We start from the raw sequence: 144,179 nt of genomic DNA on the forward strand, positions 1-144,179 counted from the left end.
ATAAACAAACAGAACATGTTAGTATAATGTGCCCTTGATTCAATGGAGCATTCTTTAGTTCCAAGGGAAGCCGAAAGGCTGATATCCTTTCTTGGGTCTCCTTGGCATCATTCAAAAAGATGTGCTTCTGCAGGGGATGCATAGGACTCCCTTCTTTAAAACATTCTCTTTGCTTCTTTTTACTCAGATCATAATTGCTTGACCCTGGTTTCCTTGTCCCTGCTATTTAGTAAACTGGCCACTTAATCTTATTTCATTTCTTGTTACTTGTGGTTAAGTAGAAGACACCAGCTCTTTAAACGGAAACATATTTGGTCACAGAGGAATGTGTCTTTTTGTGGTTTCCTGTTTTGTTTTCATTACTAAATTCCACCACTCTGTCCTTGTTCTATCTTTCCTTCCTTCCCCACTTCTTTTTTTGCCAGTAAAGAATATGGCATATCTACCCGGTCAGGGTCATAAAATCAGCTCCTTGAACTGTGCTCAGAGCAGCTCTAACAGTGCTTCAGACCCATGTCTTCAGACACCTAAGTTTTACTTAAGTCTGATGATCTGTTTACTTAAGTCTGATGATCTGTTTACAGACCAGAGCCCTCCCCATATCCAGCCAATATGCTCTGTGCAAAGCCTTTGCTTCTAAACGACAACCACCAGCAGCGACAATAGCAAAGGGCAAAAGAGCTGAGCAAGTGTCATCCACTTGTCTCACCGGTTCTCCTTCCAGGCTGGATTTCAGGTTCTCCAGAGCTGGGCACAGGAAAAAAAAAATTCTTGGCAAGAAATGGTGAAGGACAAGGAAAAATACATAAAAATTAAGAGCTAAGCCCCCAACCTCAGTAAAAGGTCACAGAGGCTCATCTAGTTCTCCCATCAGTGACCCTTTTCAAAGCCCAAAGAAATGTTACAGAAACAAAAGTATAAGACCAGCTGAAGGACAGTATTCTATGAATTCTGCTTCCCTCCCCTTAGCCAGGCCTTGTAATTATTTGGATGTTTCTGGTTTAAGATATTCTCAATGTGAAAGTGCTTATGATTATATGATAGGCAATATATCTGGTTGAAAGACAAATGCAATTTTCTGAAAATAGCAGCTGTGATGTAACTTGTGATTCTATATGGCTGGGAATAAAAATCATTCTATCTCCTTTGGTCATGACAGAAAAGTGCCATTTTTATAGCTATAAATTTACATTAAAGGTGGTGAAATTTAGGAGAAATTTTGAAATAAAATGTTCTTTTAAAAACTAAAATTTCCTGCCAGGCATGGTGGTGCATGCTTGTAATCCCAGTACTTGTGAGGCTGAGACAGGAGGGGCCCAAATTTACAGCCAACCTTATCTACTTAGAGTGGCTCTCTGCAACCTAGTGAGACCCTGTTTAAAAATAAAGAATAAGAAAAAAAATAAGGCTGGGGGTGGAGCTCAGAGGTAGAATGCCCCTGGATTCCATCCCCAGTAACACAAACACACACACACACACACACACACACACACACACACTAAAAGTTCAAAAATGCCCAAGTCATCTGAAATACATTCTCCCACTTTTCATTTTATTCTTTATACATCTCTAGATAGAATCTAGTTATTATATGAGCTATATAACTACATTAAATATCATGATATTCCCAGATAAAATGATTATGAACCTTTAAAAGGACCTTTGAAGGGTATGATGAGATTTAGGAATAGTATATTTAACACACCTGTTCTGTACACCAAAAACCAAGGAGCCAGCCATTTGGTTAATGGCAGCTCCCACGGTAGTCATGAGCTGGGGGCACAAAAGCAAATAAGTTCCATCTGGACCACAAGCTATTTCTGATTATGCCCTCTGAAAGCCATGTTTGCTGTAGGGTGAGGTAAGGTTGCTGGTCATTTTTGGAGTATAGCAACTCTTAGAGACTCTATCTACCTGGTTTGTTGACTGATACTGCTTTGCCCAGCAATAAGTAAAAGGGCTCTGTAAAGGGCAGACTAATTTTACTTAATGAGTTTCTATACTACAGGAAAATGGATATAATCTTATGGACATGTTTTCTAAGAACAAAGGTTTTCTTAAGCATGCTGGCCTGGCAGCTGAAGAAAGACTATGGGACCTACGTTGGAGCCCAGAGATGCAGTCCCAATTCCAGCACTAAAGATAGTACTTTGCTTTTGTAGAATGCTCTCAAGCTTAGATCCTAAGCATGAATAGCCTGACTGGATCCTCCTCTGTGAGCATCATCTACTCAAATAGAACCAGACAAATTTCAAAAGAAGCTGATTACCTACAGATCTTGGACCACACAGATAAATAAAAGCAGGATCAGAATTCGAGCTTTGAGCTTTTGGGATGAAGAATCTCAGAATTCTACTCACAAAGCCCCACTTTTTCCTCCCAATATCAGAAGAAGACTAGCAAATTCTATCGCTTTGCGCACAGGTCTGGGCATGATTTCCATCTCTACCAAGTTATGTAACTTTGGGCAAGTCAAAATGCCTGAGCCCTGCCTTCTTTATTAAATGAGGAAAATATAGCATTCAAAATTATGGAGATTACAAATAATAATGCATATGAAGTTATTAATTGTATCTAGACTATATAAAAGTCTACAACCTTAATTGTTAACTTAATGATTATTTTAGTTATTTCAATCTGAATTTTCTTCTAGGCTTAGGTTCCTTACATGGAAGTGGAAAGACAGAAATGGAGTAGAAGAAATGACACCAGCCATGGCACCTGTCAGCCAAGCCCTGGCCTGGCTGCTTCTCAGCCATGTGGTCAGGCACACGCCATTTTACATTCTTGCCTTAGTCTCTCAATCTTTAAGAAATGAGGCTAATAATAACCTTCACCTTCAGAAATTATTGTGAGAGCGGAATGAAAAATAAAAATACCCCCAGAAGTTCAAAGGGAAGGTGGTGTATAGGTGTGAAAAGAAATTCACCTACTGGAAACTTTCTCCACTTCTCATGTGCTTTAGTAATGAAAACATTTGCTAAAAATGTTTCTCACAAGAGTGGCTAAAAATTTGAATCCATCTCAGGGAAGCTGTATAAGCACAGGTATGAGCTCAAGTTCTTGGTGCCATCTTGAGAGTCTATAATGCAAGTGGCAGAAATATGCCAGCCATTGCTTTGCAGCAGGAGCTTAGAGTGAACAGGAAGAAGCAATAATTAGTTGGATAAGGAAAAAAGGTGGAATTCTTACCAGACTGGGCCCAGGCAACTATGTTGGGGCATCTCAGTGGCAGAAGGGGGGGCTTAGGGCAGTTGGCATGAATGTGTGCTTGCATAAATTTATAGCCTGAAGAATGACTGATGAGTAATGCAAACAAGAGCTGATGGAAAGAGGTAAGGCTGGTATTTGCCTGGGGCACAGGTGGGTCTTGGTAAATAGGCTTACTTTATTTAGCGTGTACCAGGATGCCTTGGGAACATGGCAATTCTGACACTCAGTTCTTAGGGGAATCATTGACTTGGAAGACTGTGTCCCAGTCTCTTGCGAAAACTTAAGACTGAAAAATACGTAGTTGTCCCTTGAGTGAGATGTCTTTTATAAGGAAAGCCAAGGCAGAAAGAACTTGGCTTATTCCCAAGGGGACTTGTTATGTTCCTTTTTTACGATCTCAAAAAGGGTCTAGAAAACATTTATGACTGCTTCTCAACATTACAATAGGAAAATGAACCCATTCTCTTTTAATCCTACATATATCTGCTTTATACAACCTCCTTAAGCCAACAAGAGCTGAACCCCACTTTGGAAATACTTCTGAGAAATTACCATTTGACCCAGATGAGAGATGACTTAGGGAAAAAAGCTGTGCCTCATCATCCACACTAATTTATCCTGTAACTTCTATCATGTTACCACTAGTAGCATCACATTGTCTGAAATTTACTGTGCTATTAGGACACTGTGACTTGTGTTGCTTCATCAGATGTAAACTGTACAGTCTTATTTGCTGTTACCAAAGAGATTAGGAAAGTCCTAGTATGACTACTTGTTTTAACACATGCTTCTTGACTATGAGCCATGTGTGTGGAAAGGGAGTTCCTCACCCATTGGTAGAACACACGCAATTGCATAAAGTCCTCTAGCTAATGACAAGGTAAAGTTCCATAGATAGGACTAAAGACTCTGAGGCTAGACAGCCTGTGATTACATAGCAACTGTGCGTCCTCAGACAAGTAGCTCAACTTCTGTATGCTCACGTTTCCTCGTTGGTAAGAAGGAGCCGACAACAAGTGAACCTACCAATTGTTTCTCCCATGTGTTTTCTACATTCCCACCAAGAGAGCGATGGTGAAATTTAGTGTGATAGACACTACATTTGAAGGGATAAATCCAATCTAGCAGAGAAAACCATGCCCTTTGAATCAAGAGACCTGAGTTCAAGTCTTCCACTCACCGTGATCCCCCAGTCACAAAAAAGACCACTTAGCCCAGTGTTCTAGGCTTGTTATGATCTCAGCCAACTCTACTTTTATGGCCACACTTGCCATCACTTCTCTGCGCGTTTTGCCCTCAGGACTACTTGCAGTTGCCCAGAGCATCAGGGACATAACAATTCTCTATAAGTTTTTATGTGTTATTTTCTCTCACTAAATGAACCTCATTATTCTATTCCTACTTGTTCAGTAACTGTTCTCTCTCTGGCCAATGTGTTAGACTAACACAGTTTTACTAGCAACTTGAAAAAAAATCCATGTAAAGAGAATGGTAACTTCGAAAAGTGAGCAAAGCTATTAGGAGTACTTTGTGAGTAGAGTTTCTTTATATCAAAGCTCCTTTTTCCCCACCCAGTGAAATACCATGGGAATTTTGATCCATTATCAAGAATTCAATGTTGCTATACTAAATATTTGAGGTAGAGTTGAGCTTTCTTTCTTTAAGTCGTTGGTATCCTTGGTGTTAAAAGTCAAGGTTATCAGAAAGACTCATGATTAATTAAATTAATTTTTTCTTTGAGGGTCAAAGTAGTTACTGAAGAGAACAACACAACTCTAGTATTCAATAGTGTGTTGAAGAAAATCATCAGTGGAAGGGATCTTTTATAGAAACTTTGTTCTTTTTGCAAGCCATTGAAAACTATTTTGTTTGCAATATTTTCGTGGTACTTAAGGAAGATGTATTTCAAAGGATAATGATATGAATTTTTTTCCCTAGAAGAAGATAATTTCACTCTCTCATCTTACTCCTGGTTTGAAAAGTAACCTGGACTGAAACTGTATAACACATGTTCAGGTGAGAAGTTAAGATGTGTAGCTAGCTTTTGCATCTTCTGATGAGGATTTCCCTCTCTTCTGAGAGAGCTGGCTTTGCGATTTACCACAATACTTACAGGGTACTTTAAGAACTGTGCTGAAGACTCAGCCTTAGTATCTGAGTTAGTAATGCTGTTTTTCAAATACTCTCACTGCACCAATCTTAGTACCCCCTTTTGGAATAATACAATCTACTTTTAGTCAAAGGTTTTCCTGGAAAACATAAAGGCCATAAATTTAAGACATAGAGAACAAAGTACATTTGTCCTAGAGACAAAATATTGTTTCGTTAAATATGGAAGCTTCCTCAATTTCCAAATACTGGACTCATGAGTCTTTCTGATAATGGTAAAGCTAGGAGGACCTCAAATTATTCCATGCAAAAGGTCATGTCTTGAGATGTCTACTTTCTAGTTCAGTGATTTATGAATTTTGAGGCCTCAATAAATATTAGTTAATTTTAATGCAACAGCTGATCAGAGATGATAGTGTTACATCTCTGAATACATATACCTAAATGCCCTTTGATGAAAGTAACAAAAACATGATTTATTAGCATTTTACCATCCTTCTTCCTCAAGACATTTGGGTACCTATAAAATGATATTTTGAGGGTGAAACAGAATATAGAAATGCTAAAGACTGATAGAAAGTTCACTGTGTATTTACTTTTCTTTATGTAAAATAGAGAACATATTAGCTGTTCATGTAAACTTGGACAAGGTTAAATGAGGAATTTAGCCAAGCTTCATGGGAGAAATATATAGAATAATAAAAATCTTAAATGTGGAAAGGATCTAAGAAGACAAGAAATCTCTATTGTTTACTACCTTAGAAGACACAGGATGCAGGCAGAGGAAGAAGGAAAACACCAGACAATTTCCAAATTGAAAACCTACAGTTGATTCACAGCCAGACACCTGGAAGATATATCACAACTAATGTTACCCATGACACTGAGTTGAGGATCAAAACAGATGGTGTGATGCTGGAAAAACAAACAAACAAACAAATTGGATTTATTTAAGTTAGTCAGGATATATAGATCATTTCTTTCCTGAAAATCATTTGGGAATCTCTTGTCTGCAACCCAGCACAGAACTCCTTCAAAATCTGCATAAAAACTACAACCTTCAGCCTGACGTGGTGGCACACACTTGTAATCCCAGCATTCGGGAGGCTGAGACAGGAGGGTCGCAGTTTGCGGCCAGCCTCAGCTACTTAGTAAGGTCCTTTGCAACTCAATGAGACCCTGTTTCAAAATAAAGAATAAAAAATAGGGCTGGGGTGTAGCTCAGAGGTAGAATGCCCCTGGGTTCCATCCCCAGTACTTCAAAAAAAAAAAAAAAACTTACAACCTTCAGAAACAATAAAGTTTGATTTTAGATGACTGTGAAATGGCATATTGAATCTTGGAACACCCACCCAGCAGTACAAACTACAGGGATGAAAGATGGAGAGAAAGGAAGAGCCCTAATAGAAGATACTCCCAAAGATAATTATTTGAGCTCTCTATTTTGTGTTCAGGAGAGTGGGCAGTGTAGGAAAACAAGATCCTATCTCAGTGTAGAAAACTGCATCACAGACATTTTTGTTAGAAGCTAATATTGAACTAGGACATGTCATTCTGCCCTCCAGCCGTGGGCTGGAGAACTCATGGCCTGGTACATACTGAGCAGGTTCAAGAAGACATTGCACATGCTAAGCGTTCACAAATATTGGATCTAAATAGATTGGTTCTTCATTTCTGGATGAGTAAGCATGAAAAATAAATAGCACAGGCAGGGCACAATGCACAAAACAAGAGAGCTGAGACATCATCTCACAGAAAATTTCAGAGGAGCAGTTTTCATCCTCCAGGGATGTAGAAAATGCTGTGAAAAGGGACAGGTGACCAATGTGGGATTAAAGGATCAAAGGAAATATGTGCTGGGTAAGACAAAAAGGAACAAGAGGGTAGCCCCAAAACAAAACGGTCATTTTAGTAAGGGCATGGAAGGCAGTAACAGTTAAGACTGATACTATAGGAAACTGAGTCCAGCACTCCCCCAAATATATGCCCTGCATTATATTCCCTAAAAGGAAAAAATGGGGTAAAAGATGACAGAAGCAGAAAATGTGGAGCAGAAGCCAATTAGTGTTAATTTGTGCTCATGAAAAAAGAGAACAATGATGACAATGAGCTGGCAATACAGCCCTGCTAGGACAGGTAAGATGAAAGAGTGAGAAAGCCAGAGTTGCCAAGGATACGGGGTAAGTGAAACTCTCAGACGTTGCTGGTGGGAGCGTCAAACAGCACAAGCATTTGGAAAGTGTTGGCAGTTTCTGCACAATTAAACATGTACCCTTTACTCCAAAGTTCAACCCTAGGTAATAATATAATAGAAATGAAACATAGGTCCATAACAAATCTAAGAAGAATATTAACAGCAGCTTTATTCATTATAACACCAAATTGGATAAATCCCAGCTGTCACAAACAAGAGAATTAAGAAACAAATTAGAGTGTGTTCATGTAATAGAATACTACTCATCAATAAGTAAAATGAGCTACAAATACAAGCAAAAACATGGACAAACCTCAAAACACATGTGAAAGAAGTTAAAAGAAGTAAAATAATTCTTATACATAATATTGCATGAGTCAATTTACATGACTTTCACAGCAGGCAAAATTAATTGAAGGTGATAGAAACCAGGTTAGCAGTTGCTCCTGGTAGTGAAATTGCCTGGGAAGGAACATGAGGAGATTTTCTGGAGTGATGAAAATATCCTAGATCCTGATAGGAGTATGGGTTATGTAGATATATGTATTTTGCAAAACTGATCAAGCTAAATACCTATACTCTTTGTATTTCATTGGATAAAAATTAGATCTGTATCAAGAAAGTACTTGAATTTTAAAACATATCTTACATAAACAAAATGTAATGAAAGAAATATTCGAAAACTTAAAAAAAAATCTCAGTGGTCATGGTAATGGAAAACCTGAGTCTGCAAATTGAAATGATTCAGCAAGTACCAGACAAAAATCAGTAAAACATGCTCACACCTAGATATATACATTTTGACAAAATATTGAATTATAAAGGCTTAGCAAAAGTTATAAAGGTTACTTAGACAAACAGACTACTAAGAAGCACAACTATGGATGATCTCAGATCTTTCTACTCTGTGGCAATGCAAAAGGCAACAAAGATGGTGAGATAAGTATTTCATACCCAGACAAATCATTATTTATGTCTAAAGTCAATAGAAATTAATTCCAAGCTCAACAAGGAATACAAGCAATATATGACCTACTTGTTCTACTTAGGATAATTCTTGAGGCTATCCTTTAGCTGCCCTAGACAGGAACTAGAATTAAGAAATATACAATGAGCTGGGTGTGCATCACCTGTAATTCCAGTACTTGGGAGGAGACAGGAGGATCTCAGATTTAAGGCCAACCTCAGCAGCATAGGGAGGCCCTCAGCAACTCAGTGATACCTTGTTTCAAAACAAAAAGTAAAAATAGGGTTGGGAGTGTATCTCAGAGGTAGACTATCCCTCGGTTCAATATCTAGTAACCTCCCCCACAAAAACGTATAAAATGAGACACAGAAGCTAAATAACCACATAACTTCCCTGGAATATATTATAAAACATATTTTTGATAGATAATATAATTCAAAAAGGAGTAGTCATGCAAAATAAAATATTCACTGACTGTAACCTGAATTTAAAAAAATTAAAATATTTCTATAAATAATGAGGGAAGGGTAGGAACATAATGGAAATGAATAGCTTTGTCATATTTGACGGAGGGTTATTCAGTTATAATTTCACTCTAAGTTGATTAGAAAAGTGTATGTATGGTCATCTTTGGCTTTGGTAAGTATAAGATATAGGGAGAAATATTTTGGAAACCTTAAGAGTAATCACTGTAGACAAAAAAAAATGACTACCTTTAAATTATTGAAAAAATTAAAGACAAAGCAAATCATATCCCATATAGCAAGAGATAGTTAAAAAGACAAAGAAGGATATTTTTCAAAACACAGAAACAAAATCAAATTAATACAATTTTGACTCTCATAACTGTTGTAAATTTCTAAGGGAAAATACTTCTATAGTCAAATAAATTTCAGAAATGATGGGTTAAATTGAGTTGAACTTACTTATTTATTGTAGATATTAGGCACTTGATATATTACGATGAATTATGAGCCCCTAGGATAGAGGATTTCATTTGCATTTTCAAAATTTATTTTAATTGGCATCCATGGAACATCTAAAATGCTACATGACAGTTATTTTCCTTGAAACTTATACTAAGATAGGATTCTCACTGTTATCATTATTACTGAATATTATAAGTTATGATCAATGCTGGAAGACATCAAATTAAATTTAGATGAAATTATTATAATTAAATTATAGTTATTTCGAGCCGGGTGTGGTGGCGCATTCTTGTAATCCCCGTGCTTGGGAGGCAGAGACAGGAGGATCACGCAGGTTCGAAGCCAGCCGTGCGGGCTTAAGAGACCCTCTTTCCAAATTAAAAAAATATATAAAATAGCTCTTGGAGTATAGCCCGGAGGTAGAAGGGCTTCCAGGAAGCCCAGTACTACAAAAAAAAATTATAGTTATTTATAGACACTATGATTTAAACTCTGATAATTAACTACTATAAACTTTTATAAGAATAACAAGCTAGAAAGCAAATATACATATATTAATATTTATCCTATAGTTCACAATACTAGATAGAAGACATAGAAAAAATGAACTATTCATAACTAAAATCTAGAAGTGTAAAATACATTAAAATTTCCTAAGAAATATGCAGGACTTATATAATTAAAATGCTGAAGTTGAGAAAATATAACCTTTTCAACAAATGGTGTTGGGGCAATTGGATATCCATATATAGAAGAATAAAATTAGACCCCAATCACTCACCCTGCACAAAAGGCAATTCAAGATGGATTAAAGACCTAGAAATTAGACCAGAAACTTTGCAATTAGCAGAAGAAAACATATGACTAACCCTCCAACTTATAGAAAATCATTTAAAAAACTTTATTTAATGGGTATTGCATTGAATCTATAGATTGCTTTTGGAAGAACGGCCATTTTGATTATATTTATTCTGCCTATCCAAGAACATGGAAGGTCTTTCTTTCTAAGGTCTTCTTCAATTTTTTTTGTATGTCTTATAATTTTCTTTGTAGAGGTTTTTTACCTCCTTGGTTAGGATTATTCTTAAGTATTTTATTTTTTGTGGGATATCCTGAGTGTAAATGTTTTCTGGATTTCTTTTTCAGTGGATTTATGGTTGGCATAAAAGAAAGCTTCTGATTCTTTAAGATTGATTTTGTATCTAGACACTTTGGTGAATTTGTTGATCAGTTTTATCAGCCTTTTGGTTGAGTTTGTTGGGTAGTCTAATATAGTCTCATGGCATCTGCAAATAGTGAAAGTTTTAGTTCCTCTTTTCTTATTTGTACTCCTTTGATTTCCTTTTTTTGCCTTATTTCTCTGGCTAGAGTCTCAGGTACTATACTGAAAAGAAGTGGTGATAATGGACATCCTTGTCTTGTTCCTGTTTTTAGGGGGAATTCTTGCAATTTTTTCCCATTTAGGATGATGTTGGCTGTGGGCCTATTGTATATTGCCTTTGTGATGTTGAGGTATGTTCCTTCTATTTTGATTCTCTGCAGTGCTTTCAGCATAAATGGATATTGGATTTTGTCTAATGCTTTTTCAGCATCTATTGAAATAATCATGTGATACTTGTCTTTAGTTCTGTTTATGTGATGAATTACATGGATTGTTTTTTTGCATGTTGAACCAGCCCTGCATCTCTGAGATAAATCCTATTTATTCATGGTGTATGAATTTCTTCATGTGGTTTTGAATTTGTGTTGCTAGTATTTTGTTTAGCAGTTTTGTGTCTAAGTTTATCAGCGATATAGGCCTATAGTTATCTTTTCTTGAGCTGTCTTTATTGGTTTTGGTACTAATGTGATGTTGGCTTTGTAGAATGTATTTGGGGGAGTCTCATTTCCTTCTATTTTACAGAATAGACTGGGGAGTATTGGGATTAGCTTTTCTATAAAGGTTTTTATAAAATTCACATGAGAAACCATCTGGTCCTGGGATTTTGTTTGATGGTAGGCTCTTTATTGCTGTTTCAATCTCTTTGATTTCTATTCTTTCATTTAAATTTTCTATATCTCCTCTTTATCTCCTTGGTTCAATTTAGAAAGTTTGTATGTGCATAGAAAATTGTTCTCACAGACACAGAAACATCAGTCCTTAAATCCATTTGAAACAACAACAACAACAACAACAAAAACAAGAATAACCAAAGTAATTCCCATCAACAAAAAACATGCAGGGGTTATCACAATACTGACTTCAAACTATACTAAAAAGCCATGGTAATAAAAACAGTATAGTATTGACACAAAACAGACACATAGACCAATGGAGCAGAATAGAAAACTCAGAAACAAATCTGTACACTTACAGCCAATTGAATTTTGGCAAAGAGGCAAAAAACATACACTGTAAAAAAAAAGCCTCTTCAACAAATGGTATTGGCACACTGTTAACCATATGCAGAAAAATGGAAATAAACCCTACTTTCTCACCCTGCACAGGAGTCTATTCAAGATGAATCAAAGACTTGGAAATCAGTCCAGAGACCATGAAGCTTCTTGAAGAGGGCATAAGTCCAACACTTAAACATATAGACATGGATAAAAACTTTCTCAACAAGACCCCAAAGGCATAAGAAATTAAAAGGAGGATCAATAGATGGGATTGCATTAAACTGAAGAGCTTCTGTGCAGCAAAGGAAACTATCAAGAACCTAAACAGAGAGCTGACAGAATGGGGAAAAAATTCTGTCACCTATTCCTCTGAGAGATGACTAATATCTAGAATATACAGACAACTCAAAAACTCAATGCTATGAAAACAAATAACCTAATCAAAAAATGGGCAAGTGAACTAAATAGATACTTCACAAAAGAAGAAATTAAAATGGCCAATCAATGTATAAAAAATGTTCAACATCTATACATCTATAACAATCAGAAAGATGCACATAAAAACTATCCCGAGATTTCACCTAACTGCAATTACAATGAGAATCATTCAATACACAAACAGCAACAATGCTTCTGGAGATCTCTGAAATTCTGTGTTATCAGGTTCTATTATGAGGTTGTGGGCGTTAATTGCTCTATTGTTGTTCCTCTTTCCCATGATTTCAGAAGTTTGTACCTTCTCTAGGTTCTTCCTCGGGTCACCACAACTTCACTTAGGGAGCCCTGGATCTCGAGTTTGTGGCAATCTCAGCCGCCACTACTCCTTTACTGGATTGTATCATAAAGTCTCAAACCCAGGGAGCTAATTGAGGCTGCGAGAGACTGTGGGGGTGCTGAGCTGGGTGTTTTCCCACGGGGAGCTGCGAATAGGGTGTGGTAACTTTGCCACCACTACTCCTTCACTGGGTTGGACTGCAAAATCTCAGACCCAGGGAGATAATTAAAGCTGCGCAAGTCCCTGGGGATTTCTCGGCGCAATTTCACTTACAGTTATTGTGCGCGCTGATCTGATGCTGTCGTGGGCATGGTATACTAGCTACAGCTGCTGGCAATATGGCGCTGCTGTCACGCCCTCGGCCGTGAGGCTGGCGTATTTCTTTTCTGGTTTGAGCTCCGTTCTGAGTCCCTGAAAGATGTGATGAGCTTGGCCACTGGGAGTTTTAGATGTTCTTTGTGCTGAAAGAACTGCTGAATTATACCCGAATGATCCGCAGATGCTCACTTCAGCTCCTTGTTTACCTTTCCTCTCTGGAGCCTGGTGCTTTGAGGCATAGAGCTGGTGCCGCTCTGCAATGCAGGCTGGTTTATTTTCTGGTCTCTGGTTGCTCTTCTAGTCTTCTTTTTCTCTCTCCCTTGTGTTTACATTTTTTATTTCTCTACTGCTAGTGTTTTCTGGCTATGAAAAGCGCTGGTTTTGTGGCAATATAGATTCAATGTTGGCAGGACTCATAAACGCTGCTTTTCTCGGTTGCCATCTTCCCGGAAATCCCCTTCTTGCATAATTTATAATATGATTTTGACAGTGGTCCCTCATTAAACTGTAAGACCTCAGTAGGCAAAGGCATCTGCCTTGTTTTTATCTCACCCTTAAGTATCTTGCGTAATGCCTGACATATAGCAGATACTCAGTGAGCATTTGTTGAATCACTAGCTAAAACAGTAATCACAAAAGGAAAAATAGACTTTAAGACCTGAAATTTTATTAGTCAAAATAACATGTTAAGTACAGCCAGGTACAGCAGTACAATTTAGCAAGACTGTCTCAAGAAAATAAAAATAAAAAGTGCCAGAGGCACAGCTCATTGGTAGAGTGCTCCTGGGTTTCACAAAACAAAGCAAAGCAAATGCAAACTTCAAGCAGGATTAAAACAGAAACATCAAATTAGGGAAATATATAACAAGTATTATATTGTAACAAGTATTATAGAAACAGATATCTTAAAAACATAGTTTTGTTGGTGTGGTACTGAAGATTTAACTCAGAGACATTTTAACTCTGAGCTATCGCCTTAGCTTTTAAAAAATTTTTTGTTTTGAAATAAGGTCTTGCTGGGCTGCTGAGAATCTTGCTAAATTACTAAGGCTTGTTACTAAGCTTAACAAGCTTGTTACTAAGCTTGTTACTAAGGCTTGTTGCTAAGTTACTACGGCTTGTTACTAAGTTACTAAGGCTTGTTAAGTAACTGGTCTTGAACCTGACATCCTCCTATCTCAGCCTCCCAGAGGAGTTCATTTTTTTAAAAAAAAATGAAGTTTGCTGGGTGTGGTGTCGCACGCTTGTAATCCCCGTGCTTGGGAGGCAGAGGTGGAGACAGGAGGATCGTGCAGGTTCGAAGCCAGCCGCGCTGGCTTCAGAGACCCTGTTTCCAAATGAAAAGTATAAAATAGGTCTGGGAGTGTAGCCCGGAGGTAAAAGGGCTTCCAGCAACCACAGTACCACCCCCCCCCCCCAAAAAAAATGAAGAGTTCGTTTTTAAAAATTTTTAGTCTTGAGAGTCAAGTAGAGACCTAGAAGAATGGTAGATATATTAAAAAATTCATTGCAGCTATTAATTGAAAAAAATAGAAGTGAATATTATATTACATTTACCAAATAAGCAAAATAAATAAATTCATATGACAATATGTTATATAAACTTAAAGATAATTTTCAGAACCTTTTTTTTTTGCAGTACTAGGGATAGAACCCAGGGGCATTCTATCTCTGAGCTACTCTCCCAGCCCTATTTTTTATTCTTTAGTTTGAAACAGGGTCTCACTGAGTTACAGAGGGCTCCCTAAGTAGCTGAGGCTGGCTGCAAATCTGGATTCTCCTGTCTCATCCTCCCATAATCTGGGATTATAAGCATGGACCACCATGCTTGGCTCAGAAACTATTTATCACTTCTTAAGTTTGTATTTATTATTGGCCATCAAATAACATTAAATTTATGAAGTATAAAAATATATTCCAATTTTTAAGTGAAAGAGGAAACAATTTTATGATATATAAACACTGAATTTTTGGTGGGAGGTAATGGTATTATGGGTGATATCAAATTTACTTATTGTATTCTATAGTGACAGAAAAAAGCCATAACCTGTTAAGCCTACAAAAAAATCAATTTTCTTAATCTTTTACTTACTTTAGGAACCAACTACATAATATTCTGGACAGTTGTCATTTACATTTATATGTAAAATTATTTTCTTTCATCTATTTAAAGTGTCAAAATCAAACTTTCTTAAACTTCATCAATTAAAAGAAAAAATATTAAAGTTTCTTGTCCTGGGGTAAAATGAGTAGAGAGGTAGGCAAAGACCAAAATCAAAACCAAAACCAAAACCAAATACTAACCTTTACAAGCCAAAAGAGTACTTCAGAAACATTGTTCAAAACTTACCAGTCCTGGAGGATAAAGCAACCACAATGAACTTATTGCTGGGTATAACTTATGGAGATGAAATGCCAAGTAGACATTAAGGAAAATCATATGTACTGAGTTCCTAAACAGAGTCCAATTAAACAATTTTTGTTTATCCTCTGAAGTACATGCCAGAAATCCCAATGTATCAAAACTCTCCAGAGAGTTCAATCAAGCTGTGTGGAACACAATTCATTTTATTTGTTCCCAAAGGACATCATCTTAGCTATGATGATACATGGGCTTGTACCAAGTTCAAGTATATAATGAAAAGATCACATTAGATTTATGATTGTCGCTGCTCATCTTTCTTACCAACTGCCTTACCCTCTTAGTGAATTGATAGGCATCCAATCTCACACCACACAGTATTGTCCAAAGTGTAGTCTGCGTTCTTATAAAATATTCCACGGAGACCAGGCTATCCTACTGAAAACACACTAAAGGCTTCCCCTCGCTCCTCTGGCCTCAGCCCCCTCCAGCTTCTTCTCATGTTCCACATGGCTCAGCCACGGTTTCCTCCATTTCACCATATTGTCATATTCCCTTCTCCCTCTATGACTTTGGAGGTGTTTTTCTTTTACTGAGAAAAATTTGTATTTCCATTTGATCTTAGAGCAGTCATTACTGTTTCCGGGTTACAGAAAACTTTTTGCTTCTTTGATATCCTTATCTTATTACAAATGCAACTGAGTTTAATTGACACCGGCTCCCTTTTTATATCATAAGCTCTGAGTAGACAGACACCACCCAGCTCACTATTATTTCTCTAGCACTCAGAACAGTGTCTAAGTGTTTGATATTTGTTTTATGCATATTTTCCAATGATGATTATGACAAATTTTAATTTGAACTATTGCACAGGACCTTCAGTGACAAAACATTTCCATTTGTAACTGATTTTAGGAAATTTAGGTTAATTGTTCTTACTGGGTTAGGAAGGCAGAGGAGAAAATCCAATGTCAGAATAGATCTTCCAAGATTAGAAGTATAATCTTGTCTGGACAGTAGAGTTCAGTTCAGAGTTATTTAGTCCACTAAGTAAAATTATACCCCAAATTTACTCATCCCACAGAAAGAATGTGGTTTGCATAAACTCTTGGTGTGGTTGGTTGGTATCCAATAGTGACAAACTAGTACCAGAGTTCTTGACTCTCAGTTACTATATAATTCTTAGGCAAAGCAGGAATTTTTTTTCCTATTCTTTTCAACTCTCTGGAAAGCTTAAATGTGGTCAAACAAAGATTTAAACGATTTATGGACTGCATTAGTATCCAGCTCAGAGTATTTTGCAAGAGTCAATATTTTTTTCCTCATGTAATCCATTTTACTCTGTAAAAATTCTTCTAGGCTTCCTCAATTTAGTTCCCACTTTTACACTCTGGCTTTCTCTATTGTTGCTTACTGTAGTCAAAAGGTACAACTGATCCTCACTAGGAAGAGATGATATGAGCAACGTGAAACGTTGCATGATAGTCTAGTTTCTACACTTCAAGATCTCACAAAGCCCGGGGAGACTCTGGGATGGAAGACAGAGGTGCAAGAAGATCACGGAGAGGAGAGGGTCAGAGTTGTTTAAAGATAAACCATGAAGAGTAAAACTATTCTGTCTAAAGAGAAAATGTTATCACAGACTATCATCTTACTATCAAAATAGATAAGGATAGACTAAATAGATTATTTCCCAATTCAATTACATAAGACTCACTGCATCAGAAAGAATTCAGAAGTAGGGAGAGGATTTTCTATACAATCCAATAGGTAGTGAATTTAAATACTTACTACTTCAAAGTGTCTTCATTGTTGACTACAGATATGACAAAGTAAATAAGTTTTCAAAAATTTACATATGACAACAGATTCATGATGTCATCTATTAACATCAGTTAAGCATTAATAGACTAAGCAAATGTTTGGATAACTTTATGTATGATATGAAACAGATTCTTATCAATATATTGAATAAATTTTGAAATTTTGAATAAACTCATTAGTGCAATGGCAGCAGATAGATACTTGGCATTAAAAGAGGCTCAGATAACTCATGGGCCAACTGGTCTGCTGACTGTTTTTCATAGTAAAGTTTTATTAGAGCAAATCCATACTCATTCATTTATGTACTAGGATTGCTTTTGTGTAATAATGGCAGAGATAAATATTGTAGCAGAGGTTGTATAGCTCACAAATCTTATAAGATATTTACTATCTGGCTTTTTACAGAAAATCTTCCAACTCCAGTCTAGAACACATAAAGACCTTCTTAATATTTGAGGCATGTTTTAGGCATATTATAGGTCATGGAAGCAATTTCTGTTAATCATAAGAAGAGCCTGAAAATATACACACTTACCACTCATCTGATCATCATATCTTTGGAGGCCTGGAAATCAAGTTAAAGATGCTTCATGAAGTTTAGGAAAATAGTGAATAAGTAGATTCTGACTATACTTAGCTCTTCTTAATATAAATTCTGGGATCCCCATCTACTGAGAGTCATGGAACTTTTGGGATGTCAAAAGGTTAGCTGGAATAAAGATCAAGGGTTTCTGATGTTTTTCCAAATATATCAGCAATGTTTCACCTGCAAAGAAACTAAAATGACAGTCCTCAGAAATGGAAGACTTCTTTTCTCTTTCCCAATGGAGTCTCCCAGTATGAAATAAATTTGTGTGCTCATGTTATAACAAGACGTTGGTAACCACAATAGTCACATTGCCTAACTGGTTATATAAGAGAACAACTAGGAAACTATCCCATTGTTTGGGATTTTTTTGTTCCTGCTTTATATAATGAAACATGTATTTTGGGACAAATTTTCACTCATGGAAGAATCCCTAGAATCCTCCTCAAATAATGCTCTGAATTTAGAGACCATGATTAAAGATGGAGAAGGGAGAAATCAGTTTATAATTGTTTGTGCTTGACAAGTTGTTATCAATTAGATGAGAGTTGCTGTTTTTAGATTGGCACTATTAAAGTATTTTCATGAGTTTGTTTTTTTTTTGGTGGTACTGGGGGTGGAACCCAGAGGCTTTCTACCTCTGTGATATACTCCCAGAACTATTTTCTATTTTATTTGGAAACAGGGTCTCACTAAGTAGCTGAGGCCGGCTTTGAACCTGTGCGATCCTCCTGTCTCAGCCTCCCAAGTGTGGGGATTACAAGCGTGCACCACCACGCCCAGCTATTTTCATGTTTTTGTGAACACTGAATTCCCAAGAAAGATTTAACTTTTCTGTCTACATTGAGTGGAAAAAAGCCATACTAATGGCTTGGTGGTAGAGTGCTTGCCCAAAATGCACAAGGCCCTGGGTTTGATCCCCAGTACTACAGAGACAGAAAAAATAAAGCCACAGAAGTTAGGATCTAAATTTTGAGATATCATCATTAAGCTCTTCAAGTATGGGGCTCTGACTAAGTAGTCAAGCCCAAATTTGAAATTTATTAGGTATTTCATTTTCAGCTGTCACTAACAGTAGTCAATGTCCTTCTACCACTCCCTTTGAATACTTGTCATTTGTTGGACAAATTCACCTGCAAAACAGAAGTCCTAATAGCAGCTACCTACTTACACCAATGATTCTTGGAGAAGCTGAATGTTTTGTTACTGAATAATGAATGCTCTAGCTGCTTGAATAATGAGAGCTACCCATGATATTGTTCCATAATCACACTTTATCTGAAATTCATTGCTTCCAAAGGAATATCAGTGAAAAGGTCCCATTTGTTGACCACAGTGCAAAGGAAGTCTCCCTGAAATGATTTGGTGAGGAGAAGTTGTTTCACATCTGAATATGTATTTGCAAAGGACTTATATATTCAGACTTGATGATAACTTGGGTGGGGGAAGTCATAAGCATAGTTATGTTTCAGCTGATGACTTCTCTAAGGCATATGCAATTACTATTTTAAAAGAAATCACAGCCTTTTAAGTTATTACATGGGCTATGCCTTAGATTTCAAAAGATTCCCTGCACATACATTATGGAATCTCACATTAACAATGCAATACAGGAAGTGTGGAACTTAAGTTATTGCTGTTGCAATTTCTTGTAGATTTTTGCTACTGGATCCTTACTGTATACTCTTTTCCCCCACAAATGAAAATTTTCTTTTTATACTACTAAAAAGTAGCGGGCAGGACTAAACATGTTTCCTCTGGTGAGGCCACCCTAACTAGTGGTACACAATTACCCAAGTCAGAGGGCCCCTCCATGTGGCCAAAGGAAGCCAGACATCTTTCTTTTGTAATTGCTTGGCCTTTAAGGTGGTTTTGTGAGTCACAAAATCCATCTCATCTGTCACAAATGGAAACAGATCTGCTTTGTTAGGTTGGATTTCAATCCTCAGTGCCTGGGGCTCAGTTTCTGCTACTTCAGCCCAGCCCCCAGCCACTCAGACCTCTGTCCAGTACAGGCCAGTCCAACAGGCTCTCTGGAAGGGAACTGCTTTCAACAGCAATGCAATTTTTCCCAGCCTCTTGCCAATGGTGCATTTCCGAGCTTTTCCATTTGCCTTGGTTTTACTAGAGGAAGGACAGGTGCTTCTATCCCCTCTCCATTTCTGGGAACTGTACACTGCCCAAACAGCTCTACTTTGCCTGCTGGCATCAAATGTAGGGTCAGTAAAGAAGGTGTATTTGTTTTATCTTTTAGCTCATCTCTTTTGAGGATTTTTCCTGCATACTTATCAGATTTGGATTCCTAAGTCTCATAACATAACTTTCAAGATAAGTATTTGGCAAAAACAATGATATTGAAAGTGTGTCATTTGTGGTTGAGTGGACAAAGCACCCACTAAACCAACTGCTTGTCATTCCAGTGTCTTTCCTCCATTTATGACACACTGTTCAGACCATCCAAATGCACTAATGAGGTCACAGGGAAAGGGGAGAAATTCAGTGAGGGTCAATGATAGATGAGGAACTTCCCATCCATTATCTTACTCTACCCTCAAAATAATTCTAGTATGCAGACATTAACTTCTATGTTTTTACAAGGAGGCCGAGGCTTAAGAGAAATTTAGAAAACTTGCCATGAGCCACATAATTTCTTAGTAGCATAGTGCTGAAGCAAACTCAACAGAAAGAAGAAATGTATTGCTCATGCATTCACAGAAAGTAAATCTTTTCATAAGGGCTGTCAACCAGAAGCACCATGTTGGTTTGTTGGTGAAATACAAGAAGGAAGGGAAATAGAATGGAGTGGTCAAGACTGTTAAGGACCTTCAAGGCTCATTATTTTCTGCTCAGCTCAGAATCAGCACTTTCTCTGGGCTCTTGAAATCTTTGCTTGTTGACATTTGTTAGTCTGCCATGCTAAGTCATGGAGCCTTTGCCGAGAGTGATACTGATGACACTAACAGGTTGAGTACTGTTTTGGTGCCAAGTGTTCTATATATCTTCTCATATCTTATCCGCCCGGAGAAGGCAAGCCTAGAGAATGTATGTTTGAGCAACCTCACTGACCAGATGAGAAAGTAAGGCAAATTAATGTAACTAACTTTGTGGCACAGCTTCACTCCTGAAAGATTAGAGCTGAAATCTGTGCTGTTTCCAGGGAATCTTCTCATTTGCAGAATGTACAAAAGACTCACATCCTGAAGGCAAGTTGTGGATCCTCCAAAGAGTATAATGAATTGATAGTTCAGTATTAGGAAGGACTCTGGCACCAAGGCTCACTTTTAACTCAGCAGGACACCAACAAGGCTTTTCACAATTTTAGTATCACATAAAGATGAAGCTATCACAAGATGTGACTGGAGTTCTTCATCTGCCCTTAAAATGTTTCTCCTGCTTAGCTGCTAGTGAAGCTTTCCATTGCTTCTACTTTAGGAACAGCCATTGTTGGGGAAATTACTGCGAGTATTTATATCTTGAACTTTTGTGGTCTAAATGGTTCATCAGGTACTTTGGCACATTCTTAGAAACATTCAGTTCAAAGGAGGCGATGTGCCTATCACTGGTCATTGTTGTGTGATGTCCATGGACAACCTGTGACATAGGTGAGCACAAACATCAGCTTGCTGACTTAGAGTCCTGGAGTCCAGAACTACACAGGAAGATTAGAAATTTCCATTTCTTCAGGTCTCATGGATGGCCATTTGGTTTGAACTTACTTGAGCCAATGAAGATTTGATATTTTACTATCTGGAACATGTGATGATCTGTGATATTCATTGTTTAACCCACTTATTGATTATTTTAATTCAAAAGGCACTGCTAGGCTTCAGAGTAGGGTGCAGGAATGAGAATTGATCATAACCCTGCCTCTAGAAAGACTACAATGTGGTGGTGCTGAGTGAGAAGCATAGGATTGACACAAGGTGTTAAAGGAAGAAGATGGGGTACTGCTATGGATGGAATGAGTACATTCTAAAATTCTTCTTTGGGTCACAGGGTTTCCCTTCCCTCACCCTTCTCCCAACTCTTAACAAGTAGGTAGTTCCACTGACTGATTTTCAACCTGCCATCTTTCTGAGTATCCAATCCATGCAGTTCTTTTCTGTTGGGAGGTTGTTTTCAACACCTGTAAAGGCCGAAAACTCTGAGTGCAGGGAAGAACTTAGACCTCTAGTCTTCGGAAAGGGGTTTTGCATCCCCAGTCTGGGGATGCCTAAATGAACATTCCCAAGTCTCTGAAAAAGATTAAGCCTGAACACTTAGCCCCAGGATTCCCACCCTGATACTTAACAAGTCTGTCTGAATTAGTAGTGATATCACCACTGACAGTGCATGCCCCCTGATACCCACCAGTGGGCATCTCATGTAATTTCATCTCCACCTTTGTACTTGGCATGTAAATCTGCCTCTGAAAATACTCCTCAAAGAGTCATATTGAATAATATACTTGAGTTTAAAAGGAAAGATCCAGGATCAATGAAGAGTCCGTGCTAGTAGTAGTAGATTTAGTAGTAGCAGTAGTAGTATGTGTGTGTGTGTGTGTGTGTGTGTGTGTGTGTGTGTGCATTGCACACACACATGTGAACATGCATTTGAAGAGGGGGCAATCAGCAAAGGTCAGTAGGCTCTGGCTTCAGAGTCATAGCATCTCAGTCCTCAAAAGCTCAATCAAAAACATGTCTGGAACTGATTAACAAATTCAGCAAAATATCTGGATACAAAATCAATCTAAAAAAATAAGCAGCTTTTCTACATGCCAACCACAAATCCATTGAAAAAGAAATATTTTAGATGTTCTATAAGCCAACTGTGAATACACTGAAAAAAGAAAAAATTGAAAACAGGGTCTTACTTAGTTTCTGATGACCTTCCTAAGTTCCTGAAGCTGACCTTCAACCTGTGGTCCTCCTGTCTCAGTCTCTCAAGTACTGAGAGTAGAGGCATATACCACTAGGTCCAGCTAAAACTTATGCTGTTTATAGGATCTTGAGCTATTTGGAAAAAGACATGAAATAACTTTAAAACTTTAATTATTTGATGTTGCCACTGAAAAAAAGACTTTAAGACTTAATTAAGAGCATAGTTCAATGCAATTCTATCGTTCCTTTTTTCTGCTGCAGTTTTGAATTTGAGTTAATATAACCATCAAAACTATCTGACATGTATTATATAATATTTTAAAATAACACCTTTATTGAGAATCAAGCAGCTGGATGAGCAGACTGATGATTTGATTAGATAAATTCAGCACTTGCAATAAGCATGTCAGTCTCTATTGAAAATTGCCCTATGGCAATTACAGTCAAGAAAAAAATATTCTATTTAATTAAAATATTTACCAAGCTGAAACTTATAGCACAGAAGATGAATCATCAAAATTACTGCCTTTACAGCCATTGCTGAAGAATTCATTACTTAGGTTAAAGAAACTTTATGAAATATCTTTGTGTATGTATGTGTGTGTAAACACAGAGATACACACACACACTATATATATATATATAATATTTATAAACACGTATATAATTATATATAGTGTGGTGTGTGTGAGTGTGTGAGTGTGTGTGTGTGTGTGTGTGTGTGTGTGTGTGTGTGTGTTACTGGAGATTGAGCCCAGGGGCCAAGCGACACCCCTAGGCCTCTTTTATTTTTATTTTGAAACAGGATCTCACTAGGCTGATGAATGAGAGTCTCATTACTTGCTGAGGCTATTTTTGAACCTGAGATTCTCCTGTCTCAGCCTCCCAAGTACTGGTGCATACAAGTATACACCACCAGGCCAGCTAGAATTGAATACTTTAAAGCATTATATTCTTAAAAAATTCTTGCACATTAGTAAGGGTGCATTCAATGCTTGCTATTATGATGTTAACATTTATATGAAGCAACTGACAGACTGCCAAAAGCAGTAAATATCTGACACCAGGAAGGACTTGGTAAATACACCCAGTGTCAAAATACTAAAAGAGGAGATAAATTAGAAATGTGAACGTGACTGTTCCAGCATGTATAAAAAAACACAGTAATAAATAGCCACAGACCCCATCAGAAGGGTCTTGACACAGGATAAATTTTTTATGGCTAGGAGGTAAAACGCAGCAAACACAAATTTCTCATTGGATTTAGATTTGTTTTCTTCTGCTTTAAATAAGTTAGGTTAAAAATTCCTAATGTTTCTGAACAGCACTATATGTTGTTCATTTTGGATGGAAACCAGTGGTCTGAGGTGGGGAGGGCAGGAGCGGTTATCTTAGACAGGCCTAGGTCCATGAGGCTTATACCAGCCCAATCCCTCAGAAAGCCATGCTGGCCCTACCTCTCCATTCCGTCCTGAATCCAATACCTCTTCTGCTTCATCCCAGCACTTTTGTATAATCTGCCCTCCCCTTCAATTACATCTCTGATCAGTCTTCTTTGGACCCTCTACTTCCAGTCTACCCCACCCATTATTTACACAGAAGCTCAGAGATTTCTAAAATGCAATTTAAAACATATACTTCCACGCCTGTTAAAAACTTCCCAATGATTTCCTTGAAACAATTAAAATCCATCCTGTTACCTCAGGTCCTTGTCACTCTCTATGATGCCCAAAGCACATCTTCTCCACACTGGTCTCTTTTGTATTTTTCAACTTACCAAACTTTTTCTAATCTTGAGGGTATTTTTTGTTTGTTTGTTTGTTTGTTTGTTTATTTATTTATTTTGGTGGTACTGGGGATTGAACCTGGGGCATTCTATCGCTAAACTATACCCCAGCCTTACTTTATATATATATATTTTTAATTTTGAAACAGAGTCTTGCTACATTGTGGAGAGCCTCGCTAAGTTGCTGAGGCTGGCTATGAACCTCCGGCCCTCCTGTCCCTGCTTCCCAAGTCCTGGAATTACAGGCGTGCACCACCACACCTGGCCTATCTCAGGGTTTTTTTGCTTCTTGCTGTTCTCTCTGGCTGCAGTCTTCTTTCATATTTCTGTGTGGTTTTCTGCTTACATTTCTGTGTGGTTTTGTGATGTGCTAACTTCAATGCTGCCTCCCAAGACAGGGAGGTTTATTCAAGTTTATTTAAAGTACCTCTCATACGTCTCTATTCCTTCTTTCTTATTTTATTTTTCTTCTTAGCACTATCTTATTTATTTATATTTTAGGGTGAATATCTGTTTTTTTTTAACCTCACTTTTCCACAAAAGCAGAAACCTCATCACTCAGTCTCCAGCTCCTCTGATAGGCTTCTGAAACATAGTTGAACTTCCATAAATAATAGTTGAGTGAATAAAAAGTTCTGGCACTCATATTTATCATGCTTGGCTAATAGCAGGCCTTTCCCCCTGTCTCCCAGCAATCTCCTTAGTGATGTCCACATTTCCCTCTAATTCTGCAATCTTAGAACGCTGAAAAGTAAAGCTGGCGTATTGTTTTTCATCTGCTCATTTTCCTACCAACTCTAATATGAAAACCTGGCTCCTTTTTTGATATCAATATAAATTTCTGAGTTGGAGTCTCAGACTTACATGAAGCCTGGCTAGTAGGTTCTAGAATCATTCTCTACTTCCCAGGTTCTTCTATATTTAGGTTGACTTAGAATTGGCTCTTTTTAAACCACAGTTCATTTTTCCCCTAGCCCAGGAGCTTCTGCAATCTGAGTGATTCCCTGGGTGTGAGAGTATTACACATCTTAATTAGTTCTTGGCCAACTTGCCTTGATAAAGTCTACCCAATGACAGTTTCTGGAGACTACTGTTGTAATTATATTTTTAATAAGGGTGTGAATATGATTGGATTTAATTGGCCTTAAAATGGCTGAGACAAGAAAGTAAGTCATGGTTAACTAAAGAACAACTTAGCAATTGGAAAATTTAATACATGAGTAGCAGGCAAGGTAACCTTTATCTTTCAATCTCAAATTTATTGAGTTCTGGCAGCCTGATTTTCAAATTGCACAAAAGAAATTTTAGTCATGAGCCTATTAAAGGCAACACAGAGGATAGGATCTGTTTATAAAAGCAGATAACTTATGGTGCCCACTTTGGGAATCATGCTTCCCAAAGAATAGAATGATGAAGTTTGCTACTGCTGTGATCCAAACACCTGACACACGCAAATTTAGAGGAAGAAACATATTTGCTTATGCAGCTGGAGATTTCAGTATCTATTCATCTATCTATATCCCGTTTTAGGCTGGATGCCAAGCAGGAACCTTAGGGCAAGATGGCAGGAAGGAAAGAGAGAGCAACAAGGTGAGAGAAAGAATTAGACCCAGGGACCCTCCATGGAGCAGCCACAGGCTGCAGTGTACCTGACTCTGCCTCCAGGGACTCACCTCTGAGCATGCCTGCCTCCAGAACATGAGATCCCCGAAACATTTTATATCCAACAGTAATACTACCTAACAAAAATAGGGCTTGGATGTTTCTCTGGGTAATGTGGCCTAAAATAAGGCAAAAGAGAAAATTGATGTTTTAAGTGATTAAGATCTGGAGGAGCCGGGCACCATGGCACATACCAGTAATTTCAATACTTGGGAGGCTGAGATAGGAGAACTGCAGAGTGGAGGCCAGTGCACCATAACTGGGCAAGACCCTGTTTCAAAATTAAATTAAAAAAATAGGGCTGGGGATGTAATTTAGAAGTAGGAACCCACCCTGGTTTCAACACCCAGTACCACAAAGACAGAACAATAACTAGAATGATTTGGGTCATCAATGAAGAGTCATTTTAGCTTTGAATGAACGTCATAATCACCTGGAAGACTGTAGATAAGTGCAGATTCCCAGAATCCTGATTCAGGGAGTCTATGGGTAATTTAAGGCTGTTGAGATGATTCTCATACACATTGTTGAGGAGCACTATTTTAGAGGCTTGCTTTTTGCTAAGGCTAAAGCTTCTGGAAATTGTTCTTAAATAAGTAGTATATTTGGAGACAAAAAAAAAAAAAAAAGGAAACGTGCTTGGGGATGGCAGAAATGGACCTACCTTCTTGTCCTAAAGTAGCCGCAGTGCCTCTTTAGGTACCCTAGCTTTATTTCATCATTTTGCAGAAGGACCCCAACACCCCATCTCACCACTGCAATTAACCCAGAAGTTCTCAAGACATAGAAGAAATTCTTTAAAAATGCAGCTATAAAAATACTGAGCTTTTATTTTGTTATCTAACAGGAAATTAGTATCCTTTCAGTAAATAGAAGCATTAGAAAAGAGAAATTGGGAAAGTTGTCAAGTGCTGGGACTTGAGAGAAGTTGAAATCCAAGGAGAGTGGAGGAAGTGCGGATGCGAATGGACAGGACCAGACCTCACTTGAGTGGAGACCCCATCGTGGCAGGAACAGCTCCAGGGACCGCTGTGGCTTCCCCTGGGCTGTGATTCTCCTGGGATCGCAGGGTTCACAGCTCAGGCAGACCAGCCATCTTTGCCTACTGATCTGCATCACCAGTTCATTGATGTAAGAAATAACATGGCCAGGAACAGTGTGTTATGACACAGTGAGAGATGGGTGGTTTCACTAGGAAGTCTAATAAGAGCTGAAGACTTTGGCAGCTGTGAATTTTCATTTCGCCTGTCACCAGCTAGCCCCGTGGCCCCAAGCAAGTAATGTTACTCCATTTCCCAATTTGTAAAACTACGGAGCGAAAGATTGCAGATTGGGATAAAATAGCTCCTGTGAGTACCGATGGCCTGATAAAAAAGCCCTTTGTGATGATTACATAAAGCTGGTGGCTACAGGCAGCTGTGAGATACCAATTGTTCCTCACTTTGCCCATATTGACCCAGGACACCCCCAAAGCACACAGAGGACAGAGAGGGCTGGTAACAAATGGGCTTTGGGCCTCATCATCCAAGTAGAATCACCACCAGCAATTATTTGTGACTTTTCATAGGTCACATGTAAATACATGTGAAGATAAAACGCGAGGGGTCTAGAGCCTCTGAATTAATCCAAATGTTCTTTTTCACATCATTGGACGCCTGGTGCAAATTTCCACTCCCACACACCTGTGCAGTTTCCCTTACTTGGGATGCCCTCTCTCCTGTTCTCCTTTTGTCTTCAGTCTAACCCTCAATGCTCACTCAGCTTTTATGTGGGTTTTCTTAAAATACCTTAAGGCTTTTGACATACTGCTGTCTGGAGTCCCCAAATATGTTTGTGTGTGTGTGTGTGTGTGTGTGTGTGTGTGTGTGTGTGTGTGTGTGTGTGTTATACTGAAGATTGAACACGGAGGGGCATTCTACCTACAAACTACACCCCAGCCCTTTTTTTTTTTTTAAATTTTGAAACAAGGTCTCACTAGATTATTAAGATTCTCGCTCAGTTGCTGAGGCTGGTCTTAAACCTGCCATCCTCCTTCTCAGCTTCCCAAGTACTGGAATTACAGGTGCAGTGCGTGTCACCATGTTCAGCTTCCCAAACTCCAACTGTATCACTCAATCAGCACTTAGACAACATTGTGCTCATAGCCATCTTTCTACCTGCAGAAAAACTTCCCTCCTTCCAAAGCAAGGATGCTGGTTTATTTTTCTATGTCCCACATGGAGAAGCATAGACTTCCTGACTTAAATGATGCTGAAAAACTGTGCTGCTTTTGATGAAGATACACTAAAGTTCACTCAAGTCAGTTTCTTTATTGCCACTCTGCCCAGATTTAGATTTCAAGTGGAAATGGATAGATGTTATTTGTCTATCTCAAAGAGCCTCTTGTATGGTGTTTCGTTCTGGCTACGTGAAGAAAATGCTTCCCTGTGGACAAACAGCTCCAGAAGCCATCAGCACTCAGGTTATCAACAACAACCATGACTAATTTTTATAGCACAATTCCCCATTAGGATTTTATGTTGCATTATCTCATCAACTGTAAATTTGCTACAGGATTATTGGGGAAAACAACACATGTGAGGATGACATGCAAATCAGAAAACAGAAGCAAAAGCCAAGTCCCTGATCTCCCAGGTCAAAGACCTCTTACTACAATACCAGAAACCAATTGCTCTTCACTTTGGAATAACTGAAACAGCAGAAGCAAAGTATCCCTTTACCTCATTGTCATTTGTGTGTGTGTGTGTGTGTGTGTGTGTGTGTGTGTGTGTGTGTGTGTGTGGTACTGAGGCTTCTGGAAACCCTTCTACCTCCAGGCTACACTCCCAGACCTATTTTATACTTTTATTTGGAAACAAGGTCTCTTAAGCCAGGGAGGCTGGCTTCGAACCTGCATGATCCTCCTGTCTCTGCCTCCCAAGTGCGGGGGCACTACCTCATTGTCATCTTTGAGGGCAATTTTAACTAGTGGACAAAAGAAACTGAAGGTGGCCTTTTGTGATGCTTCTGAAGCAGTCTTTCTGGAAACTGGACCAATTGTAGTTGGAGCTGATTTAATCAAGAGGGGAGAGAGGAGAGAGAGAGAGAGAGAGAGAGAGAGAGAGAGAGAGAGAGAGAGAGAAGAAGAAGAAGAAGAAGAAGGAGGAGGAGGAGGAGGAGGAGGAGGAGGAGGAGGAGGAGGAGGAGGGAGAGAGAGAGAGGAGGAGAGAGAGGGGAGGAGAGAGAGAGAGAGAGAGGAAGAAGAAGAAGAAGGAGGAGGAGGAGGAGGAGGAGGAGGAGGAGAAGGAGAAGAAGAAGGAGGAGGAGGAGGAGGGAGAGAGAGAGAGGAGGAGAGAGAGAGAGGGGAGGGGGGAGAGAGAGAGAGAGAGGAGAGACAGAAGGGAGAGAGAGGGGGGGGCACGGAGAGAGACACGGAGAGAGACCTGTATCTACACATAAAATGACTTATTTAATGAGCTTTGCACACAATTTAGAAACCTTATCTATCTCCTCATCTGACTTCATAAAGTGTAAAGAATTACAAAGACATTGTTTTAGAAAATGATTTAAAGTCAAAACTTTAACTCCAGATGTGAAATGATCCTTTGGTCACAGAATGTGGGAAAGTCTCCTGATATTTGTCTAAGTGAGGGCATGCGTCCACTGAGTCTATTAAATCAAAGTCAATAACGGCATGATAGGGTACAGTTCAAATGATCACCTGCTCAGCAGCAGGATGAGAGTGGGAGAGGGCTATGAGGGACTTTTCCCTCTTGATAGAATAAGTAAGTGAATTTGGTGGCAGACCTGAGATATAGCCTGAGTCAAGAATAGAGAAAATTATATTTGGGAGAAGGGGAAAAATCCTGAAATGTCTTTGACAAACCAGTGCTATTCGATGAAAATAATGTAAGTCACCTCTGAGATTTAAAATTTCTATAAGCCACATTATAGTTAAAAGGAAATGGATGAAGTTTAATACATTTCATTTAAACCAGCATATCTAAAATATGAGCATTCTAAGATATAATAAAATAAAAATTAAAAATATGACATATATTATTTTCACTGAATAGCACTGGTTTAGACTAATAAATTGATAAACATAGAAAAAAATTTCATCTTCTTCCAAATAGAATTTTCCTTTGTTCTTGGCTCAGGCTGCTTCTTATTCCTGTCCCGCAAACTCATTTACTGTTTTGTGAGTGGGGATGGTTACTAGGTTTTTGCAATCTAGGGTGTATTTTACACTTATAGCACACCTCAATTTGGATTCACCACATTTCAGGTGTTCAATATTCAAATGTGACTGGGGCTCTTGTCTGGAAAAGTCCAGGTTTAGACACATAACTGGAATTTGAGACACTGGATAGAAATCATTATCAGCACTTAACTACCTAACATACTTTTGTATTTTTTGTCTCCTGGTCCTCTCACTATCTCTCCACAGAGATTATCTCAAAGGTCACATGCTGTGTTAGCAAAATGTTGTGGGCTTTGGAGCAAAACAGATGTAGCGGTTCATATACCCACTCTATAACCTTGAACTAGCTGACTTGTCTCTCTGAGTCTTGATTTCTCCAACTATAAATTCAAGACAAAAATAGAAAACTCACCAGACTGTTGGAGAGATAAAATAAATTATATCTTAAGTATATAGCACAGCCTAGAATATTTTAGTAGGCCTTCCAACACTAATTCCTCCATAGAAAACCATAATTTCTCATGCTACTTAAACCCAAGTTTGTTTGTTTGTTTGTTTGTTTGTGTTTTGCTGGTCTGGGGATGGAACCCAGGGGAATTCAACCTCCGGGCTACACCCCCTGCTCTATTTTTTATTTTTTATTTTGAAACAGGGTCTCACTAAGTTGCGGAGGGCCTCACTGAGTAGCTGAGACTGTCCGCGCGAACCGCGATCCTCCGGTCTCAGCCTCCCAAATGCCCAAGTTTATTTCTAAAGGGCCCACCTTTAGAATTGAAGCTTTACTGTATCATTGATTCAAATCTTTCTTTTGAGATTTTTTTCTGTTAAGGCAGCTCTTTCCTAAGAATTTCACAGGCCAGACTCCTCTTTAAAACAACAACAACAACAAACAACTCAAGTTTAAATTTAAGGGTGACCTTCCTATAAAAGTCCTAAAGGTCACCTCCTTAAAGTTACACCAAAGTCCTTTACTCTCTAGTCTATTTTCTTCAGAGCACCTAGCAATATCTGAAATGACCTATGCTTGCTCCCCTACCTATTATCTGCCATCTGTTTTGCATAGATCTCTATGAGAGCTGAGACCCTGTCTGTCTTATTCCCTCTTACACCATCCAATGCCCAGGACAAAACAGAGTTGGATAAGTATCTGTTGAACCAATGAACGAAAAATGCTTAACACAGGAAGTCAATGCAAATGGCATCCTGATTCTACAGGTGGTAAAGAACAAAAATTTCAGAGTTCTTTTTTAACCTAAAAGGTTTTGCCCAAGAAGTTAGTGGCAGACAGCCAGACTCTTCTGCTGAACTTGAGTATTGCTCCTCTGGAATCTGGGACTGGGAAGGTCAAGAAAATTATTTTTCCAGAGATGATTTTGTTGTTGCTATCTGTTAATATGTATCACAAGCCCAGTATTTCTTCTTGCCACTTAAAATCATCCACCAGACTTTGCTGGCCTTGCCCTTGAAGAGAATCCTGATTCGGCTGCCATGATGCAACTTTCTGATACTGGGGAGCTTGGCAGCACTGGGTAGTGGAAAAAGAGTGGGTGTCAAGGTCATTGTAGACCTGGGCTTGGATCTGGAGCTATGCAGACTGGATAAGTTAAGTAAGTGTCTCTAATCTCCAGTTCCTTTATTTGTAGAGTATTAAATAATAGTTCACACTCTGAAGTATTGTTAGTGAAAATTACCTGAGGTGATGATGTACAGAAGTGCTTAGTACATGCACCTTAAAAGCTTAGTGCACAGCAGATATTGATGCTTTTGTCTTTGTGTGCAAGGATGCCTGTCTAGAATATGCTGATTGATCTCTACTTTCTGAGCCTACAATTTTTTGAGGTTCTGATATTCATTTCCCACATTTGTCCATCATCTGATCATTAATTACTGAGAAATCAGAACAAGAGAGAGAAAGAGAGAGAGAGAGAGAGAGAGAGAGAGAGAGAGAGGAAGAGAGAAAGAGAAAATATATGAGCTGATTTTCAAGCTACCTCTGCACTAAGTAGTGCAACAGAAGAGTGGAGACAGTTCTCTCTACAGAGATAGCTTCCGATGTCTCTGGAGACAGATTCAGCCATCGGACTCCTCTCCTTTGCGTTCACAGCTATTTGTAAGCTACAGGCATAAACGGGAGTTTTGTATCTTGAATTGTGAACCAAAAGAACACTGAGATCAGGGTCAAGAATGCGCTGCAGTCTGGATAAGTCTTACTTGCCCCACACATGCACTGCTCTGCTTGACATAGCACGGTCAAAGCAGGTCAGAACAGTACACCTGACCCTGTACTCTGAACCCTCCACTCATCTTCAGGAATAATTAGACTAGAACCGATTTCACTCTCGAAAAAGGGATGAGACCATTGGACACTTACTTATAACCTCCCATTCATATTGATAATAGCTTATGATTGACACACACAGGATTTCCATTCTTCCAACAATAGTACAAGAAAAGCATACCCATTCCCTGTTTTGCAGACAGGAATAAGTGTTGCCCAGAGAAGCTAGCTCAGTGGCTTGCCAAAGTGCCTCCCAGCACAGTCCGCTGGGCTTCTGTGTGCTTTCTGCGACACCTTGCTGTCACTTGTGGAAGACCAAGTCTCCATGAGATGTGGATCCTTGGTCCCTTCCAAAGTTCAGAAGTACAAGGGAACATCTCGACCAAGTCAACTAAGAGTTCAAGAACAAATCACACATTGTTTCCAAACAAAACTCTACCCCTCCCCTGTCCCCCAGCCAGGTAACCTGAAGGGCGCTCATTCACTTGAACAACGACCCTCTTTGGGTGGCTCTGCATTGTTGTTTGTAGGACCAAAGCAGAGCCATCAGCTTAGGGAAGTTATTAAAAGACTTGAGAGCAGGGTCCCCAGGAAGCAAAAGCCGGTGAGGCCATTGTCAGACTGGGGAGCTCCCCTGGGAAGGAGGGTTGTCTGCTTTAGTCAGCAGCCTGGCTGGCTGACTCCAGGCCCCTGAGGAGACTGCCCTTACTCCACAGACAGCCTGCTGCCAGCTGGGGCTCAGCTGGGAGATTTTGACACAAGTCCTTAAAGACAGGGATTTTTACCCAGGATTCAGACATGGTCTTCAGGGGGCGTTCACAAACCTTGAGGGATCGCACGTAAAATTCTATGTGCATTCCAAAAAAGCAGCCGCCCATCTCTTCACTCCAAGAGGACTCACAATTAATTCTCAAAGGGACCCACGACCCCTCCCCCCCGCCACATACTTCTTTTCCTGCACTGCCCAGCACATCTACCCCATTAAGTCTTTAGACATAGATGTAGATATTGATGCATTCCCTAAATTTTGAGTGAAAAAGCTGAGACCCAGAGAGGGCAAGTGCCTTGCCCAGGTTGCAGAGGCCAGGGGCAGAGCTCAGCCTAGCATCACGCCATTGGTTAAGAGACTCTGGTGGGAATTCTTTGCCAGCCAACTCAATGAATGAAGACAAAAGGATCCCTCTGGATTCCTAATAACATTTTTGCAACCATCTTCAAGCCCAATCCTAGAGCTGGTGGAGTTGCTGGTTATTAGGAAAACACAGGTTGCTTCCCCAGGATACAGGTAGAGGTCACTAAAAGGATATGTTCCTACTCAGGGTGGCCTGCTTTCTGCTGGCATAGGACTCTGAGGCTCTGTCACCGTCACCCGAGTTTGCCTGACTTTCCATCTTCCCTGACTCTCTCTCTCTCTCTCTCTCTCTCTCTCTCTCTCTCTCTCTCTCTCTCTCTCTCTCTCTCTCTCTCTCTCTCTCTCTCTCTCTCTCTTGCCGCGGGTCTCAGGCCACTACCCCGGTGGGCTGCCTTTGATGTGGGAGGGGGAAGTGCGGGAGTCACACCTTTCTGGTGAGCACAGGTTAACACTAAACTTTCCTCACCGGACACCCGGAGGAGGCTGCAGCTGCCGCAGCAGGTGGTGGGAGTGGGAGACTCCTGGAGTTCATGGTCATCACACCACCCCCTCCCCGCTAATAAACAACAACAACAATAATAACAATAATCATAGCAATAATGATAACTATTATTGTTGCTTTTTTATTGGTCTCTTTTTATTTTGACCTAAATCTCATCCCGAGAACCCCATAACCACACCGAAACTCATTCTCACCGCGGCGTGTTGCAGGTGCCTTTTAAAAAGAGGCGAATGGGCGGCGGGCGCAGTTGTAAAAGGTGGGGCGGCGCGGCCACCACCTAGGAGTATTTTTAGGTCCGCCGAGAGGGGACCGCAGGGCTGGCGGCGGCCGCTGCCCGGGGTTTCCCAGGCTCGCAGGCGCCGGGTAGCAGCCGCGCTCTGCCTCCCGCACACGCACTCGCGGGGCCTCGAACCCGCAGCCCGGGGACCGCGTCCGCCCGCCGCAGGCTCAGCCCGCCCCGGGTACTTACTTTTTGCCGGGGAGCAGAGGCAGTCCTGTCAGGCCGGGAGCACTTCCTGCACAAGGACGTGGAGACCCATGGTGTGTGTGTGAAGCTGTTTCACGAACAGCTGGTAAAATCCAGAAAGAGGGAGCGGAGCGGGTAACCGAAGAGGAAGGCGGGGAAGCCCAGCCCCATGGAAGAAGGGGCGTCTGGGGATTGCAGCCTCCACTCCAGGTCCCCAGCCCGGTGGCTCTGGGAGAAGCAGCTCTATTCGGTGCACTTGTCCACCCTTTCTTCATGAGAGGAGGAGTCAGTGTTGCAACATTTATTTTCCTTGCTGGAGGCAAAACAGTGATTTTCTTCAGCAAGCGAAATGTCCAGAGCCTGCCAGTTTTACAAGGTGACGGAGGTAGTTGGGGGGAGCCTGAAAGCAGCGAAGATATGGAGAAGAAATCGCTGATTCTCCCCAGATCGGTTTTGCATGATCGGGGCCAAACATCTTCCGTTGAGACTGTCCCAGAAAATAGAAAACAATAATAATAATAATAATAATAATAATAATAATAATAATAATAATAATAATAATAGAAAATAATAATAATGATAAAATAGATAATAATAATAATTATTATTATTATTATTTAAAAAGTCTTCATAAATTAAATGACCTCAAAGATATTTCTCAGGCAGCCAAGATGTTGAGAATCTTGGTGTCAAATTTCTCCCCTAGTTTCTAAGTAACCTTGAATAGCAGCTCCACCCTACTTAAGGGGGTGGGGGGCAGGCATTTAAATCTCACCTTCTCTGAGAAGGAGGCAGACAAAAGGGAGGGGCGAGGAAGCAAACACTGACCCCATATCACTGACCCAAAGAGGTTTTGCTTTCTTTTCAGATATATTAGGCCATAACTTCCAGGCTGCTGAGCTTATGCTCTGACAGGTCAAAATAATACAGAACCCCCTTTGTTGTTTTACACAAATATAGAATTTCTCCTTTCTGACAGTCTTCTATGTTCTGAATTTTATTGTATTTTAGGTGGTAACAAACCCACACACACACAACCTTCCCTTTTCCTTTTGCAAAGAAAAACCCACTAGGTTTTCTCTTGCAGAAAAGTACTAAAACAAGCCAGGCATGGCGGTGCACCCCCCTGTAATATCAGTAACTGGAAGGCTGAGAACGGAGACTCACAGGTTTGCAGAGGCCAGTCTCAGCAATTTAACGAGGCCCTCTGCAATTCAGGGAGACCCTTTTTTAAAATAAAACAGGAGTCCCTGAGTTCAGTACTTGGTACCCTCGTCCCCTCAAAAAAAAAAAAAAAAAATACTGAAACAAATAATAGCAACTACTTGAATCAAAATTTCCCTTGAATAAGTAACTCCCTAGTGTCTGATGCCATCAACTAATAGTGCATCTGATTGTTACATAACCCAGAGGGCCACCAAGGAGATATTCTAAACAAAGGCTATTGAGTGTTTTTTTTTTTTTTTAAGTTATTGGAACACTGGGCTTTTCCCGTTCAGTTTGGCTGCCGCTTTGCAATAACTGGCAAGTTGCATTCAGAAGTGGCCTCCCGCCAAGTCGCAGGAAGCCACGGAAGGTCCCATTATGCTTGGGTGATTCTTCTGGATCAGAAGCCCAGAGCCACCTGCACAGGCATAATGCTTTCTGTTCCATAACTTGTACTTGTGTAAGTTCCACCATAAACTTCATCTGGTTTTCTTAGCCGATGGGAAGTGCATCTGCGCTTGCTTCCTGACCTGACTGAGGTATACTTAACTTTCGCTCATGAATGTCCATGAAGGTATTTCAACTCCTATTTATTTTCAAAACCCAGGGGCAACATCTTTGATGGATGAATATAGATGCTCCTGGACTTAATAGAGAAGGTTATGTCCTGGTAAACCCATGGCTAACTTGGAAATACCTAAGTTGAAAGTGCATTGATATACCTAATAGCACAGCTTAGCCTTGACTACCTTAATCATGATCAGAACACTTAAGTTAGCCTACACTTGAGCAAAATCATCTAACACAAAGTCTATTTTACTAGAATGGTTGTACTATATGCTTTTGCATTATGGAAAAGGTAAAAAAAACCTCTTGAACCATCATTTGGGGACTGTCTGTATTTCTTTTTCAGCTTTGGAAATAAAGAATCACTCAGCTCTACTATAATTTTTCTAATCAAAATATTTCAACAGATAGATAGAAAAAAAAAGCAGCTTAGGTAATGCTGACCTGTCAACAATCGGAAGGCAGGACCCTGGCTCTCTCTCCTGGTGTCCCCTCTCCCTGCCCCCCAGCTGCAGTCATCTGCACTCTAGGTTCACAGCAGCTGACAGATTGGTTTTTGAATGATTAATCCATGAGCCTCTGGAGAGAAGTTCAGGGTGGCTTTGTACCCTGTGGTGCAGCACACAGGCACTGCACCTCACGGCTTCATTCAGGGTCAGCAAATTACCTTGTTCCTATGGTGTAACTGAGATGCTGTGAGCCTCCGCCTCTTCCCTCTGGCCACAGTGGCTTTCTCACTCCCTCCTTCCCTACACACAGACACGCTTTGCCCCTTCCCCACGTGCTCTTGTTACCCCTGCATCTGTCTTGGTGGGCTTTTTCCTCCCCTGTCCTAGCCCTGTCTGCTCACTGCCTCAAGGACCTTTTTTCATGGCTCAGAGCAGAGGAAAGCGCCCAGGCACGCACAGGTTTGCACCTTTGCTGTTCATTTGTCTTCTCTGAGCTTCACTTACTATACATCAGAAGCATAACATGCTAAAACATTCAATAAGAGGAATAATAATGGTGTCAGCATATGCAAACTATCTGCCATATAATAAAAAAACCTAGACACACTAAGTGCCTCCCCTCCCCCCTCCCCACCTCTTTACACATTTATTCTTTCTGTCCACTGGGCATCTTCATCTCAGCCTGCAACTTCTTAACATCTTCTTTGATGCTCTAACCTGTTGCTTGGCTTTATGGTTTTGCTGCTTCCTTTTATCTGTCAAACTTAGAGAAAGAATCATCTATAGTCATCTCATCGGGTTTCCTGACTCACTTCCCTCTCAAAGCCTTAACCCAGCAGCTCTCAGTGTTGGCCACACGTCAGCACCATCAGGGGTGCTGGGTGTCACTGACTGAGCTTCTAATCCCAGGGGGTCAGCCCAGGCCCTGACTTCTCTGTTTCTTTAGAGAAACTCAGGCGGCTCCTCTCATCTGTTTCTTCCCTGGCTTTGCTACCACTTGTCAACTGCTCTCTGGACTGGGGCATCTGAGGTCTTACCAACTAGCCCCCTCTGCCCACCATCCCTTCTTGGGAAGTACTCTTCCTTGGCCTTCAGATCCTGTCCTCCCTGGGTTTCTCCTTCTCTGTGGTTTTAAAACCTGTAATAGTTTTAGCCACAGCCTTTCTTCTTTCTCTTCCTCCTTCAATGGAGACAGTTTTGTCCTTAGATTTATATTTTTTTTTCTTTGAAAACTACTTTGCTTTTTTTTCAAAACATAGAAAAGTACTAAAAATACTCAAAGAATCACTTACTATCCCAGCACTGCTTAAAAAACATTGTATCCATATCCATAAAGTAAAAAAGAATCCTTCCAAATCAGACTTCCTATGCCTTCAGTCCAATCCCATCTCCATCACCACTAATGTGTGTGCACATCTATGCTTTTTTACATGTGTACACAGTTATGGCTTTGCATGTACATGCATATATTTTTCAAACTCTCCAGAAATAGAAACTTCTTTCTTGTGACTAGTTTGTAATTTTCCCCCATTCTTCTTTTGGTATTTGATATTTTCAACTTTTTTATTGTTAAAAGTGCTGTCATGAACTTCCGGGAAGATGGCGACCGAGAAAAGCGGGGCTTAAGAGCCCCGCTAACAACAAATCTCCATTACCACAAAATCAGCGCCCTTCATAGCCAGAAAACACCATCACCAGTGAAACAAAAAATCACCAGGCTCCAGAGAGAAAGCGGACTGAGAACAGAGCCACAGAGGAGATAACTGGCCTTGCGCCTGAGGACGCGGCAGATGCGGCAGCAGCGCCATACTGCCGGCGGCACCGGCAAATTCACGGGATGGCTACAGCAAGCCGAGGTGAGCCACTGCGGGACAGCCAGGCGGGATTTCTCTGCGCAGAGAGCATCTAAAGCTCCCAGTGGCCGAGCTCAGCACACGCTGCAGGGATTCAGAGTAGAAATCAAAATCAAGAAGAAAAACGCCAGCCCCATAGCCGAGGGCGTAGCAGCGGCGCCATATTGCCACCGGCGGCAGCAGCAGCGAATTCAGCGAGGCCAGTACAGCTACATCTGCGTACTCAAGAACAGTGAGTCAAATTGCGGGCCACAGAGGAGAAATCCCAGTACTGTACTCCCTGGGACTTGACCCAGTGGGGGAGGAGCGGTGGCAGAGATATCACACCATAGGAGAACGTGCAACCTGGCACCCCCCACAGTCTAAAGCAGCCTCTATCGACTCTCTGGGTCGGAGACTCTGTGATAAAACCCAGTAAAGGAGTAGTGGGGTCTGAGATACTACTGACTCGAGATCCAGAACACCTTAAGGGAAGTCATAGTGACCCAAGGGAAGAACCCAGAGAAGGCACAAACTTCCAAAATCATGGGAAAGAGGAATAATACTGGAGCAATGAATGCTCACAACCCCACAACATCAGAACCCGATAAAACAGAAAATCAGAGATTTCTAGATCAAATCAGGAAAATAACTGTAGAAATAATAGAGGTGCTTCGAAAAGAACTCAGGGAGAGCCAAAAAGAGATAAAGGATGCAATTAATGAAGTAAAGGCCTCAATTCAAAGCACAAACAACCGATTAGAACACATGGAGAACAGAATCTCGCTCTTAGAAGATGAGCAATCCAAAAATGAACTCATAGTTTCTAATCTAGAAAAAAATATCCGACAACAGGAATCTGATATTGAAGAAATATGGGCCCATTTTAAGAGAGCTAACCTAAGAATAATTGGAATAGAGGAGAGAAAAGAAAGTGAAACCAAAGGGATCAACAATCTCTTCAAGGAAGTAATAGCAGAAAATTTTCCAAACATAGAGCAAGAGGTTGATACAAAGGTCCAGGAAACTTATAGAACTCCCTTTAGACAGGATCGGAGAAGAGGATCCCCACGCCACATAATTGTCAAAATGACCAATGTGGAAGCCAAGCAGAGAATCTTAAAGGCAACAAAAACAAAGGGCCAAGTGACATTCAGAGGCAAACCAATTAGAATCACTCCAGACTTCCCAAACCAAGTCATGAGAGCCAGAAGGGCTTGGAGTAACATACTCCAAACTCTGAAAGAAAACAACTTCCAGCCAAAAATTTCCTACCCAGTAAAACTTTCTATCAAATTAGATGGAGAAATAAGAAGCTTCCATGACAAACAGAAACTGAAGGAATTTATGTCTTCAAAACCAGCACTAGAGAAAATACTCAAAGAGATTAACTACAAAGAAGAAATAGGTAACACACACCAGAACCAGAGAAACAAGAGTTTCCATCCAACAGACAATTAAGATTGGTTATCTGTGGAGATTCATTATTTATGTTAGTCTTTTACCTATCTCTAAAGGGTATTGTTTGCCTTTATTGTTAATTTTTAGGATTTCTAGTTGGAATATTAATATACCTTCAGATATAGCAATTGGAAATATTTTATCCCATTCTATTAGTAACTGTTAACTCTGTTTACATTGTCTTTGGATATACAATTTTTTTTTTTTAGGGAGTCTGTATACTCCTCTGTTGCCTGTGCCATTGAAATCATATCCAAGAAATCACTGCCAATTTCAATGTTGTGAGGTTTTATGACCCAGATTTTCTTCTAAAAGTTTATAGTCTTAAGATTTATATTTAGGTCTATTATCTATTTTGAGTTAATATTTGTATATGGGATTAGGTAAGGGTCCAATTTTATTCTTTTCCATGTAATTATTATTTTTTAACAATATTTAGTTATCATTTCCACCACCAAATGTTCGTGGAAACCTTGTCAAAAATAACTTGACAATATAGGGAAGAATTTAGCTCTAGGCTTTTATTTAACTCCAATGGTTTATATATCTGCCTTTAGAATAGTACTACACTGTTTCAATTATTGTATCTTTATATGGTTTGAAATCAGAAAATATATATCTTCTAGCTTTGTTCTTTTTCAAGATCGTTTTGGGTACCTAGAGTCCATATTCCATATTAGGATAGATTTTTTTTCTGAAAAATAAATATATAAATATATGATAGTTTCACCTAAAAAAATAGAAAAAAATATTCTCTGGTAAGAAAGAAAGCAAAAAGAAATATTGAAATGTTATCTTTAAGTCATCAAAAGCTTGGTATCAGACAAATGAAACTGTTATGTGAGATTATCATTTTTAATTTTAGATAAATTGCCATAATACTAGATGTCAACTACTAAGCCAAGCATGGGAGGGCGGGATAGGGAGAGAATGGGGTGGGGATTGGGTGGGGGCTGACTGGGAAAAGTGTGCATGTATGTCTACAAAAGTATGTATCCTACTATGATGTATGAATACAGTGCACCAATAAAAAAAAAAAAAAGAAAAAAAAAGTGCTGTCATGATTATCTTTGCCTGTGCCTTAGGATAGATACTTAGAAAGAGCATTGCTGGGCCAGGTGTAGGGGTGCATGCCTGTAATCCCAGCGATTTGGGAGGCTGAGGTAGGAAAATGGCAAGTTCAAGGCCAGCCTCAGCTAGGGCTGAGGATGTAGTTCAGTGACAAACCAACCCTGAGATCAATCCCCAGAACAGAAAAAGTGGCATTATTGGAAATTATCCTAAAAATTTAATAGGTATCTTTCAAATTGCTCTCCAAAAAGTGCTTTAGGAGAAAGTTCTAAAAGTAAAATAACCGAGTCATTGGATAGGGATGCCTTCAATTTTCATATAACCTCCTCCTTGTATTCCCAAATGTTAATGCATATACATTTCTATGAAGTACATTTTCTCACATGTTTGCCAGCACTGAAATTAATCTAATCTTGTCAGTCTGAAAAGCAAAAAACATTTATTTTTCTAATTTACAATCTTGCGATTTCTTGTGAGGTTGAGTTTGTATGCTAGTTATGATTTGAATTTTTCTCCTATGTTGCTTATGTTGTGGCTATTTAACTCTGTACCTATTTTTATTTTGGGACACTTGTGTTTTTAATTAACTTTTGAGATCTCTTTTATTATTGGACATATCAATACTAAGTGAAAAGTGAATAATTTTCTGTGTGTGCCATATTTCTTTTGATTTTGTGTATAGGCTGTTGCATTGCACAAAAGGTTTTAATTTTCACCTTGTCAACTCTGTCTGCTATATTTGATGAAGGCGTCTGGGTTTTTTGTTTTGCTTCTTTGTATCTAATACTGATGAAAGTATTTTTTCTATCTAAAATAGATTTTAATTATTCTAGAATTTATTTTAAAATATAACTAAGGTTGTTGGGTATAGATAATAAAGCAAATTAACAATATTTCAGCAACAATAAGCAGCATATATTTCAATGGGAATATCCTGGGGAAAATCTAATATTTGAAATAAACCTCTTAGAGCTACAAAATACATTATATTAAGTCTGTGTTAAGCCAGGCATGGTGGGACACACTTGTAATCCTACTATGTTCTTGGGAGACTGAGACAGGAAGGCCAAGTTTTCAGCCAGTCTCAGCAATTTAGCAAGATCCTATTTAAAAAAAAAATAGGGCTGGGGTATAGCCTGGAGGTAGAATGTCCCTGGGTTCAATCTCCAGTACCATAAACAAATAAACAAACAAACAAACAAATAAATAAATCTGAGGTATATTAATTTCCCATTGAATGCACAGTTAATTATTCTAGTACCACTTACTGAGAAAACATATGGCTTCTCATATTATCATTTCACATATTATGCATTCCATTTCCATATGTTTCTATATATTCTAGACACCACTGCACTTCTTTGAGATACCTATTTGTAAGCCAAAATACAATTTTTAATGACTATAACTGTAACAAGAGTTTATTTATTTATTTATTTATTTATTTATTTATTTATTTATTATTTTTTAATTTTTTGTGGTACTGGGGATGGAACCCAGGGATATTCTACCTCTAAGCAACACCCCCAGCCATATTTATTATTATTATTATTTTATTTTTTTATTGAAAGTAAATGTTATACATTTAAACTGTACTTGGTGCCCTCTCCCCCTCCATGTTCCCTTTCCCCCCACCCAACAATGAATACCCAGGGAAACATGCTATATTCATACTTTTATACATATTCGGAAGTAGCCTCTCATTAATCAACTCCACCCTTCTTCCTCTCGTAGTTTCCCATTCAAACTTTGCTGAGATTTCCCTTCTATTATCTGGAGTCCTTCTGGTATCCCCAGTGTTCCCTAGTTTGGGCATATTAGAGGAAACATACGTCCCTTCTCTTTCTGTGCTTGGCTGATCTCACTTAACATAATGCTCTCCAGGACTTTCCATCTTCTTGCAAATGACATGTCTTTGTTCTTCTTTATAGCTGAATAGAATTCCATTGTGTGTATTTCCCATAATTTTGCAAACCATTCATCTGTTGGTGGGGACCTAGATTGTTTCCATATTTTGGCTATTACAAATTGTGCTGCTGTCAACATAGGTATGCATATGTTGCTGTAGTTCTCTGATTTCAACCCCTTTGGAAAAATACCCAAGGAGTGGTAAGGCTGGATCATATGGTGTATCTATTCCCAGTTTTCTAAGAAATCTCCACACAGATCTCCATAGTGGCTGAACTAGTTTGCACTCCCACCAGCAATGTAAAAGAGTTCCTTTTTCCCTACATCCTCGCCAGCATTTGTTGTTATTTGATTTCCTTATGCTTGCCAATCTGCCTGGGGTTAGATGAAATCTCAGCATAGTTTTGATTTGCATCTCCCTGATGGCTAAGGATGAAGAACATCTTTTCATGAATCTATTGGCCATTTGTATCTCTTCTTTTGTAAAGTGTCTATTCAATTCGATTACCCATTTCTTGACTGGGTTGTTTGTTTTGCTAGTGTAGAGCCGTTTGAGCTCTTTGTAAATTCTGGATATTAGCCCCCTATCGGAGTGGTGAATGGTAAAGATCTTCTCCCATTCTGTAGGCTTCCTCTTTAGGTTCCTGATGGTTTCCTTTGATGAGAAGAAACTTTTTAGTTTGATGCCATCCCACTTGTTAATTCTTGCTTTAATTTCCTGAGCTTTGGAGGTTTTGTTGAGAAAGTTACTGCCTGTGCCTATATCTTGTAGTGTGGAGTCTATGCCCTCCTCTAATAACTTCACAGTTTCCAGTGCATGGTGAGAGGTAAGGATTTAATTACATCTTTCTACAAATGGATAGCCTGTTTTCCCAGAGCCATTTGTTGAAGAGGCTGTCTTTTCTACAGCGTATGAGTTTGGCCCCTTTGTCAAAGATTAATTGATTATAGGTGTGTGGATTTGTTTATGTATCTTCTATTCTGTTCCACTGGTCAGTATACCTATTACTGTGCCAGTACCATGCTGTTTTTACTACTATTGCTCTATAGTATAATTTGAAGTCTGGGATTGTGATGCCTCCTGCATGATTCTTATTGCTGAGAATTGCTTTGGCTATTCTGGGTCTTTTCTTTCTCCATATAAAGTTCATGATTGATTTTTCTAGGTCTGTGAAGAATGTCATTGGTATTTTAATGGGAATTGCATTGAATCTATAAATCATTTTTGGCAGAATGGCCATTTTCATGATATTCTATCTATCAATGAGCAGGGGAAGTCTTTCCATCTTCCAAGGTCTTCTTCAATTTCTTTCTTTAATTTTGTATAGTTTTTGTTGTAGAGGTCTTTTACATCTTTGGTTAGGTTTATTCCTAGGTATTTTATTGGTTTTGAGGTTATAGTGAATGGAATCGATTGCTTTATTTCTTTCACTGTGGATTCATTGTTGGTGTAAAGAAAAGCCACTGATTTCTTTAGGTTGATTTTGTATCCTGCAACTTTACTGAATTTGTTAATCAGCTCCAGAGGTCTTTTGGTTGAGTTCTTAGGGTCTTCTAGGTAAAGGATCATGCCATCTGCAAATAAGGATGGTATTAATTCCTCTCTTCCTATTTGAATTCCTTTGATGTCCTTCTCTTGTCTTATTGCTGCAGCAAGAGTCTCAAGGACTATATTGAAAAGGAGTGGTGATAATGGGCATCTTTGTCTTGTTCCTGACTTTAGAGTAAATTCTTGCAGTTTTTTCTCCATTCAATATAATGTTGGCTTTGGATTTGTTGTATATTGCCTTAATGATGTTGAGGTATGTTCCTTCTATTCCAATTTTTTTGCAGCATTTTTAACATTAATGGGTGTTGGATTTTGTTGAATGCTCTTTCAGCATCTATTGCTATGATGATATGGTTTTTATTCTTGATTCTATTTATGTGGTGAATGACATGTATTGATTTACATATGTTGAACTAGCCTTGTTTTTCTGGGATGAAACCGACTTGGTCATGGTGTATTATTCTCTTTATGTGGTTTTGAATGCGTATGGCTAGTATTTTGTTTAGAATTTTTGCATCTATGTTCATTAAGGATATTGGTCTGTACTTTTCCTTTCTTGAGGTATCTTTATTTGGTTTAGGGATTAATGTGAGACTGGCCTCATAGAAGGAATTTGGGAAAGTTCCATCTCTTTCAGTTTCCTGGAACAAGTTATGAAGTATTGGTATTAGTTCTTTACTGAAGGTTTTGTAGAATTCATCTAGAAACCCATCTTGGCCTGGGCTTTCATTTGATGGAAGAATTTTTATCACCATTTCTATTTCTTTGTTTGCTACTGGTTGCTTTAGTATTGCTATACCCTCTTGGTTCAGTTTAGGTAGGTTAAATGTGCTTAGGAATCTATCTATTTCTTCCATGTTTTCTTGTCTATTGGAGTATACATTTTTAAAATAGTTTCTGATAATTCTTTGAATTTCTCCACTATCTGTGGTGATGCCTCCTTTTTCATTTCTGATTTTAATAATTTGAGTTGATTCTCTCTTTTGGTTAGGTTGGCCAGGGGTTTGTCAATCCTATTAATCTTTTTAAAGAACCAGCTTTTTGTTTTATTGATTCTTTGAGGGTTTTTTTTTTTTGGTTCTCTGTGTCATTTATTTCTGCTCTGATTTTAATAATTTCCTGTCTTCTTCTGTTTTTGGGATTAGACTGTTGCAGTCTTTCTAGGTCCTTGAGCTGTGTTATTATGTTGTTTACTTGGCAACTCTCTGTTCTTCTTATGTGGGCACTCAAATGCTATAAACTTTCTTCTTCACATTACCTTCAAAGTGTCCCATAAATTTTGGTAAGTTGTTTCTCTATTGTCATTTATTTCCAGAAATTTCTTTATTTCTCCCCTAGTTTCTGATCTTACCCACTCATCATTCAATAGTGAATCATTCAATCTCCTTGTAATTAAGTAATTTCTTTTCAGTTTCCTGTTGTTGATTTCTACTTTCATTCCATTTTTTGTGGTACTGGGGATGGAACCCGGGGGCATTCTACCTCCAAGCAACACCCCCAGCCCAATTTATTACTCTTTTAAAATTTTGAAACAGGGTTTCACTGAGTTGCAGAGGTCTTCACTAAGTAGCTGAGGCTGTCTGCGAACAGTGATCCTCCTGTCTCAGCCTCCCGAATGCTGAGATTACAAGTGTGCGCCACCATGCCTGGGTAGAAGAGTGTATTTAAATATCCATTAGTACAAGCTCCCTCTTGCTTTTTCCTTCTGAATTTTTCTTGATTCATGTGATATATTTATTTTTCTTAAAATTTTAGGGTTAACTTAGCTGACTATTTATTTGTCACTATAGGACATTACTTATTAATCTGGGAGTGCTGATATTGTTGAGGAACTAGTTCTTGCCCTCTAGGGAGATACTATCTCTGCTTTGATTTTTATTTTCCTTCAAATTATTTCTTAATCTTATAATGCTATTATAATCTATTACATAGTAATTTACCTAATCATTCCATATTATGAATGTTTAGGTTGTTCTTTATTCTTATAAATACTGCTATAATGAATGCAGATGTTATAAGTGTGGAAACTTTCTTTGGGTAATGTATTTGCCTCATCTAACATAGCAGGTGAGGCATGATCAGAGGTCAAAGGGCATGCACATTTTTATAGGGCTTGAGATATAAAAGCTAATCTTCTTGTGTGTGTTTGTGTGTGTGCTGAGGTTTGAACCCAGAGTAGTGTTCTACCTCTAAGCTATGCCCCCAGACATTTTTGTTTTTTTATTTGGAAACAGAGTTTCACTAAGTTGCCGAGGGTGGCCCCAAATCTGAGATGCTCCTGTCTCAGTCTCTCCAGTACTGTTATGATAGGCATGTACCCACACACCTGGCTAAAGCTTGTCTTTCTTTAAAGGCCTCAACCATCAGTGTTCCCTCTGTCATCTTCTACAAACTATGAGGAGCAAAGACCTGTAAATATATATTTTCCTTTTTCCTCTACTATTTCCTGAGTTCATACCTTCATCCTTCCCCTTAAACATTATTCCAAATAAACTGACTTGCACCAGACAAGCCTATAAAACTCAGATGCTTCCTGGTGAATCTGATTACATCAGCTACTGATTAAAAAAATTAATGGTGCCTAATTCCCACAGAATAAAATGAGACATCTTTGTTCCCAGAGATTTTGTTCTGAATAGTGACTTCATAAATATTTACAGTGTGTTTGAACCCATACTCTCTTCTTGGAATACCATTTCTCTACTTCTTATCTATGTAAAGCCTTGCCCATTCTTGATCTTCAGATGAGATGGCGCTTTCTTCTTGATGCTGAGCCTGTTCGTGCCAACTCTGAAAGCGCTCTACTGTCTTCCTCCATCTACACTTCTAAGTCGGTTTTTTATACATCTGCTTTGTTCTTCCTCCAGGGATCACCACGGGGCTGATATGAGTTAACGAGCATGAGTGCATTTGGTAAATTATAAACCATAGGTAAATATACGGCACTACTATTGTTAGACAATGTTTCCTTCCTCCCCAGGAAGTCCATACCGGTGGATGAGCAACGAGGCTAAGTACGACCATGCTTTATGAGCATGGGAATGAGAATAATTTTCTCCAGGAGGTATGCAGTAGTAAGGTGCTAGGAGAAGTGGCTTGCTGGCTATAGTACTCTCATCTCCTAAGCCCAAAGAGGAAGAACTGAGCATGCGGAATAAACTGCTACATGGCTGTCTTTAGTAGGTTGTGCTGTGAGTCTTTGTACTCAAAGTGTGAATCTCAGATCACCTACATTGTTATCAAAGGGGAGTTTATTAGAAATGCATGATTAGACCCACACTACCTTCCCAATCAGACTTTGTAGTTTAACAGGATTCACAAGTGGTTCATAAACACATTCAACTTGACAAGTTACATTCTCAAGAAGTGATCTCTAAGATTTTGTTGTCCTTTTTGCAAGGGGAAAATTAGTCTTGAGCATGACTTTCTACATAAGTCATCCTCTTTTTATTTATACACTGCATGTGGACTACTGTATTACAAATTAAGGAAAGTAGAATGTTTAAAAGAATAAGATAAAATTTAAATTCTTAATTTTATTTTTTAATTTATTTTTGTAGTATTGCAAATTGAACCCAGGGCCCTGTGCCTGCCAGGGAAATGTTCTGCCACTGAGCTAGCTACAAGTCCATTAATTAATTAATTAATTATTATTTAGTGGTACTGGGGATGGAACACAGGGGCATTCTATCTCCAAGCTACACCCTAGCCCTATATTTTATTATTTTTTTTTACAGGATCTCACTGAGTTGTAAAGGGCCTCACTAAGTAGCTGAGGCTGGCCACTAACCACAATACTCCTGTCTCAGCCTCTCAAATGCTGGGATTACAAGCATACACCACCACACCAGGCTTATTTTATTTTATTTTATTTTTTGTGTGTGACAGGGTCTTGCTAAGTTGCACAGGTTAGCTTTGAACTTGTGACCCTCCTGCCTTAACCTCTCTCCCTTGGGTAGTGAGGATTACAGGTGTGTGTACTATGTCTGGGTGGAAAAGCATGTCTTGTTGTAAAATAGGCAACTTGTTTCTATGCAACAGCTTCTTCCACTGCTTTGTCATAAGAGATGGAATTTCTGTGTGGTACCCAGCATTTTCATACCTACTTTCTCTTTTATTACAATGTGTTGTTACGTTTCATACTCTAAAGGTCTTGCTTTTATAAAATAAACTACACTAACGAAGGCCTGTGGAATATAAAGGGAAAATTAACAAGTGGGTGAACTTGGCAACCCCTGGGGCTATTTGCTGAACTCCTGTTTTTCTGAAGATATCTCCTGAAGCATCCAGGTCCCTGCTCTAGGCTTGTTCACTTTATGTCTAGGAAGAAAAACCTGGGGAATTGCATTCAGTGTCTCCCCAGAAGACCCTGATGCAGATAGCCAAGAACTTGACAGACACAAGTGCTCAGAGCCTGGTGGTTGGGTACCTGGCTATTCAAAGTTTGTTTTAGGAACAGCAGTATCACCTGAGAATTACAAATGACAACCCACAAGCCAGGTGTGTGGCGCACATCTGTGATCCCAGTACTGGGGAGTCTGAGACAGGAGGATTGTAGATTCGAGGCCAGCCTCAGCAACTTAGCCATGCTTTGTTCAACTTAGTGAGACTCTATTTCAAAACTTAAAAATTAATAATAAAAAATAAAAAGAGTTCAGAGTAGCTCAGAGGCAAAATACCCCTGAGTTCAATCCTCAGTACCTCTTCCCCCACAAAAAGAAAATGAGAATCCCCAATCTCTTCTAGAATTACTGGCTCAGAATGTGATTTTTGACAAGACTTCTAAGTAATTCACACAAATAGGAATGTTCAAGAGGTGCTACGTTAGCTAGGATTCCTAAACTCCAGGAGACTGAAGAGCGATTGTTCTTTCTGAAGTCCCCAAACAGACTCATACTTACCTGCTTCTGTCTTAGGAGTTGTAAAGACAAGCTGATGCCACAAATTTCACTTTCCAGATTAAAAAACTGAGCAATCATGTGATGGTCAGGTACATTTCCAAGTTGCTTTATGTTCCACTTCCTCCTTCCATCCTCTGACAACCACCATTCTGCTCTTGATTTTATAAGTCTGACTGTTTTATAAGTCTGACTCTGTAATGAGCTAACTTGAAAAAAAATTCTGAGTCAGAACTGTTGTGTTAGTCAGCTTTCCATTACTGTGACAAAATACCTGAGACAATCAGCTCAGAGGAATAGAAATTTATTTTGGCATATAATTTCAAGCCATAACTTGACCCTGCTTTTTTGGGCCTGTGGAAACACTGTATATCATGGTAGGAACACGTGGTAGAGGAGGCCCATTTACGTCCTGGGCAGGCCCATTTACTGAGAAGCAAAAAGAGAGAGATGAAGAACTGGGGGTACTAATATTCCCTTCAGCTGGAATGTCCCAGTGACCTAACTTCTTTTCATTAATTCTTACCTACAAAAGATTTCACCTTCCCATAGCATCTAGGCTGGGGAACCAAGCTTCAACACATGGGCCTTTGGGGGATATTCTAGATTCAATCTATAACAACAATGCAAAACCTTTTTGGAACAGAGTCTTTCCAAAAAAAAAAAAAAAAAAGTAAGAGAAGCTATTAGAGAATTGTGTAGAGTGACATAAGCTGATATATATTTTTTTCTTTTTGGTATGGGGATTGAAACCAGGACATTCTAGTTCTGAGATATAACCCCAGCCCTTTTTATTTTTTATTTTGAAACAGAGTCTCACTAAGTTGCCCAGCCTGGCTTCTAACCTATACTTCTCCTGTTTCAGCCTCCAAAATATGGAGGTCATAGGCATGTAACACCACACTTGGCTTGACCTTCATCTTGGCTGTTGCTATGGAATAATACTATTGAAGATTGTCATCTCTGTTTCTACCCTTGATTTCTTTCTTCATTTTTTTTGGCACTGGAGATTGAACCTAGAGGCATTCTACCTCCAAGCCACACCCCAGCCCCAAATTTTATTTCTATCTTTGGAAACGGAGTCTCACTAGGTTTCTGAGAGCCTTACTACATTGCTGAGGCTGGCTTTGAACATGCCATTCTCCTGTCTCAGCCTCCCAAATACTGGGCTTACAGGCGTGCACCACCATGCCCGACTCCTACCCTTGATTCCTTTCTGCTTTTTTATTTTCCTCTTGAGTGCTTCCTGAAAGTTCAGTTTCTTGATGAAATCTCTCAGGATGGTTTTGTGCGCAGAGGCCACCCTTCCATTTTAACTCCACCCCTCAAACTCCGTGAGGGAAAAGAAAAGCACTACACAAAGAAAGCTTTTACCACTGACTTCTCCTCATCTCACAGCCTCAGGTGTGGAGGACCTATGCCCAGAGGCCATCGCTTCCTTTCTGGTTCAAGAAGACTGCTGAGCGTAGTCTTGACTGGGGCCTACAATGCAGAAATTCAGGAGAGTTTCAGACTCTTTTCAGCAGCAAGGCCGCCTTTATATCTTTGCAAATGTTCATTTTCCTGACTAAATTTATACACGGGGAAGACTAGGTAGCAGAAACAGTCTCAACAATCCTCCTGGAGACCTGGATCTGGGAATTCTGCCCTATTTTGTCTGTCTCTAAACTCCCCTCGCTTTCTCCCACTGCTACGTTGTCTACCTAGGATAATGTGAAATGGAGAAGGAGCGCTGGACTGGGAACCAGAAGGTCTGAGTCTTGTCTGGAGTCCACTAACTCATCACGGGAGTGGGGGGAAGTAGTTTGATTCGATGTTGTAATCACTCTGAGGTCAGACTAGCCAGTCTGGGGGACTGGTGTCAGTACATGCTGGTTATGTGTCTTGGGGAAATTATTAACCTCTGTGTTTTGTGTTGTGCTCACACAAACATGGCTGTAAAAACATAACACAAATTGGAGAATTGCTTCAAGTATTAAATGAGGTCGCTGATGTAAGTGCACTCAGAACAACATTGTTACATGGTTAGTGTTGTTGACAAGTTAGTCCTCTGTGTCATGTCCAAGTGCTGGAAATCTCACATAGGGAACACTCTATGAGCCTGACCATGTTTTGACCTAGGAAAAAGAAGAGAAAATAGGTTGGTTTTCCTCAGCCATATAAATGATTGTCATATGAAAAATATGTTTCATCTGAATTGCTTGGAAGGTTCTTTAGAATTTCATTCAAAATAACAGAAAAAATAAATAATGTTTTAATGTGATAGCAATGAAAGAAAACAATTCTATTTATTGTAGTATAAATATTTGGGAATAAATCTAAACAAAGAAGAAAATATCTGCATACAGCAAGCTAAAAAATACCTTTAAAAGATAGAAGGAAAAATATAATGAAAACTCTTAAGACAGTCAATGGAGCTTGAGAATTGAGATTCCCATGTTACAAAGCAGCAAGCCTCCTCAGTGAGAATTCAAGCAGAAATAGGCCCTGTTTGGAGTAGCAAAGAAGGGTTTCCCTTTTCTAAAGTGTGACTCTAGGAATTTTACGAAATTTTTCTTTTTTCGATGACAATGTAAAAGTTACGTTTAAACCCTCTTAGCACTCTTTCTCTTTTCCTAATTCCACCAAGGGAAGGGACTACATGTTTTCCATTAATGGTAATGGCATAATGGTGTCTATGGTGGTCAGAGCTGGCAGAACCAGCTTTCTACAGGAGGAAACTGATGTCCAAAGGATGTGGCCTTGGGCCAGAACAGTTACAAGGTTAACTTCAGTTGATTAGGTACATTAAAGCTTCCAGGGCATCCTGATGCTTTGGCAATCAGAGCCCATTAATAATGGAAAACCTTGCAAGTCAATGCAAGAGGCTTCACTGAACAAGACTGTAGGTGTGTGTGTTGGTAGGTGTGTGTTGGTAGAGTTCACGTGCAGTGTATACCGCACCTCCGACAACTTCTTGGCTTGCCATTACCACATTTTTTGGCTTTAAATGTGGAGGTGTACTTTTGAATCAGGTTTCTAGGCACTGCAACTTTACATCATTAACATCTTGTCATGAAGTAAAATGTTGAGTCAGAAATGCTCACTTAAATATCACCATAATGGCTTTAATCTCCACTCTCACTACTGGTTTTCCTTGCTTGTTCTCAGTGGGTTTTCTTAGCCAGTTTTGATTGTTATTACAGAAACCACAGCCTAGATGGCTTAACTAGCACATTTATTTCTTGTTAAGCTGGAGGCTGGGGTCTGAGATCAGAGTTTCTGCATGGTCAGGTTCTAGATGAGGGCCTGCTGTCAGGTCCAAAGGCGGCTGCCTTCTTACTCCAGTCCCCATAACCTACATACAGAGACACCTTACCCATTATGGGGGCTCTACTCTGCTCACATCATCTGAGCCTAATTTTTCCCCACAGGGCTAACATCCAAATACCATCACACTGTGACTAGGGCTTCAGCATAGGAATATTGGGAAACACAAACTGATTAATTCTCTCTTGCTTGTGGGCCTTTGCACTAGTTGTTTCCTGTGCTTGGGACATCTTCTCTCCCTACCATCCGCAAGTCTTTCTCCCCTAACTCTTTCAGGTGTCCCCGCAAATATTGCTTATTTCCTATCTGTGAGGCCTTTCCCAGCTTCCTCATTTGCAACAAACTTCCATAGACCTCTCTGTCCTTTTGTCCTGTTTATTTAATAGCGCAGCACTTCTCACCTTCTTTCACAGTTCCTATCACCCAGATGTAGACTGCATGTCAAGAATTCAGAGTTAGGTCCTATTGGGGAGACACCTTGGAGTTATCTAAGTGGAGAAAGTTCTGGGGTAGGTATATTTCAACTTCCATTCATTTTTGGTTACTGGCTGCTCAGGAGTGCAGTGTGAATTTCCTGGCACTTCTCCTCAAGGCTGCTGCGACTTTGGGAAAATTCTCAAAGTAGAGATGAGATGTAGATGGATTACCAGGCAGCACAGCATCAGGAGGAGGGAGGAGGGAAGATGCCTGCATGGCCTGCATGTAGAGGTCCAGGGCTAAGAGTGGAGCATCAGTGACATCTCCTGAGCACCTGACATACTACATAGCTTCTTATTTATATCATGTATTGGAGGGCAGTTTGTCTTTTTAATTTACTGCTGAACTTAGAATAGCCCCTGGCAACTGGATACACGATGATGTTTAATAAATACTTCTTGACTGAATTACTGATCTAGATAAGATACTTTAATCTGTGATCTGTGACCCATTTAACAGGCTGTGAAGATAATTTTTTTTTCAGTATTGGGGATTGAACCCAGGACCACTTTACCACTGAGCTACATTCACAGTTCTTTTTATTTTTTATTTTGAAACAGAGTCTCACTATGTTGCTGGGATGACCTTGAAGTTTGGATCATTTTGCCGCAGACTTTCCAGTTGCTGGGATTACAGGTGTGCATCAGTACCTCTGACTTCATGAGATTAATTTAATGGTCCCTGACTCCATTAAAGAAAGAAGAATAAAAAAATGAGGGTCTATTAGAGGTAGTAAGGGTACATATTGTTGTATAAAATATATCACTTCAGTTTAAAATACATATGTAATTATTAAATTAAATTAAAATATGTAATATATATGCATGTATACATATACATACATACATACATACATACATACATACATATATACAAATATATTGTACTGGAGATTGAACCCAGGGGCATTCTAGCTATGAGCAATACCCCTAGCCCTTTTTAAATTATTTTTTGGTTTGAAACAGGATCTTGCTAGGTTGCTCAACTAAGATGAACCTGGGATCCTCTAGTCTGAGCCTCCCAAGTACTAGGATCACAGGAGTGTGTCATCATGCCTGGCTTTATAACTTATATTTATACTGGGTCTGAAGTAAAATATTTTTTTCACTCTAGGGTGTGACACTTGACAATCACTGATCAATTTATCCATTTTAGAGTCTAGGAAATCAAGGCCCAGGCTGTCCCCAGGTCGTAAAACAGGGCCCAGGCAAGGCAGGTCCATGACATCACAGCTCCTCTGTGAGACTGGAAGCTGTCAGACATTAGACATTTAGTTTATGAGACAGAGGTCTCCAGCCAGATCTCCCTCTGAATTAAAGGAAACCAGATCCTCTGTACTCATCTGAAAAGCCAAGTTGCAAACTCATAAAGATGTGGAGTCCTGCTGGCAGGTGGATGGACACACAGAGACTGGCCTGGCTACCAAATGGCTTCAGTAAAAGCATCTAAATGTTGACTTACCCACCTTCCCCACATCAGGCTGAACTTGCCTTGCCGTTTGCATCAGCATGAAAGACAGTATTCCTAAGGCTTGTCTGGCTATATTACCTCAACACAGTCCTAAAAGGAAACAAAAAGGAGGAGGAGGAGGAGGAGGAGGAGGAGGAGGAGGAAGAGGAGAAAAACTAACACTACTGAAGGATCCTGTTAAAAGAGATTTTCTTAGTTGGGAGTGCTGGTGCACTCCTATAATCCCAGTAGAAAGGCAGAGACAGGAGGAACATAGGTTTGAGGTCAGCCTTCCACAACCTAGCACGATTCTTAGCAATGTGGCAAGATCTTGTTTCAAAATAAAAAAATAAATAAATAAGGCCAGAGTTGTAGCTCACTCCTGGGATCAATGCCAAAAAATAAATAAATAAGGCCAGAGTTGTAGAACACTTCTGGGATCAGTGCCAAGAGAGAGAGAGAGAGAGAGAGAGAGAGAGAGAGAGAGAGAGAGAGAGAGAGAGAGAGAGAGATATTCTTAACCATTATTTTTATTCAATGTCATATGTCATTTAATTCTTTTTTATTTATCTCCCTAGATTGCATGTAACAACTTTGCTCAGAGGCTGCCTCCCTTCTTGCTTTTATTTATTCCCTCCTTCTCTTGGACTTCCTACAAGAAAAAATCATGTAGGGAATTTTCCCAGTATCAGAGCTCCAGGGCCATGCTTCTTAGACAGCAATGCTTTGGATGCTAGCTGTCTAGAAGGGTTTACACAGGCTCTTCTTGGGACTTTTAGTCCTTTGCTGGAGCCAAAGCAAGGGCTGCTGTAAGAATAAGAAAAGCCTTTGCAGCCACTCTGGTGTTTACTTACGGCTCTTCTCTGTTGTCTTTAATCTTATGTTGCAAGGAGTAGTGTGTGTGTTTGTGTGTGTGTGTGTGTGAGTGTGTGTGTGAGTGTGTGAGTATGTGTGTGTGTCTGTGTGTGTGTGTGTGTATAGGGGAGGTGATCTCTACAGGTAGGACCAGAAGCAGTGGAGCTCACTCAGCAGCGTCTCAATGGGGCATGGCTGTGAGAAGGCAAAACACCCAGAGACACCCAGAAGCCCAGTTCAGAGAGACCAGAGGGGTCAGGATGGGCCATCTGAAGTTAAAATACTCTCCCCCAACACTGTCTTTTAGCAGATATTCCAAATGTATTAATCTCCAAAGTTCATGATTTGGGAGTAGAGAGAGTATGAAGAAGAGAGGGAGTGGAAAGGAAGAGAGAGAGGAAGGAGTCGAAAAGGGAAGGGAAGAGAGAGAGACAAAAAGAAGAGGAGGACGGGGGAGTGGGAAGAGAGAAGGGAAGGGAAGAGAAAATATAAGAGAAGATGGGGGAGGGGAAAGGACAGGGGAGGAAAAGAGGAGGAGCAGATGCACTTCTCTTTCTTAGGTAACTGCGGGCTGCTGCCCTACCCTGGCTTCCTTCAAGCTGGGCCGCAGATCCACTTTGCCACCTATGTGAATTTCTGTCCTGCCTATTTCCACTCTAGCCATCAGTCCCGGGGCTTTCCTGGGACTGAGGTGTGTTCTTGGGGTGGGATGACATGCAATGGATGACAGGGAGGGGAGGAGGAGCACTTACAGGAGCACTAAAACCTTGCCACTCATACTTGGAACAAATCAGCAGCACTGCTGGCCACTTAGAAACTGAAAAAGGAGAAACAAAGGCGAGGAGATTCTCAGTTTATTGATAGTTCTTCTTTTGAATCACGGGAATGTAGAGTTGTCTAGCATATGGTAGCGTAGGAGAAGCTACTAGTAGGGCTGAGGGGAGCTGAGCTGCAGCAGGGAGACTTGGCAGGCTGAGCACTTCACCAGTTCCTGCCAAAGCAGCCATGGCCGGAGGCTTCTCCTGGGCCTGCCTAGGCCCTCTCCCACACCTGTGGGCTTCCTCCATTGGCGGAACTCATGAAGCTAACTCTTGCTCCACATGGGGGGACTGAGGTGAGGCCAGACTAATTCTACCCGAGCATTTCCAACCAGGGAAACAGACCACTTGGTTGCATAGGCCTTCCCCCTTGGCCTCCATAACTTATCTATTGTCTCCTCTTGACTAATACATCAGGAGCAGATGAGGAAATTCACAGAAATCCTGTGTGCCAGGCCTTCTTGATCTGGGTGGACGAGGCTGCCAAGGAAACACATCGTGCCACATTCTGACTGAAAGATAAATGACAGGGCTCATTGTTTTTATGATAAGACACACCTCAGCACTGGCCATGAGACCCAGAGGACCCATCTCATCTCCAGATAACCTGATTTGTTTTCTGTAGTTGTACAACCTGCCTTCTATCACGCAACATCAAAACTGTTTAAAGCTGTTTAATGCTAGGAGGCCAAGTGGAAACTATTTCATTGCTTGAGTCAGTTGGCTTACTTTCTTTCTGAATTCAGAAGGCCACAGGGCCCTGATCATCAAGGGCTTTTACATTGCTACTGAGAGGTCTGGCTAGTCTCAAAATTATCCTGGTGTTTACTCTTCTCATAAACACCTTTCTTAAGAGGAGAATACAACGCATCCAGCCCACTCTTGTCAATGCTACAAATATCCAAGGAAATACTATTTTTATTAGATTTAAACTTCTAACTTGTCTATTGCAATTTAAGACCACCACAAAGCTCACGTGTCAGTGTCTGGCACAGCAGAACTTTATATACATATAGAGCAGAGGCCATATGGCAACATTAGCATGCAGTTAAATCACAGACTTTGTTCTTTGGCCTAAATAATTTTGAGACAAAAGCATCAAATTGGAAGATTTTGCCAGAAAATTGAATTCTGTGGCTTTTCTTGAAAAACACGATCTAGTCCTGTCTTAATCTGTTCATGCTGCTATAACAAAATACCTTCGATTGGAAACATTATAAGCAATAGAAGTTAATTTTCAGCCTTCTGGAAACTGGGGAGTCCAAGATCAAATTGCCAGCAGATTTAGCATCAGGTGGGGCTCATTCCTCCTTTATGGAACATCGTTGTATGTCCTCACAGGGAAGAATGACAGGGAGCTTCTTTGAGCCTTTTATAAGGACAGCAGTCCTGTCCCTGAGGGCGGAGTCCTTATGACTTCATCACTCTCCAAAGACTCTACCTCTTACTCCTCATCCTAATTCTCACATAGGCTGTTGCATCTAAACATTTGAATTCGGGAAGACACTAACATTCAGACCACAGCGGTCCCCAGTAGGGCTCACATTTCTACCTGTCAACAATCTGCTGATGCTGAGCTGTGACTCTGTGATTTCCCTTGTAGGTGGTACCTGTCCACTCCAGTTCACCTCATTCTCCTGTTTTTTTTTTTTTTTCCCCCTTCTATTCCCTCAAGCCACATACCAGCCCCTATTTACTATTTCACTTGCAGTGTTGTTTTTCTTAGACAAGAAAAATATTTTTCTGTGCCCAGGTCATCATTAAAATGAAAAAAAAAAAAAAACAACAGAAAAGTTTAACGGATTAGGCTTCATGTTTCTATGGAAAACACATGGAGAAAATTTTTTTTAATATTTTTTTTTGTGGTACTGGGGGTAGAACCCAGGGCCTTTTCTACCTTCAGACTATACTCCCAGACCTATTTTATACTTTATTTGAAAACAGGGTCTCACTAAGTTGCTGAGAGCCGCCCTCAGTAGCTGAGGCTGGCTTCGAACCTGTGCTATCCTCCTGTCTCAGCCTCCCAAGCGCTGGGATTGTAAGGGTGTGCCACCATGCCTGGCAATACATGGAGAAATTTTAACTGTCAGAAAGGAGAGTGGTTTTATACTTGGTCTTGCTTTCCCATCCATCCCCTTAATTTTCCTTCTGTCTACTGTATACGGTTGTGATTTCCAGCCCTCGTCTTTCCTGTCCCCAGCACCCTTTTCACATACATTGAAAGTCTGGCTTACTCCAGCATTTTGCTTTATGTCTTTTATAAAACCACAGGGAAAAATAAGAAAATAACTGGTCAAAAGTAAGAATCAGAATCTGCCATGGTCATCAGCAGAAGACAAAAATAAAATTTAGAGATAATAGAAAATGTATGTCTTTTTTTTTTGGTGAGGTTGAATCCAGGGGCCTTCTACCTCCAAGCTACACCACCTTCTCTTTTTATTTTTTTATTTGAAACACAGTCTTGATAAGTTGCTGAGGATGGCCTTCAACCTGCAATCGTCCTGTCTCAGCCTCCCAAGAACTGGGATTATAGCTATGTGCCATTATGGCCAGTGAGATGTATGTTATTTGATCACTGTTAATTGCCTAGAAAATTGAAGTGTCTGCCTGCTGAAAAAATCAATACTAGTTTTCACAAAATACCATATTTTTACTTTTCATCACGCATGGATGTAATTTGTATTTAACATTATTTTTCTGACTTATCAGTACAGAATATTCTACAAAGGTACCTAAGATAGTGACCCTAAATATCCTTTATTTTTTTTTTTAAAGCTTTTCCTCATCTGGGATTTTAGAAAAATGCTTAGAGGCAGAAGGAAGTTCCAAAGCAAAGCTGTGGTATATCAAATTCAAAAGCTATCTTTTTTCTGTTAATAATAATAATAATAATAAAAAAGAAATAGAGCTGGGTGCAGTGGACACACCATTGTCATTCCAGTACTTGGGAGACTGAAAGAGGAAGAGCACACACTTGAGGCCGACATGTAGTAATTTAGCAAGACTGTGTTTCAAGATTTTTTTTTAAAGGGCTGGGGTATGGAATAGGAGTAGAATGCCCCAGGGTTCAATTCCCAGACAGACAGACACACAGACACACAGAAAATAAAAGGCAGAAGACTAAAATCCGGAAATGATGACATCAAAGGGAAGTGGTTTTTTTTTTTTTTTTTTGTTAATCACTAATTTCTCTTAACATCTACTTAACAAGCAAAGCAAATCACAGTTAGGCATGCTTTTGCTGTGTCAGAATGGTGACTCACCCAGAATGAGCCACAGTGCGGGGTGGTGGTGTTGGTGGTGAAGATTTTAGGAGACATAGGCTGTTAGAAAATGAATGGGAATGGGGAGGGGGTTAAGAAAAGGAGCTGAGAATGAGAACCTAAAGGAAGGAATTCACCTGTTTAAGATTTTAAATGAGGTATTTTGCAATAAATTATGTCCACATTGACATGTGAAAGAAATAAGGGCCAGGGAAGGGCTGAGAAGTAAGTAGATAAGAAGCAACAGCTTTCTAGATTTAGGGAGGGAAAAAAACTCTTCCACACCCATACACCCCTATTTTTTTTTTGGTGGTACTGGGGTTTCTGGAAACCCTTCTACTTCTGGGCTACACTTCCAGACCTATTTTATATTTTTATTTGGAAACAGGGTCTCCTAAGCCATCGTGCGCGGCTGGCTTCGAACCTGCGCGATCCTCCTGTCTCTGCCTCCCAAGCGCGGGTTTTACAAGCGTGCGCCACCACGCCCAGCCACACACCACTATTTAACATTTGCCATAGTCGCCTTATCTCTCACTCTGTGGGTGTATTTATTCTGAATTATTTCATAGAAAGTTACAGACACTACAAGACTGCAACCCTGAATACATTAGCACATGGCCTCTGAAAACACAGACATTCTCCTATACAACCACAGCAGTATGACAGTCACAAAATTTTATATTGTGGTAAGAATGTTATCTAATATACTGTCCGTACCAAATTTCTAAAATTATTCTCAAATGGTCTTTAGAGATATGCATATTTGGTTTAAGGATTATGTTTTATACTTGAATATCATTTTTAAAAATTTTTATTCTAAAACAAGCAGCCTGCCTTCCGTGACACAATATTTTTATTAGTCTGTACAAGTAGTCTTATAACTTCTTCATTTTTCAATATGGTGTGTGTGTGTGTGTGTGTGTGTGTGTGTGTGTGTGTGTATGAGAGAGAGTGTGTGTGTGTTTGCTTCTACTAAAAGGCAGATCTCATTAAGAGCTCAGGCTCTGAAGTCAGGTGGCTTTGGCTGAGGACAATTACTAGATTTGGGATCTTAGATAAGCTAGTTCAATGACTAGATTTAGAATCATAGACGAACAATTTAAACTCTGTCCCTCAGTTGCATCTAAACAATGGGATTAATAGTGACATGGCTGTTCAGAATGATATCAATTCCTTACAAATGGTCAGCCATTGCTTTTTTTTTGGTTATTATTAGTAGTAATACACTCCAATCTTGGAACGGGTGGAAGTTTTGTATGATTCTCAATACTTCAGTTGCAAATGACTTGAACACAATTTATTCTCAAGTTAGAATAATTTTTATTGAAATATTGTATACTGACTTTTCAAAAAAAATCATGTCTTTAACTGCTCTATTTAATGGCCTAGATTCTAGTTATGCCAACTTTATTAGCACAATTATAACATTGTTTAATAGTTATGCTAATATAATGCATAAGCATAACACTGGCTAATAGTATAAGTGGATATTAATTTTGTGGACTTGGGAAATAAACACATGTTGATTTGCCACCCAAGTTGGTGACTCATAAGCTCTTTAAGCAGATCGGGTATCTCTCTGAGCTGTTATTACTTCATTTGTTAAATGGGGATAATAATAACAACTGTCTCAGAGACATATTTGTAAGGCTCATCTCTCTTAGCACCAGAAAGCTCTTTAAAATCTTCCCTAGAACAAGCAAAAAAAAAAAAAATCACTTATAAACTTGCCCCCAATAGATGTTTCTAACACTTATTAAATACCACTGATACTCTTATGATAACCCTAGCACTATTTTATATAGCATTAGTCAGATAATTCTATACTTGCTACACATTTCTAAAAAGCATTGACTCTCTTTAGATAATAAATAAATCTGTATCTGAATAATATACTTGTGAAAGTTGTATTATTTTAACACCACTGATGAAAAGCTGGCAGGCATCTTGAAGAGAGGCTATATAAATGAAGATCAAGTCCAGAGTAATTTTGTTAGAGACTTTTAAAGTACGATCTGTCCACTTCTAATGACTTTGTAAAGATTACATCCATTCCCAACACCTAACTCTGAACTTGGCAGCTAGACAGAGGAAATACCTATCTTTCGGTATAGCCATGTAAAATTTCCAGAACCCTCTTTCTATCACAAATTAGACAGAGCTTGACATTCTTTATCTATTTTTTGTTTGTTTATCTATTTTTGGTACTGGGAATTGAATCAAGGACATTCTACTTCTGAGCTATACTCCCAACTCTTTTTACTTTTTATTTTGAAACAGGGTCTTGCTAACGTGCTGAGGGTCTGGCTAAATTGCAGAGGCTGACTTTCAAAACCACAGTCCTCCAGTTTCAGCCTCCCAAGTACTGGGATTACTGGAGTGTGCCAACCTGCACAGATTTAACATTCTTTTATTTTTCCTTTAGGAAAGGCAGACTTCCAGGTGCAGTGCCTCATTTGAATGTGTCTGGAGTCTTAAAAGCTAGGCTACCCTACATTCACCTACAAATGGACCTTGAGAGCTTGTTTGGAGGTTCTAGCAGGAGAGAGCAGCTACTAGTACAACCTTGAAGGAAGACAGGTCCTCCTCTATTCATGCAGGGTCATCCTCTTCAGCAGAGCGTGCAGGTTCAGGAGGGACACACATGGAGCCTTGATGGAGAAAGAGGACACCCGCCTAGCCAGCCAGATCAGCCAAATCAACCCTGGTGATCGACAGGGTGACAGATGTCGCAGCCAGATCACTCTCACATCCAATTAACATTCTTTTATAATAAAAAATCACCTTTCATTTCACAGTGAAACAAAGGACCTAGAACAGTTAGTTAAACATTGCAGTTTGCAACAGAAATCAAGCATAAGATGCCTGAATGGGCGAGAGACTGGCGGAAGAAGGGACCGCGGGTGCCACCCTGCCGCTCAGCCTCCACCCTCAGGAGCACAGGCTCTCACTGCTGGCTTCACTTAGTGGAGGGCCACCCTGTCAGACGTGCTAGAGAAGCCAAGTTTCATCTTTCAGTTTTTTGTCTCCAGGTAGTTTCTAAGAGCCTTTAGATATCTAGTTTTGTTTTTCTCTTCCAGCTAAGCATATGTTAAGAGACACCCACAACTTAATTCCCTCAAGTACTTGGTCTGATCTGATGTGTTTTTTAAATCTCCATAGTAAACTTTAGTGAAATATCATTTAGCAGGATGCTAACTAGACAGTAATTTACCAAGCACTTTACAATGATAGCATCCCCGCATAGATCTGTGGGACATAAGGAGACATACTTTGAGAGGATTTTGTATACAAGCCTAGGAAGCCGACACTCATATGCAACTGAATGAGATGGAATGAGTAAGTGGGTAGAAGCAAAAAAGGGGCAGAATTTAAGAAGGAGGAGATATTTGAATCTTGAAGAGTTTTTTTTTCAAACAATGAAAACAAAAGCCTTTAAATACAACTTTATATATAAGCTTTATAAAGAAATTAGGATAGAAAAGGTTATTCTGCAGTGACCAGCTTCTGCCTTTAGTCTGAAAGTGACTAGAGTTTCGTTCTTTATATTTGGTAAAATGTTTTGAGATGAATGTCTTTCTAAAATCAGAAAAAAAGATATTACTATAGGTTCAATTTATAAGTCTTTTTTCCTCTTCTCTATTTGCCAGAGACTACCTCAATAAAAAGGTTTTTTTTTTGGTGATTAAACTTAAAGTTCATTCTTCATTAAGAGGAAAGTTCCACGTAACCAGAGCAGGATCTTTTAAAAGTTTCAGCAAATCTGATTTTGGCCTCCAATAATATAGAGAAGAAGTGCTATGGAGAAGGGCATGGAGGAAAGGATCCTAGGATCCCACGTTGAAGCACTTCAGTCAGAAGTCTGTGCTTAGCTTTGATGCCCTCTGAGCCTGTCTGTGCAGGGACCTTGTTTTGTGAGGTGCTTGATAGAAAATGAAACTGCCTCACCCAGAGCTCTAACTAATTTGCAGATGTTGCAAGCACCTGCAGAATGCCGGCAGGGGATGCCACGTAAAGGCAGCGAAATCACTCAAAGGGCAGAGCTGAGTCAGAAAGCAGTGCCTGGCCTTCGCCGAGAAGAAAGGTCTGCCCACCTCCGTTAGGGAATCATTGGGAAGATTTGCCTGTGCATTAAGGAAAACAAGTTCTGGCTCCTTAGGACCCCAGGTCTTCTCTGCTGTACATTGTCTGTGCTGGTTAAGATTGGACAAGTCTCCAAGTGGGAAGAAGTGATGTTACTTCTGATAGCTGTTTACAACCTCCCATTTGGAAGGACCAGCTTCAGGAATCCTATATCCAATGTTGCTTTCTTGCCCAAATCTGTGCTGTTTGAATGTGTATCCCCTTCACATTTCATACCATGGTGAATACCCTCTTTCAAGCTAAACTAAAATAGACTGTGATCCTTCCATATGCAAAGCATGATGTGTGCCAGTCCTAGTGGAAGACTCCAAGTAGAAATGAGCTTTGGCCCCATTCCTTGGGAATCTCCAATTTAATGGAAGGGGCCAAAGCCCCTTCTAATACAAAGCAGATTTTGATCAGTACTCTAACAGAAGTGCAGAAAGAATATCTTAAAAATACATAAACACAAGGATTTCCTTATTTATGGATCCTTTGTGTGCTGAGGATTTATGCACTCATGCCCACATGTACTGAGTAGATTGCAGATTTCAAGAAAAGCCCTATTAATTGACATTATTTAGCTCTAGCACTATTCTTAAATATACTTTTATTGGTGCACTGTAACCATACATCAGACTGAGATTTAGTGTGATAGGAACATACATGTGCAACATACATGTACAACAAAAATCTCAGACTTACTGAAGGAGAGTGAGTTAAGTTCTCAGTGAATACTGCCTCGTGTGTGTGTGTGTGTGTGTGTGTGTGTGTGTGTGTGTGTGTGTGGTATTGAGGACTGAACCCATGGGCATTCTACATCTGAGCTGTCTCTTTAATTTTTTTTAAAAAGAATCTTGCAAGTTTGCTGACCAACTTACCCTATTTCTGAGGCTGACCTTGAACCTCTGATCCTCCTATTTCACCCTTCCAAATACTGGGAGCACAGATGTGCACCACCATGCTTGGCAAATGAAAGCATTTTCAAGACAAGTATTTGTGATTTGATGACACAATAAATATTTTAAACCCTAGAGAAATATTATACACAACAATGTAGAAATATTTTTTCCCAAGCCCACATCTCAAAATTGCTTGTAACCACAGATGAGATAATGCAGAATGGAAGTGGGATCAACAAATGTGAGACACATAAACATAAATGGATATGAGTGGGTTCTTCTGAGGTCAGCCTGGAGGTGGGAGTGAGGTGAACAGGGGAGAGACTTGGGGCAGGTTTTCGGATCCTGTGGAATGTGCTAGGGGAGATGCTCCGAGGCGGAGACATTCTCAGCAGCTGCTGCACAAAGCAATCACCAAAAACCTCCCCTTGTAGAGTGTTATGTTGGCGACATAATGACTGACACCCGCCCTCCAGAACCTCCCAGTGTATAGAGGAAATGGACCAAAACGTGCCAAAGGACATCGGGATGATGTAGATGATAAAAGCCCCAGGAGACTGAAGGCAGTCTTCAGTCTTCCTTCCCAAGAGCAAGAAGGGCTGGGGAGAGAAGTGGCTGGAAGATGTTTCTAGAAGGAGGTGAGATTTGAGGACTAGGTGGGAATGGGACACACACACACACACACACACACACACACACACACACACACACAGAGAGAGAGAGAGAGAGAGAGAGAGAGAGAGAGAGAGAGAGAGCTCCATTCCACCTTGAGAAATACCATATTTTTCTCCACATACCCACATTCAAACCACATTTTGTATCCAACTTCAGAGGAGGTTATCAACCTCTCACAGTCCATGAACCTCTGAAAGTCCACAGATTAAGGTTAAGATGCCCTGTTCTGGCACTTCTGAAATTGCATTATTGAAAGCCTGCTGAGCAAAAGAGCATTTCTTTTTGCTTTCTTTCTTTTTCTTTCCTTCCTTCCTCTTTCTTTCTTTCTTTCTTTCTTTTTCTTTCTTTCTCTCTCTTTCTTTCTTTCTTTCTTTCTTTCTTTCTTTCTTTCTTTCTTTCTTTCTTTCTTTCTTTCTTTCTTTCTTTCTTTCTTTCTTTCTTTCTTTCTTTCTTTCTTTCTTTCTTTCTTTCTTTCTTTCTTGTTGTTAACTGACCAGGAAGCAGCCCACAATACTTTGTATCCAGGAGAAAAACCCTTCTGCCACCCAATTAGTTAATTTAATAATTTAAACATAAAACACCCCCTCTTTTAGGCCCCTTTTCCTTTCACTAATTTTTGATTCTGAATGTTTAATTTTTTGTGTTGTGGTTCTGCTCAAAACAATACTACTGACAGTGATGACTGTGGTCTTACTTAAAGATAGTTCTTGCTACTATTTTTTTTTTTTGCTATCAGATACATTTATGAGTTTTCCTCCTACTCCTTAATAAATGAAACTACAGGAATTAAATAATTAAGTCACAGTATTCTAGGAATAAAATATGGCTACAAATACCCTATATTTTATATCTATAGAGTTTCAAATACCTCCCCCTAATACTCATTGACTTTTAATAAAAGAATGCAGTGGGTAGTTGCTGAAATTGAGACATTTTAATGAAGAACTCTAGTTCTTAAAGATTAATTTTGAATTAGGTTAAATATCTATATTCCACTCCTCATAAACTTTGCTTCCAAATAAAAGAACTATACTTTTAATGAAAAGTAATTTATTTTTACTCAATGACATTAGTTCTGGGAAAAATATGCATAGCTTATTATCATCAACTAGGACTCACTAAAAAGAATGTGGCATTTCTTCAATATTTTGCCCAAGGTTATATTGGTTTCAGTAAACTTGTGGGATTTGAGACATACCACACAAAATTGTGCAATATTATAATTAGTAGATTCAGTACTCATGGGCGTGGTAAAATCTATACCACAGGATCTTCTATTTCCTTGAAGTAGAACCTCCACTTGAAACTCGGGCATGTCATTTGTTATCAATTTTTCAATTGATAACAAGTTGAAAGGCAATCTGTGTCTCAGACCAATTGCCATCAATTCTATTCACCACCTCAGAAATGGCTACAGAGAGGAATACACACTACTCAGTGATGAACAATGCAATGTGGTAAGAATTAAGTCAGTCTGTTCTTCACCAGTTCCTCCCTGATCTTAGAATTATATGGGGAACAGATAATCTCACATTCACCAAGTTGTTCTTTCATGATCAACAAGGAGAGAATACATGAAGCATAATATGAGAGTTGCAACTTAGTCTATGGGTACAAATGCAGAACCCTTGATTCTTCAACAAGAATTTAAGATTTCAAGGAGGCAAGAGCAGAACTTTAGACCAAGCACAGAGCCCTTCTAAACACAAGGACTCATGTAACTGCCTTGGCTTTATCTATAAAATGGGGTCATTGAACTAACCAATCTCTAAGCACTCTTCTAAATTCAACGTCTGCCATTATCACTATGACTTCTTTATAGTCTAGTTTTGTACAGTTACAAGATTAAAAGGTGATTTCCCCTAAATTCATTTATTTTACCTACTCCCTACTGATATTTCTACCATGGGCTTTGCCATTCTCACACTTTCTCAACACCATCTGGGTTTCTTTCTTCTCAACTCTTTTGTCCAACAAACTACTAAGTTTTGTCTTCTCACCTATTTTATGTTTTATTTATTTTATTTTTGTTTATGCATGCTTTTTTATTTACTTATGCTTACTTATTTAATGTTTACTTATTTGTCATTTATTTATTTATTTATTTATTTATTTATTTATTATTTTCTACTTATTTCACCTTCATGGCCGAGACCATATTTCAGGTTCTTGATTGTGACAACAACCTTTCAGCTGACCTCACCATCTGAATTCATTCTCTAATGCTACATAACAAATCATCCCACAGTCAGGTATCTTCACCACTTGTGTATATCAAAAACTTTGAAATTGATACCCTGCAGGATTCTGGCTGAAATTTTCTCTTTCATATATTTGAATGAAGATATGTCCAAGGACTCAGTCATTCAAAGTCTCTCCTGGCTACAGCTGGTTGGTGCTGGTTGTTGGTGAGGGGATATCATTTTGCTCCTTGAACAGGTCTTTCCATTTCCAGCTTGAGTGTCCACACAATTTAGAGGCTGACTTTCCCCAAAGTGAAGGATCCAAGAAAGACAGCTGGGAAGAATCTCCACTGTGATAACTTAGCTTCAGAAGTCATATCCCATCCATTCCACCAGATTCTATTAATTAGAAGTGAGTCACTTAATTGGGCCCACATTCTGGGGTGGAGAACATTCCCCATCTTTTGATGGAAGGAGTGCCAAAAATGTTACAGATGTGGTTTAAACCCATGCTGCTGTTCTTTATCTGTTGCAAGCCACCATATATATTCCTTCCAAACCGTGCTCCCTAAAAAGGCTTTAGTTGATTCATTCCCTGACCAAACATGTAAGTGACTTTAAAGTGCAAAAGAACAACTAAACTCCTTCTGGATCTAGTCGTCATATGTGTCATTTATCTTACTTCTGGGGCTGTCATCATCTTCAGGTCTGTCCACTCACCAACCCCAGCTACACATGGATCTTTCTCAGGCATGGAAAGCATGCCTTATCTCCATGTTTGAATGTTTTCTCCCTCTGAACCTCTCAGGTTCAGCATAAAATGCACTCAGCTTCATTTCGATTTTCAGTGTGTTTTCCAGAATAGAGTCACAGAGCGTTCTTGCTTACTTTTCTTTCCCCCTGCCCCATACTGTCACAGTTTATTGGCCATCTCCCTATCAGGACCCAGTGAACTTGAGGAGGGAAAGGGATGTAAAAGTGTTTTCAAGGTGAGATATTTTTCTTGAATGCTCATGAGAGCTTTTTTGAAATTTCCTCTTGGAAGGTCTATCAGGGGTTTTCTTCCCCGGGCCCAGCTCAGTGCTAGGCATATGTTGGGTGTTAGATAAACATTCAATGAATGAAGAAGCAAATGCAGATTATAAAATCAAGAAGTAAGTTTCCTTCTCTCTACCAAGAAGTGGCCCTTCAGCTGAGGTTATCATCATTGAGCACTAAGCAGATTGTAATATCAAAAAGGAAATTGATTCAAATTGATAACTGGTTTTCTGCTACCTTCTTTAGCTCACCCTCCAATCTCATTTTAGGCTATATATCCCTTTGGTATTGAAACTATCTCCTTGTGAGTTTTGAGTTGTTATACAATATGGTCAATATTATAAAACAAATTTCCTCAAAGTTTTATGAGTCCTTATATAATGCCTTACATGACTAAGCCTACAATTGGCTGTAAAATGCCTCTTGTTTTGATATTTTAGAAACACTTGATGAAATGAAGGAGCAAATTTTTGTAGTGAAATACTGCAGCTGGCCTAGCTCTGCCTCCATAAATGTTCACTAAAAACTTAAGAACTTGTCATGAGATTGACTCAGAAACCTGTGGCCGCAAGTGTCTGAATCACTCCTCCCCAAAGAAAGAATAAGGCATAGAACAAAACTTCCTGATGCAGTTGATGAAATATTAAGGGTTTTCTGTTAGGTAGGCTTGAATTGTATTTCTTAACATCCATACCTGTGATAAGCATTAGTAAATAGGGTTAGGTGACATTATTTGGTGTAAAGGAAAAAAAAAATAAGCTTAGAATCAGGTCTGAATTCTCCAGTCCTACTGTATAGAGAATCTTGTTTATACTAGATAGATCATCAGGCTGGGTTAACACACTATGTGTGGATCCTTATTGATAAAAGAGAGAAATGAGAAGATCAAAATCACTGATATAGCTGAAATGAAAACTTTTTCACCAGAGCCAAAGACAACTGTGTCTTTTGATTCCCTTGCCGGGGGTGTTACATTGCTATCTTGTCCATTCTCAAGTTCATCCTGTTAAAAATCAGCCATTCAACTAAGAATTACTTGACATTCTCTTAATGTTTGACATCTACAAAAGCAATACCGAGGTGAGTTGTTTGGATTTCAAATGCATCCTTTTAATCTGTGTTAGCTTTCTGTCACTGTGACAAAATACCTGTGAAAATCAACTTGAAAGGATTAAAGGTTTATTTTGGTTCATGGTTTCATTTGTTTTAGCCTATGATGATCAGGGTCCATTGCTTTTGGGCCCTGTGGTAAGGCAGAACATTATGGTATGTTACAGCAAAGCTGTGCACCTTATGAGAGAGAGAGAGAGAGAGAGAGAGAGAGAGAGAGAGAGAGAGAGAGAATGCTGAGGTCCCAATATTCCCTTTAAGGACAAACCCCCAGCGACCTAACTTTCTTACACTAGAGCCTACCTCCTTAAGGTTAAGCCACCTCCCTCCTAGTAATGCCTCTGGATGATGACCGACCTTTAGAACATAGCCCTCGGGGGCATTTAAGATCCAAACCATGACACAAGCTTAAGCTGTTTTGTTGAAAAATTGAGTTTAATATGGAGCAAATTAATTTATTGTGGGTAAGTTAAATGTTGGAAAATTAAAGATTTGGGCTTTATGATTTTCTTTTTTTGAAAATCCAGAGTAGATTTTTTTTATTAACTAGGGGAGGTTATCGTATGGTCCTTTTTATAGGTAGAGGGAAACATTAAAAACTTAATGATCTGGCTTGCTACATTTAAAAGGATATGCCATATAGTCCTTGTGGGTTTTCTTTTTCTCTAAAAATGGATTTCCACCTTACAGTTGTGTTTTGGGTTACCTAAATGCTCCTGTGTTGGTCAGCATAGTTTCTGTTACTATGATGAAATCCTTGAGATAATTAACTTATAAAGATGAAAGGTTTGTTTTGGCTCAGAGTTTTGGAGGCTTTGCTCCATGACCTATGATTCCTGCTGTTTTGGGCCTGTGGCAAGGCAGTACATCCTGGGAGGAGCATATGGTAGAGCAAAACTGCTTATCTCATCCCAGGAAAAAAAAGTGAAGGAAGCTGCCTGAGACTGCATCATCCTCTTCAAGGGCTCAGCCCCAAGGGTCTGAAGCCCTCTTGCTTGGCCCCACCTCCTGAAAGTGTTGTCACCTCCCAGCAGTGCCATACTGGGGTCAAGGCTTCCACACATGGACTTTTGGGGGATATTTAAGTTTCAAACAATAGCAGTTCCTATGAGCAGATAACCATCGAGGGCTGTGCAGTGAGCTCACTTGCAGGTGTTCTGTGAGCAGTCCTGTAGCTCTCAGGTGACAGGCCATCCTGGAGCTTGCACCACTCAGCACTAGCAGAGCAGGAGCACAGCCCCTAGTACCATTGCTCAGGTCACCTCTGCAAGGGTAGGTGCCTGTGACTTCTGACCTCAGCCTCCAACTATGGCTTCCTCCTTCCTGCAAAAGGATTTAGCTCGAGAGAAACTAGGCCCTGGGGATACAACACAGAAGATCTAAATCCTTTCACTGAGGAGACCCACTAGTGATGAGGGGGAATCCCTCAGGGGACTTGTTTAAAAATGTTTCTTTGTTTTAATTAGAAATGGTAGCACAGAGACAGTCTTCTGGAAAATCTGAGGTCATAGTATAGCTATTATATCCACTTCTTTCCTCCCACTGATCTGGGTCACAGCTGATTTTTTAAGATCTGTAGTAGCCATGTCTCAGTATTTACGACAGGAATTACACTTACCCCCAAAGACATGGATGTTGTCATAACTGGGGTTCATTTTATCCTATGGAGCGGATAATCATTTGACGATTGTTGATTCTAACAACTGGAAGAGAGTAGTAAAAGAAAACTACAAAACAAGTAACTGGGATCTACCTATCTAGGGATTCTACTTTCATCTCTGTTGTAGGTTAAGGGTGTAACATTGGTTCTAATTCAATCTGTGCTTCAGTTTTGTTTTATTCCTTTGTAAAATGAGTGAATTGAACCAGATCTCAAAAGACATTTTTCTACCATCTGGGGAAGAGAGGGTCTTATAAAAATAACAAAGATTATTTTTTTCAAAATCCTTGTAGCTTTTGTTTTTTATATTAATAAAAACATTTCTTCAATGAGAAAGTTCTGGGCTAGGTGTATTGGTCCAGACCTGTAATTCCAGTACTTGGAAAGCTCAGACAGGAAGATCACAGGTTCAAAATCATCCTCGACAATTTTGCAATACTCTCAGCAACCTACTGAGACCTTGTTTAAAAGCAAAAAGATTAAAAAAAGGTCTAGGTTATAGCTTGGCAGTAGAATACCTACACACAGACACATATACACTATATATCCATACCTATATCATCTATATCTATCTGTAAAACTTCTCAGTAGGTTGCTGAGAATTTGTTGCTGAGTGCTGAGTTGGGTTTTTAACCTGAGATCCTCCTGTTTCATCCTCCAAAGTACTGGCACCACCATACCCAACATCTAATTCTGAATTCTTATTCACATAATTTTTTAATTACACAAATCATTTTAAGAAATGACCACTATTTTAAGAAAGGTTATAATGAAAAAATGAATCCCAGAAGACTATGACCCCTCAAAATGTTCAGGAATTAGTAAGGAAATATAGATGCAGTGCCTAGAAATCTCAAGTGCTTAGTAAGTTCTCATCATGGGAAATGATTTTTATTGTTAGTGCCAAGTACCATGATCCTTTCTTTATTCAATAAATATTAGTACATATACCAGCTAATGGAAATGGATAAAATATTGAACAAGTCATACAAATGTGTTATCCTTGCAGCCAGCCACGGTGGCACGTGCTTTTAATCCCAGTACTTTCAAAACTAAGACAGAAGGATCACAGAAGGAGGCCAGCCTTAGCAACTTAACGAAACCCTCGGCAACTTAGTGAGACCCTGTTTCAAAATAAAAGATAAATGAGAAAGGTTAAGGATATAGCTCAGAGACAGAATGGGTTCAATCTCCCCTACCCCAATGAAGCTGACCCGGGCAGTGTGAGATCTCAATGAGCTTATGAACTGAAGTTCTCTCTTCCCTTCAGATGGAGTAGGTGTGGGTACTGCATCAAAAGAAAGACTCCTCTCCACTTCAGCTAGCAAAAGTGAAACTGGCTTGTGCATAGTTCCCCCTGTGTCTTACTTAGACCACACAACAAAGCCACTCCAGGCTTCTGCAAAGACGTCTTTCAACTTCTCTTGCCCTTTCAAAGTACCATGGCACTAGGACTGCTTTGGTTAAGATAATGTTGTTACCCTTGCATCAAACCATTTGCTAGTGTTATTTTTTTAACCCCTTTCAGGGATAAGAAATAATGATGCAGTGTAACAAGTATTGCTGGGGAACCTCAGGGATTCACACTGATTAACCATTTTATATGTCCAGGGTGCAAGGTATGCAAAAAGTAAGTACTAAACAAATAATAAAGTGATCCTTCTACCCTCAAAGTTAGGAAGGTCTGAATGTGGTCACCTGGAGAACTGAAAACTTCACAGAAATGCTTTCAGTAATAAAGCCGACTAAGTAAACTCATTTCTACTGTCTATATTTAGTCTCCTGTTCAGGTTTATGAAAGTTGGAAAGAGTAAATTTGCCCTATATTTCCTAGTGAGGTTCTCATCAAAAATCTTCCTAGCCTTTAAAATACAGTGACTCTACATAATAAAACATCAGTTTTTGAAGTTTCTTTTCTTTTTTTAATTTTTTTATTGGTGCATTATATTCATACATCATATTGGGGTAAAAAACTTGTGTGTACAAACATGTACACATCACTGATTTAACCCCTACCTAGTTCCCACCACATTCCCTCCCCATCCCTCCTTCCCTTGCTTGGCTTAGTGGTTGACTTCGATATGTTTAAGTACATTGTGTGTTTTAGAGATTTTCCTTCTTCCCCCTTCCTTTCTCCTCCTTTAGGTTGCCTTGTTTGGTCATCTATAGGATTTCCTTTTTCATCGAGAGTTCCTCCTATCACCCATTTCTCCCTAACTCTCACATATTAGGGAAAGCATCTGATTTCTTATTTTTTTGTGACTGACTAATCTCACTTAGCATAATGTCTTCCAGTTCCATCCATTTCCCTGAAAATGATGTAACTGAGTTTTTTTTAAATGGCTGAGTAAAATTCCATTGTGTACATATCCCACAGTTTTGTAATCCATTCATCTGTTGATGGACATCTTGGCTGGTTCCATAGTTTTCTCTTAATGTGTGCATGACAGTGGTGGATGAAGGAATTAGGTCTCCAGGAGCAGCCAACTAGTGTTCAATTAGAGAGTTAGGACTTTTCATTATGTTGTGAATATACAGAGGGGCTTGAACTCATATCAGATCCTGGGAGTTTCTTCTGCTTTCTATTATTATAATCTAGGTACAAATGGGAATTTGGCAAGAGGAAGGAAGAGTTTTGTTCTTTTTCTCTCTTTTAGTATATGTACTTATATTAAATGATATAATTAGTAGCCAAAAGGAGTACTGTTTTTCTACTGTTGTACATAGACAATCACATGAATTTTAAATATCTTCCTTAAAAAATACAGGCCACTGCTGGACATGGTGGCACACGCTTGTAATCCCAGCATTTGGGAGGCTGAGACAAGAGGATCACATTTTGTGGACAGCCTCAGCTACTTAGTAAGGCCCTCTGCAATGTAGCGAGACCTTGTTTCAAAAATAAAGAATAAAAAATAGGGCAGGAAGTGTAGCTCAGAGATTGAATACCCCTAGGTTCCATTCCCAGACCTGCAAAAAAAAAAAAAAAAAATTACAGGCCACCAAATCCAGACGTGGTGGCACATGCTTGTAATCCCAGCATTTGAGAGGCTGAGACCAGAGGTTTGTGGTTCCTGGACAGCCTCAGCTACTTAGTAAGGCTCTTTGCAATCAGTGAGATCCTGTTTCAAAAAATAAAAAAGACTAAAAATATAGGACTGAGGGTGTAGCTCAGAGGTACAATGACCCTGGGTTCCATCCCCAATACTACAAAAAAAAAAAAAAAATTACAGCCAGCCAGAAGTGGTAACACACATGACTGCCAGCCCAGTGTGTGGGAGGCTGAGATGAGAATTTTAAGTTTGAGGCCAGCTTCAGCAATGTAGTGAGACTCTATTTTAAAATTAAAACTTAAAAAGGGCTGAAGTGGGTGTGTAACAATCAACAATCTGCAGTATGCAAAAAAAGCACAGACATATTAGTTATGTTATGGCAATCTATAAAAGAGCATGGAAGTCATATTCTGATTGTTAGCATGTTTTGGCCATCACAGAAATAGTGGCACTTGCTCTCTGAAAGCTGCCATTTGCCAAACGGCCTCCAACCTCCATTTACCTACTCTGCCCTTCTCCCTGAACTCTAGACTTCTACCTGTCTCTGCTACATGCTGGGTTCATTTCCCTGCCTGTAAATGGGTCTCAAGAACTCAAGAAGGGGCAAGGAAAAAATCATCCCATTTTGGAAGAGATGATAGAAGGAAAGAGTTGGAGACATCAAGGTGAGGTCCTTGAACTTGGGCAAACTTCTGCTTCTAGCTGGGCATAGTGGCACATGCCAGTAATTGGTAGGCTGAGACAGGAAGATTGCAGGTTCAAGACCAACCTAAGCATCTTAACGAGACCCTGTTTCAAAAAAAAATAATAATAGGGCTAGGAATGTAGCTCAGAGGTAGAATTCCATTGGGTTCCACTCCCAATACCAACACAAAACAAAACAAATTAACCAAACTTCTGCCTTTTGCACATATACTTTGCTATTTATTTTTCATTGATCATTCATTTATTGAACCTATATAATCTTCTGTGAGTTATGGAGGACATAGCAAATAATAAAAAATGCGAGTAACATATTTAACTAATACAATATGATGTAATATAAGAGATTCTTCCAGTCAAACATTTATTTCCAAACTTTTATCAAAATTCTGACTATAAGGCATTTTCTGTGGTGGATGCTAAGCTAATAGGAAGATAAAAGACATAGTCCTAACTCTGTGGTAAAAAAAAATAATTAAAATCAGTACACATAAAGCAACTTAGAGCCCTAGGAAAGGAGAGAGAATGTAAATAATTAGAAAATATTTTGTGTTGTTGTTTAAAGCAGGATGAATACTGATGAAGGAGATAAAATAATAAAGAAGTGAATTTAAATTGTATTTAAGGCTATGCCTAATAAAATTTAAAGCAAGAACTCTAGTTATTTTCTGAAAAAATAATCTTGGTTATATGTGTTTCTCAGTAGCAGGTAGAATTACTTTAAAATTTTATTTCCTGTAAAGTAGCTATGGATATTTATATGCCTAAAGTGCTCCAAACAAGTAAACAGAAGACTTCACACATAAAAAGAAGGCAACAATGACCTTTTTTATGTGTGGAGTTGGGGGGATTAGACCCAGGAGCCTTCTGCTTCTGAGCTACACCCCAGCCCTATTTAGTTTTTATTCAGAAACAAGGTCTCATTAAGTTTCTGAGGATCTTGCTGTGTTGCTGAGGCTGGCTTCAAATTTGTGACCCCCCACCCCCGTCTCAGCCTACCATGTACTGGGATTACAGGCATGCACCACCATGCCCAGCTAACTTGTAAATCTTAATGACTTTCTGTGAAATGAAACAAGTCTTAAACTTTTATCATGTTAACAGATGGGCTTGCTGGTATAATAAAGAAAAAAACAGGATTGCTATAATTACACATCCCTTTCTTTTTTTACAAACAATTAAATATGGAGAAGCAAATAAGGCAACCTAACTGAGGGAATGGGAGGAGGGAAGAGAGAAACTCTGTAAAGCACAGGATGTACTTAAACAAACATATCAAAGTCAATCACTAAGCCAAGCATGGGAAGGAGGGATGGGAAGGGAATGGGGTGGGGATCGGGTAAGGGCTAATTGGGCGATGTGTGCATGTATGTCTACACAAGTCTTTTATTCCATTAAGATGTAGGACTACAATGCACCAACAAAAACAATTAAATAATTATTAACAATTTAATGATTAAACCTACAGTAAAGATTTGGGACATGAAGAAAATCCAGGCAATCCTCTAAAAGAATCCTCAGAGGGAGAGGTTCTCTGGAGCTGTCTGTCACACTGTCCTGCAGGGAAGAGCCCATTCCACTGGATCCTGCGGTGAGCCCTCTACTAGAACAATATCTATTTCTCACACGTCCGTGATGAGCTGGAAAAAATCCAATTAAAAGATGATTGCCTTCTGGTACAAGCCTTATAGTTTTGTTTCTGACCACTCAAGGATGGATGGCAGCAGCCCTATATGCCTGGTCTTGCCTGGCAGCTTTGGGCATTGCACCTCTGTAAATCTCTTCCTATCCAAATAGGAAACTGTAAGAGAGTCAGCTGACCTCACGGTACTTGCCTTCTTGCATTCTGGACAATAGATGTGTTGGCATCAACAATGGGAAAAGCCAATTAAGTCTTTACCCAACTCTTAAGCACGAAGGAAACATTTCTTATACCCTTACTAACTACTTTATTAGACCTTTGCATTTGAGACATAATATTTAAGCATGCTCACGAGCTTAATGGCACTTAGTCTCTGAGTATTTTCATTTCTTTTGGTACTGAGGATTTAACCCAGGAGCATTCTGTCTCTGAGCTACACCTCCAGATTTTAATTTTTTTTAATTTTTTTTAAATATTTTAAAAATTTTTATTGGCGCATTGTAGTCATACAACTTAATGGAGTATAAGATGGTAGAGATATATATGCACACATGACTCATTTAGCCCTTCCTCAGGGTTTTACTAAGTTTCTGAAGGTTTCGATAAGTTGAGGCCATCCCTGAACTTTTGGTCATCCTGTCTCAGTCTCACAAGGCCTGAGACTACAGGCCTGTGTCACCACACCTGACTATTTTTCTTGATAGAGAAGCAGTTCAAGTGACCATAAGGAGAGGCGTAACCTAGACTGAGGATAATATCATGTACCAAATGATATCTGGGTCCCTGAAATTGCACTTTGATTTTGAAAAAGAAATGTAACACCTTCCATCTAAAAGCTGGTTTTGGTCTTCTAGGCTCAATGTAGTTGGGAGTTAAAAGCATACAGAAATAGCATATTGCCATTTACCAGAATATTTTGCCCACTTAAACGTCTATGATTTTCTGCTTGGAAAGACCTTAGCTGACACATTGGCTATTGAAATAAATTTAAAATGAGAAGCAAGAAAGATAATAGTTTTGTCAAAAAGCTTCTTTTTTAAATCAGCCTTATATATGGACTTTACTCTGTTCCTGCTGTGGTCCAGCAAACTCCTAAAGGAACTGCACCCCTGTGTAAGGAGATAGCTGTTCTGATAAATCACACTTAAAGATGTAGATGCTATTGATCTATTCTAGTTTTTTTTTAAGAATCAGAGATAGAAAACATTATATACTTTGCTAAATCTTCATGTTTTATTCTATTAAATATGAGTTTTTTCTTATGTGTTAAAATATATTTAAATTTTCAGAGGAGACTAAGTTTCAGACTTGATATATCAACAACTAAGTAATCAGGACTTTAAATTAAACTTGTCTATAGTTTATAACAAAGAGGCATATCACAAGAAAAAATACTCAGATTTATTTACTCACATATTTATTTAATTTACATATTTATTTACATGTTCACAGAGAACTTGTATTATACTTAATCTTCCTTTTCCCCTCTTATTAATTTTCTTACTCTTTTCTAGTTTCTTTTCTGACCTCATAAATATTTCCTGCACACCCACTGTGTCCCTGAGCTACAGTCCACACCTGAGCTACATGTCTAAGGGTCTCCTCTTCGAGTTTTCCCCATCTGGAGAGATTTCCATTCACTAGTCCCTACCAACGTCTATGCCCAGCACCTTCTACAGTGGACTCTAGAAAGGGCCACTTCAGAGGACCATCAGATGTCTGTAGACGCAGAGAAATACTGAGTCTTTGGGGACATAAGGGAGAGACCCTAGAGTCAGAGGTTTGACCAGTGATATCTCAGCTGAGACCTTAGGGGTTGATAGCAGCTGCCAGCCAGGGAGGACAGAAGATCCTGTACCTGGGGGACACTGAGTGTGCAGGCCCAGGGGCATGAGTGAGAACACTGCTACTGAAGAATTGTAAGTACTGGATACAGTTGAGAGACTGCAGGAACTGGCTCCAGCCAAGTCCTAAGTGTGTTGATCCAGTTCTTCACTAAGTTTGTTCATGGGTTTCTCAGGGGTGAAGATAGTAGAAAGAGTGAACTTATTTGGATCCAAGTTGCCCTTAAAGCTTCCTCAGGCCAGGTTACTCTTATTCTAATCAAGAAAAAGAGTTAGCTGGGCATAGTGTCGCATACCTGTAATCTCAGTGCTTGGGAGGCAGAAATAGGAAGATCGTGGTTTCAAGGACACCCTCAACAACTTAGACACTCAGCAACCTAGCAAGACCCTGTTTCAAAAACAAAAAGTCACCAGGTGTGGTGGCGCACACTTGTAATACCTGCTCTTGGGAGGCTGAGACAGGAGTATTGCACAGGTTCAAAGCCAGCCTCAGCTACTTAGTGAGACTCTCAGCAACTTAGTGACACCTTGTTTCCAAATAAAATATAAAAAAGGTCTGGGAGTATAGCCCAGAGGTAGAAAGCCTTTGGGTTCCACCCCCAGTACCACCACCACCACCAAAAAAAAAAAGTCTGTGTTATATAGCTTGAAGGTAGAATGCTCCTGGGTTCAATACTCATTAAAAAAAAAGAGAACACAAAAAGAAAAAAAGAAATTAAGCTTCAAACTGAAGAGAAATATTAGGATTATCTCAGCCTCCAAGTTCAGGTCCATCCCTCTTCTGTAGAATTCCTTTGTCACTCATTGGTCTGCTGACCTTCAGTGCAAAGTGCAGGACTTTGAATTTTAAACTCAAGGCCTGTTTGGTCTAGAATAAAGTATATGGCTGTGGGTCTCTGTGTTTAGGTGTTGGGAGGTCAAAGTCCTTGCTAACTCTAAGACCAATCAAATTTATACTAAATAGTATAATAAAATTACCCACCTTTATTTCTCAAAAAACCTAGGTGCTTTTTTGAGTACACTCAAAATTGTTGAAAGGAAGAAAATGGTCCATTAAAACCATAGATGAAAATATCAGCCAGAACAAAGGGCAACAGCCACATTCAGTTAAGTTTCCAGATAAATTGCAGGTGAAGTGTATAACGAGTCCCATGAAGCTTTTCTCCAAACCAGAAATTAGAATTTCATTTTGGAGGACATGGCTTGAAAATCAGGTGGGCACTATGGTGAGGCTTTAGAATACAGATTGAGACAATAGGTATTCAGAAAAATCTATAGTTTAAGAAAGTAAAAAGTAAGCATGAAGTGCTTTGGAAATAACTGAAGGCAAAGAGTGGAAAACAAAAAGAGAGAAAAATTCGCTACACCGGAAAATGGTCAGGAAATTGGGATTCTACTTTCATGACAGGGAATATTGCTTGTTAAATTATGTTGTTTGCCAAATTTCTGTCTCAGGAATAAAGCAGTATATATGCCTTAATAATATGCTGCGGAGATTAATGAGAGTATGTCAAGGCCTTGCAAGGAAGCCAGATGAAAGGTACTGCATAAAAGCAGAGCATTTTTATTGTTTAATCTAATCGTGGTCAAAAGCCCAGCAATACCACAAAAAAGGCTTCTTTGCCTATGAAGGAACTTGAACTTTAAGAAAGGGAAAACAATTACTTACCATAACTGACGCATCTCAGTGCTTCTTTACAATGGGTTTTGTCAGTAGCTATGATTATTAAAACCCCTAAAATTCAAAACAATTAAAGAATATTTTCCCTTTATTAAAATGAGTGTTCTAAAATCACACCCCTAGATTCAACTTTTTCATTCGGCTCTCCAGAATGCAAGAGGACATTGGTTGGTACTGAAAAGGAGTGCACTATAGTGCCCCGACCACTCTCAAGCATTCCCAGGGCTTTCTCATTCTCTGTTTGTGTAGATAACAGTGAAACACAGCACATATTCAGGGCCTCTTAGGGTAGATCCAGGGTATCAGTGTTCTAGTGACTCAAAGTGCCAGCACCATAATTTGTCCAATTGTAGGATTACAACATGGAGCAAGAATGAAACCTTGTCCACTTGGGTATAAAGTGACTCATCAGTGAGAACCCAGGTTGCTGCCGGGGAGTGTTTGTAGTGTTCTCACGGGAGGGCACCGTGTGCTGGGTGATGTTCTCAGTTCAGTCTGAACAGGAAGAAAGTCTCCTTATACAAGGATTCCACATAAAGGCATAAAGGTGTGGGGAAATCAAAGGGTTTATCACTGAAAAGGTCACAGGTAAGAAACAATTAGGCTACAGAGAGACAGAGAGCTGTAGCACCCTATGAACATCGCTGTCAACTAGTAAAGCCAGCAGCCGGGCTTTTCCAGAACAAATACGAGGAAGACAAAAGCTTCTGAGAGAATTAGTGATAAACACTATGAATGTAGGAAGTTGGAGAACTTGGTGATTTTCAGCTCTCTGAAGGAAGAAGTGAATGCCCCCCCCCACAAGGTGATGCAGAAGAGGAGGAGGGTTGAGAATGGCCAGGAGACAGGTTCTTCTCAGACAGAGACTAATGGGCATCACCACATTGTGAGAGGAAAGGATAATAAACTCCTTTATGTCTTCATGAACTCTTCTTTCTTAGTGTGGCTCTCAGCAGAGAGTGAAATTCCATGTTAATGAGGCATGGTTAGGACTGAAAGAGCTTCCTGTTCCAGAAAGGGCCCTCTCTTCTTTTCTCATCTATAAAGATGGAAAATAAATTGACCTTGTAAGAATATTGTGGTCAAGTGAGACAGTGCACAAAGTCTACCAAACAGTGAGGGCCCAGAAAATGTTTATGACCCTTCACTTCCACCCTCTCACATGTGTTTGGGTGTTTTCTTATGCACGGTAGAGAAACTAAAAGTATTTTTCCCTCATAAAAAAGAGTGTTGGAGAAGAAAACATGGGTGAATGCAAAGCAGTGCCAAATCGGTTTTGAGATATGTAGGGTTCATTTCTTGTTTTACTCTCTCAATATTACAATTACATGACCTTATTTTAGTGGTGTACGTACACACCAGACACAGAGAGAGAGACACACACACACACTCACACCAGATTGTCTTTATTTTTTCCATTCTGGTAAGGTTTCTGCTTTTGATTGGTCTCTGATTAATTTATGAGAAAAAAGTGTTTTTATTCCCTAAATATGTATTTTTCACTCACAGTAGTTTTATCTCATGCCACACTAACTACATAAATAAGTTAGCAGCCATTACTGTAAGATGTATGAACTGTAAAAAATCACATTCCAGTTATGTTAGCAGTAATAGCAACATTTTCCAGAGCATGTTACTCCCATTACCCTTAAAAGGCTGTGCCCATTTTGTAGCAGGGAGGCGTGGTGGTGATTCCTGTTGGAACTGTGATGGAGATGTTTGTGTTCCTTGGGATATCTCTTGTCTTTTTCCTCTACTTGACTGCTGGGTAAATCTTTTGTTGTTTAGTATGATTCAGTTTATGATCATTAGTTTTCACGACTCAGACATGTCCATATTTTCTAACATTTCACTTTTTGTACTCTCTGCCAAATACAAAATTAGGCTACATAAAAGATTTAGGAACAAGTGTAGTCCACTAACAAGAGTAGTAAAAGGGACTGGGAACAGAGAGTGGTTACTTCTTTGTCCCCCCAAACCACATCTCTTATTCATGCATGTTACAGCCAGAGCTAGTGGTGGTTGCTCTGAGAATACTAGCAAGAATAAGGTAATGACGTCAGGATTCTGTCTGGTATAAACACCTGTGGGCACAGTGAAAGTTTGGAAAGGTTCCTGGCAGCAGTCCCCAGGTGTGAATCTGAAGAGCAGCCCCCAAATAGCTATTCATGGGCAACAATTTGAAGTGGGCCACAGTAAAAAGTTCAAGCACTTTGAAGGTAACAGGCAGTTTTGGGTGTGTGTAATTATACAGCCAATAACCCCAGCACCCGACTTGTATTGAAGGCCACAGAAGGCCTTCCTTTCTAGTCTTTGCATACTTTTTCAGCTGGGTAAGAAAATTGGCCAGATTACTTAATTTAAAGGTAAGGCAGGTGGTAGAAAGATGTTTATCCGTCCTCTGCAAAATCCGTGTCAAAAGGAGGGATAATTTATTCAGCCTACAATTGACCTGCTTGTTGTTTCTCACTGTGAGCTTCATGTAGTTTTCTGCATTTCTTTTGCAACTTCTACAGATTTTATAATGTTTAATTAAAAGAGCATTACATTCCTGTGGTGTGCATACTCACAGGAGCCCAAGCATAAAAAAGGGTTTGAGTCATTCTAGTGGAACAAAGAATTATTTAATTTTTGTGCCAAATCCTATAGAGCCTGGCCTAAGCAAAAATAAATGGAAGTAAATAAAATAATGGGAAACTTTTGACTTTCAAGGAGAGATCCCCCGCCCCTTTCATTTCTCTTGCAAAAGTTAAGGGCATTCTTGGAAAACCTCATCATAACATAAACACTGATAACAACATTCATAATTTTAGATTCAGAATGAATACTCAGGACCTCAGTGCCCTGAATTATTTAAACCTTCCAGCACATCCATAATGGATGGGGCATTTCTTTTGTCTTCACTTAACACACGAGGAAATGGAGGTTGGCTAGTGGCAGAGGAAGAAGATAAAGTCAGCTGAGTCTTAGCACGGATACAGTTAGCTACTAGGTCTGCTACTTCTACACTCACTACAGAGGAGTTGGCACAGGAGATCATGCTCTACCAGTACACATCCTGCTTAAGAACACAGCCAACTGTTTTTGATAACATTATTTTCTCTGTATACAATTAAATCATTGCTTCCCCTTTAATGTTATGGTTGAGGCAACAATGATATATTACTCCTCAGAATTACAAGTGACAGATGGTTATACATTAGCATGTCAAGGAGAGAAACTACAGTCAGGAAGTGAGGGTTATGACAACAGGATTTTAGACTCAATATTTCTACTAAGTCACTGTATGCCTTTAAGTAAATCACTATCATTTTTTATCTCGGTTTCTGTTACATCGGTCTGCATGTAAAATTACTCATGATTGCATTTACTGATAGTTGAGCTTCAGTGAACTATCTTACACTTCTGAATAGTCTGGATGAATCAGAGAACGTGGAAACTTCATCAGCATACCTTGTAGAATTTGATTATAGACACACTGAATTTTGATTCCCAAAGGCAGGGTTGATGTTTAAATTTTTATTTTTATGTTTATATATATTTTATTTTTATGTTTAGATATTTTTCATATATAAGATAGTGTTTTTAGTGATGCCATTGGATAAGGACAAAATCTGTGGCGACAGAGAACAGTAGAAACTATACTAAGATAGTTGTTGGAGGCACTCAATAACAAATAGTATATGACGGCAGTCGCTGAGAAAGGGGGAATGAGATGAGCGCTGTGACTGGCCAGTGCTCAGCTGCTCTGCAGAATGAGGAAAAAGAGCTGTGGATTCAAGGAGGCCAAGAGAGCCAGATTTTGCAGCCAAAGAAACAGAATGGAGAGCTTCTAGAAGGAGGAGAGAAGAGAGAACGAGAGAGGAGAGCTAGAAGAAGTGCCATCCTGAAGGTGTGCAGCTGCACCTCAAGTCCTCAGTGGAGTGTTGATCAGTGCGCGCATGTGAGGACACCGCCACACCAAGCACAGGGAGGAAGAGAAGAGCAGGAGGCAGTAATGACGCCGTTGAGACTGTGTTGGGAACAGAATGTGCTCCTGGTACCCAGAGTAAAAAGGACCCTCTAATTCAACAGGCATCAAATGAACTCCTGAAAAGATAGCGCTTCAGGAGTGGGTTCAAGTTAGTCCTAGAATAAAAGTGGCCTGGTTTATCTACCAAACTTAAAAGCAACGACGGAAAGGGTAAAGCTGTTTCTGAGTAACTTAACTACATCCAAAAGCAAAATATCAAGATATTTATTTATTTGTTGTGGTATTGGAGATGGAACCCAAGGGCATTCTGCCTCTAAGCCACACAACCAGTCCTATTTTTTTTTTAATTTTTAAATACAGTCTTTCTAAGTCTGTATTTCAGGCTGAGATAACCTGTATTTCAGGAACCTGTAAGGTTTCTATCTCACCCTTCCAAATACTGGGATTTCAGATGTGTGCCACCACACCCAGCTAAGATGCCTTATATGAATAAAATAAAGTCTAGCACTCCAGACTATAAAATCATAATGTATGGTGTCTAACCAAATGAAAATTATTTAATATACAAAGAAGTGGGAAAATATGACCCAGAACCACTGTGTGTGTATAAATCAATCAATATAAAAAATCAGAAATGAATCAGATAAAAATTAGTAAATAAAGGTAGAAAAGCAAATTTTCAATATATTTTTTATACTTGAGGAGGTAAAGGAAGACATAGTTGTTGTGAAGGGAAAAATGTTACAGAAAATGCCCAAGTTAACACATAGCAGTGAAAAATAGAATATATGAAATAACAATTATACTGGGTAAGATTAACAAGGGATTAGATACTACAAAGAAAATTCAGCAAATTTCAAGAAAAAGTAATAGAAACTACCCATGCTGGAAGAGTGAAAAAATTGAGCACCATGAGCTGGAAAATATAAAGCAGTCTGACACATTTGTAAATGGAGTCCCAGAAGGAGAGGATGTTTGGGGGGCACAGGGGAAGGGGTGAAACTTGAAGAAACAATGACCAATAAGGCTTCCAAATTTCATAAACTCATTAAAGTCAGACCCAGGAAGCCCAACTTACTCTAAGCAAAAGAAACAAGAAAACCACACCAAAGCATATGATAATCAAATTGCTGAAAACCAGTCAAAAGAGAAAATCTTAAAAGCATCAGGAACAAAAGGATACCATAAATTCAAGGAACTAACCATAAAATGGATAGCAGACTTCTTATAAATAACTAATGCAGGCATGAGGTACTGGTATAATCTCTTTGAAGTATTAGGTACTAAGAAAAAGTATTAAAAATCAATTTTGTACTCATGAGTATATATTTCAAAAATGAAGACAAAACAAAGATGTTTTTAGATATAAAATGCTGAAAAAGTTATTTCATAGCAGAACTGTACAATAAGACATGTTAAAAAGTTCCTCAGGCAGATAGAAATTTGTATTTGCACAAAGAAATGAAACATAAAATGTGTATAACAGAAAAATCTTTTTTCCCTGCTAGCTAAAATCTCTTAAAGTATCATTGATTGTGTAAAGTAATGATAATGCAGAATGAGGCTTATTAAATATGTAGAAATAAAATGTATGGTAACAATAGTATACCTGTTGAGAAGAGAAAACTGAAGTAAACTCTTGCTAGGTTCTTACACCAACGTTAAGTGCTGTTATGTGAAGACATATTGCAATGAGTCAAAGATCTGTACTATAAATTCTGGGGCAACCGCTAAATGCCCATAAGAGAGGTATGGCAGCTGGTTGTAGTGGTGCATGCCTGTAATTCCAGTATCTGGGAGGCAGAAAAAGGAGGATAACAGGTTCAAGGCCAATAGCACACGGTAACTTAGAGAGGCTATGTTTCAAAATAAAACATAAAATAGGGCTTGAAGTGTATCTCAAAGGTAGAATACCCTCGGTTCAATCCCTAGTCTCTGTGTCTGTCTGTCTGTCTGTCTGTCTGTCTCTCTCTCTCTCTCTCTCTCTCTCTCTCTCTCTCTCTCACACACACACACACACACACACACACACACATGCAAGCACACGAAAGCTAATAAGCCAACATAGGAGATAAAACTAAATAGTAAATAATACTCAATTCGAGAGTAGGCAAGAGAAAAATGAACATAAGGAAAACAAAGCAAAATTATTGATTTAAACCCAACCATATCAACAATTACATTAAATGCAAACAGTCCAAATATGCTAACTAGAAGAAAAGTATCATACGTGAGAGAAACACAACTGATAAATTCTAGCTAAATTTCATGAAGGCAAACAAAAGACGTAAACTATCAATACCAGCAATGAGAGAGGAAAATGTTAGTAAATATTCGCTAGATACAGAAAGGATCAGAAAAGAGTGTTACCTTCCTTCACATGGTCTTACCGTCTTTTGTCAGTTCTAATGACATTTGTCATTGGATATAAGGCCTACCTGCATAATCCAGGATAATCTCATGTTGAGATCATTTACTCAAATTACACCTACATAGGCACTTTTGTAGGGCACATGTCTAAAGATGGTGCCAGACAGGAGAGCCCAAGGAGAGGCCAGAAATAGCCTAATGTGTCCTGGCCTTTCTTGATTGGAAGGAAAGTGTTGTCACACGCGTGATCAGTGCATGCACAATACATGATCGCAGGAAAAGTAATGGATAGAAGTCTGCATGATAAATGTGACCTTTAAGTTGATTGAGCCACCTACTCCCCTGTTGGGAACCCCCATTTATGGTTTAATGCTTTATAAGAATGCTCGCTACTACAATAAACGAGTTCCTGCTTTGACTTGGCTCCCTGTTGCGTCTGATTGTCTCCGGGAGTGGAGGCTGGGGAATGGGCCGACAGCGCACTCACCTCACACTTTTTTTGTGTGTGTGGTACTGGGGGGTAGAACCCAGGGACATTTTCTACCTACAGGCTACACTCCCAGACCTATCTTATATTTTATTTGGAAACAGGGTCTCACTAAGTGCCAAGAGCCTCACTAAAGCTTCGAACCTGTGCGATCCTCCTGTCTCAGCCTTCCAAGCTCTGGGATTACAAACGTGTGCCACCACGCCCAGCTACATAGACACCTTCAAAAATAAGGTCAAATTTCCAGGTTCCAGGGATTAGGGCATTGGCATTTCTTTTGTAGGGTACTATTCAACTCAGTACAATTATATGCAGTATCATTCCACTTATATAAAATTCTAGGTAAGGCACAGTTTTAATGACAGAAATCAGTGATTCCTGGGGGCCAGGAGTTAGGAGGAAGAGATGACTGCAAAAAGGTCATCTTTTTTGCAAAGTCATTTTGGGGATGATAGAAATGTTCTGTATCGCAATTCATTTGATGTTGCAGGCCTGCTTATAGTTGTCCATCTCATCAAATTGGATACTTGAAGTTGCTATTTCTTTTTTAGGTTCCCAACACTTTATTGTAGAACAACTTTACCCTAAGAATGCACAAATAAAATATAATAATTAATTTTACCACTGGAATTAGACTAGTCAGGCTGTACACTAAGTTCTTCCCACCCCCATGTATACACAAAGGCTAATAAAACAGCTTTGAGCTGATGGGAAGTGGAGGAAGTAGGGAAAGAATTTAATGATTGGTAAGCTTCAAGACTTATTTTAAAAACATACTTTTAGGGTAAGATATGATTCCTTCTCTCAAAGTGATTATAATTCTCTTGGACAAATTGATAGAGCATGAATACACACACACACACACACACACACACACATCTTGAAAAGCAGACTATAATCAGCATAATCAGTGTTTTAGCAGAGTGGTAGCTACTGTAGAAACTTAGTGATATTGGCAAAGGTCAGGGATATAAAATATTTGGGGGGTCTTTAGAGAAACTTAAGTTGATTGCATACCTTGGTTATTTGAATATTATATGTGTCTTGTATATTAATAAGGCTGATCAATACAACTGAATAATAAACAAAAATACCTATCATCATAAATACCACTTAGAGGTAGATGGAAAGTGATATGAAAGCACAGAAAATGAGCAGACTCACTCTAGGAAAGCCAGGGAGGCTTTTAAGAATCAGAAATACTTGTGGTCTTCTATGACCATGCCACCCTGAACATGCCCGATCTCGTACGATCTTGTAAGCTAAGCAGGGTCGGGCCTGATTAGTACTTGGATGGGAGAAATACTTGAGGTCTTGAAGAAAGAATGAAAAAGAAGTGGTAGCAGACCCACATGCTCTTGTTGACTACATGCTTTATTAGCCAACTCTTGGTGAAAGCCTTAAAGCCTTGTGTGATCTGCCACATTCTTTCCCCTCCTGATTCCTTCCACAGAAATGCTCCAGACAGTATCTGATGTGTCCCACTTGGGGCCCAGAATAATAGTGGAGCACTCCAGAGCAGTGTCCACGTTCACCCCATGATGGGCAGGTCCCATGAGTGGCCATTTCAAGCCACTGAGTTGTTCAGATTATTTGCTTCTGCATTTTAACTCAGTATGTTCTAATTGATGCAGAATGTAAGTGGGACATGGGAATCACTCCAACAAAAGCAAAAGAGATTTGGAGGATTAAAGAGTATTAAGAAGGTCCATGCAATGATTGGAGTACAGCAGCATGTCCCAGGTTTGTAGCAGCATGGCCTGGAACAGACTGAGTCAGCACGTGCCAGCTGAAGGAGATTCAATAATTCCTTCTTGACCATGGGAAGTCAGCAAAAACTGTAATCAGAGGAGGGAAATTAGAAAATGTTTTCTAGTGGTATTGTTGAGAATGGACTAAGAGAAAAAGAGTAATTTAAAAGTCAAAAGATGAAAATGTAGTTTTGTTTGCCCAGATCACTTATAAAGTCCAAACTATGCAAAAATTATTTTTATGCATTTTCAAGTTAAAAATTGAATATACAGTGGTTAATGGAGATTGGACAGTTATAGCATCAGTTCATAACATGAGAAATATCTCTGATCATCATGATGATTTTAACCAGTTCATAGCTTTCATTTTTTTTTTACTTTTATTTGTATTTATTTTATGCTGAATTTATTCCTATATCATTAGTTTTTCTTTCTTCAATTTCTTCTGGAATACCTTTTTCTTCTGTGCAACCTCCTCTTTCAGTTTAGGAACAATTTGCTCCTTGTCAGTGAGGAGCATCTCAATGTGGCAGGGGGAGCTCATGTACCATTTAATTTGACCATGAGCTCTATATGTCCGGCGAAGCATCTTAGGGGCTTTGTTCACCTGGATGTGTTCGATGACCAAAGAATCAATATCTAAGCCCTTAATTTCAGCATTGCTTTCTGTATTTTTAAGCACGTGCAGTAAAAATTCAGCACTCTTTTTGAGCCATTGACCTTGTGTCCAACCCCACTGTTTGGCCTATGCATACCTACCAGCTCCACTGTTCTAACACCAGAATGGCACACACTATTTCTTTAAAGTGACATCTTTCAGATACTTGGTGGCTTTTTAGATATGCATACCCTTGATGGTCTGAGCAGTTTCATGGATGTTCTTAAAATGAACACATAGACTTGAACCTCTTGATTTGCACAATTTGATAGAGTTTTATGAGTCAAGAGAGTAGCGAACCATTTTCACAGATCACCTGGGGTGCTGGGCCGATGTCTGTATAGGGGGACAGAGCCCACAGTGAGAAGTAGTAGCCCTGGGAGTTTCCTTCCCAGGGGACTGATGCCCGCCCAGCCGGAGCCAGGATGGTGGTGATGACCGGTGGATTGAGAACCCGGAGCATGACTCCATTGTTTTTAAATTTGAAATATACTATATAAGCTAGTGAAGGCATTAGTCATATAAGACATTATTGTCTTTTATCAAACAATATTAAGTAAATACAATAGTACCTGTCTCTAAGGGTAAGAAATAGAGCCTTAGGATTTTTAAGATTCAAGGAGGTCACCTTCCAATTTTTCTTTTGAATCTTCCTTACCAGAAGTTCACTATTCTCAGTTTTGTATAAATTATTGCTTTTTCATTAAAAGTATTTAAGAACAGCAGTGCCTTACTGCCGGTGGCAGCGGCGAGCTCACCAGACGGCCCCAGACCAAAGCACTCAACAGCCCACCAGGCTCCAGAGAGGAGTGGCAGACAGCAAGCTGAGGTGAGCTGCTGCAGATGAGCCGGGAGGAATTCGGCAGATTTCTCGGCGCAGGGAGCATCTAAAGCTTCCAGAGGCTGGGCTCAGCACACCCTGTAGGGACTCAGAACGGAGCGTAAAAACAGAAAAGAAATATGCCAGCCTCACGGCTGAGGGCATGGCAGTGGTGCCATATTGCCACCGGCAGCAGCAGCAGCGAATTCACTGACCACTACAGCTCCATCTGTACACTCAACAACAGTGAGTCAAATTGTGGCCCCTAGAGAAGAAATCCCATTATAGCATTCCCAGGGACTTGACCCAGTGGGGGAGTGGTGGTGGCAGAGATATCACACCATAGGAGAATGCCCAACCTGGCACCCCCCATGGTCTAAAGCAGCCTCGATTGACTCCCTGGGTCTGAGACTCTGCCATTAAACCCAGTCAAGGAGTAGTGGGGACCGAGATACCACAAACTCGAGATCCAGAGCACCTTAAGTGAAGTTGTAGTGACCCAAGGAAAGAACCCAGAGAAGGCACAAACTTCCGAAATCATGGGAAAGAGGAATAACAATGGAGCAATGAATGCCCACAACCCCACAACATCAGAACCCGATAAAACAGAAAATCAGAGATTTCTAGAAGATCAAATCAGGAAAATAACTGTAGAAATAATAGAGGTGCTTTGAAAAGAACTCAGAGAGAGCCAAAAAGAGATAAAAGATGCATTTAATGAAATAAAGGCTTCAATTCAAAGCACAAGCAACCGATTAGACCACATGGAGAATAGAATCTCGCTCTTAGAAGATGATCATTCCAAAAATGAACGCATAGTTTCTAATCTAGAAAAAAATATCCGACAGCAGGAATCTGATATTGAAGAAATATGGGTCCATTTTAAGAGAGCTAACCTAAGAATAATTGGAATAGAGGAGGGAAAAGAAAGTGAAACCAAAGGGATCAACAATCTCTTCAAGGAAGTAATAGCAGAAAATTTTCCAAACATAGAGCAAGAGGCCGATACACAGATCCAGGAAACTTATAGAACTCCCTTTAGACAGGATCAGAGAAGAGGATCCCCACGCCACATAATTGTCAAAATGACCAATGTGGAAGCCAAGCAAAGAATCTTAAAGGCAACAAAAACAAAGGGCCAAGTGACATTCAGAGGCAAACCAATTAGAATCACTCCAGACTTCCCAAACCAAATCATAAGAGCCAGAACGGCTTGGAGTAACATATTCCAAACTCTGAAAGAAAACAACTTCCAGCCAAAAATTTCCTACCCAGCAAAACTTTCTATCAAATTAGATGGAAAAATAAGAAGCTTCCATGACAAACAGAAACTGAAGGAATTTATGTCTTCAAAACCAGCGCTAGAGAAAATACTCAAAGAGATTAACTACAAAGAAGAAATAGGTAACACACACCAGAACCAGAGAAACAAGACTTTCCATCCAACAGACAACTAAGACTGGTTATCTGTGGAGATTCATTATTTATGTTAGTCTTTTACCTATCTCTAAATGGTATTGTTTGCCTTTATTGTTGTTAATTTTTAGGATTTCTAGTTGGAATATTAATATACCTTTAGATATAGCATTTGGAAATATTTTATCCCATTCTATTAGTAACTTTTAACTCTGTTTACATTGTCTTTGGATATACAATATTTTTTTTTTAGGGAGTTTGTATACTCTTCTGTTGCCTGTGCCATTGAAATCATATCCAAGAAATCACTGCCAATTTCAATGTTGTGAGGTTTTATGACCCAGATTTTCTCCTAAAAGTTTATAGTCTTAAGATTTATATTTAGGTCTTTTATCTATTTTGAGTTAATATTTGTATATGGGATTAGGTAAGGGTCCAACTTTACTGTTTTCCATGTAATTATTATGTTTCAACAATATTTAGTTAAAAGATTATTATTTCCACCACCAAATGTTCGTGGAAACCTTGTCAAAAATAACTTGACAATATAGGGAAGAATTTAGCTCTAGGCTTTTATTTAACTCCAATGGTTTATATATCTGCCTTTAGAATAGTACTACACTGTTTCAATTATTGTAGCTTTATATGGTTTGAAATCAGAAGATATATATCTTCTAGCTTTGTTCTTTTTCAAGATCGTTTTGGGTATCTAGAGTCCATTTTCCATATTAGAATAGATTTTTTTTTCTGAAAAATAAATATATAAATAGATGATAGTTTCACCTAAAAAATAGAAAAAAAATATTCTCTGGTAAGAAAGAAAATAAAAAGAAATATTGAAATGTTATCTTTAAGTCATCAAAAGCTTGGTATCAGACAAATGAAACTGTTATGTGAGATTATCATTTTTAATTTTGGATAAATTGCTATAATACTAGATGTCAACCACTAAGCCAAGCATGGGAGGGAGGGATGGGGAGGGAATGGGGTGGGGATCAGGTGGGGGCTGACTGGGCGATGTGTGCATGTATGTCTGCCAAAGTTTGTATCCCACTATGATGTATGAATACAGTGCACCAATAAAAAAAGAAAGAAAAAAAAGAACTGACCAATAAAGAAGAGCTTCTAAACTACCTACATCAGAACTGACCAATAAAGAAGAGCTTCTAAACTACCTACATCAGAACTGACCAATAAAGAAGAGCTTCTAAACTACCTACATCAGAACTGACCAATAAAGAGCTTCTAAACTACCTATATCAGAACTGACCAATAAAGAAGAGCTTCTAAGAACTACCTACATCAGAACTGACCAATAAAGAAGAGCTTCTAAGGACTACCTACATCAGAACTGACCAATAAAGACCTTCTTCTTCTTTAAAAAAAAAAAAAAAAAAGAAAAGCCCAGGACTTAATGCCTTCATTGGTGAATTCTACCACATGTTCTTTGATGAATTGTTTTATTTTTTCATAATATGATATGTGAGATTCAGAAATATTTATGCTTATTTGACTTGTTTATTTTACTGTTATTTCTCAACACAAATTGATTATGATTTCTTTATATATTCTATTGCTAATGGATACTTTTGCCTTTGTTTTCCTTGTGAATATTCTGTGTCTAGCTCATGGTATATATGCACCAGTATTTCACTAGGTCAACTACTTTGTTGTGAAATGTCTGGATCATAAAGTTGGTACATATCCTACTATAGGATAGTGCAACACTCTTTTCCAAATGATTGTAATAATTTTTACTTTCAATATTATGAATGCAAGTTCACTTTACTCCACATATTTACCCACACTTAGCATTTAAGATTTCTAATATTTTGCCAGTTAAGTATGTAATAGTATCTTTTATAGTGTTGATTTTAATTTCTCTGATAATGAATGTGGATAAAAAATTTGTTTTTTTTTTCTTTTTGGTGGTACTGAAATTGAACCCAGGGCCATTATACCTCTGAACTATACCTCTTGCCCTATTTTATTTTGAAAGAAGTTAAATATTGCTGAGGCTGATCTTGAACCTGCCGTCTTGTTCTTCTGTCTCAGTGTCTCAAGCACTGGCATTATAAGCATGGGCCACCGCCCCTGGCTTTATTTTTTGTATGAAACATCTATGCTTATGTGCATTGAGACATTTTTGGGGGGATGGGAAGAAGGCTGTGTTTACCTTTTTCTTATTAACTCACTGAAATTTCAATACAATTTTTATTTTTATTATAGAACTTTCAAATAATTTCCTCCTCTAGTCTAGTATATGGCTTATCTTCTTCACATGCTTACACGAGTATGTGCATGTGCGTGTGTGTGTGTGTGTGTGTGTGTGTGTGTGTGTGTGTATTGTCATATGATGATCTGAACTTTTAAATTTTAAGGTAGTCAAATTTATTGACTTTTTTCCCTGTGGTTTGGAACTTTTAGTTCTTAATAAATCCTTTTCTATCCTGAAATAAAAGAAATATATTTTCTATTTTTAATTATAGTTATTCATAGTTTAGTTTCACATAAAATAAAATGGATTCCATTCAGAGTCAGTTTCATGCATTTTCCCAAACTGTGTCAGTGCTATTTGCAGTTACAGCCCACTCTTCTCAGTGAACTGTAAATCACAATTACTTCTTTCATAAATCAAGTTTCCATTTGCACATGGGCTTATTCTGCTCTTTCTGATCTATTGTATGCTGTTCATAGTTGTCAGTTTTTGTTGTGGACCCACTGTCGTTAACTGTAGCTCTATAATATGTCTTCCTGGTTGGCCAACGAAGATATTTGGCTTGTTTTGGTCTCATTTCTTCCATGAATATTTTGGAGTCAGACTGGAAAATTTTAAGAATCAACTTAACAGGATTGATTGGAGTTATTATGAGTTATTTTAGTGAAAGCTGATCATTATATTTTACAAGGGTCATAGTATATCTTTTATCTACCTTTGTTAACAAAATGTTTACAAATTTGATAAAACCTTACACATTTTTTTGGTCCTAAGTACATTAATTATCACTATTATGATACTGCCTAATATTTAAAGTTATTCCTTTAAACTGATTATTACTGGAATATAATAATGCAATTAATTTTGGCATTTTCTTATGCAAACTGGCTACACTCTCCTATTGGTTCTAATAATTTATCTGTGGACTCTATCAGGTTTTCTAGGCAGACAGCTTTCTTCTCTGCGAATAATTATAGTTTTGTTTCTTTGTTTCCAGTATTTTTCCATGTAAATATATATATATTTGTTTCAATTATATATATAATTCAATATATATATAATATATATATTTATATATATAATTTCAATATATATGTATATATATTTGTTTCAATTGCCTTGTCTTACTGTTAAGACTGGATAGTATCTCTGGACTAATGTTAAATAGAATTGGTGGCATAGAGAATCTTTCCTTGTTACCAGTATTAAAGAAAATACTTTTAACATTTCATTATTAACAATGATGCTTACTGCACTGTGGTTTTTGTTTGTTTTTTTAGTAGATGTCTTTTAATGGATTGCCCTAAAAAAATCACAGGCTGAATGACTTAAACAACCAAAATTAGCCAAGTATAGTAGCTCATGCCTGTAATTCCAGTTCTTGGGAGAGTGAGACAGGAGTATTGCAGATTTGAGGCTAGCATTGAAAAGTTAATGAGACTCTGCTTCAAATAAAATTAAAACAGAATTGGGAGTGTAGCTCAGATGGATAATTCCCCTGGGTTCAATCCTTAGTGCAAGAAAGGCAGGCAGGCAGTAGGCAGAAGTTAATATTCTTACAGTTCTGGTGGCTCAAGTTCAAGATCAAGGTGTGGGCAGGTTGAGTTCAGTCTGGCTTCTCTCCATAGCTCATGCCTGGGCCATTCCTTCTCAATGGTGCCCTTACACAGACTTTCCTCTGCATGTTTATGTCCTCCTCTATTCTTACACAAGCGTAGTCATATTGGATTGGGATCCATGCTGAAAATGTCATTTTAACATAATTACTTCTTCTCATACCTATTTCTAAATATAGTTGCATTCTGAAGTCCTGGAGGTTGACTACAGCATAAAAATTTGAAGGGGTGATAAAATTCAACCCACAGCACGGGTTAATACCACATCTGTTTGGATTTTGAAGAGTATCCAGGGAAGAGAAATCTTTACAGGTGTGGGTAGGGTTAAGGAAAAGAACAGGGAGTGGTGAGGCACCTAGCAGGAAGCGGTTCGTCTTCCAGAGACCTTCCACCCCACACTCAGTGCCAGCTGGACTTATGAAACAGGCCTACCCCACAGGACCTGTGCAGCAGCCAGCAGGGAGGACCTAGCCGGACCGTCTTCTCTTCCCACTCTCAGATGTAGTGCCTCATCCACCAACCTGATGAGCAGCTGAGGCAACAGCACCTATGTGATATAATCTTAGGGGTTCATGCTCCAGAGCCCAGATCAAGGTAGAGATGGCCGAGAACATGTCTGGAAGGAACAAAGGGAATAATGAGTTCTTCTCCAGTTCCCAGTGTACTCAGAGATTCTATTTTGAGTGGATATTAATTTTAATGAATGCCTTTTCTGCATTGTTAAAAATATGTTTTTTCTTTAATTCTGTGAATTAAAAATAATGACTTTCCTGTTTTTCTCGGATAAATACAACATGGGCATGAAAAACTACCTTTTATATTTTATTGCTGATTATGATGTGTCACATTTTGCATGAGATTTTCCCACCTGTATTCATGAGTGAGATTGGCCTTATAATTGTCTTCCTTGTACTACTCTTGTTTTTTTTTTTTTTTTTTTTTTTTTTGGTACTTGGAATTGAACCCTGGGGTTTCTACCTTCAAGCTACACCCCTAGCATTTTTAATTTTGAAATGGGATCTCGCTAAATTGCTGAGGCTGGACTGCAACCTGCAATCCTCCTGTCTCAGCCTCCCAAATACTGGTTTATAAGCCACCATACCCAACTTTTATACTACTCTTGATTAAGTGCGATAGCATGGTTGGGGTGGTTTCATAACATGGTTGGAGAAAGTTTTTCCTTCTATTTTATTATTGGGAAGAACTTGTATATATATTATATGTACAAGTCATATATATACAATATAATATCTTTTTATAAATATATATATATATATATATATATATATATATAATTATTTTTGCAGTATTGGGGATGAAACCCAAGGGGAATTCTACCTCTGAGCACCACCCCCAGCACTAATTTTTGTTCTTTATTTTGAAATAGGGTCTCACTGAGTAGCTGCAAAGGGCCTCATTAAGTAGCTGAGATTGTCTGCAAACCACAATCTTCCTGTCTCAGCCTCCCAAATTCTGGGATTACAAGCATGGGTCACCACGCCCAGCTTATATATATCTTTAATAACAGTTTTGACGCCAGGCGTGGTGGTGCACGCTTGTAATCCCCGTGCTTGGGAGGCGGAGACAGGAGGGTCGTGCAGGTTTGAAGCCAGCTATGCTGGCTTAAGAGACCCTGTTTCCAAATAAAAATATAAAATAGGTCTGGGAGTGTAGGCCAGATGTAGAAGGGCTTCCAGGAACCCCAGTACTACCAAAAAATAAAAAAGTAAATAAGTTTTGACAAAAAAAATATGTTTCAAGTAATTTTGTATGTGAGAGACAGAATTTTACCTACAGATACAATTTTTTAAAGGTTATAGAAGTCAGGCAATGTCCTGTCTCCTCCCCTCTACTCCTGGAAAACATTAACCTACTTTTTTTGGTCTTTAAGGATTTGCCTTAAATGTAATTCATTTGTGACTGGCTCCTTTTGCTTGTGTGTCCTCCTTGGCAAAAAGGACAGTGAAACACATGCATGACATTCTCTAGTTTCATTTTTAAAATAACATCATTTTATTGTTCTTTGCTGAGTAAATGTCCATTGTGGGGCCATACCACATTTTTTTGTCCATTCATCTGTTAATGGGCACCTCGTTTGGTTCTATAACTTGGCTGTTGTGAATTGTGCTGCTTTAAACATGGATATGAATGCATCACTACAGTATGCTGACTCTTTGGGAAAAATCCTGAACAGTGGTATAGCTGGACTATTTGGTGGTTTCATTCCTAGCCTTTTGAAGAACTTCCATACTGATTTCTATAGTGGTTGTATTAATTTATAGTTTTACCAACAGCATATAAGTGTTCCCTTTCCATCATCTTCTTGGCAGTATTTATTATTACTTGTATTCTTGATGATTGCTATTCCAGCTGGAGTGATATAAAATCTAGTTTAAATTTGCATTTTCTTGCTTTCCAAAGATGTTAAACATTTTTATTATATTTGTTGGCTATTTCTATTTTTTCTTTTGAGAAATGTCTGCTTATTCATTTGCATATGTTTTGAATTGCTCTATTTTGTTATTTATTACTGTTAATTTATTACTTTACCTAATTAATTAATTAAACTTTGTAATAGATATTGATATATAGAAATAAACAATGTGTGTTTGTGTGTGCATGCATGTGGTTTCAGGCATCTGTGGAACATCTTGAAACGTTTCCCCCATTGTTGAAAGAGGACTACTGTAATTTTAATTCACATTTTGTGTTAAATATTTGCATTTTTTAAAGTTTTTGAGATCTGTTTCTGTTAATAGTTGTTTCAGCTGGATTTTAATCATTGTGACATTCTGACAACTCATGAATTTTGGTGGCAGGTTGTTCTTGCTCCTTGGTTATTTATCTGTGGTACTTCTTTGAGTACTGTTTCAAGTTGAATTCTTTCTGAGATTAGTTGTATCTGCTTCTACTGATCACCCCAGCAGTGTGCTACATAGCCAGTTTAGGCTAATATGCCCTGGATTTCAGTTGCTCAAAACAACAAAAGTTGATTTCTTATTCATGCAGCCTATTGTAAAGTATAGAAAACTCTCCAAGGCATGTGCTTTTCATCCTGGATGACTGAGTTTCCAACATGGTGTAACTGCTATATCTGGTAAATGTCCTTTTTGGTCACGTCTCATCAGGTTTGCCATTCTTCTCCCTGAAGTAATTCATGTCTGTTTTATACTAGACATGGTCGAAATTGGTCACATGGTCTTGCCTAGTTTCAAGGGTGCTGCTAAGTGTGAGGAAGCCTTTGGGATATTGAGAGAATATTATTGACTCAGCCACTAGTAATCCCAGCAACATTTGACTTAAAATTTTTACTCCAAACTATGGATTATTTAATCAAGATTTGAAACAAAATATGTGTGAAAACCATCTTGGAAAGATAAATTCTTATGGGGGAATTTTCCTTAACTTGGTACCAGATTGAGAACAGTGTGACATGTACTGTTTTGCACTTTAATGTTAACTTCTTATTTAACTTTACACTGAGAGCGTCACCCTTTCAAGTTTCCAAGATTCTGTGGAGCTCACTTCCTAGATTTCCTAGAAAACTACTGTGTTTTGTATGCTTTATTGTTGCCAGATGATCAAGTCCAAATGAAAGTCCAAAGTCCCCATGGTTTGGCAGAAACTCTCAGGGCTAACCTCTCTGCCTGTGTGTGTCTCTACCAGGAGTTCTGCTTATACTTGTTTTATGAGATGAGCTGGCATCTTATTTTTATAATAGCTCAGCTATGCATTTAATATGATGCATCTAATTTTTTCTTATTATTTTAGCTGTTTCCATCAAGAAGGTCACTCAGTACATATTCTGCCATATTACTGGAAACTGTTAATAACTTCAAATTATTTAGCTCTTTCTTAGTTACGTATTATTTTATACCAACAATAGCCCAATAAAATTGGAATCACACACACAAAAATAAAATGCCAAGACATCAGATAAACAAGCCCAAGAACCCTGAAAACATGAGAACTAGGAACAATGAGGAAATAAAGGAAATCAGGAATACTGACCTACAAGAATCCTGAATCCTGATCTTCAATATGATGAAAGGCCTCACAGCAAGTATAAAGGAAATGAAAGAGGAAATGAAGACTTTAATAAAAACATAAAAAAAAGGCCTGGAATGAATTGAGTCAATAAATGAAATGAAGACAATAGAAAGAAATTCTGGAAGATCAAATGAAATAGAAAACAGAATATCACTGTTAGAAGACAGTTCATTCAAAACTAAAAGCATAGTCAACAGCATATAGAAGTCTTTACAGCAACAAAACCTAACATTCAACAACTACAGGAAAACATGAAACATCCTAACTTACAGAAAAAAGGCATTGAAGAAGGGATAGAGGTATAGAACAAGGGTATTCATAATCTCTTCAGAGAAATAATTTCAGAAAAATTTCCAAACATGGAGAGAGACTTGGACATACATGTACAGGAGACATACAGAACACCGTTGAGATAAGATCAAAGAAGGACCTCCCCACACCAGGTAATAATCAAAATGACCAACATAGAGAATAATGAAAGAATCTTAAAAGCAGTGAGAACAAAAGGCGACATACAGGGGCAAAACAATAAAAATCAACCTAGACATTACAACCCAAGTCATGAATGCTAAAAGCAATTCTCAGCAATAATAACCATTCAGGAAGCATCACAATCCCTGACTTCAAATTATACTACAGGAAAAAAATATACTACAGAGCAATTGTAGTAAAAACATCATGGAATTGGCACAACAACCGGCATACAGACCAATGGAACAGAATAGAAGATACAGAAACAAACCCACACACTTATAGTCAATTAATCTTTGACAAAGGGGCCAAACTCATGTGCTGGATAAAAGACAGCCTTTTCAACAAATAGTGCTGGGAGAACTGGCTATCCATTTGTAAAATGATGGAACTAAATCCTTACCTCTCACTGTGCACAGGAATCAACTTCAGATAGATCAAAGACTTGGAAATTAGACCCAAGACTGTGAAGCTATTAGAGGAGGGTGTGGGCTCAACACTCAAGGCACAGGTAGTAACTTTCTCAACAAGACCTCCTAAGCACAGGAAATTAAACCAGAATTAAGAAGTGGGATGACATCAAGCTAAAGTTTCTTTTCATCCAAGGAACCATCAAGAACCTAAAGAGAAAGGCTACAGAAGGAAGAAAATCTTTATCAGCCACTACTTAGGTAGAAGGTTAATATCCAGGATACACAAAGAGCTCAAAACACTCCACATTAGCAAAACAACTCAATCAATAAATGGGCAACAGAATTGAGTAGACACTTCACAAAGAAGAGATACAAAGGGCCAATAGATACATGAAAAAATGTGGAATAGTATTAGCTATCAGGGAAATGCAAATGAAAACTATGCTGAGATTCTATCTAACCCCAATCAGAGTGGCAAGCATAAAGAAGTCAAGTAATAACAAATGCTGGCAAGGATGTGGGGAAAGAGAAACTCTTTTACACTGTTGGTGGGAGTGCAAACTAGTTCAGCTGCTATGGAGATCAGTGGGGAGATTCCTTAGAAAACTGGGAATGGATCCACCATATGTCTGGCTATACCACTCCTGGATACTTTCCAAAGGGGTTGAAATCAGAGAACTATAGTAACATATACATACCCATGTTCATAGCAGCATCATTTGTAATAGCCAAAATATAAAATCAACTTAAGTCTCTATCAATGGATGAATGGATTACAAAATTATAAAAAGTACACACAATGGAATTACTCAGCAATAAGGAACAAAATATGTCATTTACAAGAAGACAAGATAGAAAGTCCTGGAGAATATTATGTTAAGTGAAATATATCAAGCACAGAAAGAAAAGGGACATATGTTTTCTTTAGTATGCCCAAACTAGGGAGTATTTGGGATACCAGAAGGACTCCAGATAATGGAGGGGAAACCTCAGCAAAGCAGGAAAGGAAGGGTAGGAGAGGAAGAAGGGTGAGGTTAATTAATGGAGGAGCTACAGTCAAATATGTGCATAGGGTGAATATAGCATGGTTAACCTGGACACTCATTGTTGGGGGGAGAAGAAAGAGAAGGGAGGGCACCAAGTACTGTGTGAATGTATGTCATTGTCAACATGATCCACATTAAAAAAATAAAATCATAAAAAAAATATCCTTAGCCAGGCATGGTGACACATGCTGTAATTCCAGTATTTGGGAGACATTAGGATGGCAGATTCGATGACAACCTTACCAACCTAGCAAGACTCTGTTTAAAAACAAATATAAAATAGGGCTGTGGGTATAGCTCTCAGGTGGGATGGCCCTGGTCCAGTACCACTAAATAAATAAATAAATACATAAATCCTCATATTTGTATACCCAACCTTTCTATAGTCTGTTAACTTTTAAGTTAGAAGACAAGATCCCAAAAGAAGAAGAAAACTTATGTCCTTTTGGGCAGTCAAGGAAAGCATTTGTTGCAATACTAAAGCCAAATAAAGTATAAAGATTTTTTTAATGAATTTATGTGAACGGAGCTCAGAGCCACAGAGGAGATATGCCGGTCTCACGCCCGAGGATGCGGCAGTAGTGCCTTACTGCCGACAGCAGCGGCAAGTTCACTGGACGGCACCAGACCAACAAACTCAACAGCCCACCAGGCTCCAGAGAGGAGCGGCGGACAGCGAGCCAAGGTGAGCCGCTGTGGAACAGCCGGACGGGATTCGGCAGATTTTTCAGTGCAGGGAGCATCTAAAGCTCCCAGTGGCTGGGCTCAACACACCCTGCAGGGACTCTGAGTGGAGCGCAAAACCAGATAAGAAATACGCCAGCCTCACGGCTGAGGGCATGGCAGTGCCATATTGCCACTGGCAGGAGCAGCAGCAAATTCACCGAGTCCATTACAGCTCCATCTGCACACTCAACAACAGTGAGTAAAATTGTGGCCCCTAGAGAAGAAATCCCATTATAGCATTCCCAGGGACTTGACCCAGTGGGGGAGTGGTGGTGGCAGAGATATCACACCATAGGAGAATGCCCAACCTGGCACCCCCCATGGTCTAAAGCAGCCTCGATTGACTCCCTGGGTCTGAGACTCTGCCATTAAACCCAGTCAAGGAGTAGTGGGGACCGAGATACCACAAACTCGAGATCCAGAGCACCTTAAGTGAAGTCATAGTGACCCAAGGGAAGAACCCAGAGAAGGCACAAACTTCCGAAATCATGGGAAAGAGGAATAACAATGGAGCAATGAATGCCCACAACCCCACAACATCAGAACCCGATAAAACTGAAAATCAGAGATTTCTAGAAGATCAAATCAGGAAAATAACTGTAGAAATAAAAGAGGTGTTTCGAAAAGAATTCAGAGAGAGCCAAAAAGAGATAAAGGATACAGTTAATGAAGTAAAGGCCCCAATTCAAAGTACAAACAACCGATTAGACCACATGGAGAATAGAATCTCACTCTTAGAAGATGATTATTCAAAAAATGAACACATAGTTTCTAATTCAGAAAAAAAAATCTGACAGCAGGAATCTGACATTGAAGAAATATGGGCCCATTTTAAGGGAGCTAATGTAAGAATAATTGGAAAAGAGGAGGGAAAAGAAGGTGAAACCAAAGGGATCAACAATCTCTTCAAGGAAGTAATAGCAGAAAATTTTCCAAACATAGAGCAAGAGGTTGATACACAGGTCCAGGAAACTTATAGAACTCCCTTTAGACAGGATCAGAGAAGAGGATCCCCATGCCACATAATTGTCAAAATGACCAATGTGGAAGCCAAGCAAAGAATCTTAAAGGCAACAAAAACAAAGGGCCAAGTGACATTCAGAGGCAAACCAATTAGAATCACTCCAGACTTCCCAAACCAAATCATAAGAGCCAGAACGGCTTGGAGTAACATATTCCAAACTCTGAAAGAAAACAACTTCCAGCCAAAAATTTCCTACCCAGCAAAACTTTCTATCAAATTAGATGGAAAAATAAGAAGCTTCCATGACAAACAGAAACTGAAGGAATTTATGTCTTCAAAACCAGCGCTAGAGAAAATACTCAAAGAGATTAACTACAAAGAAGAAATAGGTAACACACACCAGAACCAGAGAAACAAGACTTTCCATCCAACAGACAACTAAAATTGGTTATCTGTGGAGATTCATTATTTATGTTAGTCTTTTACCTATCTCTAAATTGTATATTGTTGCTAATTTTTAGGATTTCTAGTTGTAATATTAATATACCTTCAGATATAGCATTTGGAAATATTTTATCCCATTTTATCAGTAACTTTTAACTCTGTTTACATTGTCTTTGCATATACGAATTTTTTTAAATTTTTAGGGAGTTTGTTTACCCTTCTGTTGCCTGTGCCATTGAAATCATATCCAAGAAATCACTGCCAATTTCAGTGTTTTGAGGTTTATTGACCCAGATTTTCTTCTAAAAGTTTATATTCTTAAGATTTATATTTAGGTCTTTTATGTATTTTGAGTTAATATTTGTATATGATGTTAGGTAAGGGTCTAATTTTATTCTTTTTCATGTAATTATTATTTTTCAGCAATATTTAGTTAAAAGATTATTATTTCCTCAAGCAAATGTTCGTGGAAACCTTGTCAAAAAACTTGACAATATATGGAAGAATTTTATCTCTAGGCTTTTATTTAACTCTAATGGTTTATATATCTGCCTCTATAACAGTACTACACTGTTTCAATTATTGTAGCTTTATATGGTTTGAAATCAGAAAATATACATCTTCTAGCTTTGTTCTTTTTTGAAATTGTTTTGGGTATCTAGAGTCCATATTCCACATTAGGATAGATTTTTTTTCTGAAAAGTAAATAAATGTATGATAATTTCCCCCCCCCAAAAAAAAAGAAAAGAAAAAAATATTCTCTGGTAAGAAAGAAAGCAAAAAGAATTATTGAAATGTTATCTTTAAGTCATCAAAAGCTTGGTATCAGACAAATGAAACTGTTATGTGAGATTATCATTGTTAATTTTGGATAAATTGCTATAATTCTAGATGTCAACCACTAAGCCAAGCATGGGAAGGAGGGATTGGGAGGGAACGGGGTGGGGATCAGTTAGGGGCTTACTGGGCGATGTGTGCATGTATGCACAAAAGTTTTTTTTTAAATCCCATTATGATGTATGAATACAGTGCACCAATAAAAAAATTAAAAAATATTTTATGTATTTTATTTATTTTAAATGAATTTATGAATTTATTTATTTTAAATGAATCATATGTATTTTTAACTGGTTTGAAGTATATTAATTCATATGCATCTCTATCTGTAAAAATGTCATTTTATATTATTTATTTACTTTTGTGTGTGGTACTGGTGATGGAACCCAGGGATATTCAATCTTCAAGATACACTACAGTCCTATTTTATTTTTTTATTTTGAAACAGGGTCTTGCTAAGTTGTTGAGGTTGGCTTTGAGCCTGTGATCATCCTGCCTCTACCTCTCAAGTACTGGGATAATAGAGGTATACCAACACATCTTTAAAAAAGTCATTTAAAATTGTTTATGTATTATAAATGATCCATTTGTTTATTTTTAAGTCTGTAATATTTTTATTTGTTTTTATTGAACCATTGCAAAAAGATAAATGATTAAACCATTCCTACTGTGGTCCACAGGATTATATGGAACAAAGAAAGGGATCTGAGAACTGAAGCAGAATACAAAAACTGTTGTTTGATGCCAGTTGCACCAGTTAGATCTTTTCTCTGAGGAGTCAGAAATTGAGAAGCAGGGCAGGGATGTGCATGTAGTCAGGGCCTGAATGGGGAACAAAGAGAATCACTTAGTCATCGCAAAGGTGGGAAATGAAACTACCGTCTAAGCTCATCCTCCCATGGACCAATGAAATAGCTCTGTTGCTAGAACTCATGGGCAAATGTATCGCTCTGAAACAGGATGACTTTCCTGTTTCCCAAAAACTTTTTTTTTTTTTTTTTTTTGGTGGTACTCGGGTTCCTGGAAGCCCTTCTACCTCCGGGCTACACTCCCAGGCCTAGTTTATACTTTTTTATTTGGAAACAGGGTCTCTTAATCCAGGGAGGCTGGCTTGGAACCTGCGCGGTCCTCCTGTCTCCTCCTCCCAAACGCGGGGATTACAAGCGTGCACCACCGCACCTGGCCCAAAGACTTTTTTTCATGTGGTGCATAGGACCTAGCATACCTGTTTTCCTTATGTCTACTCTTCTCACTAGACCCAAAGACTTTAAATTAATCCAAATTTGTCTTCCTCCTTGTCAATCTAAAAGGGGGGGCAGTTTAAAAGAGTAAGATTTATACAGAAAGTTTAAAGATCTCCAAAGAAACGAGAGAGAGAGAGAGAGAGAGAGAGAGAGAGAGAGAGAGAGAGAGAGAGAGAGAGAGAGAGAGAGAGAATAAGCTTGCTTGTAGTTTACATTTTTTAAATCATTGCTTAACATATTGTTTAGCTGAAAGGAAGGACTTCTCTTTGGGAATATTGAGTGCTTAACTCAGACTTTGATGACACTTAGACTCCTCTCAAAGGGAAGAGAAAAGGCTGGGCAGTGGTGTGCATCCTTGTAATCCCCGTGCTTGGGAGACTGAGACAAGGAGGATCACTCAGGTTTGAAGCCAGCTTCAGCTGGCTTAAGACACCCTGTTTCCAAATAAAAAAATATAAAATAGGTCTGGACGTGTAGCCCGGAGGTAGAAGGCCCCTGGGTTCCATCCCCAGTAACACCAATAAATAAATAAATAAATAAATAAATAAATAAATATAAAATAAAAAGGAAGAGAAAGGGCTCCTGCTATGGTTTGGATCTGGGTCATCCCCCTAACCTCTCAGGTGTTGCAGGGAGGTTCCCAGTGCCACAATACTCTGATGTGGGGCTTTGGGGAGGTGCTGGGAGCATGAGGGCTCTGACCTCACTGGGTTTATCCATCCACAGAATCATCATAGCTGAATAGACTATCAAGAGATAGTGAAAACTAGGAGAGTAGCCTGGTGGGAGGGAGTGGGTCCTGGTGGGATGAGGGCTCTCTCTTGACCCCTTCGCCTTCCTTTTTTCCCTGTCCTCTAGAGGTGAGTAGCTCTGCTGTGTCACACCTTTCTGCCCAAATGCTCTGTCTCATCACAGGCCCAGAAGCAATGGAGCCAGCCATGGACTAAAGCCACTGAGACCGTGAGCAAAATATATCTTTCCTCCTTTAAGTTGTTTTCCTCAGGTCTGCTGTATGGCATGGAAAGGTGACTAACGTACCTACCAAGTCTTCCACTCCAAAAGCACAGTGCAGTAACAGTATTTTTCGAATTTTTATAAATAATAAAGATTTACTAAAACATTAGGCTGTCATGTATATATAATCTGGTAAAGATAAACACTTAATTTTTTTTTACCTTTTCTAAATCCAGTACTGAATGGTCAGAAGTTTGCCAATGTGAAGATGAGTCATGGCTCCTTAGGAGACCCAAATATATTATTTAAAGGTTGAAATTGTGCTTTTAAGACAGAGTAGGCTGGAGAAAGAATTTTCTGCTTAAGAATGACTTACTAGTTAAGTTTTTCTATACTCTTTTGCCTATTGTAATAGGTGGTAAGGTCACACTTTCTTTTGTGCTAATAAGAGTTACAACTTTGGAATAGGTCTTAATGAATATTTAGTTAGGTCAATGAGGAAAGCCAGTTATGAAAATTATCTCCAATTATTTTTCCAGTCTCATTTTTCCCAATTTTTGAAGGTTAAAGCTGCCTCTTAACAATTGAGGAGATCAAGAATTTGGTCAGCCATTATTTCCCCAAATGAGATAGCACACAGACACTCATTGCCATGACTAGGTGTTTGCACTAACTCAGAAGATACAGGTTCATCAAACCAGAAAAGGAAGGAAATTCCTGGAGTTAAAATAGCTATAATTTTTGCGAAGAAGTTATCAGTTTATTTGGGTCAGTGCCGTTCAATAGGAATATAATGTTAGCTGCATATATCATTTTAACTTCCAGAAGCCACAGACAAAATAAACAGAAACTAATCACTTTAAAGCATATATTTCTTATTTTATTTAATGTCCCATCTATCATTTCAATATGGAATTAATGTAAATTATTAATGGAAAATTTTGAACTCTTGTTTTTGTTTGCTCCAAGTTTTCAAAATCCATTCACAGCATGTTTATTTTCTGACTAGTCACATTCCAAGTACTCAGAAGATGTATGTGGCTGATGGCTACCATAGTAGCTGATACAGTCCAAAACCTGAACTCAAGAGTTTCTCTCCCAGTGGTTCCAGAGGAATTTTAGTGGTTTAGAGTGCCCCTCCCAAGTGATACCTCCAATTCACTGCAAGGATGCAACACCTTTCCCATGTGACAAATTTCCTGCCCATGGAGGCCAAGTGCTTTAGGACCGGAAGATGGTGGGGTTCAGAAGGTCCCAATAGCCTTGATGAATTCAGAGTGAAAGTTGTTAAAGAACACAGCAAGTGGGCAGAGTAAATATTGACAAAGACAAAGATAAGACAAAGATCTGTTGTCTTTGCAAACTTTGGAATTCCTGTGCCAAGCCTCCTGACTCCATATGCTTGGACTACTTTGCTCAACTTCCCATAGTCTTAAAGCATGTGTGCTCTCTCCCTGGGAACCTCTCCTTGGTGTAAATCTGTCTGATTTACCTGGTACCATATTGATTTCCACTTTTGGTGGGGGGACTGAATCCTTACTGTCTCAGATTAAAACCTCACTTTTTTTTTTTTTTTTTTTACTAACGTGTGGCTTCTTGGATCACCTTCTTAGCGCCTTGAGGCAGTCCCCTGACCAACTCCCACAGAGCCTACACTAGTGCTGATCACCCAAGTTTTTAGACCAGGTTGGTATCAGATAAAAGTCAAATATAGTAATTACATTTATTAGGTCTAACAGCATGAAAGCTTTTATGCCAAAATAGCACTGGCTTTAGAAATACAAAAATTTTGTTTCTGTTCTGTGTAATAATATTCAGAGGTAGGTGGTTCAGGGAGAGTATAGTAGCTGTAGTCCATGGAGTTGTCAGAAACTTTTCTGTTGTTCTGTTATCCCTAGAGTGATGCCTTTGCCTTCTTGGCCTAACCTGGCTTGGCATAAGGATTATTTTCAAAAGCAGCATATTGATGGGGTGAGGGAGTGTCAAGCCTTGTTCTTGAAGGACAAAAAAAAAAAACTTGGAAGTTGCTTCAATAACTTCTGCTCTTACTCCATTGGCCCAAATTAGGTAGTATGCTTATACCTAACTGCATAGGAATATGGGTGAAGTAGTCTTTATTTTTGGTGATCTTGTGCCCATTAAAAATGAGAAATTTGGGAATCCTGTTATTTTGAGAGAGAAGGGAAGAATGGATACTGAGGGACAAGCAGTAGCCTTTGTCTTATGCAAAGATATGTATTCTGTAAGGTATGTTGCTAATATAGTATGTGCAGCACCTTTTGGTAATTATAAATTACCATCCTTCTCATACACAAGGGGAAGTTCACAAACATGCAAAAAAGTAATAGTGTTTTTTTGAAGTCAGATATTTATTTATTTTTAAGTCTTTTATTGGTGCATTGTAATCATACATCTTAATAGGATACAAGATGGTGGAGACATACATACACACATCACCCAATTAGCCCTTACCCAATTCCCACCCCATTCCCACCTTCTCCCTCCTCCTCATGCTTGGCTTAGTGATTGACACTGATATGTTTATTAAAGTAATTCATGTACATCCCATCCCATCCCCTCAGTTAGGTATCCTTATTTGCTCATCTATAATATGTCATTCTTTTCTTACGACTCCAAATGGGTGTGATAGATAAGGATTAAAATTAAGGCCAAGAGACATTAATTTGACATGAGAAACTCTTACTGGCTATGAAGTGACACTATAGTGTATATAAAAACATTCTATATTCTCTACCACCCACGTTTCTCTTTGCCCTTTCTGAGTTGGCCTTCTGCCCTTCTCATGGCCTCATCTGACTATTTTATTGTTACATTCAGTGGAATTTATATCATCGTAACCACTGTAAGCTTGGTGAGAGGAGAGGTAGGTGGAAAAATGGTGACAGAAAAGAAAGGAAAGAGAAGCCAGGTGTGGTGGTGCACGCTTGTAATCCCAGCATTCTGGAGGCTGAGACCGGAGGATAGTGGTTTGTGGACAGCCTCGGCCACTCAGCGAGGCCCTCTGCAACTTATTGAGACCCTGTTTCACTATAAAGAATAAAAAGTAGGGCAGGGGGTGTAGTTAGGAGGTCAAATGCTCCTGGGTTCTATCCCCAGACCCGCAAAGAGAGAGAGAGAGAGAGAGAGAGAGAGAGAGAGAGAGAGAGAGAGAGAGAGAGAGAGAGAGAGAGAGAGAGAGAAAGGACACTGGTAGGCATGAAGATGTATAAAATTTTTTTGTCTTGATTAAAAAATGACTATCTCAGCCAGGCGTGGTGGTGTGCACTTGTAATCCCCACACTTAGGAGGCGGAGACAGGAGAATCTCGCAGGTTTGAAGTCAGCCTTGCTGGCTTAAGAGACCCTGTTTCCAAATAAAAATATAAAATAGGTCTGGGAGTGTAGCCCGGAGGTAGAAGGGTTTCCAGGAATACCAGTACCACACACACACACAAAAAAAAAAAAAAAAAAAAAAAAGACTACCTCTATCGAGTCAGGGTGTTCATACCTTGCAGGGAGGGGAGTTCTCCAGTTGAATGTTCTAGAATAATGATCCTGTATTGCCTTTCTGTCTGTCTCCCAGCAGCATTGCTCCATCTCTGACATCTCAGGATGCACTGTTGCATTTCAGGGTGGACACGAGAGTTGCCTTTCTTGAGGAAGGGATCTCAAATGCACCAGCTCATCCTGTAACCCTGGCTTCAGGACACCTTATAGCTCCAGTTCTGATTGTTTTGCTCTCTCCTTTAATGGAAGTTACTCCATGCAGAAGTGACTTCCCTGGTGGCTGAGGACAGAGTCAGGTCACTAGGGCCCCTTCACAAGAGTGTAGGAGCATCCTCTCCCAGTGGGCGCTCATACTGCCTGAGTGGATCTCCTCCCCCATCCTCAGCAGCCTGTGGTTGCCATGGAACTACTGGACCCTCTCCACTTGAGGTTAGATTGATTCTGAAGCAGGGCCAGAGAAAACAATGGCCACTGTGACTGTCTTCCTGAGGATAAGACCCTATACGACTCTTAAGAACAGCTCTTTTTTCTAGATCTGATGAGTTGGAATGATGCCCAATGGCTTTGTCCCTGGGTGTTTCTCATATTTATTTTTCTCATCTCTCTCTCTCTCTCTCTCTCTCTCTCTCTCTCTCTCTCTCTCTCTCTCTCTCTCACCTGAATTTCATTTGGTAGGCTTGGGTACCTTCAGAAAGCTGCTCTACCCATCTGCTGATCATTTCAACTTATTGGAATCGGGCCCTGTGATAAATGAAGAAGCCAAAAATAGCAGTTTCAAATCAGGGGCTTTTTGATGGTTACTTGTACAGGGTGGCAGATGGCAGATTGAATGGTGCCTAGAAAAAAGTGACTGTCTTTCTTATGTTACTTAGCCACTCACTCCAAAAGCAAAAAGTACAGTCACACTGTCCTGTCCCTGGTGGTTGATGCAGCTGTGAAACCTGGAAAGGCTCAACAGGCTCAACACAATATTGTATGGAATATTTTTCTGTGAGCTATATTTTGGACATCAGTCTTCCCCAAGTATATTTTAGGATTTCTGAATTCCATCTGTTAATCTTAAATAATCTCCTTTGATATTGTCCACCTCTATTATTTAGATACTATTTAGTGAGACAAAGCAGCTGTTACCTTTGCTCAATACTAAGTAAATATTTATAATAAACACGATAACTCATTTAGGGTATTCTTTGATTTAGGCTGTGAATATTCTCAATTTGAATATTGTAACTTGGCTTTTGAAAAATACCATGAAAAGGAAGACTTAAAGGGTGGAGGCATGCCCTTGGAATTGGTTGTGTATGTGGTTTGGTAAGTTAGTTAAAAGGGTGTGGATCTCCCAGATTGGTAGATTCAGAGAGAGAGAGAGAGAGAGAGAGAGAGAGAGAGAGAGAGAGAGAGAGAAGAAGAGAAGAGAGAAGAGAGAAGAAGATGAAGAAGAAGAAGAAGAAGAAGAAGAAGAAGAAGAAGAAGAAGAAGAAGAAGAAGAAGAAGAAAGAGGAGGAGGAAGATGAGGAGAGGAGGAGAAGGAGAAAAAGAAAAAGAGAGGATGAGTTTGAATACTTAAACAATCTACTCACCTTTTGAGGAAGAAAAGTCATTAAGTTTGGCCCATTTTTAAAGAGCAAATGGTTCCATGAATGTTAAAGCTAATATATATCAGTTGAATTAATCCCCTAATCCAATGACTCAGCCAATCTTAATAACTTAATAGAGCATAAATTAATGAGGAGGTTTTGCTAACCCCAAAGACCTGTATTCCAAGAAGATTATTTTATTCTGTTTTGCAATTTTGGAGTAGACCTTGGGTTAATAGTTTCTGCTTTTTCACATTTTGTTTCTGCTCAAGTGAGGACAATATAAAGAGCTAGAGCTTTCGGCTGCCTGTGGGGAACACTGGGCTCCTTCTTTTCAGTGCACAGTGTGGTTTTCAGCTGCCTTTTTCCCTGCCTTAGGATAGAAGGCTTGGTGGGAGGTAAATGAGACCATAAACCCAATCATCTGCCCTTACTTGCTGTTTGGGGAGAGTTAATTCATCTCTCTAGGCCTCATTTTGTTTTTACATTCAAGGTTTATAAATCAAGTCTAGAAAAAAATCCCAAGTAAGGCCAACATAAGTGTAGAAACAAGTCAGGTAGAGATTCCCATTCATAGACTTCAAGAAAAAAGCTGACAGAAAAGACAAACCAAACCAGAGAAAGGTTATATCTGATTTTTTGTGTGTATGGGGAGGCACTGGGGATTAATGCCAGAAAAATTCTGTGAGCTATCCCCAGTCCTTTCCTTAATTTAGGAACAGGGTCTCACAAAGTAGTTGCTGAGACTAGCCTGGAACCTGTGATCCTCCTGTCCTAGCCTCCCAAATACTGTGATTATGGGCGTGCACTATTAGGCTCTCTTGATATTTTTTAGGGGAGGAAACTAGAGCAAAAATGTATTAGAATTCAAACTGACAACCTCAGCCAGAAATATAAGTAACCAAGGAATAGGAGAATGTAGCTAAGGTCTAGGTAACGGTGTGGGTCTCAGGCAAGAAATATAAGCATACTGGAGAGAGCATCAGGCAAGCTGCTGTCAGACATGGACTCCTTATGTGCCAGGCTCACAGGTCTCAGTGCACCTGTGAGCCTGGTCCTATAGCACATGTGAAAGGATGGGAGGGAGTGGGGCATGGGCATGGGCATCCTTGACAGCCAGGGAAGAAAGAATGGCTTGTGGTTGCTGCTTCTCTTTGAGAAGCCAAGCTCACTGATGAAGCATGGGTAGAGATGGGAATTCCCTACACTGTCAAAAATTACCTATACAGTGCCCAGCCAAATATGTGGTAAAATTAAGAATTTGTCATTTTAAATAAAGTTACTTTTCTATAAATGTGTGTGAATTTCTGTGATCCTAGTCATACTTTTTCATCAATGCAGTATAATTTGAGGGACTGCGTTTTTCCTCTTCTTTAGAATTGCTTTGAGTCAGCAAAAAATGACAATTAAGTTTTAAGTTCCCCAGAATCTTATTGCATAATACAAGCAAATAAGGTTTGCTGTACACATATATGTACCTTGTAGATGTATTATTTCTAAAGAAATAAATACAGATCCCTTCACAAACAAGAAATCCAACCATCCAGTGGGTGTGGTGGCACATGCTAGAAATCCCAGAATTTGGGAGGCAGAGACAGGAGGATCTCAGGAACACAGCCAGTCTCAACTACTGAGTGAGGAACTCTACAACTTAGACCCTGATTAAAAATAAAAAATAAAAAATAGGGATGGGGGTGTAGCTCAGAAGTAGAATGCCCTTGGGTTCAATCCCTAGTACTGCAAAACAAACAAACAAACAAACAAAAAATTAAAACAAGAAATCCTTTTGGATAAAAGATCTTGTAACTTACAAACAGTAATTTGTAAATTTGTATACTCATGTATCTAATGAGGTATAATTTATCAATGTGCCCTCACAAAGAACATTTGGTCCTATGAGCACATTTAAAGTATTTCACTGTGCAAATAATCAGTGTATTGAAATATGAAGGTACATATCACTGATATTTACAATGTATGTCTTTCCATTAGGAACAATAAAAACTGTGTTTATTCTTTGCCAATGCCTTTCAACCTTACTCTGTCATCCATTTGAGCAACTGTAATGGAAGATGAAAAATGCAGCAAGATATCCTAGTGATTGAGGAAGAGGTTTTATTTATTTATTTTTTTTGGAGGCCAAAAATCATAGTTTTTTTTCCCACAAAAAATATTTTGAGCATCTATTTCAAAACTAGTTAAGTAAGGTAAATAAAACAAATAATTATAGGGGGAAGGTGGTATGGATAGGAAATAGTTTTATCAGTATCCAACAATTATTCATGATTTAGCACTAGATCAGATCTCTGTAACTCTTGAACTCTGTAGAATGTAAGAGAGAAAGTCTAAGTTACGCATAGAAACACATCATTTGAAAGGTCTGGGGATGCTTTGCTGCTGAGAAGCAGTCAAACAGACTTCCAGTTTATATAGCTATGGAGACAGTTTTACCCACAGCTATGGGCTCAAAAAGAGATTGCTAGATATAATCTTATTTTACTTAGCCTTCCCGCATAATAGTTTTAGTGTCCCTCATTCAGAAGGCCAAATGTATTAATCCACGAGACTCCGTTTGTATCATTCAATTTGTAGCTGGATTTAAATGACATTAATGTGCTACATAACAATGTTTGAGTCAGCAATGGACTTCATATACTACAGTGGCTACACCATGTAGGCAAAGGATGCAGGAGGCTGTACCATCTAGGTTACTGTAAGTACACTATATGATGTTCTCACAACAAAATTGCTGAAGGATGCATTTCTCAGAATTTATCTCCATTGTTAAATGACACAAGACTGTGACTAAAATAAAAGAAAAATAGAAATTTAGTTCTTTGGTTGCACTAGTCACATTTCAAGTGCTCAGAAGCCACTTATAATTAGTGACTCCTGCACTTGATAGCACTAATATTGAACATTTTGTCTTATGACCACATGGCTTTTGAACACATTTTCAAACTGGAGTCTCAGCATTAAAAATGTGTTAGGTCTTTATCATTTACACTGTCATTTTAGATTGAATCGATGGGGCCTTCAGCTTAGTTTATTAAAATGCTACAGGCAGTTAATTCTCTGAGGACTAAAGTATCAAAAACCTGAATACCATGACCTACGCCCACAAAGTAGGTGCAAAATTAAGGAATAACTTCTAGGGAAAACACTGTGAAAAATAACTCTCATAAAATTCAGACAAAACTTAGAAACAACTTAAATTTTAAATGATTGAAGCTCTGCGGGATAAAACTGTTCACGGTCATTGCCTTGAGTTAGAGAACTTGAAGTTTGTCAAAGGAAGTGAAGAGTGCTTTTTCGTCTGTATTTGGCCAAAGTATGTTCTTGTTTTGCATATGAAAATTGTTAATAGCACACTGGAATGCCCCTTTTTGTCTTAGGTGCTGAAAAATTAGCTATGATTTATCATTTCCCTCATTGTTGATTGATTGACTTAGCAAAAATAAAATTGTGGAAGAAATGTTGTGAAACACAAATTGCATAACTTATTATGGTTACTGGCATCTTTTTTATTATAGTGCTTTGAAGTTGGAAAGGAAAATTGTATATATTTAGATGTACAGCATGGTGTTTTGAAATATGAATACCTCCTGGAATGGCTAAATCAAGCTAATTGGCATATGTACCTCCTCACATACTGGTGGTTACTGCCATTTTTAACTAATCGGAGAAAAAAAATGTTTCATTTACTTTTATATTTTTGTTAGTGCCACAAGTCATCTGTTTTCATTAGAAAATTATCCCACAAAGCCAGAAGGGATTTTAATGATGATTTAAACATACTCAGTTCTTTTTTTCAGTAAGCAGCCTAGATGATAGAAAATGATTTTACTAGTTGTCTCCTTAAGTCACTGAACCCTGTTTAAAAGTTGTTTTGACTATAGAGGTGGTGAATTTGACTTAGTGAGTAGAGAATCTCAGGCAAACACAACTCAGTAAATTAATGATTAGAGGCCCAAGGCTACACCTCTCATGTGGGACATCTCCAGTCAATGGGAACTTGGCATTGCCGGTATATTAGGAAATGATTGCAAAATGCAGAAGCAGATTTTTTTTTTAACCACAAACCCTTCCTGAGTGTCAGTTTATTTAATTACATTGAGAATTTACCAGGGAAACATGACAATGAATGAGTCATCTTGAAAAGTGTTTGCCTCTCAGATAAAGAGAAAACTGGCCCTGGAAAATGGTACAGCACCAACGTTTTTTCAGGTGCTGCTGATAATCTATGGAGGAGAGATGCAGAGGATCAGCTGTGTGAACAATGAAAGCACTGAGGAGTTTCTTAAAGTTATTCCATTTTAATATAGGATGATCTTAAATAACTCCCATCTTTTATTTTGACCACAACCCTAGTATAGCATCTTTATAAGATTTATATCAACAAATAAATGAACTACAGTTGTGTGGGTGTGTGAGTGTTCATGAGCATATATGATTCAATCCTCAAAGAAAGGCTCTGTGAACCTATTTATATTGCTAATGGGACTGGAAAGCCTTTTTCAGCACGTATCCCTGGAATAAGATGCTACGTGAATTGCTTTAGAAATTTCTGAGTTTGTACTTTTAGGAACCATAAGAAATTTAGAGAATATCAGCTTAGGAAAATAAATGATTAAATAGCTGTCCTGCATCATTTAAGAGTAGGATAGAGAGTGTATTAGTTTATCCATTGCTACAAAGCAAATATCCCCAAAACTTACTGGTTAAAAATGATGCCTATTATCATCTTATCATTTCTATAAGTCAACTTTTGTAGATCAGATCAGCTGGGTGGTTTGGGTTCAAGGTCTTTTATAAGTTTGTGATTGAAATATTGGCCAAGACTGCAGTCTTTGAGTCTTGACTGGGCTAGCGGGCCTGCTTCCAAGCTCACTCTTGTGGCCACTGCAGAACTCTCAGTTTCTGGGTGCTGGCCTTAGTAGCTCGTTACATGTGGGCCTCTCCATGAGGAAGTATGCATGCCCTCAAACATGGTAGCCAGCTTCCCCCCACAACATGAAAACGACAGAGGATGAGACAAGCCACCGGATGTTTTATGACCTCTTCTCAGAGGTAACATACCATCACTCTTGCCACATATTATTGATTACATAGACCCATTCTAGTCAAATGTGGCAGAAAAATATACAAGATCATCCCAGTCTGAGTATCACTGGGGCCTGATTGGAAGCTGAGCTCTAAGGAGCAAGTAATCTACAGAAACTTGATTTCAACAGATATAGGTGGTTCAGAGTATTTGGAAGTGAAACTCTGACTTAAAAAATTGGGATTCAAAATTTTCATATTCTCAGCAAATGTATTTACGGATTAAAACTCTCCCTGCAAAGCCGGGCATGGTGGTGCACACTTGTAATCCCAGTACTTGGGAGGCTGAGACTGGATGATTTCAGGTTGGTGGCCAGCCTCAGCTACTTAGTGATGTTCTTTGCAACTTAGTGAGACCCTGATTCAAAATAAAGAATAAAAAATAGGGCTGGGGATGTAGTTTGGAGGTAGAATGGCCCTGGGTTCCATCCATTCCAGTATAGAAAAAAATCTCCCTGCACTTAAACTATTAGATGTATGCATCAGCATTTTCTTCTTTACCTCAGAAGAGTGATTTTGCAAGAAATAGCCATCCTAATGAAGATAGGTGTTATACATGAGGGAGATACTGTACAATCTTTAAACATTTATGGGTAAGGAAAGATCAGGCACTCTAATGAGAGGGTGCGCTGGCTATCTGCAATGCCCTAATTGGAAGCCAGAGCATTCATTTCACTTTGAGTGGCTTTTTATTTATAATTTTCATTGGAGTATTATAATTGCATGTAATATTGGGATTCACTGTGACATATTCACACATGCACAGTGCATAATTTGATCTATTTCATTCCCCTGGATCCCCTTCCCTACCTTTCACCATCTCCCAGTCCTTTTCTAGTACTCTACTGTTTTCTATTTCTGCGAAGTCGCTTTTATTTTATTTTCTCTCTCTAGCTTCCACAAATGAGACAAAACATGTAAACCCTTGATTTTCTGAGTCTGGCTAATCTCACTTAGCATGATTTCCCCCATTTCTATCAACTTTCTTGAAGATTACATAGTTTTGTTCTTTTTTAGGATTGAGTAAAATGCCATTGCGTATACGTACACTCTACTTATTTATCCATTGGCAGACTGGTTTCATGACTTGGCTACCGTCAATCGTGCTGGCTGTAAATATGGGTATGTATGCATCACCATAGTATTCTAATTCTTTTTGGGAAGATACCCAAGATTGGTACAGCTGGGTCACACAATAATTTCATGCCTTCATGCCTAGGTTTTTGAGGAGCCTGTATAGTGATTGTACTAATTTATAGTTCCACCAACAGTGTATCAGGCTTTTTCTTTATGGGTCTCTTGAGGCTGATGGTGGTACTTCAGGAGGCTTTTGATTTGTGTAGGTTGATTAGCTACATATCCCTGAGATTTCTTTCTGAACATTTACCCAGTGTGCGGTGGCAGTAAATGGCACAAAGCCAGAAGATGGGCTCTATAACCATTCTCAAAGTTTCTAGTGCTTGAAAATCGGTTGGGCACATATTCCAAACAATCAGGTAAATATAAAGTAAATAAGAAAGTTTAAGCATTGGCCTGAAACCCCTATTTATGTACAAATGTGACAATTGTGGACCAAAAGGGTGTTTTATATTATATTTTTCCTTTCACTAGTATGTGACAACATACTCCTTAAAAAAACTCCTTATTCTGAGTTGTTTCAAATGTATCCAGCAAAGGATTCAGAGACCCACATCAGCTCATCTTTAGGGACTCTTCTACCTCAGCACCGCAGGTTTTTCAGGGTGGAGTCCAGATGTGACCAACCACTGGTTCCAGGATATGAGATTGGGTTTGAGGCCTACTGTGGGGCCCATGGCACCCTCCTTTTTCCTATGTTTACCCCAGGCTTACTTAGAAGTTTCCTAGGACCTCTCTTATTTTATTTAACCTTCACATCTTTCTAAAGGACAGTACCCTGTACATAGTACTGGCAGCTATTGGACTTTAACCGAAAACATATTCAATATCTCCCCCGCATTTAGTGCTTGTGTGGCTTTGGGAAACAACAAGATGATTCTATGATCAGTTAACCAAATGAAGAAATGAGGCCAGAGAATTTGGAAGCAGAAGGTTCCCTCAGTCCTCTGAAATACCAGGAAGAAGGCATTTAGCTAAATCACTGGACTGCTCTTGGGGGCAGGGTGCATCACCCACCAATCTTCGTTTCCCCCCAAGAATAGTGATTTCATGTTCTTATTTATTACAGAATCAGCTTCAAGTTGAAACATTTATAACTTCAAGCTCAAAATAATAAATGCCTTGGAAAACTTAGAATGGTCAAAGGTCAATGAAGGATGTTCATAATCTAACAGGAGGATCAAAAAACTTGATCTCTTCAGGACATTTTTAGAAAACCCGGGGATGATGCTGGTTGTACTGATTCATATTCAGAATCTGAATCATTGAATCATGGTTGGGGGCAATTTTCAATTTTCTGAGAGCACTGAGGTATCAGAAGTAACCAAACCCTACCAAATGTTCATGAGAAAAGAAGGAAGTCTGTGCATTGAGAGAATTTAGAAGTATTTGAGGATGCTTGGGTTATTATATGATTTGAGTATTTTCTATCTTTCAGCTGCTGCAGTGAACAAAGAAAATTCATTTTTTACTTTTTGTTGTTGTTTATTGACAAGTGTAGGAAAAAGGATCCCTTAACACCAGATGCTCTTCAGAGCTGCACAGAAGGAACAACAGTCTTACCAGAGAGCCTCTGAAAGGTGTTATCCCAGCTGGAGATGTAGCTCAGCGATAGAGGGTTTGCCTAGCATCTGTGCGGCCCTGAGTTCCATCCCCAATAGCGCACGCGCGCGCACACACACACACACACACACACACACCCCAAAAAGAAAATTTAAAAAAAGGTGTTTTTCCCACAGGAACATGTTAGCTGTTGCTGAAGGCAACCTAAACAAAGAAAATATTTCCCAGTCTTGTAAGTGCTGCCTATTAAAGCTTTCTGCAATGACAAGATGATATTGCTGAATGACTTTTTAATTGTTTTCTCCAAGCAACTGCCAACATGTAATTAGGCTTCAGCTAACAGGCTTTAAGTTAATTTAAGACAAATGACTCTGCTGTGGCTAATTGTGAGAGTATGCTGATCTGGGAGTGTCGGTTCCGGTGTGAACATGTCCTCTGCAGTTACACCAAGGTGGTTGAGGTGACCCAGACAGGCCTGTCTGTCCTACTTGCAAGCACCTAAACCCCCTGTCTGTGATGAGTAATCTCTTCATCATAAGACTCAAGTCCACTCTTATAGACTTTAGACTAAACTGGTATAGAATCAATACTTAGAATTTATTATCAAATGAATTAGTAGTAATACCTTAAATGTGTTAAAAGCGTGGTTATATCCACTATAGCAGGATGGCTTAGAAAATATATTACATTGGACTTGGAAATGGACCTCAAAGATCTATTCCAATGCCTACATTTTATATTCACTGATAAAGGACCAAAGAGGAGGTACCAACTGCCCAAAGTCTCCAGGACTAGAGCTGGGACTAACACCCATCTTAATTTTTGAGAACTCAGCTGTTCCTATCTTTCTCTCTTTGTCCCCATACCACCCACCAAAAACATTGTATTAAATTTAGTATTTAACTCTAACTTTTTCATGTCAGAAAGTAGAGGTACAATATAGGGATTTAGACTAGCAGGTGAGAATGAACATCCCCAATGGGCTGACATGCCCAGCATATGCTGTGGACAAAGGAAAGTACCTAGCAGGTGGGGGGTGGGGAGACGGAAAGACCTGTAACATAACTCAATGGAAATCCCTTTGAATTGAAGGACACCAAATAGTGCTTCAGCCATTTTAGCTTTCTTGGAGGTTTCCTTTCCATTTCCTTAAGGTTGAATTCTTTGGCTATGTTATTTTCAGTCATCCACTGTCACCAGCAGCTTTTCTGCCCCCACGACTGCTCCTGGTCCCTTCCCTTGTTTGCCTATCTTTGCTTTTTCTCTGTGTGTCCTTTCAGTTCCCAGGTTCATCCTTTTCTGTATTTCAGGGTTTTATCCACTGTATCTTCAACTGATGATTCTGCTTCACAGGTTTGTTATGATGATTAAATTAAAAACATAGGAACATTTGCCGGAGTGATGGTGTACACTTGTAGTCCCAGCATTGGGGAGGCTGAGGCAGCAGGATCGTGGTTTGCAGACATCCTCAGCTACTTAGTCAGCCCTTTGCAACTCAGTGAGACCCTGTCTCAAAAATAATAACATTAAAAAATAGGGCTGGGGATGTAGTTCAGAGGTAGAATGCCCCTGGGTTCCATCCCTAGTACAGCAAAAACAAAACAAAACAAAACAAAAAACCTCAAAACACACACAAAAAAAAACATAGGAACATTTGAGAAAATTGTCTGATGCATAATAGTATTACAAGCACTCTTAAAGGGCAGGATTTTCCCTTTCAATTATAATTTCGCTTATCTTTCTCTTGTTCTCTCAATTGTTTTATGTTTATATTGTGTTCATTTAATACACTCTTAACATCACCCTGTTCTCCATTCCACTTAGAATATCTTTACCCTCCCTCCTATATCCTGGTGTACCCTCCCTGACATACTAGGAAGAATACTTTTCCAAGAATTCCTTGAAGAAAAGGAGAAAGCAGATGAGTTTAAGGTATTATTTTTAAAATTCACGTTATGCATGCAAAAAAGCTGTATTTTGTAGTAGTTGCTTTGAAAAGCTAGATACTTTATTAAACACTGTTATTGTTATAAAAATGAATTTTAGCCATATTTTCAATTTGAAGAGTTTACAGAATACTTATATTCAAAGTTCATACAGGTATAAATCTCGGGGGAAAAACCAAAATTGCAAATCTTTGGAAACAAGCAAAAGATATTCAGAGAAAATTTGATGCAAAGGAAATAAAGTGAATAATTACTTTTAATTTGGAAAAATCTTCCAGGCATAGAATAATTACACAGAATTCCATCAGATATTTGTCATAATATGAAAGATGGGCTTATTGCAGTTATCCAAATGACTTCAGAGGTATATAGCAAAGAATTTCAAGTCTTTATTAAGTGTGTCTTGAATATGTAGGTATGGTCAACATAAATATAAGTAATTTATTATTTGAAATACATGTGATAAAATATAATTATAAAAGGTAGAGCATATATAATTAAAATACATTAAAGGCTTATACTAATTTTATTTTCACTAGTACTGGTTTGACAATCAATGTTAATGAAATGGGAGAAACTTTCTGCGTATATTGTTTCAGGTTGAATTAGACAAGATAACCATGTTCACTGATAACCACAAGGGAGTTTCAGTCAAAGACCAATGAAACAAATGACATGGTTTACAATTTACCACATTTATTTTCAAAAGCAATAGAATTTTCTTTTCCAAGCTGCAAAGCAAAAGAAAGCAAAATGGTCCTATCTATTATTGAAACACTTTTTACCTCCCTTCTTTAACTTTTTATTACTAGCAATACTTTAGATTCCCAATTAGCATCTGGTAGAAAAAGATTAGGCTACCAAATTAAAGAATAAAGTTTTAATTGATATAACAGCATCAAAACTGAGAACAGAAATTTTGTTCAATATACTCAGATGGAATTTGTGGTTTTAAAATTTGTAAAAATCAAAGCCCAGAAAAGTCTCAGAAGAAATGAATAAACATCACTCTGTGCTGCTACAAACTTGGCCCTGGGCCAGTCTGTTAAAGGGGGAATTCTGATATGGTTGAAACCTAGGCATCTTTAAAGTAACAAGTCACAAGTGCAGCATCTATTAAGTGTTCTGTGGTCATAATGATACCATTCGGTGATTTCCACCCTCCCTACTGATTTACAGAAGAGCTAACCTCTGTTTGCATGACAGACATGAGCAGAGCAGCCAGATCCTTTGATTCAACTCTTAGGCCATTTGAAACATTAAGATGAGTCTATGTCCTGGACATGTCTGGTTAAGTTTGTCAGATTTATTTCACTTTTGTCAGACAGTTTCTTCAGAAATCGTAAGATGTTTTATTGCAAACCAGTCATTAAGCTATCTCTTTCTGCTCCACTGGACAAAACTCTGTGTCACCATAGTAACAAAATGTTTAACCTTCCCTTTGACAATGTTCTAATTGACATAGGTGAATGTCTACATATGTGGACTTGAAGCTCTTTATCAAGTTGAATTTGAACTGCCCCTTTCTTTATAAGTTATAATAGGTTAGTTAACGTACCTTGCAGAATTTAATTTTTCTATTCCATGACTGCATAAGCTTGGGCAAGAATTAAATAAAATGATGTATGTAAAGCTATGACACAGTACCTGGCATGATGGAATGCTCCATAAATGTCACTTGAGTTAGTTGATGATGTAGGGCCCTTCAACCAGCGCTTGGTAGTACCCTCTGCTTTCCCTGTCAAATCAGCCAGTATGTAGTGTTGGGATCGTTTCCATGACTGTCTCCCTTCTCAGGCTGCCCAGTCCATGAGGGTATATATGTCTTAGTTCATGACCAGTCACCAATTGATCCAAGGACCTACCAGAATATCCTAACCTATATAAATTCTCACATTTTTAAAGGAATTATTTGCTAAACAATGGTTTCTAGAAGAGGATGTGTGTGTGTGTGTGTGTGTGTGTGTGTGTGTGTGTGTGTGTGTTGCTGGGAATTGAAACTAGGAGATTCTTCCTCCAAGCTAAAGCCCACCTCTATTTTCTTTTTCATTTTTTGAAACAGGGTTTCACTAAATTGCTGAGGCTGGCTTCAAATCTGCGATACTCCTTTCTCAGCCTCCCAAGTGTTGGGATTATAGGTGTTTGACACCACGCCTGGCTTTATTTGAATTTTAAAACAAATATAGTAGCCAGTTGGCTGCAGATTTTATAAAGATTTTTCATTCCCTAAATTGTGGTTTCTCAATCACCTACACTTACATAGCACAAACAAGATGGATGAAACTTTTATGTAAAGTAGAGTTGGGACAGGTATCAAAACAAAGTACCTGGGTAGAAGGGGCAATTAATTATTGTGCGGCTCTAAGAAGATCACTTCTTTTTTTTATATGTTTTTATTGGTGCATTGTAGTCAAACATCACAATGGAATACAAGACTTGTGAGAATATCCAAGCACACATCATCCAATTAGCCTTTATCCAATCCCCATCCCATTCCCTCCCCCTCCCTCGATCCCATGCTTAATTTGGTGATTAACTTTGATATATTTGTTTACGTAGATCATGTGTTTTAAAGAGATTCCATCTTCCCCCATCCCATCCCCTCTGATTGAGCACCATAATTGCTCCTCCATAGGGCCCTTCCTTCAACTAGATTTCCTCCTATTACCCATTTCTTTCTAGCTTTTGCATATTAGGGAAATCATCTGATTTATTATTTTCTGTGATATTTCTCTGTATATGCTGCATTGTAAGTTTCAATGCCACTCTTGAAGGCCCTGGCACTGGCCTGGCCAACCGGCAGACTCTGATCCTAGCCTCGCTGGCTTCAGCACCGGCCTTGCCTCATGGCAGGCTCTGATCCTGGCCTTGCTGGCCTGGGCACCAGCCTTGCCTTAAGGCAGGCTCCTATCCTGGTCTCACTGGTCTCAGCACAGGCCTCAGCATATGGCAGTCTCCTATCCTGGCCTCAGAGGCCCCAGCACTGGCCTTGATGTGCACCGGGCTCTGGTCTCTGTCACTATGAGCAGGTGGTCTACAGATGTTCCCTTTTTTCTTCCTTTTTTTTTTTTTATTGGTGGTACTGGGGTTCCTGGTAACACTTCTACCTCTGGGCTACACTCCCAGAGATCTATTTTTTTTATATATATATTTATTTGGAAGCAGAGTCTCTTAAGCCAGTGAGGCTGGCATGATCCTGCATGATCCCTCTGTCTCCACCTCCCAAGCATGGGGATTACAAGTGTGTACCACCACATCTAGCATTCTTTGATTTTGTTTTTAATATGAGACAGCAGTGCATGTCTTTTGCAAAAGGTGGGACCCCAAATACCTAGTGGCAATGAAATTTTTCTTCCTTCCAAAGGCAGAGGTTCACAGCTTCACTTCGGAGAGCAGGCTCTGCTGCTCCATGTGCACCCTGGCCTCCCACTCAGCACAGAGGAGTGCGGTGGCCATGAGGGCTCATGACTCCCAGAACATGCAGCATGGTGGCCCATCCCAGCTATGCAGGGCTCCCTCTGAAAGCTCCTAAACCCTTTTACCACTTAGCATGTTGTCCAGAAGTCCAGAGCATGTGTGGCAGGAGCAGTCTACTTTTGGGGAGATTTCCTCAAAAGTTCAAGGTGGACTGGACTGGATCTGTCTGCCCCTCCAAAGTCTGGTCATCATCACCACCGTTGCTGCCACTGCCATCTAGGTTCTCTCCTGAACACCTTTCCCACACAGTTTGTTTTCCAGAATTCTCAAGTATGTGTGGCAGAAGCAGTATACCTTTGAGGACATTTCTTTAAAATTATGAGGTGAGGTGGATTGGATTGAATCTCTGACTCTACCAAATACTGACCACCGCTGCCACTGTCAAAGCCATCTCAGTTCTCTTACAAGCACCTTATTCCACAGCATGTTGTCCAAATTCCCGAGTGAGAGTTGTGGTAGCATTCTACCTTTGGAGCGATTTTTTCAAAAGATCAAGGTGGATTGAATCAGATCTCTGCCTTTTCTGAATATTGACCACTGCCATTGCCACTGCCTCCACTCTCTCAGTTCTCTCCCAAACACTTTTCCCACACTACATGTTGTCCAGAACTCCTGAGCAGGTGCAGTGGTAGCATTTTACCTTTGGGGCAATTTCTTCAGAAGATCAGGGTGGGTTGGATCAGATATCTGCCTCTTTCAAATACTAGCCTCCACTGCCACCACCACCACCACTGCCACCGCCCCCACCACCACCACCTTCCTCCTGGTTCTCTGCTGAACTCTTTCCTTACATGATATGATGTCCAGAATTCTCAAGTATGTGCGGCAGGAGCAGTCCCCCATCATGGGGATTTTTTTCCAAAAGTTCCAGGTAAAATGGATAGGATTTGTCTGCATCTCCTGAATTCTGGCTGCTGCTGCCGCCATCTTGGTCCCTCTCCAATATATATATATATTTTTAATAATAGAAGACAGTATGTGTGTTTTGCAGAGGTTGTGAGATTGAGCACTCAGCAGCAATGGATTGTATCTCCCCTCCAAGAGTGGAGACCACAGCCTTGCCATGTAGAGCAGGATCTGCTATTCCGAGCGCAACATGAACCCCAGCACAGCATAGAGGAGCATGGCGGCCAGGTGCACCGAGACCCCGAGACGCGCAGCTAGGCTTCCCGCCCGGCACTGCTGGGCTCCCTCCACCACACCCGGATCATTTTTCTTACAAGGTATGTTGTTAAGAGTCCCCAGCATTTGTGGCTAAAGCAGTCTTTTCTCTAATCCCTTCTGTGATGTTCTTCCCCAAATCACTTTTCTTGTGTGGTGGGTGCCTCCTTGTCATCTCGCTTCTAAATCTGCCGTTATCCACTCTCTCCTGTACATGGAAGTCACAGCTGGAAATGTCTCTTTAAGTTGTCACAATCAGATATTAAACCAAAATCTGGTGTCCAGGGCTTCTCAGAGGAATGCATGTCTTTTTCAGCGGCCATGGTTGCCATTGTGACCACGGCCACCACCATCTTCCCCAATCAGTCCTCACCTATCTCTTTAACACTCATATTCCTCAGTCCTAAAATGGACACAAGGGACAAGTAATGTGAAGTATTACATAAGTTTATTATTATTGTTATTATTATTATTACTATTATTATTTTACAAAGGTCTAGTTTCTAGTGGGAAGTATGGTGAAGTAAGAATGTTAAGTAAAGATTCAATTCTAGTAAGAGGGTGTAATGCCCCACCGGTATCCAGTTTCTGCTTAATTCTAAATCCTAGCCCCGTTAATACATAGTCATTTTCAAGGAACTTGCAAATCTAAGAAGAAGAAAAAAGGTTGTGTGACAAATTGGGGGATATCAGATTTGGATTACCTTGATAGGTAGCTCAAGGTCATTGGTAGCATCCATGGATTATGACTTAAGAACCTGTCACTAGTGGACAACTTACTTGGAGTTCTGAGATGAGGGAAACTTGTCAGCCCATTGGTGATGTTCATGGTGTGGCCTCCTGGCAGATGTCTCCTCATCCTTCTAAGCCATTTCCTCTGCTGGGGAGCTCTATATATACCCATGGTAGGACAACAGAACATTACAAGCCTATTTTCCTCACCCCCCATCCCACTCCCAATTACTTTTAGAAAGACAGACTGATTTTCCATCTCCTCAGCTGTACTATTTCTTCTTTGTAATGTATACTTTGGATGAGAAAAAAGAAAAGAAAGTCACAGATATTAACAGCCATTGTTTAATAAAAAGTACCAATGCCTTTAGGCCATATTCTAAATTAAACACGAGAAGATTTGAAAGTAAAATCTTAATTAGAATTAAAAGTTCTAGTTAAAACAAGAAGTGTTAGCTCTTCTAGACAACAAAATATTTGAACAGTGATGTCCTTGACAATTTCACAGAATCTATTCTTGGCATAACCTATGAGTAGATGTGTAGACTATGCACATTACCCATTACTGATAGTGTAGAGGGGTTTCACTCTGAGAAAGCAGTTGATGGCTGTAAAATCAGTCTTTCATAAAGACAAAATACTAAATGATGTGGTGTAACACTTGACAGTAAACTGCTTCAATGTTCAATTCAAGCAATAACACTATGTGGATACACTCTTATAGTAAGTACACTTATGTACTTGTCATACATTTGCAGAAAATAATTAAAATGATAAGTATCTTGAAATGCAGCCTAAGCTATAGAAATCTATTGAAGCTCACTATTACATTACGGTACTTTTTTAAGTTCTTAGAAGAGCACTTTACTTCAAACAAATGAAGAAAAAATATTTCACCTTCTGTTAAAGAAAATCTCTTGCAGACAGAATTTAAAATACAAGCCGCAGTCTCCTTGTTAGATAAAGATTTATCTTCCTAGGTGTGTAGATTTAACACAGCTGTTTAAACCTAATTAATTATGGGCCCTCAGAGTCAAAATAGAAGAGACAGATTTTCGTTTTGATAGCAACCATATTGACTGTTTATTTAGCTAGTATGGGTAATTATTCCAGTTCTTATTTTCCTTTGGAATTGGTTGTATACTACTAATGAAAGGCTGGGATTTCAGTACTCAGCATTCCAGAGTTTCTTCCTCCCCACACACCATTTTATTGTGTTGAGACTTTTCTCTAAATTTAGAATATGATTTCTTGCCTACTGGTACACAAACACTAATTCTATCTCCAGAGGATGAGATGTACTAAAGTGTTGATGGAAAAACATTTTTTATATTTCAGGGCAGAGGTTTGAACATGAAATATCCTGCTCACTCACTCAGGAGGTCACTTTTATGGCCAACATTCCTTATTTACATTCTTTGGTCCTTAACTGTGAAGCACAAAATCTATGGTAATAGTTCTGGGAAGAGATCATTAGTTTACTATAGGTAAGGGATAGAGGTACCTGCATACCATCTGCTGATCTGCAGGGTCAGGTTTCAGGGCAAGGAATAAAACAAAACTTCAAAATCCAAAACTTGAAACTACACAAACACAAACTTTCAGTTTTTATGAGATAATTATTTCAAAGTATTTTCATTAAGATTATCTTGTTTGAGAATAACCACAACAATTGGAGTAGGAAGGAAAGCATATTTATTTCCATTCTAACCAATGAAGACCTGAGTCTTAGGAATGGAAGTAGTTTGGTCAAATCAAACGCCTAGAGCACACTGGGTACTAGAATCAAAGGCTCAGAATTCCTACTATAGGGTTTTCTGTGGTATGACCATTAATTCAGGGATTGTAGCAGGGCAGAACACTAAAAAGTTAGCAGGAAAAAAAAGAGGGCCACAAAGACCTATTTTAGGGTTGCTAGATAAAATAAAGGTCACTTAGCTAAATTTGTATTTTAGATGAACAACAAAGTTTTTTTTTTAAAACATAAGGATGCCCCATACAATATTTGGAAAATATACAACAATTACTCATTTTTATCTGAAATTCAAATTGAACTGGACATTCTATATTTTTGTTTGATGAATCTGGTGAACCTAGTCTGTTTTTTTCTCTGATTAGGCAACCCAGGTTTAAAAGCTGATAATGCCAATAACTTCTATTGTGACTGAAATGTTGAATTGTGAAGCCTATATAAGAGAGGTTGAAAGTCCAATCCTTATTATTCCAGAAAGTGATCTCATTTAGAAACAGAGTATTTACAGAGGTGATCAAGTTAAAGTGAGATCATTAGGTGAGTCCTATTTAATATTAGTCTCCTTATAGAAAGAGAAAATTTGGACCAGAGATAGACATGCACAGAGGGAAGAAGATGTAAAACCCCATATGGAGCAGAAGAGCCAGTGATTAGTATTTCATCTACAAACCAATGATCATCAAGAATTGCTGAAAAACACTAGAAGCTTAGGTTTCTCCCTAAAGTCATCAGAATGTTCTTGCTGCTACTGACACCTTGATTTTGGACTTCTAGCCCTCAGAACAGTGAGACAATAAATTCTCATTGTTTCTAGCCATGCAGTTTTAGGAACTTTGTTACAGAAGCGCTAGGAGACTAATACACCTAATAGAAGATGGCATGAAATTTATGTTTTCTATTTTCTCATTCTCACAGGCCAGCAATTCTGAGATGCCTCCTGGTTATACTTACTGTACCTATTTTCAATTGGAAACCTCTTTCAATGTTGTAAATGTTTCTTCTGCCCATTAAGCACTGAAGTCATGTCAGAGCACTGTGATTTCATAGCATCGCTCCACCCAAGGTCTTCCTGGGGCTTCTGGTTCCCCTCCTCTTTATACTTAAAGATGAATTATTCCTCCCATGTTTGAGAATATCCCCATGTGTCACACCAAAACCAGTAAACACAGGAAACTAGAGAGGGTTGCTAATTAATTGTTTTGAGCCTTGGTCATAAGTATGACCAGAAATCTCATCCCCAATTCTAGCTAGTTTCAGTTTTGCAGTGCTAGGGATTGAACCCAGGATCGTATGCTTGCTAGAAAATCACTCTACCACTGAGTCACACACCCGTGCCCTCTAACTCATTTTAAAATACTTAATATCTGGGAATAGTGAAACGAGAACCATAAGAGGAAGTAAGACGTGGCCACAGGAAGAGACAGGGCTTACAGTACCTGTGGCCTGAAGACACCTGGTTCTTCCATGCAGCTCAGCTTCTGCCCTGCTGTTAGGCTAGTCATTATGGGTTCAACAGAATACAGAATTCAAATCATACACGTGATGACCCAGAGGCTATGTCACAGTTTGAATTTCTTTCTTCATGGACAGATCATTTCTCCTTTTCCTCTCCAGTGAAAAGGAGAAGTAGAAAGGGAAGTTCCTTTGAAGTGAGCTCATGGAAGAAACAAGACAGACGGATTCAACTTTCTGGTCCCCATGACCTCTCATCACCTTGGATGGCAAACACGAAACAACACACACATTTTATCACATGTCTACAAACAAATCAAGGACTGGGAACATCGTTGTCATCCCAGAAGACTGCTAAAATACCAAAGAGTAGTCCATTTATTTAGTAGCTTTTAAACTCTGTAGGATTTGCACAGAGGTGGAAAGCTGCTTGTTAAGGAATTCAGCCTGTCCCTTCCCAACGTGGAGTGTTGAACTTGAGCGCAGACTTTTGCTTTGCTTTAGCCTTTCATCATTTGATGTCAGCTCCAATGATGCTCCTCCGAGGCGTTCTGAACTACCTTCACCCTCCTTTTGTTTTCATTGTTCTCTTTTAATTACCTTACTTTCCCCATCTCATTGCATTTAAAACTTCTTAAAATCCCATTTGTATTTTTGCTACATGTTTGTTATCATCTCCACTCGAGCAGAAGTCTACCTGAAGAAACCTGCCTGCCCCTCAAAACATATTTGCTGAGTGAACAGATACATACTAGCTCTGTGACTAGTGGTCAATATTCCGTTGTCGCATTTGTAAAATTGAGACAGAAATGACTTCGTAGACATTACAAGAATTAAACGAGATGATAATTCTAAAGACAAAAACATGTACCTTTATTACAATTCTTAAATAATTTTCTGGCATTAGAATGCCACCTCCATTTTATGAAAGCAGAACCAAGATTAGGAGAGGCTCATTAATTTGCCAGTGACCACAGATCTGCCAAATATAGAGCTGGTTTTACATCAAAACAAAACAAGAAAAATCTCTTAGATTCTTTCCAAACTGCTGATAGCTGTAGAGACAAATTCAACACAACATCTCAACACAAAGCATCTCAGTGTTCAGGTTGTCTGGATCTTGTTTCTTGCAAAATGTGAATCTTGAATGAGTTAGGAAGGGGATATAGACAGGAAGGGAAACAGTGTTATGTATTTTTGAAAGAGATTAGGAATTGGCTGAAAGTTCATGCTAGTAAAAGCTGCAGATGGAGCAGAATCAATGATATGAGGCTGCTAGAGTGAGTATTTGGGAGAGAGCACGAGAGAAGGCCAAAGCCACTCCCTCCCTTCATTTACTTCTGTGACTGCAGACACATTCAGCAATGAAAGCTGCCCGGTGTATTCCCGTGTGTACATGCACGTACATAAGTGAATTTGTTTCATCAAACAAAAGCTATTTTTATTTTCCCTCTTTCTTTATTTCTCCATATAAACAAATTTATATATATGTAAACATACATATTCTCTATGCTCTTAAATCTGTCACTGGAACATTGTAGAAGAGATTAAAAAGAGAAAGAAACACAATGAAGATAAGAGGAAATAAGACTGATAAATTATATGACAAGCCGAGCGTGGTGGCGCACGCTTGTAATGCCAGCATTTGGGAAGCTGAGACAGCAGGATCACGGTTCACGGACAGCCTCAGTTAATACTTAGTGAGGCCCTTTGCAACTCAGTGAGACCCTGTTTTGAAATAAAGAATAAAAATCAGGGCTGAGGGTGTAGCTCGGATGTAGAATGCTCCTGGGTTCTATCCCCAATACTGCAAAAAAAAAAAAAAAGTGACAAGACCAAAATATATATTTTTGGTTCTTAAAGATTATATCCCCTTCTTAGTTATTATTTTTAATTTGTGAACTCTTTAAGTTTCCTTGAAAAAATTAACTTGCCACATGGTTTAGAGAGAAATAAATATCCAAGAAACAAAAATCCAAGAAGCACTTTGCATGTCCCTGTCACATAAATAATAAACATAAAATATTGCTAATACCTTTGAGACTCCTATCTGACCTGATATGTAAAATCACAGTGCTATGCAATCAGAGGGAAGGCTAATAGTTTTGCAAAGTGAACAATGAAAAAAATAGATATATGTGTGATTTAGTACATATTTAGATATATTCTAAAGTGAAAAGACTACCTTTTGACCTCTATCTGAAATCAGCTGATTGTTGATGATTTTTATTCTTGGCAAACCACCTCCATCAGGCTTTTAAAGAGATAATTTGGGGGACTGGTTTGGGGGACTAAAGGACATCCTCCAACATCAACTCACATTTTGATTACATTATTTTAAGTTTTAAATATAAAGGAATAGAGAACAAAGGATTCGGTGTTTTTTTTTTTTTCCCTAAAATAAGCTGTCTAAAAAATAAGAAAGAAGTTAGTCAAGAGATGTTAAAATCAAGGGTTTTCATATTTTGAAAATTATTAACTCATCTTAAGTTTTAGAGGAGGAAAATAAACCCCATAAGCTCATGGTGCTTACATCTTATGAGCTGTACTAGGAGGAGCAATCATTTCTTCATTTCTTCATTCACAGTTACCCATCTTTGTGTCCCATTGTGCCTCAAAAAGAGTTTGAGTTGTGCCACGCCAGAGCGGAGCTATATCTGCACTGTTTAGGAAGAGGAAAAGTGTGCCTTTTCTCATTATTCACTCCAACTTCCTGGCTGTGCCTTGAATACCCCAGCCATGCTTACACCTCAGGTCTTTGTACTTGGAAAATGTGCGTCCTCTTCCTGGATCTCCACATGGTTCACTCGTTCGCATTTGCGTCTTTGTGAGGCATTCCTTGACCTAGCAACTTAAACAGTTCAGGCTTCCTCCTATCACACCACCTTTTTACTAACTTCCCAACCCCCTCTCCTGCTTTCTTTGTTCTTTAGTATGTCCCACTGCATGGCACATTACATGTTTCGTTTAAATTTGATTTTCAAATTCCAAGAGAGCAACAGTGCTTGTCTGGCTTGTTCGCTACTGTCCAAGCAACATGTCTAGCATTTAGATTTTTGTTCAATGAATGCATGAATATGTAATATTTTTCTGTATTATTGTGAAATTTAAAAAATCAGTGTTTTGGAGAGTGATAATGGGATAGGGACGGGCTCAGCGATGGACAGTGTTTCATGGGAAGCATTTTGCAGAACTTGTTTCTGCACAGTGAAGCCTTCATTTCAGCTTTTTGAGCAAGGGTTTCTACCCATCAACAGCAACCTAGAATCCCAGGAAATCCAATCCAACCAGAAAGAACACTCAGACTGAGAGGGGTCAGGCAATAGAGCCTGAGCACCATGTAACCATTTCCATAGTCAGTGACCAAACATCAAGATCTCTAAGTGGTCGGTTTGAAAAGAAAGAAGACATGATGTCATATCTGCTAGCTAGACTACCATCTCTGCGATCCTTATAAGAAACGACTAGATTCTACCAGAACTATTTTCTTAGCTGCTCTGGTCATCAACTATTTCTTAGTGAAGAGGAATTAAAAGCTTATGTAAAACTGTTTAAAGGCTTCTGACTTTATGTTCTTAAGTCCCTGATTAACATTGACTTCATAGAGTTATGTAGCAATTAAATAAGATTATTGTAGAGGCTAGCACTTTCTGTAGATATTTCATTACATATAATCTGGTATAGTACTCAGTATGTTGAGAATAATTATTTTAAAATCTCTGGACTTCCAGGAAGATGGCGACCGAGAAAAGCAGGGCTTAAGAGCCCCGCTAACAACCAGTATCCATTACCACAAAAACAGCCCCTTTCATAGCCAGAAAACACCATCACCAGAGAAACAAAAATATCACCAGGCTCCAGAGAGAAAGCAGACTGAGAACAGAGCTCAGAGCCACAGAGGAGATACACCAGCCTCACGCCTGAGGATGCGGCAGCAGCGCCATACTGCCGGCGGCAGCGGTGAGTTCACCGGACGGCTACAGCAAGCCGAGGTGAGCCGCTGCGGAACAGCCAGGCGGGATTTTTCAGTGCAGGGAGTATCTAAAGCTCCCAGTGGCTGAGCTCAGCACACGCTGTAGGGATTCAGAGTAGAAATCAAAATCAAGAAGAAATAAGCCAGCCTCACAGCCGAGGGCGTAGCAGCAGCGCCATATTGGCACCGGCGGCAGCAGCAGCGAATTCACCGAATTCAGTAGAGCTACATCTGCATACTCAAGAACAGTGAGTCAAATTGTGGGCCACAGCGGAGAAATCCCAGTACTGTACTCCCTGGGACTTGACCCAGTGGGGGAGTGGCAGGGGCAGAGATATCACACCATAGGAGAACGTGCAACCTGGCACCCCCCACAGTCTAAAGCAGCCTCTATCGACTCTCTGGGTCGGAGACTCTGTGATACAACCCAGTAAAGGAGTAGTGGGGTCTGAGATACTACTGACTCGAGATCCAGAGCACCTTAAGTGAAGTCATAGAGACCCAAAGGAAGAACCCAGAGAAGGCACAAACCTCCGAAATCATGGGAAAGAGGAATAACAATGGAGCAATGAATGCCCACAACCCCACAACATCAGAACCCGATAAAACAGAAAATCAGAGATTTCTAGAAGATCAAATCAGGAAAATAACTGTAGAAATAATAGAGGTGCTTCGAAAAGAACTCAGAGAGAGCCAAAAAGAGATAAAGGATGCAATTAATGAAGTAAAGGCCTCAATTCAAAGAACAAACAACCAATTAGACCACATGGAGAACAGAATCTCGCTCTTAGAAGATGATCATTCCAAAAATGAACGCATAGTTTCTAATCTGGGAAAAAATATCCGACAGCAGGAATCTGATATTGAAAAAATATGGGCCCATTTTAAGAGAGCTAAGCTAAGAATAATTGGAATAGAGGAGGGAAAAGAAAGTGAAACCAAAGGGATCAACAATCTCTTCAAGGAAGTAATAGCAGAAAATTTTCCAAACATAGAGCAAGAGGTTGATACACAGGTCCAGGAAACTTATAGAACTCCCTTTAGACAGGACCAGAGAAGAGGATCCTCATGCCACATAATTGTCAAATGACCAATGTGGAAGCCAAGCAGAGAATCTTAAAGGCAACAAATAAAAGGGCCAAGTGACATTCGGAGGCAAACCAATTAGAATCACTCCAGACTTCCCAAACCAAGTCATAAGAGCCAGAACGGCTTGGAGTAACATATTCCAAACTCTGAAAGAAAACAACTTCCAGCCAAAAATTTTCTACCCAGCAAAACTTTCTATCAAATTAGATGGAGAAATAAGAAGCTTCCATGACAAACAGAAACTGAAGGAATTTATGTCTTCAAAACCAGCACTAGAGAAAATATTCAGAGATTAACTACAAAGAAGAAATAGGTAACACACACCAGAACCAGAGAAACAAGATTTTCCATCCAACAGACAACTAAGATTAGTTATCTGAGGAGATTCATTATTTATGTTAGTCTTACCTATCTCTAAATAGTATTGTTTGCCTTTAGTGTTAATTTTTTGGATTTCTAGTTGGAATATTAATATACCTTCAGATACAGCATTTGGAAATATTTTATCCCATTCTATTAGTAACTTTTAACTCTGTTTACATTGTCTTTGGATATACAACAATTTTTTTTTTTTTATTTTTTAGGGAGTTTGTATACTCTTCTGTTGCCTGTGCCATTGAAATCATATCCAAGAAATCACTGCCAATTTCAATGTTGTGAGGTTTTATGACCCAGATTTTCTCCTAAAAGTTTATAGTCTTAAGATTTATATTTAGGTCTTTTATCTATTTTGAGTTAATATTTGTATATGGGATTAGGTAAGGTTCCAGTTTTATTCTTTCCCATGTAATTATTATTTTTCAACAATATTTAGTTAAAAGATTATTATTTCCACCACCAAATGTTTGTGGAAACCTTGTCAAAAATAACTTGACAATATAGAGAAGAATTTAGCTCTAGGCTTTTATTTAACTCCAATGGTTTATATATCTGCCTTTAGAATAGTACTACACTGTTTCAATTATTGTAGCTTTATATGGTTTGAAATAAAAAATATATGTCTTCTAGTTTTGTTCTTTTTCAAGATCGTTTTGGGTATCTAGAGTCCATATTCCATATTAGGATAGATTTTTTTCTGAAAAATAAATATATAAATATATGATAGTTTCACCTAAAAAAATAGAAAAAAATATTCTCTGGTAAGAAAGAAAGTAAAAAGAAATATTGAAATGTTATCTTTAAGTCATCAAAAGCTTGGTATCAGACAAATGAAACTGTTATGTGAGATTATCATTTTTAATTTTGGATAAATTGCTATTATACTAGATGTCAACCACTAAGCCAAGCATGGGAGGGAGAGATGGGGAGAGAATGGGGTGGGGATCGGGTGGGGGCTGACTGGGCGATGTGTGCATGTATGTCTGCCAAAGTTTGTATCCCACTATGATGTATGAATACAGTGTACCAATAAAAAAAAATTAAAAATAAAATAAAAAAATAAAAAAATAAAAAAATAAAATCTCTGAAATAGCAAAATATTAAGAAAAAGATTATTGAATGTGTTGTACAATGCACCCCCCAGGCAGTGTGTGGCTTGCATTGTCTTTGAGCTATTATACAACTATAATTGTATAAAATTGTAACAATGCAAGTTATTCTTGTCCATGGGCATGCAGATGAATTTTGCCTGGTAGAGATACAATTAATTAATATCCGTGAATATTGAACAATTGTGCATCTGTGTTTACATTCAGTCAGCGTTTGTAATTACTCGGGTTGAATGTGTCTGCTCTTTTGATTTTCCTTTCCATTCTTCTTCCTGGGAAAATCAGGACCCGTGGACTTGATACATCAGTTGTAACTTAAAGCCTACTGGAATTTGTCACACTGATGAGAAACAAGCTCTCCCACACTGATGAGAGAAACGCTTTCCTTTTCCCCTCCTGCTTTTGTGCCATTGGCTGATATCCCGTTATTAATGAGGATAGATTTTTCATGGTGAAAAAGAGAGAGGATTGGGCAGGCCAGATTTCTCTGAGGGAGTTAAGAATCAGATGCCCAGAGTGGGCAAAAGAGACCGAGCTATTTTAGAATGATGCTAGAACAAGTCCCTAAACGGCCCAAGTCAAGAACTGTCTCTTTGGTAAGAGGAAGTAAAGATCAAGAGAACATTCTCTGAAGGTTTATAATGTGAGGTATCTTAAGGTTTGAACACTGAGAGTCATGTGGTATTGAAAATCAGGTAACTTACATGAAGATTTTATCACTAGCCCTTATTGGGGCTGTTAATTTGAGCCCCATACCCTCCTGCTCTTTTTACAGAATTCTATCCCTATGAGTCTTTTCTTTGTGTGAATGTATCACAAGTTATACAAGCGGCATGAAAGCATAGTTTACTTAGAAAATAGAACATTTTGAAACTCTTGCTGTAATTTAGTTTTACAAAATTCCACTAGGGTGTGTACTCTGTTGAATTCCTCTACCCACAGTGCTGGGGAGGTCCAAAGCTAGTGATACAGTCTACCTTGACTTTTAGGGTTAAAAAGGATAGATTTTAATTTCTATGTCCATCTAAAATCAAAGTTTTAAAATGTGTGCACTGTTTTTAAAACCATAATTGTAAAATGGATGATGTGCCTTTGGGTTAAAATCATCCCTGTGTTTTAGTGCAATAGAGTTTATTAGAATGGGATCCAGGTGTGGTGGTGCATGCTTGTAATCCCAGCATTCAGAAGGCAGAGACCAGAGAATCACGGATCATGGACAGCCTCAGCTACTTAGCGAGGCCCTTCACAACTCAGTGAGACCCTGTTTAAAAAAATAAAAAGACTAATAAATAGAACCAGGGGTGTAGCTCAGAGGTAGAATGCCCTTGGGTTCCATCTCCAGTACCTGAAAAAAAAAAAAAAAAAAAGAATGAGATCTACAAGGCATAAAGCCTCTAGGGACTGCTGCAAAGGCAGCCCCTTGAATGTGCTCAAAGTGCTAGCAGAGGCATCTAAATGTGAATAACTGCACACTCCCAGTTTTTGCAAACCAAGATTCAGTCACTAGAGCTATCATGTGTACTTTGGGATAGAACTCAAGACATTCCTGAGATGAACATCTGCTTCTTCAGAAGTTGGCAACATGGACCAGGTGCTGTGTAGGAACACAAAAAAGTAGCAAGATGCTCTGCTCACAAGGAAAAACAAAGAAGCACTGAATCCCTGTTATGTTATTGAAGTAAGAAGGTTAAAAGAATTTTCTGGCAGGAAAAGAAGAATGTGGGTCAAGTTCATTCAAGTTTTCTCCTGCTAAGAGAGCACCTTTTCCAATAGAATAGCTCATTAATAGAAAGTATTGTGAGACCAGCAGACAGAAAACTGGCCGCAGTGTCATTACTTAAATAAGTTTGCATCTTCAAATTTCGACCCTGTATCTAATTCTACTATGTGAGCAACTTGAGAGGTAGGCTCTGTAGAATCTAGCAAAATGAATACAGTAATAATAGGAACAAATATTTACTTAACACTCTCATCTCTTCCTTCCTGTAGATCTCTCAATAACCCCTTGAGGTAAGTAATTATTATCTCCAACTTATAGATGAGGTTACTGATGTTTGGGAACTTAACTAATTTTTCCAAGGTAGTCACAACACTTAGGAAGTAATGGAATTTGGATTCAAAGTCTGGCAGCCCAATTTCATACCACACAGGTTGATTGCTATTCTTGAATTCTTCTGATCTTGGGGAAAACTTAACCAGCAGATGTTGTAAAAACAGCCCTGAACATTAAAACAATCCTCACGGAGACAATCATATACATTAAATATAAAAGAAAGAACATATCATATGTCCTCTAAAATCTTCTTTCTTCCATTTAGCAGCTATGGTTTAATAGAAAGTAGACAGAAAGAAAGAATCAAACCTGCGTGTTTTAACCAAAATTATCCCAGTATGTGCTAGAATTCTCACCAATAGTATCTGAATATAGCATCCTGATACTAATAGGTAATTTATTAAACACATACTAAGAATAAACCATTGTTCCAAGAGCCTTACATGTGATAACATATTGTCTTCATACAATCTCTTTGAAGTAAACATTCTTATTATCCCATTTTACAGCTGAGGAATATGAGACTTATAACTCAAACATGTGGTTAGAAGTAGAGCTTGGATTTGAGCTTCATAGGCAGGACGCTGTTTCCATGGTAGACTACTATGCTGTGATATCTTTTAAGAAACCTGAAAGAGCTATTTTACCCTGTAATTGCCATTAGCAACAGCTTCTCACGGCCTATTGGCACAATCCCTATATATATCTGTGTGCCTAGTTCTTCTCAATATTGGTAAAAAAAAGTTCAGATACCACATGTTATTTGATGCAAAGATAAAGAAGGCAAAGCTGTTTCTACAGCCCCAGTTTCACAGATGAAGAAAACAGAAAGAAAGCCATAGAGACTCGGTATTTTGTCTGAGATTACATACTTAAAAAAGATAGGAGAATTAGAAACCACCCACTCTGGCTCCTTGTTGGTGGCATCATATTACTTGAATGTGGTTAAAAGCAAGACAGCAGACATTTGGAGCCTGTTTCTTAGAGCAAGCTCTCAGTCATCTTATCCTGAATCAGGTTACTGCTTCTGAAGATGGAGGGGGGAAGTTCTTCATGGAGCTGTCTGCAGAAAACCATCTGAAAAAAAAAAAAGGCATGGGTCACAAGCTAAAAGCATGCTGTAAGAGTGGCTTAGAGGTGTATGAAAAAAAGATGGGATCTGACTACTAGTTAAGTTTCTAGTTCATTTCTAACTAGAGAAGTTTTTTTCCAAATTCCAGTCTTTTTCTGCTAGCCACTTTTATGATCTTTGATTGATATATCACCTATACAAGTTTATGTAATATGATTTTTTTCAGTAGCCACACTAATTTTTATTTAGCCCCAGCAATAAAACATGAAAGTATAGGTTTAATATGTAGGTTACATTGTTCAAACATAAATTGAAATTAATAAAAAAATATAGCCTGGCTGGGCATGGTGGCACATGCTTGTAATCCCCGCGCTTGAGAGGCAGAGACAGGAGGATCTCGCAGGTTTGAAGCCAGCCACGCTGGCTTAAGAGACCCTGTTTCCAAATAAAAAAGTATAAAAATAGGTCTAGGAGTGTAGCCCAGAGGTAGAAGGGTTTCCAGGAACCCCAGTACCACTAAATAAATAAATAAATAAATAAATAAATAAATAAATAAATATGGCCACAAAACATTTTTTACTTCTTTCATTGAAGAAGGCATGGAGTTAATTTCTCTTTCTTAAATTTGGGGTAGACTTAGTGACTTTCTAAAAATAGAGTTCAATGAAAATTATGTTCTAGAATTTTTGGGAGCAGAATCCTAAAAAAGCATTGTAGCTTCTGCTTGGGCTTCTGGGAAACCTCATTCCGGGGCCATGCCTTCTCAGGATACTCCCTCATGGAAGTCCTGATGTCTTGAAGAAGCCCAAGTGGCCCCATGGAAAGGCTTACAAGAAATCCATTGAGGATGCTAGGTGAATGCCCAGCTCACAGCCAGGGCAACTTGTCAGTGATGCCACTGGGTCCTCCTCCACATTGCGCCCCACAGAGCCCTCAGATGACTGTGACCCTCGCTGATATTTGACCACAGTTGCAGGAGAGACTATTCATTTCCTAGTGCTGATACAACAAAGCGCCACAAGCAGGATGGCTCCAAATGACAGAAACGTGTTCTCTGAATTCTCTGAGTCTAGAGTTCTGAAATTAAGGGGTCAGATAAGCTGCATTCCCTTTTAGGTTCTTTGCTTACCTATTCCAATTTTAGTAACATAAATCTAATCTCTGCCTCCTTCCCTCTTCATAGCTTTCTACTCTCTGTACCTCCCTGTTCGCTCTCTCTCTCTAGTGCTCTCTCTCTCTCCCTCCTTCCCCTCCCCTCCCCTCCCTCATCTCTTGTTCTCTCTCTCTCTCTCTCTCTCTCTCTCTCTCTCTCTCTCTCTCTCTCTCTCTCTCTCTCTCTCTTCCCCCTTTCTCTCTCTCTCTTCCTCCCTTCATCCCTCCTTCTGACACCAGTCATTGGATTCAGGGCCCAAACTTAATTCAGGATGATTTTATTTTGAGGTCCTTAACTAATTATACCTGCAAGGATGCTATTTTCAATTGGGTTATAAACTAAATAAAGTTCTGGGTAGGCATGAATTTGGGAAGGAGCTTTGTTTAAACCATTACATACTATAGATAAGAACAGTATAACTGGACTCTTTCTGAAATTCACTCACAAAGTCATAGGTATAATAGTTGTTGTTTTAAGCCACTCAATTGTGGGTCAATTTGTCATGAAGCTGTAATAGAAAGCTGTTTCTTCATTTTATCACAATATTTCCACAGAATCTGAAATTTTGAAGACTCAACAAATATTGCAGACAATAGTCATTTTTAAAACTTGTAGATTATAGCCATTTTTAAAACTATGCTTGAACTTTGGAAACACTTGTATTTATTTGCCTCACAGAAAATTAGACTTATGGACTATTGAGCATAGAAACTTACATATGGTAGGGAACAACATGTATTAGCTCTTGGTGTTAATGTTATTAAAATTTCCAGAACTACAAAGATCCATTCAAATTCATCTTCCCAAACAGAAAATCTTAATTCTGTCTCTATTCATTTGAGGTAAGTCTCTAAATATAATAATGCTTTTAAAAAAACTCTTTGCTTTCTGTAACTTGTTTGTGCCAATTTAAAAAAGCAGCCTACTTCTTGACCTGAAATATAAGAAGATATGCTGAACTAATGAAATGTCAGAGGTGAATTTGCATCAGTCACCTACATGGTACCAATTTGTCCAGAAAAATGTTCCGGTGTGTGAGTAATAGATTGCATTATAATCAATAGCACAGTCATTATGTCAACAAATATGTGTTGTTGTTGTCTGTGATAGCTTATTTAGAGGAAGAGAATCATCAACCTGTTGGATATACCTGTCTTAAACTTGGTATAGCTCATGTGCTGATCTAAAATACAAGAATTTAGTATTATCCTGAGCTTTGTTTTTTTAATGTAGCAAATACTTTCCCATATCTAGTGGTAATATTATTAAGAGCAGAATATTATTATTCTGCTCTTAATATTATTAAGCAAATCGTGGCACACACCTAAAATCCCAATACGTTGTGGGGGGTGGGGCCTGAGGCAGGAGGATTGTAGGTTTGAAACTACCTCAAAAATTAAACAAGAATCTCAGCAACTTAGCAAGACCCTGTTTCAAGATTTAAAAAAAGAAAAGAAAGAGGAAAAAAGTCCTGAGAATGTAGCGCAGAGAAAAAATGCCCCTGGGTTCAATCCTCAGTAAAATAAATAAAAAAATAAATAAAATACATAAAATATAAAGAGAAAAAAAAGAGCATCTGAAGGCTAAATGAAATCTAAAAGCAATTAGACAACTTACTTCAAATGATAGAAAATAAAGTGTGTTTTCTAAAGCCACAGTCCAAATAAAGAACAAGGATGGGGAAAGAAGTTTAGTAACATCTGTAAAACTGCCAGCCATCCTCTTCTGAACAGACTTCTTTTTAAATAAAAAACTAAGTAGACATTTCACGAAGGAAGAGATTCAAATGGCCAATAAATGCATGGAAAAAATGTTCAGCATCATTAGCAATCAGAGAGATGCAAATCAAAACTACCCTGAGATTTCAACTAACTCCAACTGGAATGGCAATCATTCAAAACACAACAACAAATGCTGGCGAGGGTATAGAGAAGTGGGAACTCTAATACGTTGTTGGTGGGATTGCAATTAAATTAGTGCAACCACTTTGGAAAATAGTATGGAGGGTCCTTAGAAGAATGGGAATGAACTTACCATATGACCCAGCAATACCACTTCTGTGTATCTACCCAAAAGAAAGGAAACAAAACTACCAAACTAATGCATGGGTATCTGTGTTCATAGCTGCACAATTCACCATTGGAAAACTATGGAACCAGCCAAGATGTGCATCAGCAGATGAATTCATTACAAAACTATGGGCTATGTACACAATGGAATTCTACTCAGCCATAAAGAAAAACACACATCATTTACAAAGAACTGGAGGACATTATGCTAAGTAAGATTAGTCAGTCACAAAAAGAAGAAATCAGATACTCTTACTAATATGTGAAAGCTAGGGAGAAAATAGGTCCCAGGAGAAACTCTAGATGAAGATGAAGATTCTATAGATGAGCAAATAAGGTGACCTGACTGAGGGGATGGGAGGGGGGAAGAGGGAAATTCTCTAATGCACATGATGTACTTTAACAATCACATCAATATCAATCACCAAGTTAATTCCCTTTATAAATGTTTCACTTTTCTATTTGGTTCATCTGTCCCTCTATCCCATGTTTTGTATTCTTAATTCATCGTTGTTAACTTTTCCCCAATATCTTTTGTTCTTTTCATTTTTTTTAACCTAATGTCAATGTACAAGCAATGGTGGGTTTTTAAAATGTGTATTTATTGAATGACTATTCTTACTTCTTAATTAATGATTATCTCAGATAAATAAATAACATCATCTAACTCAATTGCCTTATTATTTACTTTATCTCAGTCTGATAATTCTTATGATTTATTTTGCCTCAGGCATACAGTTGACAAAATGTTTTAGATAATATGCTTAATTATGGCTTATTTTTTGAAAAGTTTTTTTTAGTACAAGAAGATGCTCAAAACCATATCATCTCTAGAAAGAGAACAAATTTCATTAATTGCTATTAATTTGGTATGATTCCACTTGTTTTGGATTAGTGAAGAGCTCAATTAGATACATATTGTATTTTTCATGAAGTTTTAAATATTTTACTCTAGGAAGAGCCCATTATAAGTAAGCCAACATTGTGTCACTTAATAGAAGTCTTTAGAGATCTAATTTATACAAATAGTCATGTAGATGAGGGTGTGTAATAAGGTATAGAGAATAAAAATTTACTTCTCAGAAAACTTTCCTCAAGTACTTCTTAAGAGAAAAGTGTTCAAAATGAAAAACTGTGCTTTCAAATGTAGATTTGATATGCTCGGAAATT

At 38.8% G+C, this 144,179-nt stretch overlaps 1 pseudogene across 1 annotated transcript; it reads right to left on the minus strand.

The window, feature by feature from the left end:
• Nucleotides 1-89,184: 89,184 nt before the first annotated feature.
• Nucleotides 89,185-89,790, minus strand: LOC308271246 (large ribosomal subunit protein uL22-like; annotated as a pseudogene). The gene has a single exon. The product of its transcript is annotated as a large ribosomal subunit protein uL22-like (transcript).
• Between the last annotated feature and the right edge of the window lie 54,389 nt (nucleotides 89,791-144,179).

The sequence above is a fragment of the Muscardinus avellanarius genome (assembly GCF_963383645.1).
Source record: "Muscardinus avellanarius genome assembly, chromosome: 1".
NCBI classification, from domain to species: Eukaryota; Metazoa; Chordata; class Mammalia; order Rodentia; family Gliridae; genus Muscardinus; species Muscardinus avellanarius.